This window comes from Drosophila obscura, unplaced genomic scaffold (genome assembly GCF_018151105.1).
Source record: "Drosophila obscura isolate BZ-5 IFL unplaced genomic scaffold, ASM1815110v1 contig_87, whole genome shotgun sequence".
Taxonomy (NCBI): Eukaryota; Metazoa; Arthropoda; class Insecta; order Diptera; family Drosophilidae; genus Drosophila; species Drosophila obscura.
The window spans coordinates 2,737,826-2,882,004 of NW_024542880.1; the positions used below are offsets into that span (position 1 = coordinate 2,737,826).

Below are 144,179 nucleotides of genomic sequence, written 5' to 3' on the forward strand. Positions count from 1 at the left end.
ACAAGCGCAAGGTGCAATCCATGGTAGAGGCAGCACGGAGAATCGAAACGGCCGTTGGCAAGGAGAGAATTGGCGAGCTCAGTGAGGAGGAGCTGAACGTGAGGCTGAAATTGCTAGCGGAGCTTGTAGTTTCATTCAACGAGCACCATAATGCCCTGGAGAGGATTGATCTCGATGAGATCGGTAGTCCCTTGAGGGAGGAGTTTGACGAGTGCGTGGTCATGCTGGAGATTCGCATGAAACGGGAGTTAAACAAGCGGCAGTCCACAATGCTACCATGCTCAACAATGCGGACGGACCATGTAGGAGAGGCCCCAACTACGGTCGTAGTGCAAAGTCGGCCACGCCTGCCGGAGTTGAAGCTTCCTGAGTTCAGTGGTGGCTACGCTCAGTATTCCTCGTTTTGGAGCATGTTTTCCTCCATAATAGACAAGGATACCGATTTGTCAAATGTGGAGAAGCTGCAGCACCTGCGTTCCTGCCTGAAAGGACCAGCACTAGACACTATTTCGTCTCTAGAGTTCACGCACGCCAGCTATCCCATCGCGCTAAACCTCCTTGATAAGCGTTTTAATAACAAACGTTTTATTTTTCAGGCGCATGTCACGGACATTCTGGGTGTTCCGCGCGTAGAGGCTTCGTCTGTGTCGCAACTTCGGTCTTTGTCGGACACTGTGAATGCTAATATTCGGGCTTTGCAGAGTATGGGAACAACGGAGCAGATTGCAGACTGTATCTTGATACACAGCCTGCTGCAGAAGGTGGACAGCGCTACGCAAGCCAAGTGGGAGGAAACGTCATCGCTGGACAGCATACCCACAAGCCAACAATTCACCGCTTTTCTGGAGCAAAGATGTCAGAAGTTGGAGAATCGGGAGCACGCTATGGCAATGTATACGCCTGGCATTCAGGTGGGAAAGATTAAAAAAGTACTGAACAACGCTAGAAGTTCATTTGTAGCCACTGAGTCTGTTTCTCTTGAGTGTCTATTTTGCAATACTGCTGGCCATGGCATATATACATGCGCGCTGTTTGGGAATCTTTCGCCGTCCCTTCGCCTAATTGAAGTGAAAAAGCTTGGTCTTTGCCTGAATTGCCTGAAGGCTGGCCATCAATTGCGCACTTGCAGGTCATCAACTTGTCGTCACTGTGGTAGCAAACATCACACGTCATTGCATTTAAACGCCAGACCCTCGCCCACGGAACCCGTTGTCTCTACATTCCCGCACCCTGAAGCGCAGCCACAGTCCTCAGCTGCCTCTCTGGTTGCACAGAACTCTTGCAGGGATGTTGTGCTCTTAGCCACTGCAGTTCTTCTGCTGAGGGATCGTGCTGGATCGCTCGTACCATGTCGGGCACTCTTGGACTCCGGATCACAAATGCACCTTATAACCTCCAGCCTCGCCCAACAACTTAGACTGAAAAGGACCATGTCGTCGGCCGCAGTATCGGGTCTTGGGGATTCCAGTTTTGTATTGGAGGGCTATACTGTGGGACTCAACTTGCAGTCCCAAGCCTCTGACTACAGTACCAGTTTCGTCGCGTTGGTAGCTCCCACAATCACCGAGCAGCAGCCCAGCTTTTCAGTTGACGTTTCTGGTTGGAAAATTCCGCCGAATTTACCATTGGCAGATCCGCAGTTCTTCAGGCCACAGCGTATTGACCTGCTCATTGGGGCTAGCCTATTCTTCGAGCTGCTGTGCATTGGCCAAATCAAATTGGATGTTGGCTTGCCATCGCTTCAGAAGACTCGCCTTGGATGGGTGGTTTCAGGAGGTGGTCAGCAAACGCGTAGGACAGCTTTACTTGGGGCTCAGGCCTCATCCGACGCCAGGCAGGAGTCTCTTGATCAAGTGGAACTGTTACTGAGGCATTTCTGGGAGGTAGAAAGTTCCACTGAAGATTCGGTGATGGTCAAGCAGGAGGATGTCGATTGTGAAGATCACTTCAAAGCAAATTTCTCGTGCCTGTCATCTGGAGAGTTTGCCGTGAAGCTGCCCATCAAGAAAAGTTTGGAGATCTTGGGCGACTCATACACGCAAGCATATCGGCGGTTCCTCAACTTGGAGCGGAATCTTGAGCGTCGTCCGCAGCTGAAGGCTCAGTACGCATCTTTCATTAGGGAGTACCAAGAGCTTAATCATATGTCGTTGGTGGAATCAGAACTGCTCAGTCGTTGTCGCTATTTTCTACCGCATCATTGCGTGTTTAAGGAGGACAGCACGACCACCAAATTGCGGGTCGTGTACGATGGATCTGCCACAACATCAACGGGTTTTTCGTTAAACGTGGTCCTAATGGCGGGGCCTACTATCCAGCCAAAGCTGCTATATACGCTGCTTCGGTTCCGTACGTTCCTCATTGCGCTGACTGGTGACATTTGCAAGATGTACAGGTGTGTATCTGAGCCGGACAATTACCTGCAGTGCATCTTATGGAGGGATCCCCTCACGAGGATGTGAAGGCGTTCAAGCTGGACACGGTAACATATAGAACCAAACTGGCTTCCTATCTTGCAATTCGTTCCATGCTCCAATTGGCAGAAGAAGAGAGGACTGCATTTCCCATTGGCTCGGAAGTGTTGACCTCCAATTTCTATGTCGACGATTTGATGACTGGAGGAGGATCTGTAGAGGAAGTGCGCGAAAAGATGAGGCAGACATCCCAGTTATTGGCTCGGGGAAGGTTCCCAATTCGGAAATGGTGCTCCAACGTCCCTGGCGTACTTGAGGGAATTCCTGACAAGGATAAGGAAACGCTGCTAAGGTTCGACGATGGCACCGACTTCAAAAAGGCTCTTGGATTGGTTTGGGAGCCTTCATCTGATAATTTTCTCTTTTCGGTAGTACCCACGCAGCTGCCATCAAAGCCGACGAAGCTTTCAATGTTGTCAACGATTGCTCGTTTTTATGATCCTTTAGGACTGATTGGGCCTGTCATCGCAAAGGCAAAGATTTTCCTTCAGTTGGTATGGAAGGAGCAGCTCCAATGGGATGAGAGTTTGCCAGAGTCTCTTGCATCAGCGTGGACCATTTTCTGCGAGAGTTTGTCCACCCCTCAGCTGTTTAGATTTCCTCGTCTGTCAGTTCTCCCCAATTCAACAGTGAAAGTTCACGGGTTTTGTGACGCCAGCCTAGACGTCTATGGAGCATGTATTTACGTTGTGTCAAGGACAAATAATCGCGCGCACGTGCAACTTCTGTGTGCGAAGTCTCGTGTCGCCCCTCTTAAGGTATTGACGGTGCCCAAGTTGGAGTTATGTGGCGCTGACTTGCTTTCTCAATTGATCAGTGAGATACAGCAACTTAAATTGTTCACTGGAAGCTTCTATTGCTGGTCGGACTCCACAACTGCCTTGTCTTGGGTGCGCCATGACTCATCAAGCTTTAACGTATTCGTTGCAAATCGGGTCTCAGCCATTCAGGAGCGGACTGCTCAGATGGAGTGGCGCTAAGTGCCCACCGCCCAGAACCCTGCTGACATATTGTCCAGAGGCGCTTCGCCGTCAGAGCTTCTGGAATCGCATCTTTGGGCCCACGGGCCACCCTTTCTTCAACATGAGCAACCTCTGTGGCCAGCAGCGTCTATTCAATCCGCGCCAACACTGCAGTTGCGCAAGAGAGTCCTGATTGCAGTTTGTCCATTCGTAGACTTATCTGACGGCCGAAAGTTCTCCAATTCCTTCGGAAAGATCCAGCGCACATTTGGATACGTATTCAAGTTTCTGCAGCGCAAAAGGTCGTCCGGATTAACAGTAGCTGACATCGTTGGTGGTACGCGAATACTTCTTCGTTCGATTCAGAGAGTGCATTTGTGGCCTGACTACAAGACTCTGCGTGACGAACAGCAGGTGCAGTCGTCTAGCTCTATCTCGTCACTCGCGCCGTTCCTGGATGACCATGGCTTGTTACGCGTCGGTGGGCGGTTGGAAAATTCATCACTTGATTTCAACGCACGGCACCCAGTCATTCTTCCAAGGCGTCATCCCGTCACATCTGCTGTAATTGTGCATGTCCATGAGCAGAATTTGCACGCTGGGCCTCGGTCATTGCTCGCACTTATTCGGCATGAGTATTGGCCGATTGGAGGGCGCAAGACAGTGGCCAGCGTCGTAAATCGCTGCACCAGATGTTTTAAGGCCAAGCCGCGCCTGCTGCAGCATATTATGGCCGACTTGCCGAAGGATCGTGTGAATGCGTCGTACGTTTTTGCAGTCACCGGTGTGGATTTTTGTGGTCCGTTCTTTTATAAGAGTGAGGTGCGGACCAGACCACCCATCAAATGCTACATATGCCTCTTCATATGCTTTGCCACCAAGGCCGTTCACTTGGAGCTTGTGCAGGATCTATCGACGCCAGCGTTCATAAGCGCTCTAAAGCGATTCATTTTAACTCGCGGTCGGCCCAGGGAAATTTGGTCCGATAACGCAACCAACTTTGTGGGAGCAAAGAACGAGTTGGCAGAGTTGAAGAAGCTGTTCCTGGCAGAAAGACATATGAAGGAAGTTCAGGAGTTTTGCGTTGCGGATCATATTGACTGGCGGTTTATTCCCCCTCGCTCTCCCCACTTTGGCGGACTCTGGGAGGCTGCGGTTAAAACAGCCAAACATCATTTCTACCGTTCCGCTTCCAGCTCCTTGCTGTGCTTTGATGACCTGAGAACGCTTGTGTGCCATATCACTGCCAAAATAAACTCGAGGCCATTGCTTCCCATTTCAGAGCATCCTGACGATTTAGACATGCTAACACCTACGCATTTCTTAGGTACTGCTCCAATCCGTACCTTCGCAGAACCAGATGTGACCGGACTCAACTTCAATCGTCTTGATCGCTGGCAGCAGGTCAACTTCCTGCAGCAGACTTTCTGGTCCCGCTGGCGAGAGGAGTACCTCACGCTTCTGCAGGAGAGGGCAAAATGGAGGACTGAGCAGCCTAACCTCAGCGTCGGCGACGTGGTCCTCGTAAAGAACGAGAACTTGCCTCCACTTAAGTGGCCGCTGGGAAGGGTGACGAAACTGATCGCCGGCAGAGATGGCGTTTCCAGGGTAGCTGAGCTCAAACCGGCTACTGGGAGTACCACGAGGGCTATCGCAAAGCAGTGTATGCTGCCAAAGAAGGATGTCGAAGACCCGTGCTCTTCAACGGGGGGAGAATGTTCGGCTAAGCGCCGGCCCATGGCAGCGCAAAGAGAGCAGATCTAAGCTCTTATGCACAACATTACCTACCTGACTCTGCGCTCTTGAGTCATTTTCCCCTTCCCGAAAATCGTCAGCCGACGAAGGCTGTGAGGGAAGCTCGTCTGCGCAGCAGAGACACTTCGAAATCTAGCATCATCAAACGTACAACATATCGTCGGTTGGCACAGTGACCTGCTACATCGTTATTACCTTTTATGCAAAAACCCATTATTGTTCTCGCTTCAACACGGTCCACCACGGGTCCGCCTGTTGCTAACTCTTGCCCATAATATTCCCACTCGCCTTGCATGGCAAATAAAGAAACTAACATAATCAAACAAACTGTGTTGTGAATTAATCAAAGTACAAATTGTCGATTTAGCTCTACGCTATTGAAAAATCTCAATAGCTCAACAAAAACCATCAATTGGTTTAAGGGAAAACACTACTATCCGGACCACCAAAAATTGATACAAAATATAATAAACGAATGCACAACGTGTAATATTGCCAAGACCGAGCATGGAAACACCAAGTTGTCATTTGAAGTAACACCGGAAGTCTTAAACATCCGAGAACGTTACGTAATGGACTTCTATCTGATAGGTAACCAACAGTTCTTATCATGTATCGATATATACTCAAAATTCGCTACACTAATAAAAGTGAACAGTCGTGACTGGTTAGAAACCAAAAGGGCGATACTAAAAGTCTTTAACGAAATGGAAAAACCCCAAGAAATTAAAGCCGACAAAGATTCAGCCTTTATGTGCGCAGCATTGCAAGCATGGCTTATCTCGGAAGATGTTAAGATCCTAATCACATCCAGTAAAAATGGAATATCAGACGTTGAAAGATTCCATAAAACAGTGAACGAAAAATTGAGGATCATATCCAGTGAGAATGACCTCGAAAACAAATACACTAAATTTGAACTAATAATATACACATATAATCACAAGACCCGACATAATACTACCAACAGAACACCTGCAGATATATTCATATACGCAGGAAGTCCAGAGTACGACACTCAACTGAACAAGGTGAATCAGATCACCCAGTTGAACCAAAGTCGTTTAGAAAATCACCTCTAGTGAAGTCCAAAATAACTAACCCTTTCAAAAAGACGGGTGAAATAACCAAAATAGATGAAAAGCATTACGAAGAAAAGAATAGGGGAAGAAAGATAACACATTACAAAAATAAATATAAAAAGAAAATTAATATTAGCAAATACGATAATTCCAGGCCGCCCATCGAATCAGAAGTTAAATATCAACGGCAACATAATTAAAATCATCGTCATCATGACATTAATGGTCCTTACAACAGTAGGACAAAATATTGAAATAAATCCGATCGAGTCCAGAAACGGATACCTCATATTTAAAACGGGATCAATCGACCTCCCGATTAACTATGAATACCATTACTTAACAGTTAATGTAACAAAAACTGAAGAAACCTATCAAAACCTTCTAGTAATGGCTAATAAATTTGAAAACGTAATCCAAGTAAAATACCTAGTAGATAAATTAAATAGGGAAATAAATGGCTTAAAAATTGCTAAACGCAACAAGAGAGGCCCAATAAATATCGTAGGTATAAATACTTATTTGGCACACTAGATCAAGAAGACAAGAAAGAATTAGAACAGAGAATAGAAAATCTCGCCACACATAGCATCCAAAAAAACGAACTAAATTTAGTTATAGAAGTAGTAAACCATGGAATTGAGATAATAAACCAATTAAACGAAGAAAACAACAAAAATCAACAATTAGAAATTTTAGTCTTCAACCTACAACATTTTACTGAATACATAGAGGATATAGAAATGGGAATGCAACTAACTAGACTTGGTATTTTTAACCCAAAACTACTAAAACAAGATTACCTGAAACATATAAATTCTGAGAAATTGCTAAATATTAAAACTTCTACATGGCTAAAAGTTGATACAAACGAAATTTATATAATCTCCAATATTCCGAGCGAAATTGCTATTATCCCAGTATATAAAATTGTGCCATATCCAGATAACCAAAATAATATTCTAACAGAATTAATATTCGATAAATATTATATTTACGAAGACAAAATATATAGCAAAGAAACTAAGCAAATAATAGAAGACAATTGTATAAAAGGGATTTTAAAGCAAAAACCCACTAAATGTCCATACACAAGAACTTTTAAGAATTTCCAAATTAATTACGTTGAACCAAATATATTGTTAACATGGAACCTTCCAAAATCCAAATTAAACCAAAACTGTTTAGACAAAGAAATAACAATCGAAGGCAATAATATAATTAAGATTTACAACTGTTCAACTCAATTAAACGAATTCACAATAACTAATTCAATGCTAGATTTTACACAAAACGTCTATGTGAGTAATAACATAACTAGATTAGAACCATTGTCTTATGAACAGACAAAAGAAATAATTATACAACAAACAAAATATAACAATATATTGCAGATAGTTATAATAATTATGTTCATTTTATCAATAATAAGCATAACTGGGTATCTAATTGTCAAATTTAAGAAAATAGCTAAAAATACAACTATTCAATATATAAAACCTAAGGAAGAAGACGAAAAAGAAGAAGAAGAAAATAGTATACCAATAGTTATAGAGGAAATCCCCTCCCTATACCCTAAAGTGAAAACCTGAGGACAGGCTTATAAGAAATGCCGGGGGAGTAACATATCCATAATGCCCTACACCTACATACGCATTAAGTATACGTTAAGCACTTGACATATTCATAACCACACCCACACCCATACACGCTATGCATATGCCCAGCACTCTCCCTTACACCCATGTATTCGCAACTATATGAAATAAGATAAACATATAAGAAGATACCCCAACACCTGAATAAAAAACGCATGATTCGTCCATACCGAAATCAACAGGAAGTCCCATGCAACCCAAAACTCTGGAATGCAATAGAACGTCGCTGACCAATACGTTATCAGCTCGTTCCCACACTCCACACTATGACTAATTCAGAATCAGTCCCACACTCCAATAGAAGGGAGAACTCTTGTAAACAAGTGAGTTCTCAAAATGAAAGCTGACACCAATCACCAGCTGCGGCCGCCTGTTTCATCCAAGCCAACGCATCTCCCAAGCCTCCCACACATAGACCAACGCATCGCTTATCAGCCGCTCTCACCAAAGCAACGCCTCTCACAACCGAAGCTTCGCCTCTCTCAGCCGAAGCCATCATCACTCAATCACGAAGAAGAAATATCAGCCGAAGCCGAAAGCTTAAGGAGATAAGCTTTAAGCTTCCCAACAGAGGTCTCGAGATCAATAACTCGAGAACAAGAAGACAGCTCCATTTGAGACTTTCTAACATTGAGTTGGGGAATTCATTATCATATCCTATGTTCTATTTTATAAGTTCGGTTAAATAAAATATCTTTTCAAAAACCTACTTGTGAACTCGGGAATTCTTTTTATATGTATGTAGGAAACTAAAATATTGAAACGAAAAAATTAATATCGGTTAAAAGAGCAATGTGCTAACGTTTCATAATAAGTTCGCTGTTCAAAACGTGGTTTTAAAACTATCCCCAAGATATTTCAACACACGAATGCGGCCCCCTTTTATTTGCGCTAAATATTCTTTTTCGTTAGACAAAATAGTTTTGCAGTCAGCTATAAGCGATTCAAGACCGCTCGGATCCGCCTTGACATTAAATTTAATTTCTTTAATTTTATCGAGAGATGCATTGCTTGTCTTGATTTTTTTTTTTTATCAATTTTTTTGTCCGAGCTTGACGAATTGTCCTTGTCTTTTTGGCGTTCACGTTCCACTATTTCATCCAACATATTTAAATCGTCAATGTCAATATCAGAACCCCAATCGAAACTTTGGATTCATTCTTTAATAAAGTATCTCGTTTATGTGGATTAGGCTTTTTTGGTACGAAGAAAAACCATAAGTTGCGGAGAAGGTTATATCAAAATACGCTCCTGATAAACGCAGTCTAACCAGCGACATCCTTTAAATGTTAATTGTGGCAAGAACAATTTAAACGGGTACTTTGCATTTTTTATGTAGTCGTATACTATATAGTCTTGACGCGTTAGCTCTTTACCTAATAGCACTAACCATACAGTATATAGATGTGCCAGTTCATACAACGAAAGGGGCGCAGCTGAGTTTGCAGCGTACGTTCCCAGATCTTCGGCTTTGGGAATGGCCGCGTTCGGCTCTGGGAATGGCCGCGTTCGGCTCATGACGTCACACGAGCCGACTGCAGCAAGCATGCATGTGTTGTGTACGCGTACACTCCAAAATATATGATTGGTATGCATAGAATAATTTTTAGCTGCCGAAACCGACTTTGTTCGAGATTTCAGTTTACGTAAACGTGTGTGTGCCATGTATTCACACATACTGTGCTTGTGTGTGGGCTCTACAATTTTTGGCCGCTTTAATAGGTTTTTCGTTTTGTTTTGAGGGCTGATGTGATGTAGCGAACTGAGCTGACCTGCCGCAACATAAATGAGGAATGGGCAGAGTGGGTGGGGGTGGTAAATAAATACAATATATAACGAGAAGGAACGTGCGAGTCGCTTTTGGGGACGCGACTCATTATATACATTTTTGAGCATATGATTTTTTAGAATTTTAGAATTAAAAAAAAAATTTTTTTGCTACATCTGTTATCTACATATACATATATTATGTATATTCTACATCTAACATGTAGATTATACATGTACCATTTAGATTCTACATCTCCTCCGCTAGGGGTTGCTCGCGCACTGAACGCGGCAGAGTGTGCGAGCGAGAAAGAGAATCAGTAGCGTGTTTCATTCATGGGGAGACGGGTGAAGCAACTGAAAATTAATTTCTTCATTCTGGCTATAATTATGATCGGATCTGATTCAAATTCGGCAATCTGGTAGATATGGGCATTCTCTACGATACTGCGTTTTTAGTTTTATCGTATCTTTAAAATTGTGCCTGCCACAGATTTTCGTCCTTTGTGGGGGCGAAAGGGGGCGGGGCGAAATTCTGAAATACACTTGTAGCAGTGGGATATCACATGAGTCTGGAAACCAAATTTGGTTGCCCTAGCTCTTATAGTTTCTGAGATCTAGGCGCTCATCGAGACAGACAGACAGACAGACAGACAGACAGACAGACGGACAGACGGACAGACAGACATGGCTATATCGACTCGGCTATTGATGCTGATCAAGAATATATATACTTTATGGGGTCGGAAACGTTTCCTTCTCTGCGTTACACACATCCACTTTTACCAAAAATCTAATATACCCCTTAACTCTTTTTTGAGTACGGGTATAAAAAGAAGGAACTGGCGTGAAAAAATGGAGGGCCCCAGATTGATGGTTGCCCAGGGCCCGGTTGAGGGTTGATCCGGCCCTGAATAGGTCGATTTTGGTTTTAAACTTTAAAATTTAAAGTTGTTATTTATTTTTACTGTGTGTATTTACATTGGGGATTCTGGCGAAAAGAGGTGGCAAAATTAAAAAAGAATTTATGAACGCTTTGAATAAAATAAATGTACCCATCCAGTAGAACATTTTCCAGAGCTTTAGCGAATCTAGATATAAGCAGAGATAACATAATTTATCTTTATATATTGTATTTATTTCCCACCCCCACCCACTCTGCCCATTCCTCAGTTATGTTGCGGCAGGCCAGCTCAGGTTGCTACATCACATCAGCCCTCAAAACAAAATGAAAAACCAATTCAAGCGGCAAAAAATTGTAGAGCCCACACACAAGCACAGTATGTGTGAATACATGGCACACACACGTTTACGTAAACTGAAATCTCGAACAAAGTCGGTTTCGGCAGCTAAAAATTATTCTATGCATACAATCATATATTTTGGAGTGTACGCGTACACAACACATGCATGCTTGCTGCAGTCGGCTCGTGTGACGTCGTGAGCCGAACGCGGCCATTCCCAGAGCCGAACGCGGCCATTCCCAAAGCCGAAGATCTGGGAACATACGCTGCAAACTCAGCTGCGCCCCTTTCGTTGTATGAACTGGCACATCCACATATATACTGTATGGTTAGTGCTAGTAGTTTGTGCCATCCTACTTCCCTGTTTGAACTCTTTCCGAACATTGAATGGTGCTGGCATACTTTGGGCACGGTCTTGCTTTCCGATCCGTACAAGCCCAATATGATTTTACCCATGCCAACTTGCCCTTAGAGATCCCTTAGCATAGTTAGCATACAGAGTGATTCAGTGGTCACGTCAAGCTGTCCGTCATTGTTCAGGCCACTGTAGAGTCGCTGATGCGGTTTTTGGCGACAGTTGTCGCAACAGTTGGTATGGGGATGTATTTCGGTGTTTTCGCTGAAGTAGGTAATTATAAATTGCCGTCGACACATGGTCGTCTGCGTGTATTCTCGCATGGTTTGTTGGCTGCTCTTTATCTGGTTTACGTTAGCCTCTCCGGACCCTCCATAGAAAAGTACACACTTTGCTGGCTTTCCATCGCGCCCGGCCCGACCAATAGCACTCAAAGTAGTTGGGTGCTCCATAATGTACTACAAGGCGGATATTTGTCTTCTGCATGCCCACACCACAGGTAGAAGAAACAATCATGATTGGTATTACGTCTTTTATAAAATTTTCATAATTCCGGCGTTTTGTATCTGGTAGTAGCTGGCTATGATAGCAGTGGCAAATCAAACCGTTTTTGTTCAATTGGCTTGCCACATGCTCGGCTTGTAGTATAGTAGTAGTAAAGATAAGTACCGACCCAGACATAGCCCATGTTAAAGAGTCCTGAAGGTCTGACCAAACGCATGTGCCTTTTAGGTGGACAGATATGTTGAAGATTGGGCGATCGACTGAACTGCATACGAAAACTTTTTTGTCCATGCCCAGCTGTTCGCATATATCCTTTTGGACCAATGATGTGGCACTTCCGGTTAGCGCCAATAGTTTGATGTTTGCAACAGTTTTTTTTATTGCGATAAGCTGGCGATACTCTGGACGGAAATCGTGTCCCAGTTTAGATATGCAATGCGCTTCGTCTATTGCGATCAGGGCCAGCCTCTGGTTACAATTAAAGTCGAACAACAATTGTAAGCTGTAAACTTCATTGCCAATATATGTACTCGAATAGATTGGTCATCTTCTTTCTGGCCAATGCCTTGTCACAGGCCCATCCACAACCCAATTTCGAATTGAGAGCGCAAACTTGATCCTCCATAAGAGATATCCGTGGCGAAATAACAAATACGATTTTTCTAAGGTAAAGTGCAGGAAACTGATAGGTCAAAGATTTTCCACAACCAGTCGCCAGCACAGCGCAGACATCACTCTGGCCCTTAATTAGCTCCTGTATTATATCCACTGCACTATTTTAAAGGTACGGAAGCCAAAATGGTTCTGCAGGCAATTGATATACTTTTTTGGTTTGGCTTCCATTTTTTTAATTGATTTGAAGCTATAAATTTTTTTGAAATATTAGAAGCTAATATTCAAGAATATTTCAATCAATGGTTATTACCTGCAGTAAGAATAAACGCCAAAGTTAAATTATTCCTACATTATACCATTGAACGGAACTGAAATTTGGTTATCGATCCAAGCTTAAACCATGTTCGTACGATGAATTTGTGATCAGTTAACGGCAATTACATACAGCGTTTTGTAGAAAAATGTGTACATACTATGTAAGTGAAGAAGATCTAAAACCGAAATGACAGCATATTCACATACCATTATATGGCATTGATATATATACATACATGGAATTTTCATTATTTGAAGTCCAGCTTAGTAAAAATCAGATTTTTAAATGTTTCTCAAAATATATGTAAAATTGTAAAAGTTATGTTTTAGAGGGACAAGATTCTTACTGTCAATAAAGAAATATCAGAATATAAAGGCAGCTGTGTAAATTTTAGTATTTTAATTTGAATAAAGCCTTCCAGAAATTTCAATAATTTTAATGGGATAATGTGGTCCGTAGGAACAGAACTAAATCCAGAAATTATAGCCTCTTTACACTGCCCCTTGCCATCGATATCCGATTTAAGGCAATAACGCTGAATAGGCGTTTATATTGTCATGCGCAGGTTATTGAATCATGAGAACAGCTCGTGTGTTTGATGACGGGGAATGCAACCGAATTCTGGAAATTAACCAAAAATCGGTGTCTCCGGAAAAAAAACAATGATGCAATGACGTAACTTTAGTGTAAACAGTCTACTAATATGTATATTGGAAAGAGTGAATGCAGTGTGAGCGAGGGAAATATATGCTCTAGACTAGATTTTTAGTAGATCTGGTATATTGAAAGGTTACAGTATAATTGTACAGAAGATCGGTCACGAAAATAATCTAAGCGCAAAAACAAAGTTCATGCGAGGCGTACTGGAACAGTTTCTTGTTTCCAACATCGCCTTTTCGGTTTTAAGTGTACAGACAGCATTGGAGAGAGATAGAAAGAAAGAAAGGTATATGGTGAACATGAAGACTAGTCCTTATCTGTTAAGCCACACTGGCAGGGATAGATCGAATGAGAAAGAGAGATTTAGCAAAGGTGAGATGTGCTCGTGCGTGAGGCTGGATAATAAGCCACACCTGGTAAACGTAATTATACCGCTATGCTCCGGTTTTCGTAAATATTTGCGATTACGATTTTGGATCAATTCGTACGAATTGAAATTGTGTGCGCTTCGGTTTTCGTAACTATTTCCTATCGATAGAGCTTCATTCCTAATTGTTTTGCGATATTTGTCTGGAAAAAAGCTTTGATTGGTTTTGGCAATCGCAGTATATTACAGCAAATAAAACAAAAATCGCTGAATTAAGAACAGACGACATTGTTCCCCTGTCCGATACTGATATCGAATTTAATCGGTCAAATGGGTATTACCACGTTGCTGTTGCTTAGGTTTATTTTGGTGAGTCTAAACTGGGGGCCTTTAGAAATAATTTTATTAAATATATAAGGATATTAGGATACGAAAATGAATTTTAAATTATATAAATATATAAACTTAAAACATCAGCGAAGTTGTTTATATTTTTTTCCCGCTCATACAACTTTTAATTAAGGTGCTGTGTGCAATTCGTTCTGAAATCGCGAGCTCACTAGCAATCGGTTTCAAATCGTAAAAATTTTGCGATTTATGAAAACTGGAGCACGCTTTTTTGCGATTTGACTTTCAAATCGTAACTTTTTGCGATTTGTGATAACCGGAGCATGGCTGAGAGATATATTTTTGGTTCCAGATTCGGCAGCCTGGTAGATGTACGCTATGAGTATCGGGTATAAAAAGGAATCTGATTGACTATTTAACGGATTTACTGTATAGTTGTGTTTTGTTCCTTGTGGAATTGCACTAGACTTCCAGCAGACAGTTAAAAAATTTCAATTTGAAAATTTAATTTGGCCAGAATAATGATGTTCAGCTAGTTAGCGAATTTGTCGGTAATTTTTGACGAGCTGTGCTTTTCACAGACTTGACAGGGTTAAAGACTAGGGCCGCTTGTCCAGGAACGCGACATATTCATACAGGGCTCTCTCGGATAAGAACTCGGAGCTGGGAACACCGAGAGAACGGAAGGGCATTTCGCGAGAGGAACAGGATAATAGGATCTGGACAGCAGTCCGCCAGCTCATGACCAAATATGCCACCAGCCTAATCCAGTTACGAAGCAAGCGGAAAAGCCAATGGAAAATTACTTACGCCACGTGGCATGGCAAGCCCTAGCTCTAAGTGCCTGTACCCTGGTCTAAGTTAACAGTTATGGCGAGGGAACCGTCATCCCATGATTCCCCCGAAAGATCCCTTGGCTGACGGCCAATTCTTTACTAATAATAAGGCTTTATAAAAAGTCTTTAAAGTTGAACGCCATTCTCTGTGAATCCTGCCAGTATCCATGCATGACTGATTAGATCCCTACTTGACTAAGAACTTTACCTTCCTTACAGCAGTGATTCGATATCAAACCATGTGCCCTTTCACTAAAGATGGCTCCTTCCCATGGCTTGTTGTTGGCACCGATGAAATTGGTTGCGTTGTCGCAATGAATGGTCCGGAATTTTTCGCGTTTGCTCTAAAATCGGCGGAGGGCTGACAAGAATGCGTCTGTGGTTTAATGGAAAAACAAAAGAACACGGCGATGTATGCCTTTTCTGGTGTTTTTCCTCGTATCTTATGGTGGATCGAAAACGGTCCACATTAGTCTACATTCAGAAATGGGCGTACTTGCCCATTATCTGATTCATCACCTTATATCTGGCTCTGGTGCATCTAACACAGCTGTGTAAGATTCTTCTATTGGGTCGCTGTAATTTGTAATTTTTAATTTTTATTTAGATATTCCTAGTGCTAAAAGTCACTTTTAAATTAATACACTAGTCACAATCGGGTTCTTACATGAAAAACAGTTAAACTCAACTTTAAGAAACTATAAAATTATAATCTGAAATTTAAAATACTAAACAAATCTCATTAAAAAGCAAATTTAAAACATTTAAAACAGTATTCTTATAAATAAATATATAATTTTGGTAATATGTATATGCCTATTGAAGTTTATTTTTGAAATAGCTTTTTAATCTATTGTTAAACATTGGTGCGCTACTAATTGTTTTCAAATAGGGTGGTAACTAATTCCAAAGTCGGACAGCCCAGATAAAGTAGTGTCTATTCGAACAAGAAAGTTTGGTTCTAAAGCAGGCAATATTATTGGTCCTCCGCGACAGATTGAAACGCAACTTCTCAAAGTTCTGGAGTCTTAGTGAAAATAATTTTGTGAAGCTGTGTTAAAATTTTATAATTCGTCCAGTTATTTATGTCCAAGTCAAATATTCTATTAGCAAAACTAGTAACGTGATCTGTACGACCTAGTGAAAGCACGAATCTAGCTATGCTATGGCGGCATCACACTTACAAAAAATTTCTATACCATACATTAGAACTGGAATAATTAATGCATTTGCAACCGTCATTCTAATGTTGATTGGCAAAAATCGTTGTGCCAAAGACAGTTAGCGTAGGAAACCGTGCGTCTTTCCTACAGCTTTGTTTATATGGTCACTCTAGGAGAGAGTGTTATTAATTGTAATGCCTAAGTTATCTGCCTTATATACATAACTGATTTCTGCATTGTCAATTAAAAGTTTACTTAAATTGTCCGTGTTCAGGTACTTTTTGTAGATAACTATACATTTAGACTTATACGGATTCAGACATAAACCATTATTACTCGCCCACTTGGACACACAGGACAGTTCATAATTGTTAATCTAATACATTCATTTATTTGACTAAGAGAACGACTCACATACATTTGCACAGTATCAGCGTACATATGGACATCATACATAGATTGGACTTTAGGCAGGTCATCAACATACATTGTAAACAGAAGCGGGCCTAGTACCGATCCCTGAGGAACACCACGTAAATTGACTAGAACATTAGATCTCGACTTATTTGTAATTACTGCTTGCTTTCTATTAGTTAAGTAAAAGGAAATCAATTTAATTGCAGTAGTGGAAATTAATAATTAAATAAAATTAAATAATTTTATTAACTTGGTTATGAGAATCTCATAGTTAACCTATCAAAAGCCTTACTAAGCCTTATTTAATAAGCCTTACTAAAGTTTCTTCACTATTGTTCACTATTGTTCATTTTTGTTCTAATGTCCTCAACTATTTTAATTAATGCTGTCGTGCAGCTTCTACCTTTTCTGAACCCAGACTGCTTATTATTTAAAAGATTATTGGTTTCTAGAAAGTTTTTTATTTGTTTCTCCATTATATTTTCGAAGGATTTGGAGAGATATGGCAGTATAGAGATTGGTCTATAGTCATTACTCGACTTGGGTATTGGTACTATTTTAGCTTCTTTTCACTGATCTGAAAGATCGAAGAGGTTATTGCAGTATTGATTACATGTGTAATGTGATAAAAAATTGTGGGTAGAAATAGTTTTACGAATTTTGGATCGATTTCGTCCAGCCCGATGGCGTTGGATTTAATTTTAAACATAGCTTATAAGACTTCACACTCACTCACACAAGAAAACTAAAACATATTAACATTCATAGACGGGACTGAACTAATATACGGATTGCACGAGCTAACAGGAATATTTAAGTTTAAAAATTGTAAATTTAAAGCATTAACATCGAGGTCGTCATTTATCACAGATTTAGTTTTGCTAAACCCTAAGGTATTTAGTGTTTTCCAAGTTTGTCTTGTGTTTATTGCACTTGTAAATTTATTACCATAATAGTTTCTCTTGGAATTTAATATCAAAGTATTAACACTACGTCGGTCGGCTTTAAAAATAAGATTACAACTTTCCGTTTTATATCGTTTCCACTTGTCATAAGCCTCATTTCTCTTTTTAATTGCACTTCTAATTTGACTACTAAGCCAAGGCGCGATGACAGCTTTACAGTGCTAGTATTTAATGGTACAAATTTATTGTACAGATAGCCAATGTTATGGTTGATGAAATTAAGTTGCGTGTCAACCATTGGAAGGGAATATATAATGGGCAGTCTTCAATTAAAGTCAATGTTTTTGAAGTCTCTGTATTGGATGGTCTGTTTGTTACTGTCAGTGTGCATATCATACGTTAAAAATAAGAGATCATGGTTTGAAAAAGCAGGTTCAGAGAGTTGGTCATATAGCAAAATGTTTTCTGGTTTGTTGACAAAAATTTCATCTAATAAAGTGTTAGTGGTCTTCGAGAAATGCGTCGGTAAGATTGTGTTCACAGGGTTAAGTCAGTGGACTCCATTTCATTTAGTAGATGTTGCTCTTTTAATATGCTACTATTTAGGTCAGTTAGTATAATGTCCGTGTACGTCAGTGTTAGGTTAGTTATTAAATCTATCAGGTTAGAGTAATCACTATTATTATGTGGTCTATATATACAGCTGACTAGCATTTTTATATAACAGTTAGAAATAATAATCTCTAAAAACATATACTCCACTTGACTGTCAGATGGTTGCTTAAATATTATTTTGCATTTCAGTCTTTTAGTTACGAATATTGCTACTCCCCCTGCATGACCAATACGATCTGATCGGGAAACATTAAAACCATCACATAGAATATACGAATCATTCAAATTTTGGGACAAACGACAATATCTATATTCGAGTTGACAAACATATAACGAAACTCTTCTACTTTATTCACTAAGCTTTGTGCATTAATATGACACATTTTAATACCATGGCTGTTCACTCTGGTTGAAATTAAGTTACCTACCATTTAATAGAAAATTTAAGAGAAAACTAATTAGTTGCGCACTTAAATTACAAAATATTATTACTAAGAGAACAATTTTTACACTTGAGACACATTTATTACAGCTAACATATATTAATCCTATAAATGTTGTCTGGTTTCCCCGCCTGATATATATTCCCCAACAAATTCCTCAAAATAGCACGTGGAGCAAATTAACGTAATTCCAAGTTTGTTTGCTACTTGCATTCACCACTGCATATAAATATTGTAACCGATTACATTTACTCACGGCAGCAGCCGTTCTTTTGCCTCTTTATATCTCCTCCTTCATTTACTACTGCAGGTGCAGCATCTATACCATTCTCTCGCATTCTCTCTCTCTATCGCTCGTGCTCGGTTCAGCAGCAACCCGAGCTTCTATCGCTTCTTTCGTTCTCTCTCTCGCTTGCATTAGGGCACGGGCAATTCGGTCCGCCTGCCCTCTTTTAGTCTTTAATTGATCGTCATAATTATCGCACTCACTTTCTTTCGTCTTAATCTGGTCCTGAACCTGCAAGAACATACCTTCGCACTTTATATCAACATTCTACATACAAAACAGCATATATGTATAGTACTCGTTCCACATACCGACATACGAATCGCGTTTTCTATACACACAAACAATATTGATCGTTGCCAGGCCGCTATACCGCGCAACTAATAAACTGAATATATTCAACTAAAGCCAACAACTTTAATTATTAAAACAATTGCAACAGTTAGTAAAAAAAGATCGCTAGCTCAACAATAAAAATCAATAGCTATTAAAAACGCTTAATAGCTCAACAAATGTAATAAGAAAGCTATCCTGCCGTCGACTCCGGAGCGCTCTCGACGGCCCGTGCGCTCTGAATTTCTGAAAGCTTTCTAAAGCTATCAATGCCGATCACCTCTCCTCTCTCGCTCTGTTTCACAAATAACTCTGCGCGACGGTAGAAAACTGCTGTTAGAAGATTTTGCTTCTTTAATTTTATTGCCTCTCTAAATATGGCATATCCTTCTCTCGTAAGCTGCTCGTTCAAGTAGATTTGAGCAGAAGATTCAAGGCCAAGCAACTGCAGGCTTAGTTGTTGATTTTTCTCCCGCCTAAACTCGCCTGCCGCTCGAACGAGAGTCAATTTATCGGCTGTGTTGCCAAATTTAATTATCATTGTTGGGTCAGCGACAGTGCGAGCCGATTTGGCTTGTCTGACCCTAAAAATGTCGTTCAATTTTGGGGTTGGTGCTATTCCCAAGGCAAAGCACAGTGAATTAAACATGGTTTTAAGTAATTCACCTCTAGCCACACTTGCCATGATTGTGCCTAGAGCTTGACCTCTAACGCGCATACCTGTGTTTTTAGCCCATCAATATCTTCTACGGTCCGTCCCAACTTCTGTACCGCTTCATCAGGAGTCTAATTTCGTCGCTCATGCCGTCCAGACGCTCGTTTATCCCGGCCAGCAAGCGCGCCTCCGAATCTCTGAAAGTTGCTGCAATTTTCTCAGCCTGCTCATCAAATTTGCGCGTGATGATCTGGTTAAGTAGGGCAGCATTCACTCCCCTTCAGGTCGCCTTCAGCTCGCCAGAAGAGTTTTCCCTTACGCACTTACTAGCAGAAGACATCGTTTTTGTAGTGAAACAAAGGTTCTGTTGAGTGGTGTAAATGAGTGACTTCTGTGTGACAGCCCAGCGACGTTACGGTAGATTGCTATGTTGGGTCCGCGTCTTTTCAGCTGTTGTGCAAGTCTTACTCATCTGATTGTTGCTTTGTTTACTTTAACCGCGCTGCGACTTGTGTAGTTATTAATATAGTTTTTAAAGTCGTAGATTTGTGTTATTTTATAAACTTTAAACAGGGTTTTGTTGCCGGTCCTTAGTTAATTAATTTTTTGTTTTTTTGTGAAAATTTTATCAAATAAATCGAGATAAATTTGCGAAAACAGTGGAGCCAAAAAAAAGCGTCTGTCTCGTCTGTCTAAGATTTTGTTTTTGCGCGTACAATGGCATCCTTCATGGCGGTCAGGATCTCCGATTCAGCCTTCAAACAATTGACGTCCGATATCTTCCCTGTCCTCTGGTTTCGCCTTCTTCGTAGAGGTGGAAAAACATCGATGCTACTATCGATGCATTGATGTTTTTAAAATTTTTATAAGCATCGATTTTTTTTGGCGAAACATCGATGTTTTCTTTTTATGTTTTTGTCGTCTATGAAAGAAAAACCTAAAGAGAGAAGAAGATCAAGCTCAAATGGTTACATTTTTAGATGAATACAGACGGCATGATGCCATTTAAAGCTGTAGCCCAAAAATATTTGTGCGTCCCGGCAACATCCTAACGACATATCTCCGGGCGACATATCTCCTGCCATTACTTTTTCTAGCAGGAGATATGTCGCTAAATTCTGGGCGGAGATATGACGCCAAGATCCGCGAGGAGATATGTACATATGTCGTTTAGAAATCTCCGTGCGGAGATTTGTCGTTAGGGCCTGCCAGGAGATATTTCGCCCTGAGATATGTCGCTATGCCCATCCTACGAGTCAGAGAGGATGTTCAGCAAGGGTGGGAAAATTATTTCCGATCGTCGTAGCCGCCTTAAGCCGGAAGTGGTGGACTAATTATTATTTCTCAACAAGAATCAAGACTTATTTTAAGATATAATCTGGAAAATGTACTTTTTTATATATATATTTTTTTTGTGAATGGATTTCGGAACTCTTGATCTCAAATGAAATAAAACTGTTATTATGTATAATTTTAATCATATGCTTTGCAGTTTACTATGTATTTTTGAAAGTTTTTTATTTTGCTAAACATCGATGTTTCATCGATGTTTTTAACTAAAACATCGAAAACATCGATGTCTCCAAACACTTCTTTTTCTTCGGCTCAGAAGCTTTTGTGGAGTCGTCCGTCTGCTTCCGCTTGAACCTTGGCTCTTGGCCAATCGGTTCCACCGGTGACTTCTGTACAGAAGCTCTCAGCACTCCACTGCCATTTAGGTTTTCCTGCAGTCACAGGATATCGACGCCTGGGGCCTGCGCTCGCAGCCTCAATCACCGCCGGTACTGGGTCTCCGACTCCCGGCAACGGGATAAAAACGTTATCGGAAATTCCCCCCATAATGGATGCGATTTATCCCTACCGCCAGGGTGAACAACTTTTGGCTTCGGCACTCCCCCATGACCTGCCCGGCTTGGGTGGCCCTTCTGGCAGCATACGCTACCGACGGTATAGCTCTTTGGTTCTTTACGCTTACGAAGCCCCCTCATCGCGGCAGGATGGTAGTTCTCCGAGGGGTTATTTTATATTATATTTATTTTATTTTTTATTATATTGATTATATTAAATTTGAATACAGTCGAAGTTCGGATTTCGAACCACTTTGTTCCTGGGATGGTTCTTATTTCTGAAAAGTTATAATTTCTGGACAGTTATTTGGCACAAAAAGCAATAAAATAACAATAGAAATAGTTACGCAAGATTTATTTTAACGTAAAATCATGATATACTTCAAAACGAAAAACATTGTAACGAACCATGGTTCTAGCCATGGCTCGTCACAAACGGCGGAGGGTAAGCGCATCCACGCTGGCGGGAGACAATAATCTAACTGATATACACAGAGCTAACGAACCATGGCTCTAGCCACGGTTCTACCCAAATAGCGGTGTGTCAGCACTCCGGAAAATAAAATAGTCTTAAGCAACGCACGCAATTACTAAAATTAAGAACTCTCGATCAGCGAAAAACACAGCACGAAATTCTCGGTCACCCACTTCTTGGCGATATTTCGCAACCACTCGGCCTTGAATCACAGATATCACCTTCGCGATGCGGAGGTAGCAAAAACCCAATTTCCAGCTGCAGCCCGCACCTACTGCGATGCAGTCTCAGCAAAACACTCTCATCAAAACACACTGACCCACTAATAATTGTCAACGAAGCACCAAGCTTCGACCCACTTATCACGCCCCACAATTATTATTACCCAATAACCTTAAGTCAGCAAGAATTAATTATTTCCGGGTCTCAGGTGCGATCGCCAGCTGCATAAAAGGGCCAAGATCGGCCGAAAGAGTAGGCAGTCCATCAGCCCGAACACAAGACACTGCACTAGGCAGTCCATCAGCCCGAACACAAGACACTGCACTAGGCAGTCCATCAGCCCGAATAAAAGATACAGGCAGTCCCTCAGTCACACACCCAAGACACTGCACTAGGCAGTCCCTCAGTCACATACCCGAAGACACCCGAGCAGGGACTTTTTGGTGACTTAAAGGAGACTAACACCTTAATACGGAGCTTTGTGGAGTAAAGACCCACGGCCACTGAAAGAAAACTAGGCTAGCAAGGACCAATACTCGTCCAACACTAAAAACCGGCACCCTCGCAACATCCGGTCGCAAGCAGAAATACCACAAACAACACGTAAGTCAGTTCTACTAACCACAGAAACACACCATGGAAGCCCACGGAGCCGGTCAACCCGACGAATTTTACCCGGAGGGACACCATACCAATCCAGGAGTCACCACCGGCTGGATCTACAAACTCCGGCGGGATGAGCTGGAAGCCCTGGCCGAGGAATTCGGATTCGGCAACGAAGGAACAGTCGAGGAACGACGAAAGAGGTTCGCCGCACTAGTCGCCGGAACACTCTCGCAGGATGCCTGGGTTCGACTGGCAGACCTCGAACGGCAATACGCCAGACCAGCAGGACGCTCCAAGTCGCCCATGCCCACCACTCCTGGGCCGTCTGACCAGCGGAAAACCGACCCAAAAGCCGGGTTACAAGTCCCCACCGCGTCCGAATACAGCACACCTGGCCCACCACGCATCGTAACGCCAGCCGATTTGTCCAGACCTCCAGTTACGGAGACCAGTCGCTCGCCCACACAGAGGATCGTGTCAGCCATGGACTCCTCCACCGCCCACATCGCGGAAAAGATTCGGAAATGGGGGATCAGGTTCGACGGACAGGACGATCCACTCGCATTTCTGAAACTACTCGAAGAACGTGCTCTCTCATATGGGGTGGACACAAATCAGCTACCTCGGGCCATGACAGAGCTTCTCACCGATCGGGCCAGTCGCTGGTACCGCACCAGCCAACTACAAGGCAGCTCATGGGCATATTTCCGCCAAGAATTCTTGACTTTCTTCTTGCCGCCACGGTATTATGAACAATTGGAAGACCAGATCCGAGCCCGCAAGCAAGCGGTAGGAGAATTGTTCAAGGATTACCTCATCGAGATACGTCTACTCATGCACCACGCCAGGTACGACGCAGCCAAGGAACTGAACAGGATCTACGATAACGCCCTGCCAGCATACCAGATGTACGTGCGGCGACACGAACTACAAAGCTTAGCACAGCTCACAATGTTGGCCACCGAGTTCGAGAGTATCCAACAGCGGACCATCCCGACCACTTTCGCACCCCCGCGTAACACTCCAAGATACGCAAGCCCGGCTTCAGAGCAGCGGAATTGCGACTCGCACCAGCCGCCATTTCTGAGTCCCCATTGGGAATCGACAGACACACCAGGGAGACCACCAGCTCATCCAAACAGTACGGCGAATCCCGAAGCAGCCCATCACATGATCACTACCCCCATCATCAACCCACGCGCAGCCTGTCGGCGGTATGGTGAAGCGGGGCATGCGGCATACGACTGCCATAATCCCTCCATCCTATTCTGCTGGGAATGTGGCAAACGCGGCACACGGACCGTAAATTGCTGCCGTCAAAACACGTCGGGAAACGACATGCGTCCCCAACTGACACGGGATCAGCCGGGAACGACGCCTCCTCCAACCCGCGACTAAATAACTCTCTACACGTAAGCAACGGCTGGATAGTGGCGATGGTGACCATAGGAGGACACGCAACGGAAGCCACAATCGACACCGGGGCATCCAGAAGCTTCATCAGCGCAAACCTCGCCCGACAACTAGACAACAACACCAACCTGCAAGATGCATGCGTTCGCATACGCCTGGCCGATGGCTCGGTCAGAGAGATCTCACAAGTTCTACTGGCGCACATCAAGCTGGATCAACGAGAGGTTCAAATCCCGCTCCTGGTCCTGCCAAACATGTTGGGACAAGTCATTGTCGGCATGGACTTCCTAGGTGCCACCGAAACGACGATCCAATGCGGCTCCACGCTACTACAGCTACGAGACTGTCACCCCATGCCCACTGAACCCGTGCTTACTACCATCCACGTACAAGACGCCGAACCCCGATACCAGAAACCCCAACAAATCGCAACGAACCTACGTCCACGACCTACCACAACGCACACGGCACCCAATAACGCAACGCAGCACTTGACACCCAAACCAATCGCAACGAATACGAAACGCCGGCCCACAACGGAGAACACGAATCCGAGGCCAACACAAGCCAACCACAACCAAGCAATCGGGAAAACGAGTCCCACGGTCACTACGGAGCAACCGCGTCCTAGGCCAACCACAGGGGACACACATCCCAAACAAACCACGAGGATCTCACACACGAGACAAACACACTTGAACCCGGCGCTCGACACAGGAAGCCCAGGTCCAAGACAAGCAACAGAGCAAGCACGCACGGAATCCACAACGGAAGAATTGAACGCACGGACACCCTCAAAACCGACCATCAGCATCGAAAAAGGACAATGGCAACCACCATCAGACAGCCCAGCATCACGGGAAACAGCCACGCTAACCCTACGCTGGTCGGGGCCCATAATCGAACTGATATCCACAGAGCCCCTCAACGCGGGCCCGGAAACCAGGACGATACCCCCTGTCGTACCCACGGCCGACGACACACCGATCTTCGCCAACACAATGGAGTACCTTCCGCGTACTGACATGGTTCTTAGCGCCATGCAACGAGCCATGCCTAGAGCCATGTCCGAGATCTTCGTCGCCCACACAAGTCGTTGCTGCGATACCAGAGGCGTCATCGCGACTCACCTGTTCACGTACCAGTCTGGCTATAGTATAACACGAGTACTACACCCGGCGTACCAAAACATCATACCCATGGTCGACACCACACCCATCGTCGCCCACATAAGCGACTACCAACGGAGGATCGAACCACCCAGCTCCTTCGATACAACCCTCTTACCCGAAGACCCCAGCCAGCCATTTGACTCCGAAGCAGCCGATCCAACCGAAAATGAGCCCGAACCAGTCCCGGAGCCGTGGCCGCCGGACTTGGCCCCGCAGATCCAAGCATGTACATTCGACAGACCCATCCTACCGAAAGACCCGAATCAAACGTTTGACCCCGGAGCCACCGAACCCACCGAAGACGACCCAGAACTACCGACGGATCCATGGTTCTAGCCATGGCTCGTCACAAACGGCGGAGGGTAAGCGCATCCACGCTGGCGGGAGACAATAATCTAACTGATATACACAGAGCTAACGAACCATGGCTCTAGCCACGGTTCTACCCAAATAGCGGTGTGTCAGCACTCCGGAAAATAAAATAGTCTTAAGCAACGCACGCAATTACTAAAATTGAGAACTCTCGATCAGCGAAAAACACAGCACGAATTTCTCGGTCACCCACTTCTTGGCGATATTTCGCAACCACTCGGCCTCGAATCACAGATATCACCTTCGCGATGCGGAGGTAGCAAAAACCCAATTTCCAGCTGCAGCCCGCACCTACTGCGATGCAGTCTCAGCAAAACACTCTCATCAAAACACACTGACCCACTAATAATTGTCAACGAAGCACCAAGCTTCGACCCACTTATCACGCCCCACAATTATTATTACCCAATAACCTTAAGTCAGCAAGAATTAATTATTTCCGGGTCTCAGGTGCGATCGCCAGCTGCATAAAAGGGCCAAGATCGGCCGAAAGAGTAGGCAGTCCATCAGCCCGAACACAAGACACTGCACTAGGCAGTCCATCAGCCCGAATACAAGATACAGGCAGTCCATCAGCCCAAACACAAGACACTGCACAAGGCAGTCCCTCAGTCACACACCCAAGACACTGTACTACGCAGTCCCTTAGTCACACACCCAAGACACTGCACTAGGCAGTCCCTCAGTCACACACCCAAGACACTGCACTACGCAGTCCATCAGCGCACCATTCCATACGAGTTGAAGTAGCAGAATTTAAGTGAATGAAGAAAGTGAATGAAAAGAATAAAGAATACTGAATAAAAACTAAGAAGCCAACAAACAAAACCGTCGCCTCATCATTTCTCGCTGCCTACTACATTCTTTTACCAGCCAGCCCGACACCTGAAGTCACCTACAAACTACAAATTTTCTTGTAGCGAACCCTGGACAGACTGATGCTTACCTCAGCCTGAAATAGGACCTCACAACATCGATGTGAAAACATCAAAAACATCGATGTCCGCGAACATCGATGTTTCTCCACCTCTACTTTGGATACGTGGATTGCAGCGTTATCCTGTTGAAAAATCGACTTTTCCTCACAGTATGTTTCGCTAAACGGTATTAATACGTCGTCCACAAGGCTTATGTACATCTAAGAACTCATTCGTGATGATACAAAACATAAAAAACATACAGGCGATCTTCCGGTGTGTCCAAATGCAGCCCATACCATACGCGAGCCACCCCCTAAATTGCAGGGCTGGATTTATATCTCTCTAGTATACTATTTTTCCGTGAAGGCCATCCAAGTAAAATTCCATCCACTTGTCTAAAATTTTTACTTTTCTGCAAATAACAGACGAGCTATTTTATTCCTTGATAGAAGCATAGGTTTGCGTACCATTTTTCCATATTCAATGTTATTGTTAGTTAGGTTAAGGCGGTAATTGGAGAGAGAGTTGCCATCGTATATCGGCAATAAGCGCGAAAGCTTCGTCCGTTAGTAGCCTACACGTAGCCAAAGGCATCGCTACTTGCTTCTTCTCCGGTAGGAGAGATGTGGTAGTACCCTGCCTGGCTAGTTCGTCGGCAGCATTATTCCCGTCGATTTCCGGGGACCCATACGCCACTACGCGTCAACCACTCCGCTGCATCTCCCGCAGCAATTCATTAGCTGCTACGTTCCATAGGAGGGACGAGAGGACTCCGCCCTGCGGTGTACCTCTGCTGACAAACCTAGTGTACGTTGACGTCCCCAGTGAAGCATCTGATCGATAAGACTCACCGTCCGGGAATTAGTCCCCAGGTCCGTCAGTGCACCAGTGATGGCGGTATATCAAGGAAGGCTACCAAGGTGTATTCCTTACAGTTAAGGGACGTTTCAATGATCGATGTGATCGATAGACATGCTGAGAATCAAAGATAAGATCGGGCGTAATACTCGCCCAGAGATGCAGCCCCATTGTGTTTCATCGTGTTTCATCGTGTTCATGGTCTTCATGGGTCTGAAATCTTTGGGGACAGTGTGCGAGGGCTTGTTTGCCTTGGATATAAAGACGACTTTGGTCTGAAGCCACGTGCGCTGTAGTTTGGTCTGGTTAAAACGCAGCCTGGGAAGTGTGTAATGAGAAGTTGTTTGATTCATTGCTGGACGTCGTCCATGACTGATCGGATTTCTTCAGGTAACCCAAGGTTGGGGTGAACTTTGCGCAAGCGTCAAGCTTCGGAGTTACTTTCGATTTCACTGCAGAACTTACTCCATGAGGCGCGTTTGGCTTTCCTAAGTTCCTTGTTATAGGTTGATAGACTGACCTTCTACTCGGACCAGTTCTGCTCAGAGCTTTGGTTTTAGAGCTTTGGCTCTGTTGAAGAGTCTCCGGGAGGCTTTCCGGAGTACCCCCAGTTTTTGAGTCCACCATTCAGGTTTCGAGAGATTCGAGAGGAGAGTCTCAGAGTCTCCATCGAGTCCATCGAGTCTCAGCTCTATAATGGAATCAACACTCAGGGAGATATGTGAGTGGGCGGAACTCAGTATCAAGTTGGACAAGACGGACCTCATTCTCTTCAACAAGAGGTACAAGGTGCCAGCATGGATCCCCCGAAAATCGACAGAACCAGGCTGACCCCAAAAACACAAGTCAAATAACTCGGCATAGTACTGGACAGCAAGCTGGCATGGAGATCCAATGTATTGGAAAGGGTGAAGAAAGCCACCATTGCGCTATATGCATCAAAGAAGATGCTCAGCAGCACATGGGGCCTATCACCTGCACTAATGCACTGGATCTACATTTCGGTAGTGCGACCGACTTTGCTGTATGGAGTATTAGTGTGGTGGCAGGCTACGAAAAGAAGACTTACAACAAGCTAATGGAGAGAACTCAGCGGCAGGCACTGCTCTGCATCACTGGGGCGCTGAGGTCAACCCCAAAAAAAGCACTCGAAACAATACTCGGAATCGACCCCCTGGACATCCACGCTCAACTGATTGCAGGTAAGGCAGCACAACGCCTAGTCGCAACAGGCAACATATCGCTGCAAGGATTCGGGCACAGTTCAATAGGCCGAGACATGATCGGTATATCTGACTACATAGTCCCCCGAACTTGCCTGAACGTCAAAACAACAATACTCATGGGACCCGACGACTGGAAAGAAAGTTGGGATCAGACTAAACAACTAAACATATAAAAAGACGGCTCCAAGATGGAAGGAGGAGTAGGAGCGGGCATATACTATACAGACCCTGAAATAAGGATTTCCTATAAGCTACCGAACCAATGCAGCATATTTCAGTCGGAAGTCTTCGCTACACGGAAAGCGGCGGAGGTTGCTCAATGTACGGATCGCCCACATGATGTGGTCAACCTTTTCGTGGACAGCCAGGCTGCGACAAGATCCATGCAGTCGTCAGCGGCCAATTCCAAAAATGTCCTGGCAGGCGGAGAAGCATTAGATTTTCTAAGCACGACAAAGTCAGTGCGGATATATTGGGTTCCCAGCCACCAGGGCATCGAAGGCAACGAGACAGCAGACGTGCTGGCTAAAGAAGGCGTCGGTCTGGCAAACGACAGGACTAAGAACGTGCCTGTCTCCCTCAGAACGCTTCGAAGCGATCTAGAGAGGCGGGCACACATACAGGCCAGTAGCAGGTGGAGAAGAACCACCACCTGCAGAATCGCGAAACCCTGGAACATCTAATCTGCAAATGCCCGGCTCTCTCAAGAGCAAGAAACAAACACCTTGGCGGCCCGGTACTGGCATCGCTGGAAGAGGCATACAGGAGGACGCCAGGAGGAACTCCTTGCCTTTGCGAAAATCTCCTCGATCCTCACGGACTTCGAAACAACGTAAAACTCTCAGAAGGTCCCTACGCACATATCCGGACAACTAAGGGCCATACTTGCCTATGCGTGGCCACGTGAGGGCCGTCCGCGACAACCTAACCTAAACCTAACCGGGGATGCAGGAGTGCGGTATTCGGTGGCTGCGGGGATTCGAGCTGTGTGCTTGCGGTGATTCCCGTTGCCATTTCGTAGGACGTAGTATGTTGTAGTACCAAGAAAACGTTCTCTTAACTGTTATTATACATTTTGGCTATTATAAATGGAAAAATATTTCGAATTATACATATGTATGTATGTACACAAGTTTTTACATGAACACAAAACTTCACATTTCTGTAACCTTATATTTAAAAAAAAAAAACTATTTATCTATCTTATTATTCCCAACCTCCAAAAGACTTCGTTTGTACTGTTCTTCAGTAACCATAACGCCGTCCATGTCCACAAAACGTGTATGCATTCCAGCAGCAATAAATCGCTTGGTAGCAGGCATATCTAAACGAGGAGCTTCGAGTGAGGCATTTAATTCTTTGCTTCTACGCAGAATTTCTTTGGCGCGACCCAAATCATGTATTATACTATGCTGAAAACATAAATTAATTTTATTAGGTCATTGGATATACATATGTAGTTAATATTATAAATTTACCTTAGACACATCTGAGCCCTGTAACTTTAAATACATCCAATATAACGTGGTTGTTAAGTATACCAGATAACTGTCTAATTTAATTTGTTCATCTATGCTCAGAAGTGGAGATCTATGAGTTGAAAGGGCTTTTTTCATGTCGGTCTCTAATGCATCAAGGCTTAAATCAAAGCTTTCAATAGTTCCTTGAATTTTGTTGTCTTCACGTAATTTTCCCTCCAGATGGACGCCCCATTCGGCTTCTTTGATATTGTAATCTTTTCTTTCCGACATTGAAATCATATGTAGTAAAAGCCTTATTTCGTAATTAAACTATTATCTACAATATAAAATGTTGAAAGTTTATGGTTAGTCTATGACTAAATTAAATGGTCGGTTAATGACTAAAATAAAAACTACAACAGTAATGCAGCCGAACTTTTTTTTGGCGGTGAACACAATTTACATACTGTGGATTCTAGAGACTACTCTAGTTTTCGTCAAATCACTGAAAACTTCGTAGGTGCCATCCTGTGGCGGTTTTAAGAAGACACTTTTGTGTCCAGAGTTTCAGTATTTCAGAAATCATTTTTTCATGTTCGTATTCGTTTAATTTGTTATATCCGGTAATCAAAGAGTTAAGGGCTATTTTTGGTTTTCGGGGGGAAGTGCGGGGATTTTTTCTAACGCACACGAATGCTTTGCTTTGCTATCTACACACCAGAAGCCATTTTAAAATTGACAAGCCAAACTCATGTTTATAGCCATATAACATTAGACTTTGCTAACTGACTAGCTGAAAAAATAAATATGGAAATGCCTGCAGTCAGAGCGAGAGAACTATATGCGTCAAGCTGGCTGTCAAATTGAGCTGGGAGCAGCGCTGCGGAAGAATTTATCGAAAGTTTTACTTTGCGGGTACAATTTTGCTGGCTTGGTGTCTGTGTTCTGCTAGATCCGGTGGTACTCAGTTCGAAGCCTGCACTGAATTATCTTTTTTTTTTCTTTTACAAATCTGTTTTTAAATGTGTAGGGTCCTCGGTTCAAAGCGTGGGCTGGGCTTATCGTTATTTTTTTTTCTTTAGAACATTTTTTATTTACGCCCACTAACTTTTTGCATTGCTACCTGCCATGCGGTGTGCATTTAGTGAAATTTGTTTTTATTTTAATTTTATGTTTGTTTTTCATATTGCTCTTTAACTTCAGGGATATTAGGAATTTGTCAAAAATGTAATGCAAATAAAAAACTTATAGTGGCAGGTTCTTTAAATGTCACGCAATCCCCTTCAAATGTTGATTTGATAAATATTAATGGCTCACTGATCCAACATAAAGTATTGGAAATGATTGGAGACTGTTCGTTATTAGTTAGAGCAATATCATATTTTTTATACGAGACCCAAGAAGGGGCTTAAGAAATCTGAATACATGTAGAAGAATATGGCTAATTGGCAGAGATTTCATCCATTGACCCATAATAGAGAAGGCAATAATTCGGAATGCTCTGATGAGCATTTTTTTGAGCTAATAATTTTTTTGAATTTTAGAATTATAAACAAAAATTTTACATTTTATATTTTTTTGCTTCATCTGATATCTACATCTACAATGTATATTCTACATAAAACATGTAGATTATACATGTACCATTTAGATTCTAAATCTTTTTCGCTAGGGGGAAATCGCGCACTGAACGAGATAGAGTGTGCGAGCGAGAAGAAGAATGAGTGGCGTGGTCTCTTGCTGGAGGAGGTGGCGGAAGCACCTGAAAATTAATTTCTTCAGTCTGGCTATAAAATAGATTCAATCTTAATCAGATTCAGCATTCTGATAGATATGGTCTTTCTCTACGATACTGCATTTTGCTTTTCTCGTATCTTCAAAATTGTGGCTGCCACAGGTCACAGGTCTTATCAAAACAATTGGTTTTTATTTTTTTATTTTATGATATAAAATAATTGATTTTTCAAAGCTGTACATTTATAATTTCAAAGCAAAAAAACATCCCATATCGTCCGAGTTAAACAAAACAATGTACTCGGCAACTCTAGCAGTTGTCTGGAAACTCTCCGTGCATGGCAGCAATCAGCTGTTAAAATAAAACAGACATCTGAATTTTACGGTAAACTTGATTAAAATGCTTTTACCGAGACTGTTTGTTATGCTTAATTAAAGAAAAACAGAATGCTTTCAATATAATTAATAGTAAATATCTTGCTCCGAATTCGGCTTAAACAAGGTGGCATTACTGTATTAACTTCGAAAGTCCGAATAGCCCTAGGTGAACACCTCGCTCTGCAGCGGATTGAGAGCGGAATCGTTAAGTGAAAATTCAGTCAGCGGATTGAATAGTAATTTACTAAAATGTTTATTTTATTAACTCAACATGTGCAATGTTAAATTATTTGGATGAGGGTTAACCACCAATTGAACAACCTTTATGGGGAAAGTAAGATTCGAATAGTTTTAGGTGTGTTTTATGGGTGTATTTTATTAAATCGCTGGATAAATTGTGAGCGATTTTGGTTCCGCTGAAAAGTCGGTGTGTGGCACGGCGGAATGGAATTGAGGTGATTTTCCAGCGGAAGTGATTGCTGTGGCACCCCTGTATGATTTATGTAGAATTTTACAACATTTTAAATTTAACATTTTTTTGCTAAATCTGTTACCTACATCTACATCGCCAATGTATATTCTACATCTTCACCGCCAGCGAGCGTAAATAACGTGCGAGCGAGAAAGAGAATGAGTAGCGGGTCTCTTGCTGTAGGAGGCGGGAGAAGAAACTGAAAATAAATTTCTTCATTCTGGCTATAATTATGACTCGATCTGGTACAGATTCGGCAAAATGGTAGATATGGTCAGTCTCTACGATACTGCGTTTTTAGTTTTATCGTATCTTTAAAATTCTGAACCGTCAACCGTCACCGACTACATTCTGAACCGTCAACCGTCAACGACTACAGATGTATTTTTGTATCGCTCAGCGGTGAAAATCAATTAAATCAATTAATCGCGATTAATCATAAATTAATTCGCGAAAAAGCGCTCGGGGTAGGCATGGGTACTAGTGATCGTGCTGCCCATGATGGTATTCATGATATTCAATCGAGTAATAAAGATTAATAGAAATAATAGAAAAGAACAAATGTCAACGTTTAAGAGCACCAGCTCGGTAAAGAGCACAAGCACTGTAACCAAAGCCAAAATGAGCCAAGCCCGGCAACAACAACAAGACGAGCGTCGGCTCTCGCAAGCAAAAAACAACGCGTACTTCTCTATACGCTCGCCAAAGGCAGCAGTACCAACAAAAACTGCATCACTGCAAGTGAACGAGGAGAGAGCACGCTCTCTCTCCCCTGCATTGCAAAGTGGGTCATGGAGTGCTCAGTGCCCATCCCCCGACTCGTACTGCCTAACCAGCGATTTGCTAATATCGACAACAACTAGTACAATGCCCTCGCTCAAAACTGTGTCTTCGACCACAACAACGACAACAACCAAAACAACAACCACTGCAATTGCTCAGCGCCCGATACTGTCGACCCACTGCGATAAGCCCCAACTCTCCCAACCAATAAGTTCAAAAAATGCTAACGGAGCGTTTATTCAGACTGGGCTCGATCGCTATGTGCAAATCAAAAGTAAATTGAGCCCACAAAATGTGAAGAACAACAATGCAGCTAAAATAACTAAAATAACCGAGAACACTGTGCCACATAAGGCACTAGCAAACAATAGATTTACGATACTAAGTGTCCCAAATGAAGATGAGATCACCCAAACACCCAAGGCCAAAAAATTAAGACCGCCACCTATTTATGTTCGACAGGCAAATTGTGCTGAACTGGTCAAAAAAATAACTGATACAATTGGCGCAAACACATTCTATGTCACGTACATAAAAAGGGGTAACATAAATGAAACAAAAATACAAGTCAATGACGAACAAAACTATCGATCAGTTGCGAAATACCTCGAAAATGAAAAAATTAATTACCACACCTACCAACTTAAAAGTAGCAAAGGATTACAAGTGGTTATCAAAGGAATCGAACCAACAGTCCCAATCAATGAGATAATAGATGGACTTAACGATAAGGGCTTCGAAGTCAGTTGCCATTTTGGCAATGAACATAATAAATAGAAATAAAATTCCCCAGCCAATGTTCAAAGTAGAACTGACACCTGAAAGTATGCATATAAGTAAAAATTAAGTTCACCCAATATACAAGCTTCAATATCTACTGCACCATAGGATCACCGTTGAGGAACCACACAAACGAAATGGACCTGTCCAATGCACAAATTGCCAGGAATATGGACACACGAAAACCTATTGCACTCTACGGGCAGTCTGCGTTGCCTGTGGTGATGTTCATCTCACTGAGGCCTGCCCTGTAAATAAGGAGGACCCATCTGCCAAAAAATGTAGCAACTGTGGGGGAAACCATACTGCCAACTATAGAGGTTGTCCTGTCTATAAAGAATTGAAAAATCGCCTAAACCAACAAATAACTGCAGCTCGAAACCCGGTCGTCCGACAAAACTCAACATATATACCATCAACTACGACTCCAGGAGTTTCTTTTGCTCAGGCGTTAAGTTACAACAACGGGTCGTACGCCTCAGTCTCTAAGCCGACACTTCAACCAACCACAGCTGGAATAATGCAGAATCAGGCATCAAATCAGATCCCAGAAATCTCTGCCCAACATACCCCTGCTAATCCATCCCAATTGCCTAGTGGAATTGAGTCAATGCTGGTAACTATAACAAACACAATGGTAGCAATACAACAAACGATGCAGGAGCTTATGCGCAACCAAAATCTCCTCCTGGAGCTCCTAATCAAACAGAAATCTGTTTAAATGTCCTGTCTAAATATATGTTTCTGGAATGCAAATGGCATTTCTCAGCACAAATGCGAGCTCTTACAGTTCCTCGCTCAACACGACATTGACACCATGCTCATATCAGAGACTCACCTAACAAATAAAAACTATTTTCACCTCGATGGCTATAACTTCTATGCGACAAATCCCGATGGTAAGGCACATGGAGGTACTGGCGTTCTGATCAAGAATCGCATTAGGCATTATCCATTGCCTTCATTTGATACACCTTATCTACAGGCAACAGAAATTCATATTGAAATTCAGAGCGGCTACCTAAACCTAGCCGCAGTATACCGCCCACCACGTTTCTGCATTTCCGAAACAGAATTTGTAACATTCTTCGACCTACTAGGTGACCGATTTATAGCAGCTGGTGACTACAATGCCAAGCACACCCATTGGGGATCTAGACTTACCAACCCGAAAGGAAGACAACTATATAACGCTATAATAACCCCACGAAACAAGCTAGACTTTATCTCTCCGGGCAAGCCCACATATTGGCCCACAGATCCAAACAAGCAACCCGACTTGATTGATTTTGCAGTTACACGAAGGTTGCTGCAAGCTCAGATTATTGTAGATCACTTAACAGATCTATCATCGGATCACTCGCCCATTCTACTTCACCTTTACGACCATCCACAGCTTTCGGAACGCCCACACTTTCTAACTTCTAGCAAAACAGATTGGCTCAAATACAGGAAGTACATAAGCTCTCATATTGATAGCTACCCAAACATTAATTGTAAAGATGACATTGATAGGTCAGTCGAAGCATTAGTTTCCTCAATGTCACTGGCGGCAAAACACTCAACACCAATATTAGCATCTAATAAACTTTCCAACAGCAGTCGTATTTCTAGGCACATTGAAGTGCTGCTACGCGATAAAAGAAGGCTGCTACGCGCCGAGAGTGGCAAGCACACAGATCACCTGCCTCGAAAGAGCGGCTAAAAATAGCCAACCACCTACTACGCAGAGCCCTAGAAGAAAAAAAAACCGAGCTCAAATATCCTATATGGAGCAACTCTCCCCAACTAGCAAACGATTCCCACTGTGGAAAGCAAAATCAGGCGTATGCCCACCAATCGAGAGTGAATCACCTTTGCGTACACAAACAGGAGAGTGGGCTCGCAGCAACAAAGAGAAGGCAAATACATTTGCCGTCCATCTCGAAAACGTTTTCAAACCACACCCAGCAACGAATAGCTTTGTGCTCCCACCAACCAACAATCCCGAAGCTACTCCGCCTATCATATTCCAATCAGGAGAAGTCACAAGGGTCATTAAAGACCAAATCTCAAAGCAAAAGAAAGCTCCGGGCCACGATTTCATCTCTCCTAAAATGATCATAGAATTGCCGAGCTGTGCAGTGTATATCCTTACTGTGATATTCAACAGCATGATGAAATGTGGCTATTATCCTCAAGAATGGAGGAAATCAGTCATCACAATGATCCATAAAGCCGGAAAAGACAAGTCCAAGCCATCATCATACAGACCTATCAGCCTACTGCCTTGCCTATTAAAGATATTTGAAAAGCTGCTCCTGAATCGTATCAAACAACACCTACACATCAACGGTTCCATCCCGACTCACCAATTTGGATTTCGCGAAAAACACGGAACCATTGAACAAGTAAACCGTATAACCTCTGAGATACGAAATGCATTTGAAAGACGGAAGTATTGCTCCGCTGTTTTTCTGGATGTCGCACAGGCTTTCGACCGCGTTTGGTTAGATGGCTTAATCCACAAAATCAAAATATTACTTCCACAGAACATCCATGGAATATTGGAGTCATACCTACAGCAAAGAAGTTTCGCAGTACGATGCAAAGATTTCCTCTCTGAATATCATCCAATTGAAGCTGGTGTACCGCAAGGCAGCGTGCTTGGACCGACACTGTATATCATATTCACAGCAGATCTACCGACAAACAGCCTAACAACAACTTCGACATTTGCTGATGATACTGCCATATTAAGTCGCTCCAAGAGCCCAAGAAGGGCCACGGATCACCTATCATCTCATCTCGTGGCCTTAGAAAAATGGCTAGCAGACTAGCGGATACATGTAAATGAGCAAAAGCGCAAGCATGTCACCTTCACGTTAAACAGACAAACTTGCCCTCCATTATGTCTGAACAATATCAACATTCCACAAACCACCGAAGTAACATACCTTGGTGTTCATCTGGATAGGAGGCTTACTTGGCGTAAACACATCGAAGCGAAGAGAAGTCTACTTAAATTTAAAGTCAGTAATCTACATTGGCTAATAAACACCCGTTCACCACTAAAACTGGAGTACAAAGTACTTTTGTACAATGCAGTTCTCAAACCCATCTGGACATACGGCTCCGAGCTATGGGGAAATTCTTGCGTTAGTAATTTAGAAATAATCCAGAGAGCTCAATCGAAGATACTAAGAACTATCACTGGGGCACCATGGTACATACGGAATGAAAATATCTATAAAGACTTAAATGTAGGATCAGTTAAAGATGAAATTGCCAAAGTGAAAGCAAAGTACCAGGCCAAGCTTCAAGCCCATCCTAATAGACTTGCGCAGTCTTTAACTTGGCACACTTGTAGCATATCTACCCTACCATTTTCATAAATCAAAGGGTATAACAATCCGTTAATACATTGTGACACTTTGTCATAATGAATACAAATATACAAATGCCCGAAGACCACTAAGAATTACATAAACATTCCAGCGCACAAGCAATACGATCCATCGCTTATATACAAGCCGATCGCGGAGCGTGGGAATGCTGAGCATGCACTTTGCAGCTCAACCCATACACGACATATGCATGCCTTCTGCATACATATGTATATACATATATATAAACACGACATATGCATGCCTTCTGCATACATATGTATATACATATATATAAACACATAGATATAAGCATTGCATGTTTTCGGGTTAGCTGGACCCAAGATGAGTATGTAAGAATCATTCTAAATAAAGTAACAGAACGGAGCAGACGCTCCTAGAAAAAGATTAATCATAAATTTATTAAGGAAGAACCTTACACACTAGCCATACACGACTCCGGCGAAGAGACCTTCCCACCCAGCAATAATACTTAGCTAGGGACGTACTCTAAATAAATAAGTGTAACTAATTAAATAAATATATTAGGCTAAGATTCGTATACTTGTCGTTAGTCTCTAATAGGGAAGATTCGATAAATAAAATCCCGTAATAATAAAAAAAAAAAAATCTTTAAAATTGCGCCTGCCACAGATCTTCGTCCTTTGTGTGGGCGGAAGGGGGTAAGGCGAAATTTTGAAATACACTTGTAGCAGTGTAATATTACATGAGTCTGCAAACAAAGTTTGGTTGCTCTAGCACTTATACTCTCTGAGACCTAGGCGCTCATGAAGACGGAAAGACGGACATGGCTATATCGACTCGGCTATTGATGCTGATCAAGAATATATATACTTTATGGGATCGGAAACGTTTCCTTCTCTGCGTTGAACGCATGAAAAATTACAATATACCCCTTAACTCTTTTTTGAGTACAAATATAAAAAGTTATTTTCGTGTGCTGATTAAGCATTCTTTTTTAAGGAAAAAACCCACCACTGAAACCAAGGAAAAGCTTGATAAATATTATTGGATCTCTTCTCCATCGATTTAAATTGTAAAAGAGTGGTTTATTCCATTTCGTTGTGCCCGTACAAGCACATCCGAAACCGCACATCCTGGACGCCCAGTTATGGTCATAAATCCGAAGAAATTAAAAAAATTCTCGAAATGGTGTTGGTCGATCGGAGATTTAATTTGCAAGATATTCTGGAAGCCATAGCCAACCACATGGCGAAGTGGTTTGAATTGTGAATGATCAGTTGGGTATAAAAAAGCTTTCCGCAAAATGGGTGTCGCGTTTGCTCAAAATCGATCACAAACGCACTCGTGTTACAACCTTGAAGGAGTGTTTGACGTTTTTTAACCACTAAAAGGACTCATAGAACCATGGATTCAGCACAACACACCAGAGACCTAAGCACTCAGAAAAGTAGATTTCTCAGGGTGATTCTAGGCAAAAGAAGGCTAAGGTCAGGTAAGCTAAGGTTTTTCAGACAATAAAATCATTGCGAACGATTTTTGGAATGCTCGCGGTATTAAGCACATTGATTAAATTCAGAAATGTTAAAACAGACAATGACGAATGCCACCTAATGCGATCGATTTAATGAGAATTTGAAAAAGCAACGACAGCATTTGACCAAGAAACTAATTGTTTCCTCCAGGAAGGTGTAAGGGTCCAGACATGTGCAGTTTTCATTGCAAAAATCCATGATATAGGCTTGCTCTCTTTTTCACCCTATTTCCTGTATTTAGTCCCTATTTCTTGTTTCCAAACCAGAAGAAATGGCTCGGCGGAAAGAGATTTGAGTCCAATGAGTCATCTAAAAAAAAAAAACATATTTTGAGGACTATGAAAAATCCCCATTTTTCGGAAGGGAAAAAAAGTTGGAGAAATGCTGTGTAAAAATAAAATGTTTATCCAAAAAGTTTTTTTTATCCAAAAAGTCCGGGACTTATTGAACAGCCCTCGTACGTACGTATATGTGCCATTCAATTTTGAAATCGCGAGCTTATTAGCAACTTATTTTAAATCGTAAGAATCTTTCGATTTAGGAAAACCGGAGCACGATTTTTTGTGATTTGACAGTCAAAACGCAACTTATTGCGATAACCGGAGCATGGCTCTATATATGATGCTTGTTTTGGTCCTTATTTTTATACGCGTACTCAAAAAGAGTTAAGGGGTATATTGTGTTTGTGGTAAAAGTGGATGTGTGTAACGCAGAGAAGGAAACGTTTCCAACCCCATAAAGTATATATATTCTTGATCAACATCAATAGCCGAGTCGATATAGTCATGTCTGTCCGTCTGTCTATCTGTCTGTCTTGTTGAGCGCCTAGATTTCAGAGACTATAAAAGCTAGAGAAACCAAATTTGGTTTCCAGACTCATGTGATATCACACTGCTACAAGTGTATTTCAAAATTTTGCCCCGCATCCTTCGCCTCCATAAAAAACGAAAATCTGTGGCAGGCACTATTTTGAAGAAACGATAAAAACAAAAACGCAGTATCGTAGAGAATGCACATATCTACCAGATTGAATCTGAATCAGATCGGATCATAATTATAGCAAGAATGAAGAAATTAATTTGAATGTAGATAACAGATGTAGCAAAAAAAAATGTTAAATGTAAATTTTTTTTTTTTAATTCTAAAATTCTAAAAAATCATAAGCTCAAAAATGTATATACTAACTTAGTATAAGTAGAGTCGCGTCCCCAGAAGCGACTCACACGTTCCGTCTCATTGTTAGGTTTATTTATTGTTAGCATTTTTCAGTGAAAAAAATTGGCTTGTTGGAAAAACATCCTAAAGAAAATTTGACTTTTCAAACATTAATTTGACTTAAAAAATATCACTCAAGATTTTTTTTAAATATTCTTTGAATATTTCTCAACCCATGTATGTATATAGGAGTTGGCCGAAAGTCAAAATTTTTTGAAACTTAAGTCGTTCCCGGTGATATTAAATTGTGTTAAGGTATTGCAGTTGAACTTCGGAGATTAGAACCACTTGGTTCATGGGGGGTTTGTAATTTCTGGACATTTTTGTTTGACCGAAAATGATAAGACAGCTAGCCAGCTTTATTTTAGTACTATATTTATATACATAGTATATTAAAAATCAGAAAAAAACTTTTTAGTTATTTTAAAATTTTAATTTTTAATTTATTTTTTGGTCCTTCAGTCATCAACTAACACAAATTTCCAAAGGCGTCTCAAACTGCACATGCAGATGACTGTATACACCACGAAAATGTCGTTTTCCCATTTTTATATTTACTTCATCCAAAGGGAAAAACTGTGTGGGTAATACAAAAATTCTGCCAGAAATTATAACCACAGGAACCAACGACAGAGCCACCACAATAATTTTGCATTTTGTCTCTCCTGCAATCCCTCTCTTCGCAGCATAATTTGCAGTCTAACAAAGATAAACTTTGACAGTTTTCTGATTCGTTGATTTAGTATCAATATGCACTCGTGCAGACTAAGTTTTTCCTTTCAAACACAGTTTGTGTGATGAAAGATATGTTTTTTGTTTTGTAAAAAAGTTATTTTAGCAAGCTAAAATGGCCAAAGGCCTCACCGTGCATCGTAACTCTGCCTCAGGATACATACAGTTGCGAAAAAAATAATAGCACCACTACAATACATTTTGTTCTTGATAAAAAAAATGCGATTACACTTGCGATTTTTTTTAATAATAATTTATTTTATATTGCTTGGTATTCCCCATAAACAAAAACAGTGCTACCGCTCTTCAAATTTTTGTCTATATAATAATAATTACAATGGGACGTGGAAAGCACTGCACTGCGGAGAAGCGCGATCTAATAAAAAAATTGATATTGGATGGAAAAACTTACAGAGAAGTTGGTCGATTGGTAAGGATGCTCCAATAAAATGATTAAAAACGCCTTAAACCATGAAGAAAAGACTGAAACACGCGGACGAAAACGTTCTATGACCCCTCTTCATGTCATAAGACTGATTCGTCAGAGCAAGAAGGATTAAAATAAATGCGACGGACCAAACAGTTCGCACATATCTTAGGCAACATTACCTTAAAGCCTGCAGCCCAAGAAAGTTACCACTTTTAAACGCGACACATATAACTAAGCGCATGAAGTTTGCCAGGGATCATGCAAATTGGACATCCCAAAAATGGAGAAATATTTTATGGTCAGATGAGCCAAAGTGGTTATGTTACGTAAGACGTCCAAAGAATACTGAATACAAACCCCAGTACACCACAAAAACTATTAAGCATGGAGGGTGTCGTGTAATGGTCTGTGCCTGCTTCTCCTACTATGGAGTAGGTCCAATACATTGGATAACAAGAAGGAACGTGCGAGTCGCTTCTGGGGACGCGACTCTACTTATACCCGTACTCAGTCAGCATAAACATTTTTGAGGATATGATTTTTTAGAATTTTATAATTAAAAAAATTTACATTTTTTTGCTACATCTGTTATCTTCATCTACATATATTATGTATATTCTACATCTAACATGTAGATTACACATGTACCATTTAGATTCTACATCTCCTCCGCTAGGGGTTGCTCGCGCACTGAACGCGGCAGAGTGTGCGAGCGAGAAGGAAAATTAGTTGCGTTGTCGTTGGCAGAAGGCGGCAGGGGAAGCGACTGAAATTTAATTTCTTCATTTTGGCTATAATTTTGATCCGATCTAATTCAGATTCGGCAGTCTGGTAGATATGGGCATTCTCTACGATACTGCGTTTTTAGTTTTATCGTATCTTTAAAAATGTGCCTGCCACAGATTTTCGTTCTTTGTTTGGGCAGAAGGGGGCGGGGCGAAATTTTGAAATACACTTGTAGCAGTGTGATATCACATGAGTCTGGAAACCAAATTTGGTTGCCCTAGCTCTTATAGTCTCTGAGATCGAAGCGCTCAACAAGACGGACAGACGGACAGACAGACAGACAGACAGACAGTCGGACAGACAGACATGGCTATATCGACTCGGCTATTGATGCTGATCAAGAATATATATACTTTATGGGGTCGGAAACTTTTCCTTCTCTGCGTTACACACATCCACTTTTACCACAAATCTAATATACCCCTTAACTCTTTTTTGAGTACGGGTAGAAAAATCTATTATAAAATTTTCCTTCTCTGCGTTACACACATCCACTTTTACCACAAATCTAATATACCCCTTAACTTTTTTTTGAGTACGGGTATAAAAACAGAGACAGTAATGCTTCCCTTTGCAGAATATAAAATGCCGCTCGTATGGGTCTTTGAACAGGACAATGACCCCAAACACACCAGCAAGAAAGCAAAGGAATGGTTCTAGGCAAACTCTGTGAATGTTTTGGAGTGGCCTGCTCAGTCGCCTGACCTGAATCCTATCGAAAATCTGAGGTCCCACGTCAAGCAGGCAGTTGCTGCTTCCAAGCCAACCACTATCGGATCACTTTGGGAAGAAATTAAAGAGTCCTGGTCCAAAATTCCCCTAAAACGATGCCAGGACTTAGTGTATTCCATGCCAAGACGCTGCGCAGCTATTATTGCCAATAAAGGACACTTTACTAAATATTAAATTATGCATACAGATTTAGTATAGTTTAAAATGGTTAACTAATTAATTCGTTACATATTGTTTATTATTTTAATTTTAAATCAATTTTTTAAAAGTGGTGCTATTTTTTTTCGCCTAGTTTTATGAATTTCAATACAGTTTAAGGAACTGTATTAAAAATAAAAATTAAAAACTGTATTAAAATCTTTACAAAAAAATATGATTTTTTTTTTGTATTCCCAGGTGTTTTAGAGTCTCCCATTTCTAAAAATGTGCTTAAAGTTTCCTTTAAGCTAAAAATGTGAGTTTGGCAATTATTTAAAAATTGCTATTATTTTTTTCACAGCTGTATGTATATGTATCTTACTTTGCTCGGCTTACGACCGGTTTTTTTCATTCATGATATTACAGTAGGTTACACAAAATCCGTTCGATCTATTCCCCCCCCCCCCCCCTAATACATATTCATACTATGTCAATGTGTACATATGCAAGGTCGTACCAAAGACAATATATGTAAGTATAAGATACATAACGCCATACGAAATTTTTGCACACGAATTTTGTATGCTGGCTCTAGAGCTGGCTCCAGGCTCTCTTGAAATTTTTTAGAGAGAGAGAGAGCGCTCTAGAGCCAGCCGCTCTCTTGTATGCATACAGCATACGAAGGCACACGAAGTTGGTTCTATGCCGCTGCGACGGCCGAGCCGAGTCGTCGCGACGACTACTATGTGTGCACATGCATACGGTTTTTACAGCGCTGTTGAAAAATACCCTTCACTTTATAAGGGTAAGTTAATTTTGCAAGACGCTTACCACCCCAATATTAAACGAGAAGGAACGTGTGAGTCGCTTCTGGGGACGCCACTCTACTTATACCCGTACTCAGTCAGTATATACATTTTTGAGCTTATAATTTTTTTGAATTTTAGAATAAAAAAAAAATTTTACATTTTACATTTTTTTGCTACATCTGTTATCTACATCTACATATACTATGTATATTCTACATCTAACATGTAGATTACACATGTACCATTTAGATTCTACATCTCCTCCGCTAGGGGTTGCTCGTGCACTGAACGCGGCAGAGTGTGCGAGCGAGAAAGAGAATCAATGGTTAGTTTTCTTGTCGGAGGGGGCGGGGAAAGCAACAGAAAATTAATTTCTTCATTCTGGCTATAATTATAATACGATCTGATTCATATTTGGCAATCTGGTAGATATGGGCATTCTCTACGATACTGCGTTTTTAGTTTTATCGTTTCTTCAAAATAGTGCCTGCCACAGATTTTCGTTTTTTATGGAGGCGGAAGGATGCGGGGCAAAATTTTGAAATACATTTGTAGCAGTGTGATATCACATGAGTCTGGAAACCAAATTTGGTTACCCTAACTCTTATAGTTTCTGAGATCCAGGCGCTCAACAAGACGGACGGACGGACGGACGGACAGACAGACATGGCTATATCGACTCGGCTATTGATGCTGATCAAGAATATATATACTTTATGGGGTCGGAAACGTTTCCTTCTCTGCGTTACACACATCCACTTTTACCACAAATCTAATATACCCCTTAACTCTTTTTTGAGTACGGGTATAAAAACGGTTATATTGTATATATCCCTCCAACGATAATTTATTTTAAGATGGTATATTCGATAATAATGATCGGATATATGTACATATATAAAAATACATAATATATTTAATGCATGACTTCACATTGGAGTAATTGTCATTAGGGTATTCAGCGTGCGACGTATTCAACGACAGTAAATAAATTCGTTTCTCAACTCATAAAAAGGTATTCGTCTCGAAAATCGTCCGCTTCGCACAAGTACGCACACATACGCACTTGATGGTTCTGTGTGCACACAAGCAAACGGATTCTATTTTTAGATTTGTACGCTCTCAATTTGTGCGAGTGAGATGGCGCGAATTTCGTCGCATGACGAAAAATTGGCTTGCATATGACAATTGAAATGTATGACCGTTACGCATCTTATACTTATATTTTCTTTGGTCGTACCCAGGATTTTGCGAAGGGGAGAGGTCGAATCACATAAAATCACTTAAACGACACAAATATCCAATGTGTTTTTTACTAAAAAGAATGCTCAAGGAGGGGCTGCGACCTATGATTTTTTTCCCGTGCGATAGATTTAAAAATTATAAAATTTAGAATTAAAAAAAAAAACTACGATACATATTTGCGTAAAATTAAAACCATTTTATAGGCATCGATGCAAAACATGTACAAAAATTCGCATTCATATATGTATTGTCTCAACTTTCGCTGAAATCTGAGTTTGAATTGATTGGCGAAAAAATCACTTCCATATTTGTCCCGTGCGACTGGCTTGGTTTTTGGCAAAAATTTACCTTATCACTAGCTATAGGGCTAGTAAAGAATTGTGTCATAATGGTAACACAATTTTTAAAATCCGTCATATTTTGACTTTTCTACCAATTGCAATGCGTACGACTGTTCCGTTCGACTTAAGAGAACTGCCCATATGCATATACATATGTATATAAATGTGTAGCAAGTACAAATATGATGTACTCATCAGGGCGGGTCAAAAAACACGTAGTAAGCGTCCATCAGAATCGAAATGTTTGAAAAATTCTAGGAATCTTTTACCAAAAAACTATGTATCTAAAATTATTCCTATCCCCCGCTGAGAAGTATGAAAATTCCAGCTTGAGGTACACATGCTTAACACTCTAGTTTAAACACCTATGTATAACTTGGCGGACGGTTAAGTTAGACAGAAAAAGCTAATTTTATAGCAAAGATCAACATTTCAAATATCTGTTCATAAAACAACATTTTTCTCTGCATTTGCATTCCATCTTCTGTCTTTACATGACCGAACAAAAATACCCATGAAATCTGCTGTCCATAGATATAGTAGAGCTTTTTAAGAAAATCAGTCAAAAGTATTTTTCGTCACTGTGACATAGTCCAGCCCTCATGCGTTTTTGCTAACGTGAGACGTGCACCCATGTGCTCAATGACCAAACCCGTAGCTTTCTGAGACTTCTTTCATTCAAACAATATGTAATCAACAGTCTACAAACTATCACATCACTTACAGAGCTATATAAAATTTGTTTCACTATTTTTGATGATATTGAAGGTATCGTCTTGCCATCAACAATCGCCGAACATCCAATAAAAGACAAGTTTGTTTGCATACAAAACTTTGTTTTCGATTCCATTATACCTCCGGCCTTTAGTTTTTAGTCTAACTCTTAGGTCTCCCCTCTGGACCGAGCAATGATTTCTTTTACTCTCAAAAATCAAAATATTCAAGAACTGAAATAAACTTAGTGATGTTGAACTTTTTATAATAATTTGTTGTTTTTTTTTTTGTGATAATGGTTACACCGAGCACAACTATTTCTATGAACAGCAGTTTGTATGGGTATTTGTCTTAAGTCATACATAACAAGAAGATTAGGAATACTATGTATACATATGTAAAAATGTAGATTGATCTCTTGTAGATTGTTCGGGAATTCTCTCTTGCGTTGCAAACATAACAAATTAAACCACGTTTTTAAATGTTTTTTGCAGATATCACTACCGTTGGTATACCTTCAGTATCTAGATATTAATTAAAAATCCATTACCATATTATTGTTACTCTGGTTCAGTTGCAGGATTTTATTAGAACTATATAAACTATAACAAGGCAAGAAAAATACGTCAAGAGTTGACAGAAAACTATGTATTATGTATTCAATGTTTCTTTAAAAATCGATAGTACTATCGATACTATCGATGGTTGAAAAATGTCGACCAGCAACCATCCATTTCTAGGATAGTCAGGAAAATTTTTCCGTTCCGAAAATTTCCCAGTTATTTCACCATCCATCCGGGATGTTCCTAATTGGCACGTTTCTGTGCGGTATTTTTTCGATAATTGTCATATGCAACCATAAATATTTGACATTCACAACAAAAAATCGGAATTCACTACGAAAATGTAAACAATGACAGACAGGAAAATGGTAAAAATAACAACAAGTAGGATCTTATATGTCAGAATTGTCTCAGGCACGCAACTCGGTTTGAGGACTATCCTCAGAGATCCTCTCATTTATGAATGCTATGCAAAACTCATGCAGGATATTTCACACGCTTTGGGCTGCCAGCCTTCCGACTATTCTGTACTCAGAATAAGAGCCCAAAGTATGCGGCTATACAAAACTTAGCTTTAAAAACGCCTCGTTGTTTTCGGGTACATCTTTCTCCCAAAATGTCACAAACCGCTTCTCAACAAATATAGAATAAATATTTGTATTTAAAACATTGATTGGATTTAGTAAAAGCAGTCAGAATTGACCACGCTTCAGTGTTTTTAAAACAGATATCCATTCCAATAAATTCTCCTCGTCAATTTTAGCCTCATTAACTTCGTCCATGTCCAGCAACATGATAAGCTTGTGCAAAAATATGTTTTGCTGCTGAATCACATTCACATCCATTGCAATAATATTTAGATTCATTTTAATTGTAAGTGTGAACAAATTTTCAGCGCAAGCAATTGTGCGCATCAGCTGTATCTCATGGATGGTGGATGGTAGATGGTAGATGGTGGATGTTGTCAGTGTGAATCGGTGTTTCACAAACACTGGGCATAAGCCCAGTACTCAGAACCAAAAACTGTTTGCTAGCAAAAATATGTCATATTCTTCTAGCGGACAGTGGTGTGACCAGAGGTGTGCACTGCGTACCATACGGTTACACTGCTCAGACAGTTGCTTGTTTTTGTTTAAAGTTAATAAAAGGCATTTCTTCGGCGGGGGTCGCTCTTCCCCAGGCATATCCTGGGCTCCCCAATATTTTATTGGCAAGGTAATGTGTCTGACCATCAGCAGCAGCATATGGCGACGCCTCCCGTGACGACCACCGTGAAGACAAAATGTTTTGAAAACAATATTTGTTTTATATTTATAAATATAAATATAATACTGCAATGTTTGCTTCGTGTTTGCTGGCAAAAATATCTAATTGATATAGCATTTGAGGTGGGTAGAAACATACCAGCAATACAAGCAAATACTTCGGATACTTTTCTAGTATATAACGACCTTTTTTATACCCGTACTCAAAAAAGAGTTATGGGGTATATTAGATTTGTGGTAAAAGTGGATGTGTGTAACGCAGAGAAGGAAACGTTTTCGACCCAGCATCAGCATCAATAGCCGAGTCGATATAGCCATGTCTGTCTGTCTGTCTCGATGAGCGCCTAGATCTCAGAGACTATTAGAGCTAGGGCAACCAAATTTGGTTTCCAGACTCATCTGATATCACACTGCTACACGTCCTTCGTGGTGGCGGAAGGGGGTATGGCGAAATTTGGAAATACACTTGTAGCAGTGTGATATCACTGCAGTCTGGATACTACACTTGGTTGCCCTAGCTCTTATAGTCTCTGAAATCAAGGCGCTCATCAAGATAGACAGACAGAAATCCACTTTTACCACAAATACAATATACCCCTTAACTCTTCTTGAGTAAGGGTATAAAAAACTGAGTTTTGCGCAAAACGCAATAACTTAATAACTCAACCGTAGTGTAAACAGGCTATAACATACATACTCTGCGCATATGACATATATTTAATATAAATTCCTCGATTCCGAGCATTCCAGTCCAGCCACATTTATCGATCGCCACAACGCCTTAACCCTTCTCCATTTTGTGAAGGGCAACCCCTTCTTAACCAACACCACCTACCTCAACACCCTCACCTATCACAACTATCATCTTTTATACATATTTTCTTTACTATTAGTTTTATAATAATATTATTATTAGTCCTAAGCCATCACCATTAAATAGCCATTTAAATTCAAATAGAGCCTAGCCTTTATTGTGAGACCGTAGGCAACATAGGCATTAGTGGGGGCTAAGAACCCTCACCAGAACCGTCACCGGAACCAGCGCCGAAACCACCACCGCGAGCGAAGAGAAAGAGAAGAGAAAGCGCCTAGCCTTTATTGTGAGACCGTAGGAAACATAGGCATTATTGGGGGCTAAAACCAGCACAAGAACCCTCACCAGAACCATCACCGGAACCAGCGACGGAACCACCACCGCAAGCGAAGAGAAAGAGAGCAATAGCAACGACAACGACACAGAAAGAGAGCCGAACCACCTGCCCACCCACATCACCGAGCTTGGACCGCTGCTCACGCCGTAGCGCAAGTGCACGCAACGATGAGTAGGGGAGAAACGCGCAGACTCTCAGCCGCAAGCCCGACCGAAAGAACTCCCACCCACCCACAGAGCCGAGTTCGGACCGCTGCTCACGCCGTAGCGCAAGCGTAGGCAACGATGAGTAGAAGAAGGCAAGGAAACAACGAGGAACCAACGCAAGGAGAACAGTAGCGGATGCCACGGCATCCACGAACTGGTCTTCCCTCTCCCTCTTGCCTACCCTCCTTCATTCCGGGGACGCCAGGTGAGTGAGACGGTACGCAGATGCCACTGTCTTCACGAGCCGGGCTCTTTCCCCTTCCTCTTACCTATCCTCCTCCATACCCAGGTACAGCCAGCACCTCGTGCTCTGTCCCCGCACCCAAGCGCTGCGTGGCGTCCCACGGGGCGTGCCCTATGCCCATATCGACCAAGCGGTCTTCCACCACTATCCATTATCCTGGGCCAGCGCCGCCCCACGTCGCGCCCTGCCCAGGCGGCACCTCGCCCCGCCTATATGCCTCCCCGACCCCGTGTCTATGGTCTTTAATAAAAATTTTGCTGTATTGAAGGCCGGGCCCTGGACAGACTGAGAGGCTGTACCTTGGCTGGGAAACTTCCTTACAAGTTTCCAAATAAATTACTAGCGACCATGACACGGCGCATTTTCAGTTATTATTTTGCCTTTTACATTGCCAATTGTCAAATTGGTAAGGCAGGGTTTTTTTTTGTTCGGGAATTAGAGGTGACACAATTCCAAAAACTATCGGCAACGTCAGCGATGCTGGCACTCCTCCAAATATAATAAATTACAAAAACTTAAATTCGTCTTACAATTTCCAAACAAACACAAGGACACAACAAGAAATAAATTGAACTGTCCACGATTCATAATTAAGCTTTTTTCGTCATCCTTTTTTTATGTTTTCGGTTTTCCTTCGATATTTCTTCCGATAGTTTTCCAGCGCCCGATCCGCAGTTATATTCTTGACTGCAACTTTCGGTAATGCATACGGCTACTAGGTTTATCTGTATTTTGTCGATCCAAACCGACAAATAAAGTAAACTATCGCCCATTCCAACCAGCTATCGAAGATATAAATACCATTCCGTCCGCCTTCCATCCGCAAATAACACAGTTCTGCTCACGACTGCGTCAAAGAGGTAAACGGAGGAGCACCGCACTAACAATATTTCCAAAATATTGCCACCACCAGTGTGACCGTTCCTCTCCTCAGCCAGTCACAATATAAAGTCACTCATTGCTTAAGAACTCTCACCTTAAGGTAATCTCAAACAATCCGAGTCGATCTGATTATTGCATTCCAACTGGCTCGAGGCATTTCTCCTGCCAGCCTTCCATAAGTGACTCATATTTCCGGACAATTAATTATTTCCTGGCGTGTCCGTGTTAATTCTACTCAGATCAGTCATCTGTCCCTCCAAGACTTCCAAAACCGATTTTCTGTGCGGGTGTAAGTTTGTAATATGCCAATAGGCCACAAGGACAGCAACAAGCATTTGCCTCTGACCTCTTCAAGCCGTTTACGCACCTCTTTCGTCTCCGGAACTACGCCGACACAAAAAATCAAGTCACCCTTGACTCCGAGAGAGCAAGTAGTAGCCCTGCAGCAAGGACCAAATCGGTTCTATTTCCTTCTCCCGGGACCCTCAAGGTTCGAGCTCTGACGCAAAAAGATTCGAAAGGCACTTTCGTCAGTAGCCCCGTCAGAACTCGCCACTGCACCACAATGGCTCAATCCGCCACCTCTGTCGCTCGGACCAAATTGGTCGCCGCCATTTTTGAAGAACTGGGTTGCTCACAGGCTTCAAGGTGTTAGAGCCAGGTCATTATCCGCGGATATCCGGACGCGGCGAGGTCGTCGCGGAGAGTGCCGAATGGGAGGCACGGATCAGCCGAGGAGAGTGGGACAATGGGATCGGGCTGGCAGCGACTGGACGCATCCCCAAATATGGTCATAAAATCACGCCACTGTCCGGGTCCCGTTGCGAAGCTAGTGGAACCCAAAGGACCGGCCGATGAAAAATACGGGCCGCGTGGGAGAACCGTTAGCCGAGGCCTATATATTGGGGCTGGCGGTGGTGATGCGGTCTCTTCCAACGCGAGCAATAAAAGTGAACGGTCAAGTGTCCGAGTGAATACATTAAGGCGAGCGAGACAAAGAGAGCGTTCGTTCTCTTTCGTAGTGACCAGACGTGTTTTTGTTTTGCGCTCCGCACTTTCCTTTTGTTTAACTTAAACAGCCGGTGTTTTTATCTATAATTTAACTCTCTAACTAACTTACATTAAAATCATACTTTTACCGCGGGTGCATGCCTGATAATTGTGTAAAAATACAACTTATTTAATAAATTTTGTGCGTCGGTTAGTCGTGTGTTTGTGTTGTTGCTTTTCGTAAGTACGCCCTCTCATTATATTTAGCCGCTCTTTGTCGTAGTTATTGCCATCTATCACTCTCTCTATCACCTAACTCTCAATAACTGTTCTTTCACTCTCGCTCTTGTAACTTTTTGTGCAGTAACGCTCTCACTTATAAGCTGTTGCGGCAACCACTCTCCTCTCTCTATTTTTTTTTTCCGATTTCACTTTAAGCAATTGCGCTGCACAGTGGTCTGATTGCTATTTGTTTTGAACTTTTTTTCCCGAAGTAAAAAAAAATAAAAGACATAAATATGGAATTTTCTGTCGTCTGTGCCAAAAAAACCTGCAAGAAGCAGATCACCCATGACCAGCCCAATATCCCCTGCTGGCTTTGCGAAAGCGTAGTGCACGCAAAATGTGTAGGGATCACGGGCCGTGTAGGAGACGCCATTTCCCAAAACAACGGCCTACATTATAGTTGTGAGGAATGCCGTGCCGTGGAAAACGACATGCGTTCGTTCATGAGGCAGACGCGGAGTGGCTTCAAAGAGCTGATCGTAGGCTTTAAACAGCAGTATAATCGGCTCTTGGCCATGAACACTCAGTTCAGCAGTTTACAGCTGCTGGCCGAGTCTCCGAGGCGCAAGAAGTCTACTCCGCGGGACTGAGTGCCGACTGCCTCATGTCCGCCGGCATCTGAAAAACTTACTCCGACCACTCCCTTAGTGCAGCAGTTGATTACGTTTGCTACTCCAAGGGCAACGATCGCTGCTGGTGATGCAGATTCGGGAGCCGAATGCGCCACTTCGGAGAGTATGCAATTAGAAATAAAAGCCGTCGGCTTAAAGGTGGAAAAATTTAACTTTTCTTACGAAAGGTAGATATCTTCCTTCAAGATAAGCGTCTCCCCAACTCAATTTAAAACCATTTGTTCCGCCAAGTTTTGACCAGAGCAAAGAGTTTAAGGCTAAGAAAAAAAATAGGCCCCCCATTACTCTTCCTAGCATTCAGACCAGTGCTCCATCTCCATCCTCAAATAGTGCTCAGCACTCTTTTCCTTGAGAGTCTCGCATTCTCATCCCACGTTATTGTGTTCACCGAGACCTGGTTAAAGCCGGACATCCTTAGTTCCGAAGTTTTGGCAGGTCAGTACACAATTTTTAGAAATGACCGTTCGTCTCGACGTGGAGGTGGGGTCCTTATTGCAGTGGACTCAAACTTCACGTCGGAACATTTCATGGTCCAGGTTCAACAAGACCTGGAATTCCTGTGCGTAAAACTGATTCTCCCAGGCTTTTCCATTTTCATTACTTGCTCGTATATTCCACCTTCCTCGGATATCTTAATATACGAGCATCACCTGTCCGCTTTAAAAACTGTTTCTTCCTCGCTATCAGATAAAGACCATATGATAGTTCTTGGCGATTTTAATTTGCCAGGTGCTGTTTGGTCTTCGGTAAATGAGTCTAATAACCTTGTGCCCATGTCACGACATGACTTTATCGACGGCTAGCTAGACCTATCCCTGTCTCAAGTCAACCATGTGAAAAATTCCTTGGGTCGATTGCTTGATCTGTGCTTTGTCTCGGATCCGACCATAGCGTTGTTAACCCGAGCCCTTCCGCTCAGTATACCTGAAGAATCCTACCATCCTACATTCGAAGTGTCAGTCGATATTGGCCCTAATGTATTGGATCGAATGGGTAGGCTATCTGAACGTGTCTGCTGCTTTCGTAAAGCCAAGTTTACGAAGCTTAATAACCATATTAGGGATTTTGATTGGTCCGCTCTGTACTTGTGCTGACGTTATGAAAGGCACACACATTTTTTACAATGTACTTGACACATTTTTGATTCTTGTGTCCCACTTTCTTGTCCGGTTAGATCTGGAAAGCCTCCTTGGTTTACCAAGGAGTTATCCAGTCTAAAAAATTTAAAATCAAGACTTTATAAAAAATTTCAGGATGTTGGTTCTCCCTCTTCTCTTTCTCACTATGTAATAGCTCGGTCAAATTTCTCCGTTCTTAACGCTCAATGCTATAAAAACCACCTATCTCGATGCAGGATACGATTTTCACAGGACCCTAAACAGTTTTACAGCTTCGTAAATAGTAAGCGTAGAACGTCCGCACATCCATCCTCGTTATCTTTTCTCAATATGTCAACAAACAATGATCAGGCAATTGCCGATCTTTTTGCCAAATTTTTCCAAACAACCTATTCTCATGAAAGCTACACTGGTCAGCCGTATCCATACAGTTTACCAAGGTCGAATGGCATCTTCAGCTCCTTGTTAAATGAAAGCTCACTGCTTCATGATCTTCGACTAGTTAAGCCGGTGTTTTCACCAGGTCCCGACGGAGTTCCCGGCTGTGTACTCAGGTACTGTGCCGACGCTCTGTGTGGACCCTTGCTTAAACTATTCACCCTATCCATTAACTCTTCATGCTTCCCCCCCATCTTTAAGGAATCTTTTATTATTCCGCTCCATAAGAAAGGTAGCAAGTCTGAAGCAAATAATTATAGAGGTATATCTAAGTTATCCGCTATTCCTAAAATGTTTGAAAAAATTTTAACTCCGCACTTGCAACATCTCTGCAAATCACTTATATCTCCGTCCCAGCACGGATTTATAATGCGACGATCAACAACCACAAATTTATTAGAGTTTACCTCTTTTATCATTAAAGGCTTTCAAGGTAACTTGCAGACGGATGTCATTTACACTGATTTTAGTAAAGCATTTGATTCTGTAAACCATTCCCTTTTAGCACAAAAACTTGACCTTGTTCTCTTGAAAAACTCCTTCTCTTCACCTGTTAAGGTTACTTCTGGAGTACCACAGGGCAGCCATCTAGGCCCCCTACTATTCACACTCTTTATTAATTATCTGCCTTCAGTATTAACAAACTCTCGAGTACTCATGTATGCGGATGATGTTAAACTTTGTGTCCAGTATAAGGACATTTCATTTCACTCTCGCTTGCAATCCGATCTCACTCGCTTTCAATCATGGTGTTGTGCAAATATGTTACACCTAAATGCCTCGAAATGCAAAGTAATGACATTTCATCGCTCCAGCCCCCTATTGGCTCCTTATAGCCTCTGCGGTGGTTCTCTTGAGAGAATTACCTTGGTTGATGATCTTGGTGTTAAATTAGACCCAAAGTTGAAGTTTTCTGAACACATTTCTACCATGGTAAATAAGGCCATGGGTGTGCTTGGGTTTATAAAGAGGTGGTCAAAGGAATTTGACGACCCCTATATAACGAAGACTCTCTATATCTCGCTTGTTCGTCCGATTTTAGAATACGGCTCTTCGTATGGTGCCCCCAGTACAAAGTACACCAGGACCGTATAGAATCAGTCCAGAAAAACTTTTTACTTTTTGCTCTGCGTGGCCTTAACTGGGATGCAGGTGTGAGACGGCCATCTTATCCTCGTAGATTGCTGTTAATAAACCTTCCAACCTTAGTTAGTCGTAGAAAAATGCTTGGTGTGATTTTTATGCACAACCTGATCAAGGGTGATGTAGATAGCCCTGACTTGTTGAACCGCATAAACTTTACGATTCCTATTAGATCTACTAGAAACTTAATGCCACTTCTCTTTCCGCTTTGTAGATCGAATTATTCCTTGCACGAACCATTTAGGGTACTTTGCTCGGATTTCAATTCCCTCTACCACATAATATCAACTACTAATACCCTTCCTCTTCTTAAATCACTAATACTAACAAACCTTTCCCGTAAATAGTTATATGTTTTAGCTATCTTTGCATGTTTAGCTTTTTGAGTTGTGTTTAGCTCTAATTTTCCTCGAATTTTAGTCTAACACCTATCTTTCCTGCATGCTCGCGATCGGTTCGGTAACACGCGTCGCGCGTCATGCGGCAGCGACCCTCGGTCGGTTGGGCGGGAGGAGGGGTTCGTTTCTGCCTAGGTTCCGCGCGTAACAGGCTTCGGCTTGGTGTCGCATGGGCCACTTGATGGTGCAGTCATTGCATATCAACGTCCAGACACAAAAAAAAAAAAAAAAAGGCGTGGCCCGATCGCAGAGTGAGTGTAGAGTTAAGAGCAGATCAGCACCTGCCCGGTGGTACTAGAGTAAAAGACAAACAGTTGAGTGCGGATTCAGGGAGCCGGATTGGGGCATACGCTGAGATCGTGCCCCTGACTCAGAGGTACCAATGTGCTACGCCTGGAATAGTTCACGAGAGCGCACACTGGGCAAAACAGCCAATCTAGCGGAATTGAAGTCAAATTTTGAAATGTGATTAACTTAAAATGTTTTTGTTGGATTCGACTACCAACACAATAGTTAGGCAGCCGATAGTTTTTCAAAAATTATGCTTTCGATTAAAGTGAACATATGTTTTCGTAGGTACATCATCACATTTTCAGACTATTTTTTACTCTCCAAACTTGTGGCTTTTTTATTAATTAATGTGGCTAATTGTCCTTGTAAGTTTGAAATTTAGGCTGTAATACACGGCATGTTTTTGACGCAAACGCACTCTTTTCATGGTGTGGCTGGCGGAAGATGACTTCCCCATCAAAATTTTTGGCATGTGAGAAGTATATTTTTGCGTACATTTTAGACAAAACCAAATATAATGCAAGAAATCCAAAAAAACGCTTACGAAATTTTACCAGCAAACTGATGGAAAAATGGAAGAGGGCTTTTAGGGTCCGTGAATGCTTTGAGAAACAAACTAAAGAATGGTTAGATGGAATGCTCTTCCTTGCAGAGATAAAAGATCAAACTCTAACGGGACGACCTGAAAAAGACTTCGGTGAATGCCACACAAAAAATAAGACGCTTAAAGTATTAGAGTTAACTGAAAATAATATATGCGAACAGATTATGGCGGTAGCACGAGTCAATTTGTATAAGGCTGGAAAACGAAGTGCATCTCATGTGCTGTCCATGCTGGATACTGATTCTATAAAACTTAAGAAATGCGTTTAATCAAGCACTCAACTTCCAATTAAATAAACTCCAGACAAAGCCTGAGCTTTATACATTGATGGCGGTTTCCTGAAAACTCGTACAAGCATTTGCAAGCTCGCACAAAAAAGCGGGTCGAGTCTTTGGTTACAAAACTGCAGAAATTTTTATAAAAGAGTATCCGTGGTTTTATATGCCTTCTTTGCTTCACAAAATATTAATGCCGATATAATATCTGCTGTAATTTTACCCATAGGCATGATGTCGGCTCTAGAAGCGAGAAACAAAGACTTTCGAAATATAAGACTAAATCACACGCGTAAAACTTCACGTACAAACACTATGCAGGATTAAATGCATGCACTGTTGTATTCATCCGATCTATCAATAAGCTTGTTGTCAGAACGTGAATCCCGCTTTAACAAAAAACATACAAAATTAGATTTGGAGGTAAAGAATTTACTTCTAAGTCTGGACTCGAAAGCTACATAATCCAACCATCCCTGCGTGACTACTTGGTCGTCGGGCAACAAAATAAATTCGTTGCATCGAACCCCGTCCACTGAGCTAGCCCAGCCTCGTTCCGACGGACAAAAAGGTTTCGTTGCAACTGGCGCCCAACGTGGAGCCTAACGACCAAAGTAGAGACCAGTGGGAGAGGAAGGTACGAGGAGACAAGAGAGAAAGAATAGCGGCACTATGGGAAAAGGGCAGCGGATACACACATTGAGGAAAGAGGAGCTGATTCGGTGTGAACAGGCGTGCGGCGTGCGACTGGAAGGCACGCGAGATGAGATGCGAAAAGCATTTAAGGAAGTGCACGAGGCGGCAGATCTGCTAGAGGCTTGGGAATGTCAGGCGGGTAGAGCATCGCCGACATCCCATGCTGACGACAAGTAAGTCGAGCATGAGCATCTGACACTTCCGACAAGCGCGGCCGCAGCCAAATTATGGCAAAAATCAGCCGACTTCCAGCAAGAGCTTATCGCGAGTCTCGCGGTTCCGGAAAGACTGACCACTCCAGCGACTAGCCGGCAACGACGCTCGAGCAGGGACAGGAGCCGAGACACCAACAGACAGCAAGTCAAACCAGCTGCCACCCTGCCGGCCCGTCAAGACTATGCCATGGTGGACAAGCAAGTAAGAGAGTGGTCATTCCGTATCGACGGAACGACGAAGCCTCTCGAGTTCTTGGAGCAGGTCGAGTGGTCGGCCCCAGAAGTGGGGCGAGCCGTTTAAAGAATATATGGTCTAGATGCAGATGCTCATGCGGCCTCTGAAGTGTCCCCAGTCAGAGCAGACAGAGCTGATAAGGGAGAATAGTACCCCAGACCTGAGGGCATACATGCGTTCACACAGGTGCAGAGACCTGGACGCAATGATGATTTTAGCCGACGAATTCGAAGCGTTGGAAAGGGATAGAGCGGACTTTCAAAGAGAGAACCCGACGACGAAGGCACGAGTAAACAAACAAGTCAGCGGAGACGGAAGTGTGCCGCCGCTGCAAAGATGGGTCAGGGACGTAAAAGGGAAAGAAGATGGCCCAGACGAGCATCGAGAGTCCCCCGCAGAACCACATTGAGAACGGATACGTACGGAATCAAGCGCAGGCCTGTAGGCGATGTGGGAGTGGGGAACGTTGGTCCAGGGAGTGCACGGCCCATCCGCTCACATACTGTTGGAGGTGCGGAAAGGTCGGGGTATGCTCCCGGAAGACGGGAGGATGCTCCGAAAGTTTAGAGAGGATATCCAGCTGACCGTCGTCGTGCTAATCGCGGAAGTGGAATGGCAGGCTACAGTGGATAGAGGAGCCACCAGTAGTTATTAGCTGCGAGTTGGCGGACAGGCTGAGGGGAACGGGAAGAAAGTCTGCAACGAGTAAGCGGGTGGGTTTGGTGGATGGCCACAGCAAAGAGGTGACTGCCCAGCCCACATAAAGCTAAATTAGAGATTTAAAACAAGCAGAAGTTAAAGGTATATAAATTCTTAAACCCCCTATTAAACGGATATCCTGAATAAAAGCCCCAGCACATATAAATAATAAATCTTTAAACAAAGCATGTGAAGACGCAGGTGGCGCTATGGAACCAGGAGGTTCAAATGGCGTTGCTCATCTTGCCGGGCGTGATCGATGAATTTGTTTTGGGGTGGAACTTCCGAAGCGTGATCGGAGCAGTGGTTACCTGTGCGGGGCACAGGTCCCTGTCAAAGATCGGAAAGGAGTTAGCATGGAAGAGAGGCTGTCAGTGGCCTTAACGGGACTTCAGAACCCGCGATGGAAGCTGGAAGCCGGCAGAAACGGCGGTGGAAGTCCGGGCGCGAGCATGACAGGACTCAGACACGGGAGAAGAATCGACAGAGGCGTTCCTGGCACGAGAGTTAGAGGAGTTCGCCATGGTCAAGGGAGTGTCTAATGTAGCGGCGCACACGATCACTATGAGTGACGTGCAGCCGATTAAACAGAGATATTTGCCCAAGAACCCCAAAATGCAGGCGGAAATCAATCAATGGACTCGCCTATTGACTCGCCTGAAGGCAAATTACACTGGAGGAGGAGAGCAGTAGGCCAATCACGGCATTTACGGTATCCGGCAAGGGACTATACCAATGGAAGGTGATGCCGTTTGGACTGACTCGGCGTCGGCCACGTTTCAGCGGGCTTTGGACTGGGTAATAGGTCCATAGATGATGCCACGCGCGTTCGCAAATCAGGACGACATAATAGTCATCGGAAGAACAGAACAGGAGCACCGAAAGAATTTACAGGAGGTTTTCCGAAGATTACGGGCAGCCAACCTGCGACTAAACGCGTAAAAATGCCTATTTTTCCGGAAAGAACTGAGGTACCTTGGCCATAAGGTGACAAGCGAAGGGATATGTACCGATCCAGAGAAGGTCGCGGCGATGGCTGAGCTAAAGCCACCCGCCAACGTGAAAGAGCTGCGTCAGTATTTAGGAGTAGACTTCGCGACGTTGGTGTAACCGCTAACAGCGCTGCTAAAGAAAAAGGTCGCGTGGGAATGGAATTCGAAGCGACAAGAATCGTTTGAGGCCGTAAGAAACCGGTTGGTGGCGGACCCTGTGTTAACCTGCCCCGACTTCTCAAAACGATTCGTGCTCCAAACGGATGCTAGCGATTATGGTCTGGGGGCGATATTGATCCAAGAGACGGAAACGGGGAAAGGGTGATCACCTACGCTAGCAGGTAGAAGGAGTGCCTCGCCATAGTCTGGACCATCAGGAGGCTTAGGCCATATTTGGAAGGATACCACTTCAAGGTGGTCACTGACCACATGGCCGGGAACGGTCGCTAGGTGGGCGGTGGAATTGCGGCAGTATGACTTCGAGATAGCATACAGGAAAGGACAACTGAATGTGGTCGCGGACGCGCTCCCCCGGGAACCCATAGCGGAACGATGCTTACGTGTGGAAGGAGGAGGGGACGACAACCAGGAAACCGAAGGGCAGTGTCCGTGGCTATAAAAAGTCAATGCGAGGATGAAGACGGACCCGACTAAATTCCCGGACTACATGGAGGAGGCAGGTGGGGTATACTGGCAAATCCCGCATAGGGCCGGCGACGAGAAGGTGGCGGCATGGAAACTATGCGTGCCCAAGGACTTGCGAGAACGGGTCTTAAAGGAGAATCATGATTACCCGAGGGCGGGCCATGTGGGCGGCAGAAAGACGGCGATCCGTATCGCCACATGATATTACAGGCCCGGGATGCAGCGGGACGTTCGAGCATACGTAAGGAAATGTGAAACGTGCTTGCGGCTCAAGCCAAGCCAGCTGCAGGCAGCAGGGAAAATGTTGACACAGGCGCCGGAAGAGCCTTGCGCCAAAGTTTGCGCGGACTTCGTGCGACCACTGCCGAGGTCAAAACATGGGAATTCCATGCTGCTGGTGCTAGTGGATCGGTTCTCCAAGTGGACGGAGCTGATCCCGCTGAAAAAGGCAACGGCAGAGTCGTTAATAAAGGAGGTCGGGGAACGCAAACTTTTCCGGTTTGGCGTACCGAAGGTAATGGTGACCGACAACGGAGTCCGGTTCACCAGCCGGGCGTTCAAGAAATTCCTCGAGCAGATGGGGATCAGGCATCAATTTACGGCTCCATACACGCCACAGGAGAATCAAACGGAAATAACCAATAGGCCGGTAAAAACTTTGATCGCACAATTCACCGAAGGGGATCATAGGGGTTGGGATGAGAAGTGGCCCGAATTGATGTTGGCCGTGAATTCGGGAGTAGCGGACTCCACCGGGAACTCGCCGGCCTATGTGGTGCAGGGGAGAGAACCAAGACTCCCGAAACCGTTATATGATGAGGAAGCATTCGGAACAGTGCAGGAAACTCACACGCCTGAAGAAAAAGCGACCAAGCTTAAGGAGTTGTTCCAATTAGTGAGCGAAATCTACAGGGGGCAGCCTTTTCTTCTGAAAGAAAAAGAAATGGTGAACAGGTAACAAAAAATGAGGAAAGGAGAGATACGTGAACCTGAGCACTGGAATATCCAACGTCGACCCGGAGCTGTGAGGTGAGTCGTCGGTCGTGGTAAGTTGAGGAGAAACTGGGTGCAGAGAGGGATCCAGGTCCATGGCTCAAACATTGGGATCGAGGGAACCAGGAGCGTCGGGTTTGGCAAGGCGGGCGTCGCCCACGCGTGGTCTACCCGGCGATGAATCAGATGATCCTCGGGTCCGAGCCACTGCGTGGGGGAGACGACCCATTTGATCCACTTCAGAGGCGTAAGTGGTTTCACCGGGATAGCTAGTCATGAATCCGAATCCGGGCGAAGGGTCGGAGGACTCATTGATCGCGGGAGGATACATGTCTGGTGTCTAGAATGAAGAGCCGAGGGCGTGCTGGAAAGAAAGGCAGATAGTGAGAGGAACTCCAGGTTTGAACGAACTTAACATGGCCGGGGGCGATCCAAGCATCACAGAGGAGACACATACAGGCTGCAAGCAGACACGGGAAACGGGCACCTATAAAAAAAAAAAAGAAGAGGAGGTGAATCTATTGAGCATGGAAAATAAAAATAAAATTTATAATAAAATAACAATAATAACCTGTGTGGAAAAAAGGAACCCAAACCTGCATCCTACGGTTAAACCGCGGCGAACACGGATGAAGAGCGGTTCGACCACGAGAACCGTTAGAGAGAGCACGAGAACGAGGTGAAACAAACGTGAGAGCGCACTAGGAGAACCCGTAGGGGCTATGGCGCTAGGCACCGTTAAATGGAACGATCGGCACTACAACGCGGATATAAAGGCAAGTGAGGAGATTGAAACGGCCACACAACGAATGTGGGAAGCAGAAGGAAAGAGTAAAATGGACGCGGTTATGAAGCTTGTGAGCGAGCAAGGTAAAGTATTGTGGGAAGGGGGCTACGACGCCCACACCTTCGGTCAGCGACGGGCGGAAATGCTCTCGCGAGGAGACGAAGGGAGTCGGCGGAGTAGCTCACCGGAGCTGCATCTAATGGCGCACGCCGATCGTGTCCCCCGCAGGCAGCGACTCCGCAGATTTCGAGGTAGTGGCGTGGACCCAAGCGCCCACACGCAAGGAGCAGGCGAATTGGCGCGCGGCGGAATCCGAGGTGGAGGTCGAGATACTGAGGGGGTGGCGGAGCGGCGAGCGAAAAGCGAGCAGGAAAAACGGCTGGCCGCATGGCGACGCAAGACAGCGTTGGCAGCACAGAAGAAAGCCTCCGGATCCAGCATGTGCGGCAGGAGATCGCGGAATTGGCGCATCAAGGCCAAGCAGGAGGAGAGACAGCAGAGGCATGCGGCGGTCACCTCCGAGGAGAGCGCCAGTAAGTCGGAGGAGGAATCCGACGACGAGAGCGAAGAGGGCCCGCCGCCAACACCGTTTCGTCCCGCACAGAATCTCGAGGCCCAGCCAGGGTAGGAGGAGTGGCAACGCCGACTGTAGGAGGCGGAGGCAGACAAAGAGGCCATGTGGGAGCAGCCATAGCCGGAGCAACAACAATGGCGGGGGCCCGAGAGCGTGGTCAGGGAACCGTACGTATCACAAAGCGTGCGGACTGCGATACGCGACGGGATTCTGTGGCACCACCAGAAACTGCACATCACAGCCGGAGCCAGAGACAGGGGCACACGTGTGGGAAGAGGTCTCGCAGCGGAGCAACCCACGCGACCTTCGGAATAGGAGCGCGGGGCTGGCGCCGACGGCCGAAGAACATGGGAAGGAAGCGACGACGAGCGCGGAAGAAGTCATGGCGGCGGAGACGGTAGCGGCAGCCGAGGCGACGACGACGGCTGAAACCACGGCTCCAGGCGATTCGGAGGCCAAGGCAGCGGAGAGGCTAGCGGAGGCCGAAGGAGCAGCGATGTTGGCGCACAGAGCATCAAGTGTGGGCTACGCAAGAGCCAAGCACAAGGGCATGTACGTATACAGCTGCTACATAGCGCCACGCCACACGCAACAGGAGTAAGAGGCAGTCATCCGCGACATCGCCAACGATGCCCAAGACAGATCCCCGGTCCTAATAGCGGGTGAATTCAACCCATGGGCCACGACCTGGGGCAGTACCAGGAATACGACTCGAGGGACAGCGCTCCTGGACAAGTTCGCAAACGTCAATATTTGCCCAATAAACACAGGAAGCGCCCCGACGTATCGCAAGGCAGGCCGTGAGTCTATCATCGACCCAACGTTTGCAAGCCCGGAGATCGCACGCCATTTCAAGTGGCAAGTGCTGAGCGTGTACCCAAATAGCGACCACCTAGCAGTGCTGACGGACATCTCAGCCCCCAGGAACACCGCCAGGAGCCAAAGAGCATTACAGACAGGCTGCAAGGAAGGAACACTCGACACAGGCGCGCTCCTCTCTGCAGCAGAGAGCCTAACAGCCACTGGGGACGCCGAAGCATGTGCGAGCGCCATCTCCAGGACCGTCATAGTGGCCTATGATGCAGCTATGGAGGGAAGGAAGATCGGAGTTTGTGTGCAAGGGAGTGGCGTTCAAGACTACATGGAAAGCCCTAAGAGACGCCATTAGAAGCAGAAAGGTCGAATTCTTCCAGGAGCTCTGTGATGTGACAGATGGGAAAAATGGGAACAAAATTCGAGAGGCTGGTATGCAACCGACTCGAGGCTGAACTGACAGAGCGCCAGAACCTCTCCACTCACCAGTACGGATTCCGGAAGAAGAGGAGCACCATAGACGCCATTGTGATGGTCACCAGACTGGCCAAAGAAGAGAGTGCCCCACCCAGTTAAAGGAAATAGTCAACGCCCTCTTTTCTTGGCACCCACCACACGAATAAGAGGATTGCGAGGAAAACGTAGATGAGGCAGCCACCACCATCAATGTGAGAGAGGTGCTGAAAACAATCTAAAGAACGTCAAGGCAGCAGGCCCCAATGGAGTCGCCAATGCGGCCCTGAAATGGCTAGTTAGCACCCACTTGGAAACATTCACGAGAAAGTATAGCGGAAACGAGAGTACCACTAGCTTGGAAACGCCAGAGGACCTATGCGACCCATCGGCATACCGACCACTATGCATGCTAGATGGCATGGGAAAAAAATTCGAGAGGCTGGTATGCAACCGACTCGAGGCTGAACTGACAGAGCGCCAGAACCTCTCCACTCACCAGTACGGATTCCGGAAGAAGAGGAGCACCATAGACGCCATTGTGATGGTGACCAGACTGTCCAAAGAAGAGAGTGCCCCACCCAGTTAAAGGAAATAGTCGACGCCCTCTTTCCTTGGCACCCACCACACGAATAAGAGGATTACGAGGAAAACGTAGATGAGGCAACCACCACCATCAATGTGAGAGTGGTGCTGAAAACAATCTAAAGAACGTCAAGGCAGCAGGCCCCAATGGAGTCGCCAATGCGGCCCTGAAATGGCTAGTTAGCACCCACTTGGAAACATTCACGAGAAAGTATAGCGGAAACGAGAGTACCACTAGCTTGGAAACGCCAGAGGACCTATGCGACCCATCGGCATACCGACCACTATGCATGCTAGATGGCATGGGAAAAAAATTCGAGAGGCTGGTATGCAACCGACTCGAGGCTGAACTGACAGAGCGCCAGAACCTCTCCACTCACCAGTACGGATTCCGGAAGAGGAGCACCATAAACGCCATTGTGATGGTCACCAGACTGGCCAAAGAAGCCATTGCGGGAACGCGATGGGCTGGAGGCACGAAGAAATACTGCCCGGTTTTGCACGCTAGATGTGCGGAATGGCTTCAATTCAGCCAGCTGGAGTAGTATATTCGCGTCTTTGACACGGAGAGACATATCGCAGTACCTTATACGGACGCTGAGGAGTTTATTCACGGACCGCGTACCCATATGGAGGGACGAGGGAGCGAAACTACACACCATCACCGGCGGTGTGCCACAGGGCTCGGTCCTAGGGCCGATCTTGTGGAACATCATGTATGATGACATCCTGCGGGTCGCACTACCAGATGAGTGCACGCTCGTCGGCTTCGCAGACGACATAGCGCTCGTTACAATAGCGAAGGGCGTACAGGAGGCAGAAGCGAACTGCAACGCAGTTATCATGAAGATAGTAGACTGGCTCGAACAGAACAGAATTTCCTTGGACGAAAGAAAAACGGAGGCTGTTCTAATAAGTATCAGGAAGCAAGTAGAGCAGGAATGCGTGAGAGTAGGAAATATCGCAATACGGACCACCCCAGCCCTGAAGTACCTAGGGGTAATGCTAGTCCATATGCTAAGCTTCAAGGCACACCTGGATTACGCCAGCGCGAAAGCAGCCACAGCAACGGCGGCCATATGCAGGATGATGGCCAACACTGGAGGAACACAGCAGCGCAGCAGATAGTTCATCGCCGGGGTGGTCAACTCCATTATCCTATATGGGTCAGCTATGTGTGCACCGGCAATAAGGGTGCCTACTTATAGCAGAGAGAGCAGGAGCGCATACCGACGCTGTGCACTCAGGGTTCCATGCTGCTTCAGGACGGTGTCCGAAGACGCCGCTCTGGTTGTGGCAGGCATGGTCCCACTGGATCTCCTGGCGGATGAGCGCCAAAGCGAAATGGCGGTAGCTAGCGTGCGGCGAGAGGGCAGCATAGCCCTGTGGCAAAGGCGCTGGGACCAAGCCAAAAAGGGGAGCTGGACCAGACGGCTCATCCCCCAGCTTAGTCCAGAAGGAGAGGCCAGATCGACCACTAACGGGCTTGGCTGCTTGAAGCGGTATCTACAGCGGTTCAAGCATGCCGACGACCCCTACTGCATTTACTGCGGACCTGGAGTAGACGAAGAAGAAGACGACGAGCACGTCTTTTTGCATTTTTCCTTCCTCGCCGACTCGCCAAAAAGCTGAATGCTACGGACAGTGCTGGATAGTGGACAAAAACTTTCAGCTGGCACATATCGGCTACTCCTTCACCGTAGCAAGCAGCAGCTGTAAGGGTGCAAGAATTTGCACGATCACGCAAAGCCTTGCATACCCTCAGACTGAGCGCGTGGCAAAGGACGTAGTGCATACTTCGAGGCTTAGCAAGGTAGCACAGGGTCATGGGGGAAAAGTTCACGGTTCCGACCATCCTCCGATCCCCCGCTCAGGCAGTGTTCCGGTCAACGGGACGTCGGGGAGGGGCGGGACGTGGCCAGCGCGGGAGCCCCCTAGTGCAGACCTAAAAAGCAGAAGGGATGGAAGCAGAAAACCCTTTCGTGGGCAGCTCGGCACTGGCAAGATCGCCAAGCCAACCGACGGAAGAGGCGCCTTATGGTGATGCGTCGGCGTTCGGAAAGGGCAGCAAGCTCGTCTGGTCGCCAGTACCCACCTCAACTCCAGCAGCAGGACAGAGCACGGACCAGGACGTTAGGGAGACCCCTAAGAGGACAAGAGACCCTGCCAGCCCGGCAAGCTTGCAGAGAACGACGCCGCACAGTGGCTCGTTTTCTCAAAACACACTAATAGCTTTTGAACCCGGCTAGGTATAAGTTGTAACGAACCATGGATCCCATGGTTCGTCACAAGCAGATGACGCAGCCAACGCTACTCCCAGGTGAAGCGATCAACACCCAGCAAAAATGCAAACTCAGCACACGCCAAAAGACAGGAGACCAGCACAAGGGGCTTACGCAGTAAGTACCTAAAATAATATTAAATAAATAAATATTCCTAACAATATATATTCCCGAATTGCCAACGAAATTCCTTTCCCACGGTACCGGTGCACACCGATCACCTTACCTGGTAACCCTCGATTACCGGGCAAACCCCCCACATGCGCGAGCCAGTCAACAGTCTCCGACTTTCCTTACCGGGAATATTGGACACTGACTGCAGAGCTAATGATTAGGTAACCTTCTGTTACCGATCAGCCCGTCTGCACGCGCAGACTATAATTCGGCAATGTATATTTATGTAAGAACCCTTCCCACATTCTGGAGTAGAAAGAAGATATCTGTAAGACATTCATGGGAAAATGGAAGGCCGCCCGATCTATAAAAGGCACTGCCTTGCATGAAGAAAAAGGCAGTCAATCAGCCATCGCAGGCAGGCAGTACACCAGCCATCGTAGGAAAGAGTCCACCAGCCGTAGCAGTCAGGCAAATAACAAACACGCAAGTCAAACCACCATACGCGTCGTAGAACAATTAAACATAACATGACCGGGTAGAATAATAATACGGAAGAATAAAGAAACCCATTTAAAATTAAAAAAACCAAAAAAAGTTGTGATTTCTATTTCAGTTGCTGGAAAAGTTCCTGGTTTTCCCAATAAAGTCCTCGTGAATTATAAATAAGTTGTAATTCAGGACCCTGGACAGACTGATGCATACCTCAGCCTGAGATAGGACATTACAAGTGGCGCCCGAGCAGGGACTTTAAAGGATTTTTCGTAGAAACTTCAAGAAAACCGAAATCAGGGACTTCGTGGATTAAAGACCCACTGCCATCAAAAAGAAAATTGAATCAATAACAAGTCCGCGCACTTACATAATCCGGGCGCGAAAGCAAACGCGAAAATACGCAGTGCCGATCCTAAAAGTGCCGTGTAACAGTGACTCATTGCCAAAAATCAACAGAAATCAACATGGAACATCACGACGATGAACAACCAGAGGAGGCATACCCTGCGGGACACTTTACCAATCCAGGGGTCAGCACCGGCTGGATCCACAAGCTCCGTCGGGACGAACTAGAAGTCCTCGCCGAAGAATTCGGATTCGGCAGCGAAGGAACGGTCGATGAACGCCGAAAGAAATTTGCGGCACTAGTCGCCGGGCCACTCGTGCAAAAAGCCTGGGTTCGCCTAGGAGAGTTCGAGAGGCACTAGGCCAAACCAGCCTCACGCTCTCGCTCCAAGTCACCACTGCCCACTACTCCTGGACCATCCGACACTCGCCAAATGGATCCTAAGACCGGATTACGAGTCCCCGCAGCCACCGAATACCGCACTCCTGCAGCCCCGTTTCCGAGGCCCCTAGCTACCGAGACCCACCCAGCACCCGTACCGAGGGTCTTGCCAGCGATCGAAGACCCATGGAAGGGCACCACTACAACCACGCTGCACCAATGGCGGAACGCATCCGAAAGTGGGGAATCCAGTTTGACGGCCAAGATGACCCTCTATCATTCATCAAACTGCTCGAAGAACGCGCGCTCTCGTATGGGGTGGACACAAACCATCTGCCGCGGGCCATGGCCGAACTTCTCACAGACCGTGCCAGTCGTTGGTTCCGCACCAGCCGCCTACAAAGTTTCTCATGGGAACATTTCCGACAGGAATTTTTAACGTTCTTCTTGCCACCACGGTATTTTGAACAATTGGAAGACCAGATCCGATCCCGCAAGCAAGTGGCGGGGGAAATGTTCAAAGATTTCCTCATCGAGATCCGTCCACTCATGCACCACGCCAGGTACGACGCAGCCAAGGAACTGAACAGGATCTACGACAACGCGCTGCCAGCATATCAGATGTACGTGCGCCGACACGAACTACAAAGCACAGCTCACACTGTTGGCCACAGTGTTCGAGAGCATCCAAGGGCGGACCATTCCGACCACTTTCGCACCCCCGCGGAACACGCCAAGATACCCAAGGCCAGCTACAGAGCAGAGGAACAGTGACTCGCAGTGGACGCCATTTCGGAGACCACATTGGGAGTCGACAGACACACCAGGGAGACCGCCAGCTCAACCAAACAGTATGACGAATCCCGATATAGCACCTCGCATGATCACGACACCCATCGCCAACCCACGCACCGCCTGTCGCCGGTGTGGTGAAGCCGGGCATGCGGCATACGACTGCCATAGTCCCTCGATCCTATTCTGCTGGGAATGTGGCAAACGCGGCACACGGACCGTCGATTGCTGCCGCCAGAATACGTCGGGAAACGACATGCGTCCCCAACTGACACGGGATCAGCCGGGAACGACGCCTCCTCCAACCCGCGACTAAATAACTCTCTACACGTAAGCAACGGCCGGATAGTGGCGATGGTGACCATAGGAGGACACGCAACGGAAGCCACAATCGACACCGGGGCATCCAGAAGCTTCATTAGCGCAAACCTCGCCCGACAACTAGACAACAACACCAACCTGCAAGATGCATGCGTCCGCATACGCCTGGCCGATGGCTCGGTCAGAGTGATCTCAAAAATCGCAACGAACCCACGTCCACGACCTACAACAACGCTCACGGCACCCAATAAGGCAACGCAGCACTTGACACCCAAATCAATCGCAACGAATACGAAGCAACGGCACATTACGGAGAACACGAATCCAAGGTCAACACCAGCAAACAGCAACCAAGCAATTGGGAAAACGATTCCCACGGTCACTACGGAGCAACCGCGTCCTAGGCCAACAACAGGGAACACGCATTCCAAACAAACCACGAGGATCTCACACACGAGACAAACACACTTGAACCCGGCGCCTGACACAGGAAGCCCAGACCGAAGACAAGCAACAGAGCAAGCACGCACAGAATCCACAACGGAAGAATTGAACACACGGACACCCTCAAAGCCGACCACCAGCATCGAACAAGGACAACGGCAGCCACCATCCGACAGCCCAGCAACTCGGGAAACAGCCACGCTAACCCCACGCTGGTCGGGGCCCAAAATTGAACTGATATCCACAGAGCCCCTCAACGCGGGCCCGGAAACCAGGACGATAACCCCACGATACACCGACAGCCGCCCTGTCGATCCTCGCCAACACAATGGAGTACCTTCCGCGTACTGACATGATTCTTAGCGCCATGCAACAAGCCATGCCTAGAGCCATGTCCGAGATCTCCGTCGCCCACACAAGTCGTTGCTGCGATACCAGAGGCGTCATCGCGACTCATCTGTTCACGTACCAGTCTGGCTGTTGTATAGCACGAGTACTACACCCGGCATACCAAAATATCGTACCCATGGTCGACACCACACCCATCGTCGCCGACATAAGCGACTACCCACGGAGGATCGAAACGCCCAGCGCCTTCGACACAACCCTCTTACCCGAAGACCCCAGCCAGCCATTTGACTCCGAAGCCGCCGATCCAACCGAACCTGAGCCCGAACCAGTCCCGGAGCCGTGGCCGCTGGACTTGGCCCCGCAGACCGTCGCATCCGTCGCCCAAACAAGCCATTGGCCCAACAAAAGAGACATCGTCGAGACCAGCCAGTTCATGCACCAGTCTGGAGACAATACCACCCAAGTGTTCCGCCAGAGCTACAAAACTACTCTACCCACGTCCAACGCCTCCCCGATCATCGCCCACATAAGCGATTACCACCGGAGCATCGATCCGTCAAGCCATCCTTCCGAAAAACCCGAATCAAACCTTTGACCCCGGAGCCACCGAACCCACCGAAGATGACCCAGAACTACCGACGGATCCTTGGCCACCCGATATAGCACCGCAGATTCGAGAATGCCTGGACAAATAACTACCAAAGAAAACTGCCGAGAAAACCATCGTCATATGGGATAATCGACCCACCAAACACCAACTACAAGGCACCCAGAACAGCAAAAAGGCCACGATCACAGCAGCAGTAGAACCTAGACAGCAGGACCCTGGACAGACTGATGCATACCTCAGCCTGAGATTGGACATTACAAAGTCTGAAATTGAATACGTACATATATTGCAATACTTAAATAATTTTTTAAAAGAAAAATTAAAGTATGCGTGTCACTGGAGAGGGCGTAATTAACGGTCAAACTTGAATATTCGTTTTTTACCCTAAAAACCATCATAAAAAAATTAAAAATAAAATTGAACAACATGCAAATATATTTTTGTACAAAAAATCTTAGATTTTAATAAATTTCTACTAGTAAACTACTATTTTAGCGACAGGGTGCTGACGTGGGACACGAGTTTGTGTTCCAGGGCATACAAAGTCTCAATCGGACCCCTGCTCTGGAACGCCATGTACGATGGAGTGCTGAGGCTCCCGATGCCATCCAGCAAAAGCTTGGTAGGCTTCGCGGACGACATTGCGATAGTGGTGGTCGCAAAGGAACTCGCCTTAGTGGCTTAGCAAACTTAGCAGCTCGCGCACATTGTCATCGGCATTGGTTAGATCAGTGTACCTTGAACGAATATATGAGAATATAATACATATATAATACACACTATATAGGCAGACTTCAGCATCTTACCGAACGCACTTGAATATGAGATACGCTGGACATCCAGGTAAAAGTCCGACCACTGTTCGCGGCGTCATGGTGCTGAGGAGACGCTGCAGCATCTTGTCCAGGTCGATGCTGTGGAACTTTATGAGACCTTGTGGATTTTGAGACTTTTGTTAGGCTACATTCGCGCCCACATCGTTGCTGAGGCCGCTTCCTTTGCTGCGACTCATTTCCACCTCCAATTTGTTATTCAATTTGGCCACCGTTCTGGCGGTTGGCCTGAAGCTTGGCGTTGGCCAACTTCAACTCTTCCGGCACCAGCAGGAACTGGGCGACAGCCTTCTGCAATTCTCGGCATAGGAATCGGTCGTTCTGCTTGAACGTGTCGATGCTCTCGAAGATGACCTACTGCAGCTCATCCTGTTCGTTGCGCAGAAGCTCGATCTCCTGAGTCATCTCCAAAAGCTTGCTGTTGTGCTCCTCCGTAATGCCCTTCAACTCGTATTCCAGTTGTCTGTGAATCGAAACGGAGAATGGTTACGGGTATGTCGATTGATTCTCCTCACGGGGAACTCACCGATTGACAAGTTTCTGGGACTGGAAGGCTTCCAGAAGTTCATGGACATTGCTGCCACGCAGGTGCATGCTCTTTGGATCAAAGGAGCGCAGTGCCTGGTTCTGCTGCTGCAGGACCGCCTTCAGCTGGATGCACTCGTCGCGGCGTCTACGAACCTCGTCCTGTAGGGCGGCATGTTGGGCTGCAATGGAAAAGAGGGTGGGACAGGTGGGGAATGGCACGAATAAGTAGAGTAGCTGCGAGGTGCGCCCATCTTGCGATGGCGATTAACATTGAGCTCGTGGATCTCAATGCCTTGTTTAATGCTCGTTCGCAGCTGGTCGTGCTCGTTTCGCAATTTCTCGTTCTCTACCTCGAGCTCGGAGACGCTATGGTATGTGATGTGAGTAAGCAGTGTGTGGCATGCAATAATACATAAATGTAGTAGTCGTTGTAGCATGGCAACATGGATCGATCCAACGATCGATCCTGTGGCCACATTCTTGAGCAGTCATTTGAGGAGAACAATGGCTTTCACACTTACCGGAACGAGTCCTCCGTGGGCTTGTTGCGACTGGTCAGCTTTATGTATTGCTCCTGAAGGATTTTGTGCTTGGACTTCCCCTCCTCCAAGATGGAGCGCAGCTTCACCACCAGACTGCTGCAGTCCACATAGTTATCTGCAAGAAATGAGAGTCCATCAGATCCATCTATCGCTTGCTGGCTTACGGCTATCTCGTACGGCTCTTTCTCTGCAGATCTGCAGTCCGATTAATGTCCAGCGTGTTCTTGGCCGAGGCATAACCAACGTCCTCCTAGTTCTGGCTGGAAGCCTTGCTCGCGGATCCCGTGCGCAGGCTATAGACGCCGTTTTGCTGTAAGCGACTTAGCTCCTCCTTCAGCTGGTAGTTCTAGCTCTCGAAGACCGCCTTGTCCTTGATGGCACGCTGATAGGTTTCGTTCAGTTCGTTGTTGTCGATCTCAGCCAGCATAAGCACGTTCTGATCACGCTCTTTGGACTCCGTGTTCTTGGCCATCTCGATCATTTCGTCCACTTGCCTGCGCAGTTCCGCGCTGGCCAGGCAGTAGGTCTGCTTCTGGCTCAGCTACTCGCCGGATGTTGATTCGAATGTGTTTACATTCGAATCTCTGCTGTTGTGGAGGAATGAGCTGTCGCGGACGATGTCCGGACTGAATGCCATAGTTCACCCAAACAATATCCGCGATCTGATTCAGATTCGGCAATCTGATCATTCTCTGCGTTTTTAGTTTTATCGTATCTTTAAAATAGTTCCTGACACAGATTACACTAGTCAGCACGACATTTAGACTGTGGCTCAAAATGACTTTTTCTTATAGATTTCGGGGCTTAAAAATTTTTAACGAATTATGGTTTAGTTTTTTTTAAAGAATTTTTTAAAATCTGGTATTTTTTTAATGTTTTTTTTTCAGAGGTAGTGTTTCTATTTTTCACATAACTTAAGTATCTTATATCTGCTTGCATATAACTTTGCAGTTCTGAAAAGCTGACAAAGGCAGCTATAAATCCGACCCAGACACTTTGTAGCTGCAGCTTAAGGCCTGGAAGATATTAAGCTTTCAAATAAAAATTTCATCATTTTTTGTGTTGTTTTTTGTTATTTTGAGATTTTGACTTTAACGACTCAGGAAAAGTTGAAAAAAAAATTCTTGGCCAACATTTTTAGTTTTAGATAGACGCATTAAGTAGGCGGTACTGCAAAGTTCTATGCAACCGGATATAAGATACTTAAGTTATGTGAAAAATAGAAGCACTACCTCTGAAAACAACCATGAAAAAACGAGAAGGAACGTGTGAGTCGCTTCTGTGGACGCGACTCTACTTATACCCGTACTCAGTCAGTATATACATTTTTGAGCTTATGATTTTTTAGAATTTTAGAAAAAAAAAATTTTTATTTTACATTTTTTTGCTACATCTGATATCTACATCTACAATGTATATTCTACATCTAACATGTAGATTGTACATGTTTCATTCAGGTTCTACATCTCCTCTGATAGGGGTTGCTCGCGCACTGAACGCGGCATAGTGTGCGAGCGAGAAAGAGATAGGTAACGTCTCTGGCAGGAGGTCGCGGAAGAACAAACAGAAAATTAATTTCTTCATTCTGGCTATAATTAGAATCCGATCTTAATCAGATTCGGCAGTCTGGTAGATATGGGTATTTTGTACGATACTGCGTTTTTAGTTTTATCGTATCTTTAAAATTTTGCCTGCCACAGATTTTCGTCCTTTGTGTAGGCGGAAGGGGGCGGGACGAAATTTTGAAATACACTTGTAGCAGTGTGATATCACATGAGTCTGGAAATCAAATTTGGTTGCCCTAGGCTTTATAGTCTCTGAGATCTAGGCGGACAGACAGACATGGCTATATCGACTCGGCTATTGATGCTGATCAAGAATATATATACTTTATGGGGTCGGAAACGTTTCCTTCTCTGCGTTACACATATTCACTATTACCACAAATCGAATATACCCCTTGACTCTTTTTTGAGTACGGGTATAAAAACGCATCAATATGGGCTGAATTGAAAGGAGTAAAACACACACACACAGAGTACATCCCACCACAAAAGCAAGTGCTGGCTAACAATACAATTTATGGTTTACTTCACTTTGAAAAAGATTATTTCAATTGCAAAGCGATTTGAATGGTAACTGTTTCGGAACAGTTTTCCGTGTGACAGGTAATTCAATTAATTCTAATTCATTGCCTGGGATTTAAATACAAAGCGCCAAAAACCCGTGTTATTCAGAATCGAATTAAATGTGTTTTTGTGGGTTGTTAGTCTTTAGCTGGGAACATAAATACAAATACTTTTGGTAGCACTAACTCTTCGACGGTTCTCATTGAGCTGCTGTTGGGCGTTCCAGAGACGTTGGTGGTGAACGACAAGCGTATGGAACCTCGCCAACGAGGCTATTCAAGCGGTCGAGTACTGGCTAGCGGTCGCAGGACTAGAGCTTGCTGCTCACAAGATGGAGACGATGCTTATATTGAGCCAGAAAGCGGTTGAGACAGCCAGAATGCTGGTCGGGGGGACGACGATCCAGTCCCAGAGGTCGATCAAATACTTGGGTGTCCACATCGACACGAGGCTGTCCTTCAAGGAGCACCTGGAGTATGCCCGCAGGAAGGCCAGCCGGACCGCAGGATCACTTTCTTGGAGGCTGCTGAACACCAGAGGCAGGCACAGGAGCAGGCAACGAGGAAGTTGCTGACGAGCGTCGTGACGTCGCAAATTCTCTAGGCCGCGCCAGTGTGGTTGGGGGCCGCGAAGGTGAGAAGTTATATGCGAGGGCTGGAGGCAACATACAGGCTTTGCGCCATCAGGATCGCGTGCTTGTTCCGGACCATCTCGGACGAAGCAGCGCTGGTCATCGCCGGGCAAATTCCTCTCGGAGAGCTGAGATGGGAGAGGAAGGAGATGTTCGACGCCACGCAGGACAGTGGAGCGGCTCACTCCAAGGCAGAGCTGAAGGCTGCCGCCAGAAGGAGCAGCTTGGAGAGGTGGCAGACAAGGTGGGACAGCTCACATAAAGGGCGCTGGACGCACACCCTCATCCCACGCATAGCGTGCTGGGTTGAGCGGAAGCACGGGCTGGTAGATTTTTACCTCACCCAGGCTCTAAGTGGGCATGGCTGCTTCCGCAGCCACCTCAAGAAAATTCTAATTCTCTGGTGCCCAGATTGCGGCATTGGCATAGTGGAGGACGCACAGCACCTCTTCGAGTGCCATCGATTCAGCTACGAGCGGCAGGAGCTGGAATCCGTCGCAGGGTCCAGGTTAAGCGTGGAAACTCTGGTGCCGCCCCAGCCCCCCTTTCCTACCCATTATTGTTACTATTAATTTTTACACATTTTATTGACAATAAAAAGAAAAAACCAAGTGCATAAACCCTGTTGACCAGTGTAAATTCGTCGTAAATTCGCACAGAAGAAACGGAACATCTTCGCTGTCGCATTTCTCACCGCATTCGCTGTGTACGTGTCGTTGCCCTTCTAACCGCACCCGACAGCAGCCGCTGCCAGCTTCTGTCACTCTCTACGTCTGCTGTTCTTCGTCCATCCTTCTAGCTCTCTTTGCCACTGCCATCGACGCTGCGTACATAGCTCAGCCAACACTTGAGCCACTGCCGCTGTCTAACGCTGTACCTAACGCTCATTGCCGCCCACGCTATTCCAGTTCTTTGAGGAGTTTGATCAGAATCGTAAGCCAAACTTTGTCTCTGTTCGCCGTTTACGCGTTCGTAAGTTCGCCGCCGTCCGCCGTGGCAGCACAGCCAGCCTTTGTCGGCCCGCTGCTCTTCGTCGTTTCAGTTTTGCCGTTGCAGCGCTGTCTGTACCTACTGAAGTACAATCATGTCAATCTCATTGAAAGACCTCAAAGATCAGAGGGCAAAAATCAAACGCAACATTTTCCACATTAAAACGATGGCCGACAGAAAACAGGAGCAAAGGTTAAAAAATCAGCTGCAGAATTCCAATAGGCGGGAACATATAATTTCCTGTTGCACAATCTCCGTTGTCGTCCGTTGGTCCCGCATTTAATTTAAAATAGTAAATAGAAATTATCCCTGACCCTTAGCAAAAGTTCCTAATCAACAGTAACAGTACGTTAAGTAATTGTACTTAATTGTCTGTGATAATTGTTTCCCATAAACGTACATAATCAGGCAAAAAAAAGTTTGTGCATTCTGGAGTCATACTTTAGGCAGGCGTTGACTGTGCAATCTAGCTTCGAAACCATGGACCCTGACGATAATGTGCGCGCAGATCTCAAAAACAGCTATGTGATCAGCTATGTGCTGGCAATCAAACATCTTCTTGGCGAGAATTGGAACATTACAATTCATGATGCTGTACCAATTTCATCGACTTCGTCAAGGCCTCACCGATTAGGGATCAACCTTCGATGGGTGGCATACGGAATACAAAAACTTCATCGCATCGTTCATACAGCTTATCGGTCGAGAGAACTTGTCAAACATTGAGAAATTTAATAATTTACTTGATTTTTTAAAGCATTTTCAGTTACAAGTTAAAAAATGTTCCAAAGCCTTGGATAAATCTTAAATCATAAATCTTCCAATTGCAGTCAGCTAGTCTTTCAAATCCTCAGCAATTACGTAGTTTAATTGATTTCGCTGCGGCATTGTTCAGCTACCTTTCATCCCTAGGTTGTGCAACGCAAATTTCAGAATCAATGATGACCTACATAGCTATAGACATGTGTGACCAACAAACTCAAAACAAAAGGAAATGAATCGGTGGACTACACATCGTTGCCGTCGAGGAATCAATGCGTCAAGCCTACTTTCCGCTGACAAAATGGTAATCGAATTATCGCGACTTTATCGACAGTCTCGACGCCAAACACCCGTGACGCTTGGAGTCACTTAGAATCAACACACCGATATGCTAATTTTCGCGTCCACACCCACGATAATTCCATCAGTCATCATCAAGAGAGCCTTTAAGTTGCATCGACTCTGTTCGACCCATTAGGACTACAATTTGCAAAAATAGTTCTGCAAGAACTGGGGCTGGCTTCAATGGGATGAATCCGTACCATAACGCATGCACATGGCCTGGAGCGCGTGCTTGGATACTTTCAGAGCCATTTCATCGTTGTCGGTATGTCGTTATTGCCTCCAAGTGGACTCGTTTGGCAGTTAAGTGCACATACTCTGTCACGTACCTTTTCAAGCGTACGGTTTTTGCATCTACCTTCGAACGGGAGTTGCTTTTGGCCACATTGCTGTCAGCCTCCTAACGGCTAAATCAAGAGTGACTCCGGTCAAGAAAAAGTCGTTGCCTAAATTTAAATTGTGTGGAGCGCACTTGCTTGCTTACCTATATGCAAAGGTCAAACTACTGCTCGTCGATAAGCTACACTCTACTCACTTGTAGTCGGACTTACAAAAACTCCTACACTGGTTGAAGCGACTCTCTCTGACCTTGTTTGCGTTCAATGGGAATTAACACTCCGAAATCCAGGACTCTACCTCGACAGCCGAATGGAGATTTGTGCGTACCGCCTCAAGACACCACTAACGAACTTGAAACCTCAATTTGGTTTTCCGGTCCACCTTTCCTAAAGCAGCCTGCCGCAGACTGGCCCACATCACCTCAGCTCATCGATCTAGATACAGCGGTGATCAACACTGAGCAGCATAAAAACAGGTACAGCGCAGGGAACACCTTCGGTGGAACGCCTTCTGCCTGGACAGCCATTCCAGCGGTGTGGAATCGACTTCTGATTCCTCCCAGGGCTCCACACATTGGCCGCAGTTAAGAGCGCAAAGAGTCTAATGAATAGAACCGTCATCAATTCAATGCTCACGTTCGAGGAGCTTGGTACTGCTGCAACTGCAGTTGAGGCCATACTCAAATTGCGCCCGTTGTCTCCCATGTCAACCGATCCAAGAGCCACTACTCAAGGACACTTCCTTGTTGGAAAATCACTTCGGGCGCTACCTGAGCGGACAACCCACACATTCAACCTCACCAATCTGGAACAATTTCAAGTTTTGTGACGGCCATTAAAAAACAATGTTGGCGTCGCAGATCAGCGGAGTATGTCAACAAACTTCGCGCAAGCAACAAGTGGGCAGCGTCATCTTCAAATGTCGCCGTCGGGACGATGATCTTCATCCACGATGACAACCTTGCTCCTCAGCACTGGAGGCACCTTCGAATCTCCAACGGATATTGCTGTCGGCCAATCCACATATTAGCGATTCTTCCGCTCACTGACCCATCTGGCCCTAATTCGCCTTAAACTTTTGAAAGCAGATCCTTTCAAGGGGGCCGGGATGTTCGGCCAACCTTTCCCATAGTATACTCTTATACTCATACTCTGCTCTCATTTTAAAGTCCACCATCTCTCATCATGTCAACAAAATATTAAGCACTTACATTCTGTTAATAAACAAAATCGAAATTCATGCTACCACCGACCAACTCGTGTGTCCACAAAAAAGCTTGTTGAATCAAAACTTATCAATACATTTTTTGAGCGCCGGAAGACAATTGGCCTTATGATTTTGCGCATTCACAGCCAACCCTTAAAAAAGACAGGAGGCCAGCCTCCTTATGCATATGGCCACACACAAGAAAACATTTTTTGGAGACTTTGTTTTTGTGATTTGAGAATTATGTATTTCGGAGTCAATTCAAGCCCCTCCACTGTCACATCATTCAGTGTGCAAACCTTTGAACAGCTTTTGTTGGCTCTCGCTGTACTTCTGTGAACTTAGGAACGGTTTTTTAAAACATTTCATCACTGCCATGCCTTTTATATTTTTTTTTTAAACTCTCACTACTTTTTGACAAGCCCACGATACAATTTAGCTGTGGGACTCACAATTTCAGCCTTTACTTTGGCTCTAACTTGAGACTGCTGTAATGGACTTTTTTCCGGACCCAGGGGCTCTATCCATTTTTTTCCATTCTGAACATCCTAAATTACTTTAAAGATACAAGTTTTTCTTTAAGCCCATACCAGAGAAGTAATAAAAATTTAATTTTTGGCTGAGATGGGTTATTTGCGCATTATGTGCAAATACATACATACAATACTTATTGAGAATATGTTCAATTTTGTTGGTTTTTCATTCCGAATACCTTATTATAACTCTTTATTTCTTAATATTGATTACAATTACTTGTTCGCGTGCGACTCGCAGCTGTTGAGGGCCGCGATCCGGGTTGCCACAAATCCCATTCCCTTTAATGTTTGGCCTTGATCCTTGATCTATAAAAAAAAGCATCAAAGACATACAAAACGAGAAGGAACGTGAAAGTCGCTTCTGGGGACGCGACTCTACTTATACCCGTACTCTGTCAGCATATACATTTTTGAGCATATGATTTTTTAGAATTTTAGAATATAAAAAATATTTTACATTTTTTTGCTACATCTGTTATCTACATCTACATATATTACGTATATTCTACATCTAACATGTACCATTTAGATTCTACATCTCCTCCGCTAGGGGTTTCTCGCGCATTGCTCGCGGCAGAGTGTGCGAGCGAGAAGGAAAATGAGTTGCATGGTCGTTGGCAAGAGGGGGCAGGGGAAGCAACTGAAAATTTATTTCTTCATTCTGGCTATAATTATGATCCGATCTGATTTAGATTCGGCAGTCTGGTAGATATGGTCATTCTCTACGATAATGCGTTTTTAGTTTTATCGTATCTTTAAAAATGTGCCTGCCACAGATTTTCGTCCTTTGTGTGGGCGGAAGGGGGCGGGGCGAAATTTTGAAATACACTTGTAGCAGTGTGATATCACATGAGTGTGGAAACCAAATTTGGTTGCCCTAGCTCTTATAGTCTCTGAGATATAGGCGCTCAACAAGACAGACAGACGGACAGACAGACAGACGGACAGACAGACATGGCTATATCGACTCGGCTATTGATGCTGATCAAGAATATATATACTTTATGGGGTCGGAAACTTTTCCTTCTCTGCGTTACACACATCCACTTTTACCACAAATCTAATATACCCCTTAACTCTTTTTTGAGTACGGGTATAAAAATCTATTATAAAATTTTCCTTCTCTGCGTTACACACATCCACTTTTACCACAAATCTAATATACCCCTTAACTTTTTTTTGAGTACGGGTATAAAAACAGAGACAGTAATGCTTCCCTTTGCAGAATATAAAATGCCGCTCGTATGGGTCTTTGAACAGGACAATGACCCCAAACACACCAGCAAGAAAGCAAAGGAATGGTTCTAGGCAAACTCTGTGAATGTTTTGGAGTGGCCTGCCCTACCTGAATCCCATCGAAAATCTGAGGTCCCACGTCAAGCAGGCAGTTGCTGCTTCCAAGCCAACCACTATCGGATCACTTTGGGAAGAAATTAAAGAGTCCTGGTCCAAAATTCCCCTAAAACGATGCCAGGACTTAGTGTATTCCATGCCTAGACGCTGCGCAGCTGCTATTGCCAATAAAGGACACTGTACTAAATATTAAATTATGCATACAGATTTAGTATAGTTTAAAATGGTTAACTAATTAATTCGTTACATATTGTTTATTATTTTAATTTTAAATCAATTTTTTAAAAGTGGTGCTATTTTTTTTCGCCTAGTTTTATGAATTTCAATACAGTTCCTTAAACAACTTAAAATCGTTACAAAAAAATATGCTTTTTTTTTGTATTCCCAGGTGTTTTAGAGTCTCCCATTTCTAAAAATGTGCTTAAAGATTCCTTAAAGCTAAAAATGTGAGTTTGGCAACTATTTAAAAATTGCTATTATTTTTTTCACAGCTGTATGTATATGTATGTATCTTACTTTGCTCGGCTTACGACCGGTTTTTTTCATTCATGATATTACAGTAGGTTACACAAAATCCGTTCGATCTATAATACATATTCATACTATGTCAATGTGTACATATGCAAGGTCGTACCAAAGAACAGTATATGTAAGTATAAGATACATAACGCCATACGAAATTTTTGCACACGAATTTTGTATGCTGGCTCTAGAGCTGGCTCCAGGCTCTCTTGAAATTTTTTAGAGAGAGAGAGAGCGCTCTAGAGCCAGCCGCTCTCTTGTATGCATACAGCATACGAAGGCACACGAAGTTGGTTCTATGCCGCTGCGACGGCCGAGCCGAGTCGTCGCGACGACTATATGTGTGCACATGCATACGGTTTTTACAGCGCTGTTGAAAAATACCCTTCACTTTATAAGGGTAAGTTAATTTTGCAAGACGCTTACCACCCCAATATTAAACGAGAAGGAACGTGTGAGTCGCTTCTGGGGATGCCACTCTACTTATACCCGTACTCAGTCAGTATATACATTTTTGAGCTTATAATTTTTTTGAATTTTAGAATAAAAAAAAAATTTTACATTTTACATTTTTTTGCTACATCTGTTATCTACATCTACATATACTATGTATATTCTACATCTAACATGTATATTCGACATGTACCATTTAGATTCTACATCTCCTCCGCTAGGGGTTGCTCGCGCACTGAACGCGGCAGAGTGTGCGAGCGAGAAAGAGAATCAGTGGTTAGTTTTCTTGTCGGAGGGGGCGGGGAAAACAACAGAAAATTAATTTCTTCATTCTGGCTATAATTATAATACATTCTGATTCAGATTTGGCAATCTGGTAGATATGGGCATTCTCTACGATACTGCGTATTTAGTTTTATCGTTTCTTCAAAATAGTGCCTGCCACAGATTTTCGTTTTTTATGGAGGCGGAAGGATGCGGGGCAAAATTTTGAAATACACTTGTAGCAGTGTGATATCACATGAGTCTGGAAATCAAATTTGGTTGCCCTAGCTCTTATAGTCTCTGAGATCTAGGCGCTCAACAAGACGGACAGACAGACAGACAAGATGCTGATGCTGATCAAGAATATATATACTTCATGGGGTCGGAAACGTTTCCTTCTCTGCGTTACACACATCCACTTTTACCACAAATCTAATATACCCCTTAACTCTTTTTTGAGTACGGGTATAATAAAATATATTTTTTTAAGATTAAACTTTTGTTTAAATATTTTTATCATCATTAATAATTTATAATTTTATATAATAAATACGACATAAATGGGTTTTTGTTAGTATGGGGGCGGAAAGAAGGCGTGGTCTAAAAGACACAATATCAGATTATTCTACATATTTGTTTTAGACCTTAAAAATATTTTTGCTCTCTTTTAATAAAAGTTAATTTGCGCGACTGGAGTAATTATAAAATTTAAATATATAATAGTCCCCTCCAAAAATATTTAAGTTAACAAAGGTGTACTGTACCAAATATTCAAGGTTGCTAAGTTATATCTATTTTCAGCTAAAGCCTAGTACTCAGATCGAAAAACTGTTTGCTAGCACACAGATGTCATATATTTTTCGAGCGACCAGAGGTGTGCACTGCATTCCGAACGGTTACACTGCTCAGACCGCTGCACAGTGGTCGATTCTGCCAATCTGGCAGGCAATAGTTAATTACTCAAAAAATAAAGGAGTAATATTTTTAAAAATATTTTTGTATTTTGGAATATAAATCAGCGGAGAATTTAAATAAATTTTTAATTTTTATTTTTTAACTTAAAAACTTTTAAAAATAAATTTAAAAAAAAAATAATTTTTTGTATATCAAAATATTTTAAAATGTTTTTATAAACACTTTATATTAATACAAAAAAGGTATAGATAAAAAATAAATGCTTTGTTGTTTTAAGTATTTTAAATTTCTGCGGTACACTTCACTCAGAGGCAAAATTACTTAATTTTTTTTTTATTCGCTAAAAATCATTTTCTTTGAGTACGTTTTTATCAATTATCAATTAATTGAGTGAAAACATGGATCCAACTCGCGTTAGCTTTTCTTTCTTACTCAGTTTCCATGCGCCATATCGCAAAAAGCGCGTTTTTAGAAACTGACATTTATCCTATAAAATCAAATAAATTAACGTGTTGCACGTAGTTGCAATTTGTTTTAACACAGAAGATTCAAAAAAGACTGGTTTCATAAATAAAAAAAGATTGTAGGCGGAAGGGGACGGATGTCAAAGGATCTATTCCATGCAAGTGTCGGGTATGATATTAATAGCAGACTAAAGGAAATGTTAAGTTCTACAACGATTAACCACTAATACATGTAAGCACAGGACCAACACATATATTTTTTATTGAATACTTACTAGCTATGATCAAAATGGATGGTAATTTTAATTTTATTGCCTGCCAGATAGGCAGAATCGACCACTGTGCGCTGCTTGCTTTTGTTTAAAGTTAACACAATGCGAAGTGCATTGCGGCTGGGGCCGCTCTTCCCCAGGCATATCCTGGGCTCCCCAATATTTTATTGGCAAGGTAATGTGTCTGACTATCAGCAGCAGCAGATGGCGATGGCGATGGATATATCAAATTGATATAATTTTCGAGGTGGGTCGAAACATACCAAAAAACAAGCAAATACTTCTGATACTTTTCCAGTATATACCGACCTTTTTGTTGTTTGATCTAAGTACTGCCTTCCGTACAGAGCCTAGAAAACAGTTTTCGCTGTAAAACATTTCTTATCGGTTTCATACGAATATCAACCCTGATTCTGTTCGCTAGGTGTTTTTTTCGATCTGAGTACTAGGCTTAACATCAATAAATATTTAAAGTCACTAGATGATTTATCGACCACTGGGTGGAAATGGGTTAAATTAAAATGTTCCTCCAGCAGTTTTATGAATACCACCACCACTTTAAGCTTATCAGTAGAGAATACTTAATATTTCGATACTATCGATTTAATAAAATGAATACATCGTTGTTTCGGACAGAACTAACTTGTTTCTAGGTGTTGGCTGCCAATTGTAGAGTGCAAATGAAAAGTTGCGGATTGGTGTCTTCGTTGACCAAAATTTTCAATTGTAATTACTTGTCCAATTCAACCTACTTTGAGGATAGTTAACAACATTTCTTAAGTGTAAAAAGCAGATTTTAAGTGTAAGTAAGGTTTACAATTCTATAGTTTGTAAATGCGATTGCCCAAGATTTGCAAAAAACTGATTTTAAATACTGATCTGGTACTACTTTCTGTATGTATTTTAATAAAATATTTCCTGGTATATGTACATATATGCATATACATGCAATCATTTCTTTACGCATGCACACATGCCATATTTTTTAATAAGTTAATTGTAGCTCGCATTGTTAGTTTAGCCAAGATTGTAATAATTTGTACAACGTATTCTGAATTATTTTTACTGTCTCGAAAAAATATATTCTACTATTTAAAATTGATTATTTTTTCTTCTCTATTTCTTTCTTGCTCTTTGTCATATTTACTGTGCGCTCTTGGCGTTGGTGCGAATGGGACAAATAATCATCTCGACTGTTTTTGTCTCACCGCCTGTGGTCACGTCGACCTGCTTTTGCTGACGCTCTCGATTGCGCACCGCTTCGTGTCACTGGTCGTGCTGCTTACTCTAATCTGCGCTATACGCATCGTTGGTGGTGCAAAATTGCAATTTTGGTGTACAAAAAAAGGAAAGTGAATAGCCAACAGAAGCAGGCTACCTAACGGATAGGCAACAGAAAGGAAAATTTTCATCATCTTGTAGGACACAAGAACTTTTTTTAGCGATAGTGCCATTTTGAGTCTAAAATCCGTTACGCTAAACTTTAACAAAATAAACCGGAAATTTCAGTGATTTGTTAAGAAGTGAGGAACAAGTGTGTGTCGCTTAAGCTGCCATCAAAAATATACATTTCGAACAAATAGAAAAACAACCGGAAACTTATAGTTTGTGCTGCAAACACACAAAAGTGGACAAAACCAATAATAAACTAACATAAGTTTTGTCACCAGTCTATGGAATCGCATGAACAAAAAAAACATTCAGGATAATAGAGACATGATAGCAAAATATATTTCTTAACAGCGATCTATTTACACCACACGTACCACAGTTCGATATACATACATGTGGTAATATTTTAAGTTTTCAGAGTTTCGGTAAACAAACGACATCGTAATTAAGAAAAGGATATAAAGGACAAAATGTGTGTATAGTGTATGAAAAAAAGAGTCTCACGACACCAAAAAGGCTTTGTCTATTGACAATTGATCCATGGTCAGCTACTAGGCCGTGAACAAAAAGCAAATACAAATAGATTGTTAACGTTACAAGGATCTTATAATCTTAAGACGATACCAGCTTGCTACAAAATAATCACGTACGTATATTTGATCTAAAATCATCTCAGCTGAGACTTAATGAAATCCGATATACTTTTTTAACTAGAACTTCCGTCACTCCAGCATCACTAAAAGCCTTCGCCGAGTACAGAAATCGGGAAACACGTGAATAAAAGATTCTAAAACAAAAGAAAAGATAATCAGTTTTATCGATAAAAGATGAATGAACTGGACAGTCTTAGGCAAGAAGCCGAATCCCTAAAAAATGCTATACGGGATGCTCGCAAGGCCGCCTGTGACACATCCTTGTTGCAGGCAGCCGCCTCTCTGGAACCTATTGGACGCATACAAATGCGCACCCGACGCACGTTGCGTGGCCATTTGGCGAAAATTTACGCGATGCATTGGGGAAACGACTCTAGAAACCTTGTATCAGCTTCACAAGATGGCAAGCTAATTGTTTGGGACTCGCACACCACGAATAAAGTGCACGCCATTCCACTGCGATCTTCGTGGGTTATGACCTGCGCGTACGCTCCATCGGGCAGCTATGTTGCTTGCGGTGGGCTCGACAACATGTGTTCAATTTACAACCTAAAGACGCGCGAGGGTAATGTCCGTGTGTCCCGAGAGCTTCCGGGTCATGGTGGTTATCTATCATGCTGCCGTTTCTTGGACGACAATCAAATCGTTACCAGCTCAGGTGATATGTCATGTGGCCTTTGGGATATCGAGACTGGTTTGCAAGTTACTTCATTCCTGGGCCACACAGGAGATGTTATGGCTCTTTCATTAGCACCGCAATGTAAAACCTTCGTCTCTGGAGCATGCGATGCATCTGCTAAGCTGTGGGATATTCGGGAGGGTGTTTGTAAACAAACATTTCCAGGTCACGAATCTGATATCAATGCTGTAACCTTTTTCCCAAATGGACAAGCGTTTGCAACCGGATCGGATGATGCAACCTGTCGCCTATTTGACATACGCGCCGATCAGGAGCTTGCTATGTACTCTCATGACAACATCATTTGTGGAATTACCTCTGTGGCGTTTTCAAAGAGCGGTCGCCTGTTATTGGCGGGATATGACGACTTCAACTGCAATGTGTGGGACACGATGAAAGCTGAACGGTCTGGTATTCTTGCCGGCCACGATAACCGTGTATCATGCTTGGGAGTCACTGAGAATGGCATGGCTGTGGCAACTGGATCTTGGGATTCCTTCTTGCGTGTATGGAACTAAGCGAGATTAAAAATTCATTATTGGGTGGGGTGGGGTCAACGGTTGCGCAGTCAGCGGTTAGTGGTACACCATATACATTGTGATCTGATGTACATGATTTGGTGTAACCCCCCTGTGCTTAATTTATAATGAGTGTCTGCAGGTTTTGAAAAGGTGGGCGCAGCGACGTTGACTAGAATGTAGACCACAACAACAAAGAACTTTATATACAACATTATTTATATTGCTATATACTTATTAACTTAAATTATACAACAAACCAAAACGCAACTACAAATAGACATACACACGCATACAAGAATATTATTAGTGTAAATTCAAAACAGAATATAATGAAGGCCATGCTGATAGTCAATCAGTAAGTTGTTTTGTCAGAATTCGGGTTACAGTTACGGTTAAAATCGTACGTACAGAAAACTTACTTCATGAGTGGATGAGTGCGCGACCAGGAGTAACAACACCATGACGCATTAGTCGTTTGCACATTGAAACAGTATCATTGAAGGCATGTATGACTTCAATCAAAATACAATTTTTCACGTATAAACCATAACTTCAGAAAGTAAATCCTGATGAAGCGAAGTCAAATAAAGTTAAAGCATTTACAAAATAAAAAAAATCACAGCAAAAAAAAAGTATATTAAAATTATTGCGTAAAAAACTTTAAAAATCAAGTAATGAAAAAAGTAAACAAAACACTTTATAAAAAATTTTCTTATTATGTTTAAGTCCTTAATTTATATACAACAAAAATTAATAATGATTTAAATAACATACTAATGTATTAGTGAAAAACTATTTACATATAATATGATGGCCACATAAGCTACAACAATAAATTGAAAAACCACTTTAAATCCTACAATACATAAACGATTCATAAATGTTTAACAAAATCTTAACATACATACATACATATGCATACATAGAATAGCGGAAGTAATGGGCGGGAAAATAAAATAAAAATATTAATATTGCAATAACAGCGCTTGAAAATAATAGACACATACACAAAAATGTTGTTCGATTGTTATTCTCATTTTTTAGGTTTGCCACTGTTTGATTTTTTTATTTTTACCTGCAAGGAAAGACTTCATTCAAATATAGTGTTTTTATTATTTTTGACTTATTTTCCAGCAGTGTAACTCCTCATGCAAATATATCAATTAGTGTTCTTATTTTCCAGCAGTGTAGCCCATAATTGCAATGCATCACGGTTAGATGTTTTACTTCATATTTAAAATTACTTAAAGCTCTTATAATAAACTTGCAGACACAGAGTTAAACATATATATTTCATTTATACAGCATGCACAGATTTAAAAACGGGATATAAGCTTGGGTCCGATAGATAGCGATGTAATTTGCTAAACTGAAACAACTTGCAAGCAGTAAAATGTATCATAAATGTAATAAATTTCAGCAAGAAATCATAAACATGCGTATATTCAACTATACTCAAATTCATCACAAAAACATTTCTTTCAACTTTCATATACTTAAGGCGTATTGGTGTGCTAGTTACAAAAATGGTATTTTAAAGTCTGCAGTGTCTTAGACCATTGCAATCTTTTGAGCAGTACTTTTTTATAAGTACGTCGCAATGTTACACTCGATGCACTCCTATATGATTCGTGAATTTTTTTGTATAAACCGTAAGCTTACAACATAATAATGTATGTATATCTGCAAATGTAGCTAAAAATAAAACAAAGCTATTATACATTAAATGCTTTATTTTATTTATATAATTTCAAAACAGAAATTGTAAGTGCACGCAGATTCTTAAAAATGTTAGTATCCGAATGTTTTCCGTGTTATTATAAAAATTAAATTTATTCAGAATTTTATTATGTTTATATAAATACGACATAATTTCACACAAATGCACTTATACAAAGATATTTTAGTTAATTTTTTTTTATTTTGCCTATTATCTACATACATATATATACCGAAATCGAATAAAATTAATGAAAAAAGTGTATCTTTGTAATTAGCCATTTACATTACAAAGAAAACCAATTAAATGTGTCAAACAAATTGGCATTTAAATAAAAACAAAAGGGTATGTGTTCATCTAAAAATAACTGACATACATAAAAGCAAAACTTATTCAGAAATAAAACTAACTAAAATTAATTTATAATTTGTGTCATAGCCGTAAACTCGGCGTTATACTTAGAATATACATACATACAATAATAAAGAAAATTGTGTTAAGCAAACGCCAATCAAATTAATGTATGTATGTGAATACATATTCAGATTCATAGAAGTACATATACATATGTGTATGTATGTACATGAAGGATCAATTTATTGAATAAGTTCTTCGTGAACGTTAATTAGAATGACGGGTTAAGTATAAACATATGCCATGGTAGCAATATGCATACATGTACATATGAAAGAAATCACAAAGGGTTCAAATTCCTTAGCACGTGGTAATTTCATCGCAAAATTCACTTGTCATTTAATTGTAATAAATCATTTAAATGGATCAGACAAAAACACTAGAATAAAAAGTAATGCATGATGCGAAAAAATCTAAATCAGCATACAATTCAGTATACATATGTATGAACATACATATATAAGTACATACTGTAAGCCACTCATACATAGCTTACAGGTCTGGTCCTCTCAACATGGAGGCCTTTTAACAGGAAACTAGGAATAATATGATTTTAAAAATTTCTAAAATTTTCAACATTCTTCAATCAGCTCAAAATTAAAAATGGTATATTCATATATATGTTAAACATGCATTATTCTACCCTTTTCGTTTCACTACTAATTCAACCACAAGTTCACTTCTGTATAACTACGTGTCTTTCATATCTCAAATATTTTTTCAAATCAGAGCATTTAATTATATAGCTGCCATAGTAAAGAGGAGGGAGGGAGAATAATACTTGCAGCCGAAAGGTCCACCTACAAGGTCTAATAAACTTCGGCTTGCCGCAGATAGCTTCATCACAGCTATTCATATCAATGAAAAGAGCATGGGAATGCACTTATTTTCGTTTTCTTGCAGATATGGGTTTATCTAATATTGCATCGACTTTATGACATGACTATTGTTTAAAAATAATTTGTAATGATCGTATTTTACCAGAATTGAGTAATTGGTAACACCAACAGGTGACACCAGATATAAATACATTTTGCGAAAAAAAAGCAGTGTGAGCAAAAAGGACTTCTTGATTGGCTTTCAAGTCCAACTGGTAGTTTCGACTAGTCCATTATGACATAATGATTGCAGCCATAAAGGTCGTATTTCGATAGACTTCATGTTCAATGTAGACTGCGAGACACAAAGATAAACGAGAAGGAACGTTATGAGTCGCTTCTGTGGACTTGACTCTACTTTTATACTCGTATATAAGTATGTAAGGTAAATATGTATGCAACGACGCAGAGTGTGCGAGCGAGAAAGAGAGTGAGTAGCCCGGTTTCGTGCTGGAGGAAGTGTGAGAAGCAACTGAAAATTAATTTCTTCATTCTTCATAATATTCCAATTTGAATCAGATTCGGCATTCTGATAGATATGGTCATTCTCTACAGTGTAATATCACATGAGTCTGGAAACAAAATTTGCTTGCTCTAGCTCCTATAGTCTCTGAGATCTAGGCGCTCATCAAGACGGACAGACAGACATGGCTATATCGACTCGGCTTTGATGCTGATTAAGAATAAATATACTTTATGGGGTCGGAAACGTTTCATTCTCTGCGTTACATACATCCACTCCGACCAGAAATACAATATACCCCTTAACTCATCGAGTGCGGCTATAATTAGTGTTGGTATCCGTCTCTACAGTGCTATCAGTCGAAGAGCTGTGGCACTATTTATGCCACAACGATTTATGTAGGCCAGGCAATTTCAAAGCATGATTCTACCGGTTCTCTGCCTCGCCGCTACCATCAGTTCGACAACAAATCAAAACTTGTTATATATCTTTCTCGCGTACAGGGCTTGCTTTCCCATGAGGTAAAGCAAAGAATACCTATACAATACCTCGTCTCTGACCGCGAACCCGCTGCCCAACGGCAGCCAAGCAAGCTAGAGACAGCTCCGCACAGTTGGGCCATAGACCTTTTCAGCTTGAAACGAGAAGGAACGTGTGAGTCGTTTCTGGGGACACGACTCTACTTATACCCGTACTCAGTCAGTATATACAGCTTATGATTTTTTAGAATTTTAGAAAAAAAAAATTTTACATTTTACATTTTTTTGCTACATCTGCTATCTACATCTACATATACAATGTCTATTCTACATCTAACATGTAGATTGTACGTGTTCCATTTGGATTCTACATCTCCTCCGCTAGGGGTTGCTCGCGCACTGAACGCGGCAGAGTGTGCGAGCGAGAACGAAAATGAGTTGCGTTGTTTTTGGCGGGAGGGGCACGGGGAAGCAACAGAAAATGAATTTCTTCATTCTGGCTATAATTATGATCCGATCTGATTCAGATTCGGCAGTCTGGTAGATTTGGTCATTCTCTACGATACTGTGTTCTTAGTTTAATCGAATCGTTAAAATTCCGTGGGCGGAAAGGGGCGGGGCGAAATTTTGAAATACACTTGTAGCAGTGTGATATCACATGAGTTTGGAAACCAAATTTGGTTGCCCTAGCTCTTATAGTCTCTGAGATCTAGGCGCTCAACAAGACGGACAGACGGACAGACAAGATGCTGATGCTGATGCTGATTAAGAATATATATACTTCATGGGGTCGGAAACGTTTCCTTCTCTGCGTTACACACATAAACTTTTACCACAAATACAATATACCCTTTAACTCTTTTTGGGTACGGGTATAAAAACTGACTATTCCTATCGTAGTGGAAAGTGAACAACGAGTGAACAGTATCGTAGAGAATGACCATTACTACCAGATTGCTGAATCTGAATCAGATCGAGTCATAATTATAGTCAGAAAACAGTCACAGTTCATGACTTGGAGATATCTTTGGCGACAATAAAACCTGTGAAAAGCCGATTAATCGGAGTCAAAGTATAAATATTGCCAAATTTCTGAATTGTAGAACTTCAGGACCTTCTAAAATGTTGTGTAGACTGGTCCACAAAATTCAACTCCACAAAAAAAAAACGAGAGGGAACGCGCGAGTCGCTTCTGGGGACGCGACTCTACTTATACCCGTACTCAGTCAGTATATACATTTTTGAGCATATGATTTATAAGAATTTTAGAATTAAAAAAAATAATTTACATTTTACATATTTATGCTACATCTGTTATCTACATCTACATATATTATGTATATTCTACATCTAACATGAAGATTGTACATGTACCATTTAGATTCGACATCTCCTCCGCTAGGGGTTGCTCGCGCACTCAACGCGGCAGAGTGTGCGAGCGAGAAGGAAAATTAGTTGCGTTGTCGTTGGCAGGTGGCGGCAGGGGAAGCGACTGAAATTTAATTTCTTCATTTTGGCTATAATTATGATCCGATCTAATTCAGATTTGGCAATCTGGTAGATTTGGGCATTCTCTAAGATACTGCGTTTTTAGTTTTATCGTATCTTTAAAAATGTGCCTGCCACAGATTTTCGTTTTTTGTTGTGTCGGAAGGGGGCGGGGCGAAATTTTGAAAACCAAATTTGGTTGCCCTAGCTCTTATAGTCTCTGAGATCTAGGCGCTCAACAAGACAGACAGACAGACGGACAGACAGACATGGCTATATCGACTCGGCTATTGATGCTGATCAAGAATATATATACTTTATGGGGTCGAAAATGTTTCCTTCTCTGCGTTACACACATCCACTTTTACCAAAAATCTAATATACCCTTTAACTCTTTTTTGAGTACGGGTATAAAAAAGGGCGGAGAGCACAGAATCGATCAGTGGGAAAATTTCCCCTAATTTGCATAGGGATCTATCTCCCCCTCATCTTCCACCACTATTTCTACCCTTCCAAAAAACTTACTTTGTCTCTTTTAGTTACCTACCAGAATGCTAGAGGCTTGCGTAGTAAGCTCAGTACTCTTTTCTGGAGAGTCATGCATTCTCGTCCCACGTTATTGTGCTTGCCAAGACCTGGTTAAAGCCGGACATCCTTAGTTTCGAAGTTTTGGCAGGTCGGTACACAATCTTTAGAAATGACCGTTCTTCTTGACCTGGAGGAGGTGTCCTCATTGCAGTGGACTCAAACTTCACGTCGGAACATTTCATGGTCCAGGTCAACAAGACCTGGAATTCCTGTGCGTAAAACTGATTCACCCAGACTTTTCCATTTTCATTACTTGCTCGTATATTCCTCCTTCCTCATATATCTTAATATACGAGCATCACCTGTCCGCTTTAAAAACTGTTACTTCCTTGCTATCAGATAAAGACCATATGATATTTCTTGACGATTTCAACTTTCCAGGTGCTGTTTGGTCTTCGGTAAACGAGTCTAATACCCTAGTTCCCATGTCACGACATGACCTTATCGACGGCTTGTTAGACCTATCCCTGTCTCAAGTCAACCATGTGAAAAATTCCCTGGGTCGATTGCTTGATCTGTGCTTTGTCTCGGATCCGACCATAGAGTTGCTAACTCAAGCCCTTCCGCTCACTATACCTGAAGACTCCGACCATCATACATTCGAAGTGTCGGTCGATATTAGGCCTAATGTATTGGATCGAACGGGTAGGCTATCTAAACGTGTCCGCAGCTTTCGTAAATCCGAGCTTACGAAGCTTAATAACCTAAGCTCATTAGGGATTTTGATTGGTCCGCTCTGTGCTTGTGCACTGACGTTTTGATTTTTTTGATTCTTGTGTCCCACTTTCTCGTCCGCTTAGATCTGGGAAGCCTCCTTTGTTTACAAAATAGTTATCCAGTCTAAAAAACTTAAAATCAAGACTTTATAAAAAATTTCGAGAAGCTGGTTCTCCCTCTTCTCTCTCTCGCTATGTAATAGCTCGGTCAAATTTCTCCGTTCTTAACGCTCAATGCTATAAAAATTACCTATCTCGATGCAGGATACGATTTTCACAGGACCCTAAACAGTTTTACAGCTTCGTGAATAGTAAGCATAGAACGTCCGCACATCCATCCTTGCTATCATTTCTTAATTTGTCGGCAAACAATGATCAGGCAATGGCCGATCTTTTTGCCAAATTTTTCCAAACAACTTATTCTCATGAAAGCTACTCTGGTCAGCCGTATCCATACAGTTTACCAAGGTCGAACAGCATTTTCAGCACCTTGTTAAATGAAAGCTCACAGCTTCATGATCTTCGTCTAGTTAAGCCGGTGTTTTCACCAGGTCCTGACGGAGTTCCCGGTAGTGTACTCAGGTAATGTGCCGACGCTCAGTGTGGACCCCTGCTTAAACTATTCGCCCTATCCATTAATTCTTCATGCTTCCCCCCAATCTGGAAGGAAACTTTTATTATTCCGCTCCATAAGAAAGGTAGCAAGTCTGATGCAAATAACACTAGTCAACACGACATTTATGAATGTGCCGAAAAGAAACTGCACACTTTCAATCGTCAATTTCTCGCAGTGCGAGCTTTCGATCATGCCATGCGATGCACCGTTAGAAAGCTCGAAGAATTCTGCATTGTTTACATATTCTCTTTTCACTATTCGCCCTTCACTTTCAACAATGCCCCGAATTGAAGAACAAGTTCCCAAAAAATTTGGGTCTGAAAAAGGTGTGTCGTACAGACAATTAGCTAAACGCTACAAAGTCAGTGCTAATAGTGTAAAAAACATTATAATAAAGTTTGGAGAGACATGTTCTTTAAGAGTCTTGCCAAAAACTGGAAGAAAAAAAGGTGCTAGTGATGAAAATGTTGATAACAAAGTATTGTCCTTAATCCACAAAGACAGCACGATGTCCGTTCGAGAATTGGCAAAAAAGCCCGAACTAGTATGAGTATGGTACAAAGAATAAAGGAACGGCATAACTAAATAAATAAAAGCTCTATGATCGCTTGCTCAGTGATGCAGTGGAATGCATTGTTATGGACGACGAAACAAATTGGACTCAAAAACCCGGACCTCAATTTTATACAAAAGCGAAAGGTGGGACTGTTGACGACTCGGTGTCCAAAATTTAAGTTGATAAATTTGGCGAGAAGTGCTGATATGGCAGGTCATTTGACCCTATGGCTTAAGAACAAGCTCTTTTTTCACAAAAGGGACAATAAACGCTGATGTTTATATGACGGGATGCTTAAAGAACGCCTGATACCTTGTTATCAGAAACACAATGTGTCGAGAATATTTTGGGCAGATCTAGCGTCAGCGCACTATGCCCGTTCAAATCTGGCGTTGCTTCACTCAAAAGAGATCAATTTTGTAACAAAAGAGGACAACCCACCAAATTGCCCAGAGCTTCGTCCAATTGAGCGATATTGGGCCATTGTCAAGCGCAATTTAAAGAAGAATGGTACTCTCCGAAAAAATGGAAGATATGAAAAAAAAAACTGGATGCGTGCAACCCGCATGGTTACCAAAGAGTGTGTGCAGAACCTGATGAGTGGGGTTAAGCACAAAATCAGATTAAAAATAAGAGGCTGAACATTTCTTTAATTTTTTTCAACTAAATTTAATTCTAATGTTATTCTCTAATATATAAAAAAATAAAAATTGGAATCGAATAAAAACGAACGAAGTTATACGACAACTAAAGTGTGCAGTTTCTTTTCGGTACATTCTTTAGGCTGTAGCCGAAAATAAATTTTTCTTAGAGATTTCGGGGTTACAATTTTTTTTTTTAGCGAATTATGGTTTTTTTTAAGAACTTTTAAAAATCTGTTGTTTTTAAATGTTTTTTTTTAGAGGTAGTGCTTTTATTTTTCACATAACTTGAGTATCTTTTATCTGGTTGCATAGAAGTTCTGTTGCAGTTCTGAAAAGCTGACAAACGCAGCTACAGATCTGACCCAGACACTTTTTATCTGCAGCTTAACGCCTGGAAGGTATTAAGCTCTCAACTTCAAATTTCATAATTGTTTTGCGGTATTTTTTCCCGAAATTTTGATTTTAAAAACTCAGGAAAAGTCGAAAAAAAATGCATTTTTAGTTTTAGATAGACGCATTAGTTAGGCGTCGTTTAAGACATTGTTCATTCAAATCTCCTTCTCTTCGCCTGTTACGGTAACTTCTGGAGTACCACAGGGCAGGCCTCTAGACCCCCTACTTTTCACACTCTTTATAAATGACATGCCTTCAGAATTAACAAACTCTCGAGTATTCATGTATGCGGATCATGTTAAAATCTGTGTTCAGTACAAGGATATTTCATTTCACTCTCGCTTGCAATCCCATCTCAATAGCTTTCGGTCATGGTGCTGTGCAAATATGCTACACCTTAATGCCTCGAAATGCAAAGTAATGACATATCATTCCTCCAGCCCGTTGTTGGCTCCGTACACCCTCAGTGGTGTTTCGATTTTAGATTTTAGAGTACGGCTCTTGTATATGGTGCCCCCAGTATAAAATACACCAGGACCAAAGACAATATAAGTATAAGATGCGTAACGCCATACGAAATTTCTGCACACGAATTTTCGGGGCTGGCTCTAGAGCTGGCTCCAGGCTCTCTTGAAATTTTTTAGAGAGAGAGAGCGCTCTAGAGCCAGCCGCTCTCTTGTATGCATACAGCATACGAAGGCACACGAAGTTGGTTCTTTGCCGATGCGACAGCCGAGCCGAGTCGTCGCGACGACTGTATGTGTGCACATGCATACGTTTTTTACAGCGCTGTCGAAATATACCCTTCACTTTATAAGTGTAAGTTAATTTTGCAGGACGCTTACCACCCCAATATTAAAAAACTCATATATGTATTATATGTATATATCCCTCCAATGATAATTTCTTTTCAGATGGTATATTCGATAATAATGATCGGATATACATATATAAAAATACATAATATATTTAATACATGAAATTCCATGAATCTCATTGGAATAATTACCATTAGGGTATTCAGGATGCGACGTATTCAACGCCGGTATATAATTTCGTTTCTCAACTCGTAAAAAGGTTTCCGTCTCGAAAATCGTCCGCTTAGCACAAGTACGCACACATACGTACTTGCTGTTCTGTGTGTACTTACACATGCAAGCGGATTCTATTTTTAGATTCGCACGCTCTCAAATTTGTGCGAGCGAGATGGCGCGAATTTCGTCGCTGGCCGCAAAATTGTCTTGCATATGGCAATTGAAATGTATGAGCGTTACGCATCTTATACTTATATTGTCTTTGCCAGGACCGTATAGAATCAGTCCGGAAAAACTGTTTACTTTTTGCTCTGCGTGGCCTTAGCTGGGATGCAGGTGTGAGACTGCCATCTTACCCTCGTAGATTGCTTTTAATAAACCTTCCAACCTTAGTTAGTCGTAGAAAAATGCTTGGGGTGATTTTTATGCACAACCTGATCAAGGGTGACGTTGATAGCCCTGACTTGTTGAGCCGCATAAGCTTTACGATTCCTATTACATCTACTAGAAACTTTATTCCTTTGTTGCTTCCACTTTGTAGATTAAATTATACCTTTCACGAACCATTTAGGGTCCTATGCTCGGACTTCGATTCCCTATACCATATAACATACACAACTAATTCCCTTCCTCTTCTTAAATCACCAATACTATCATACCTTTCCCGTAATTAGTACAATTTCTTAGGTGTCTTTACATGTTCAGCTATAATTTTCATCGAATATTAGTCTATACACTATCTTTCCTGCATGTTCGCGTCACAAGTGGCGCGTCATGCGGCAGCGCCCCTCGGTCGGTTGGGCAGGAGGAGGGCCTGCGTTTCTGCCTGGGTTCCGCGCGTAACAGGCATCGGCTTGGTGTCGCATGAGCCACTTGATGGTGCAGTCATTGCATATTAACGTTCAGACAATCGGAGCTGACATTAAAGCTGATCGTACTGTATGACTGTACCTCCTGAGAGTTTATGACCTGCTATGAGCTTAGGTAATTTGACCGCCAATACTTATATTGGCATAGCTAACTTGTTTGCTTCTTTTTTCAGATCAAATTTTGAACCTTATGCAGTTTGGAATGACTTAGGTACTCTAAATTCTATTCCTTCGGTCGTCAATATTGGTGCATTAGCTTTATCTGACGCTGACATTTTGGATGCTATTGCCGACTTCGACAATTCTAATAAGCCTGACAGTGATGGCATTTCTCCCTTCCTTCTTCGCAACTGTGATGTTGCTTTCTGTGCTTTCCTCTCAAAATACTCTTCACAAGGTCTCTTGCCACTGGTCGTTTCTGTGATAGGTGGCCATTATTAAAAAAGGTGCTAAGAATGTGATCTCCAATTATAGACCAATTGAAAAACTTAGTAATGTGTCGAAGCTTTTTAAGCGAATCCTAGCCAAAAAGATCACTTTCCTCATGAAGTCGTATATCAGACCAAATCAACACGGGTTTATTGCGGGTAGATCCACGACCACTAATCTTGTCGCTTTCAGTAATTTTTGCAGTCGTGACTTTGAGTTGCAAACTCAAGTTGACGATGTGTATACTGACTTTGCCAGGGCCTTTGACAAAGTTTCTCACAGTGCCCTTATGGCCACGTTATATCAACTAGAGATTCATTCCTGATTGCCCTGACAGGCTTAGTCGGATTGGCTTCAGTGCGCCTGCCAGGAGCCTAAGAGCGCATGAGCGCCCATGCCAGCAGGGATGCGGTTTGACTTTTGCCAGGGGAAGGAAGCCGTCAGACGGATACTTTCCGACTTTTTTCTTTTTCATGTTTGATTTGTTATATTTTGTTGTTTTTTTGTTATTATTTAAGGTAGAATTAAGTTAGTTTAGCCAGCTAAGGTTATTTTTAAATCTGTTGGCGAATAGAAATAAATAAATAAATATGCTGTCGAAAAATAATCAAAGGGCCGACTTAAAAATTAGACTGGTGCTGATAGCGCACATATATATACACATAGCTTCGTTAAAATTGCGAGTTTTTCATTAAAAGAAACGTAAATTTGGCATCGTACGAGATAAATAAGTCAGAGACATTTTGGATTAAAAATTGAATTTTTATACACAATCATTTTATTTATCAACATGGTATAATTTTAGCTTTATACAATTTTTTCAGCATTTCTCCAATTTTTGTATCCTTGTATTGGCCAAATGCTGTCGTTTCTTTTTCAAATCCGTATTAAATCGCTACAATAAGTTGTCATAATATTCGCAATTGTCTGTTTTACCCATTCTGAACGTAATCAATGTGGTTTATACCGAGAGAATTCCAAAAAACGTTCGCCATGACTCTATTGGCTAAAAACCCACTTTGGGCTTCTTTTGCCTATAATCACCCTCAGGAACCTACTGTTTTGGCTTCTTTGGTCTCTGGTGTCCTGTGATGAATCCACGGTTTTTCCACTTTTACGAAACGGAAAAAAAACTCGTCCTTATTGTAGTTTAACAACTTCAAATGCGGCACCCATTTTGCTTTGTCATACTAAAGTGATCCTTCAAAATTGAAACCACTTAGCCATGTGGTTGCCTATGGAATATCTTGCAAATTCAATCTCCGATCGACCAACAGCATATCGAGAATTAATAGATGCCTTTTGACAGAACAATTATTGCCATATTAATTAAGTGGCGAGAAATTCAAAAGGTTTTGGACTTATTGATCCGCTCTCGTATGATATAGCAGCTATAGTTAGTTACTCCAGTTTGAAACAACGAACGAAAAGGAACGTGTGAGTCGCTTTTGGGGACGTAATTCTACTTATACCCGTACTCAGTCAGTATATACATTTTTTAGCTTATGATTTTTTAGAATTTTAAAATAAACGAGAAGGAACGTGTGAGTCGCTTCTGGGGACGCGACTCTACTTATACCCGTACTCAGTCAGTATATACATTTTTGAGCTTATGATTTTTAAGAATTTTAGAAAAAAAAAAAAAATTTTACATTTTACATTTTTTTGCTACATATGCTATCTACATATACAATGTATATTCTACATCTAACATGTAGATTGTACGTTCCAATTAGATTCTACATCTCCTCCGCTAGGGGTTGCTCGCGCACTGAACGCGGCAGAGTGTGCGAGCGAGAAGGAAAATAAGTTGCGTTGTCGTTGGAAGGAGGGGGCAGGGGAAGCAACTGAAAATTAATTTCTTCATTCTGGCTATAATTATGATCCGATCTGATTCAGATTCGGCAATCTGGTAGATATGGGCATTCTCTACGATATTGCGGTTTTAGTTTTATCGTATCTTTAAAACTGTGCCTGCCACAGATTTTCGTCCTTTGTGTGGGCGGAAGGGGGGTGGGCGAAATTTTGAAATACACTTGTAGCAGTGTGATATCACATGAGTCTGGAAACCAAATTTGGTTTCTCTAGCTCTTATAGTCTCTGAGATCCAGGCGCTCATCAAGACGGACGGACGGACAGACGGACGGACAGACGGACATGGCTATATAGACTCGGCTATTGATGCTGATCAAGAATATATATACTTTATGGGGTCGGAAACGTTTCCTTCTCTGCGTTGCACACATCCACTTTTACCACAAATCTAATATACCCCTTAACTCTTTTTTGAGTACGGGTATAAAAAATTAAAATTTTCATCTTACATTTTTTTGCTACATCTGTTATCTACATCTACATCTACTATGTATATTATACACCTAACTTGTACATTATAGATGTACCATTTATATTCTACATCTCCTCCGCTAGGGGTTGCTCGCGCACTGAACGAGGCAGAGTGTGCGAGCGAGAAAGACATAGTGTAACGGATCTCTGGCTGAAGTAGGTGGAACCAACAGAAAATTAATTTCTTCATTCTGGCTATAATTATACCCGTATATTAGATTTTTGGTAAAAGTGGATGTGTGTAACGCAGAGAAGGAACATTTTCCGACCCCATAAAGTATATATTAGATTTGTGGTAAAAGTGGATGTGTGTAACGCAGAGAAGGAACATTTTCCGACCCCATAAAGTATATATATTCTTGATCAGCATCAATAGCCGAGTCTATATAGCCATGTCCGTCTGTCCGTCCGTCTGTCCGTCCGTCCGTCTTGATGAGCGCCTGGATCTCAGAGACTATAAGAGCTAGAGAAACCAAATTTGGTTTCCAGACTTATGTGATATCACACTGCTACAAGTGTATTGAAATACGCCCCGCCCCCTTCTGCCCACACAAAGGACGAAAATCTGTGGCAGGCAAAATTTTAAAGATACGATAAAACTAAAAACGCAGTATCGTAGAGAATGCCCATATCTACCAGATTGCCAAATCTGAACTAGATCGGATCATAATTATAGCCAGAATGAAGAAATTAATTTTCTGTTGCTTCCCCTGCCCACTCCTGCCAACAATAACGCAACTCATTTTCCTTCTCGCTCGCACACTCTGCCGCGTTCAGTGCGCGAGCAACCCCTAGCGGAGGAGATGTAGAATCTAAATGGTACATGTATTATATACATGTTAGATGTAGAATATACATAGTATATGTAGATGTAGATAACAGATGTAGCAAAAAAAATGTAAAATGTTTTTTTTTTTTAATTCTAAATAATTATATGCTCAAAAATGTATATGCTGACTGAGTACGGGTATAAGTAGAGTCGCGTCCCCAGAAGCAACTCACACGTTCCTTCTCGTTATTTTTAGTTTTATCGTATCTTTAAAATTGTGCCTGCCACAGATTTTCGTCCTTTGTGTGGGCGGAAGGGGGCGGGCGAAATTTTGAAATACACTTGTAGCAGTGTGATATCATTTTTTGAGTACGGGTATAAAAATTAAACCAAGTCAATGAATGAATGGGTTCAACAAATGAAGACTAGCCTTACAATGATACTCGGGATTTGCAAAATCTCAAACTTTAACATACACTTTCGCATCAGAGCTCATAGTCCTAGTCATTTCACAAATTTTATATTTGCCGATAAACTCGTAGTTTCGTATTTGTTATCATGGTTTCTTGAAAAAGTAAGTACGTATCAGATTACACTACTCGACAAAATCGAACTTTTTTTTCCTCAAGAATCCAAACCGACTTTTTCTGATAGATATGGGGATTTAAATTTGTTTAAAGAATTATGGTTTTTTTTCTATGGCAGAACTTTTTTTTTAAGAATTTTTGAAAACTGGTATTTTTTTTTTTAAGCTTTTTTCAGAGGTAGCGCTTGTTTTTTTCACATAGCTCTAGTATCTTACGTCTGGTTGTAAAGAACTTTGCTATTTTGAAAAGATAATTAAAACAGCTAGAAGTTAAGCCCAAACACTTTGTGATTACAGCTTACCGTCTGGGAAATATAAAGCATTGAAATGCAAAAATGATGATTTTTGTGCGGTATTTTTTACGAAATTTTGACTTTAAAAACTCGGGAAAAGTCGAAAAAAATTATATCTTATATCTATATGAACAAAAAATACCTTTTTGAAGGCGGCGGGCCCAACTGCCCATTGGGAACAAAGGAACGCGATCAGGTACCAAATGTACAACCCTTGTTCGTTTGATTTGTTCCCAATTGGCAGTTGGGCCCGCCGCCTTCCAAAAGGTATTTTTTGTTCATTTTTTCCATTTTTTAGGTTTGGTTAACGAATTTTAGCTCCAAAGTCTCTCCATAGATTTTAATGAGCGATATCTTAAACGACGCCAAATTAACGCACCTATACACAAAAAATTTTTTTTCGACTTTTCCTGAGTTTTTAAAGTCAAAATTTCGTAAAAAATACCGCACAAAAATCATAATTTTTGCATTTCAATGCTTTATATTTCCCAGACGGTAAGCTGTAATCACAAAGTGTTTGGGCTTAACTTCTAGCTGTTTTAATTATTTTTTTTAAAGTAGCAAAGTTCTTTACAACCTGACGTAAGATACTACAGTTATATGAAAAAAACAAGCGCTACCTCTGAAAAAAGCTTTAAAAAAAAATACCAGTTTTCTAAAATTCTTCAAAAAAAAGTTCTGCCATAGAAAAAAAAAAAATATCAAACCATTTCTCAGCCCCAAATCTTTAAGAAAAAGTTCGTTTTGTTCCTTGAGGAAAAATCGTGTTGACTAGTGTTATAATCAAGAACAGACGTGCATCCTCTTCTATCAAACCTTCTCGGCAGCTTTAAAAATCAATTAAAGTGCATCGCTCAGACCGCAAAAAAGCTTACATTTAAATCTGTAAATAGTTCTTATTGAAAGTTAGATTTGTCTTTGCGAACTAAACTTTGCTGAACTACATAAATAGATCAATGCTGAAATGCATAGACCTTTGTTGCCCAAATAATGTGTTCGTCGAGGAACAGAAGCCACGTACAGGAGATTACCTGTGTCTCCCAGCGTTAGAACTTCTTTCTTTTGGCGTTACACCTCCATTTTGGATGCTTGGACCCACGGGACTTGTTTAACACCGCTACACAATTTTAGAAAATCTTCATTTTTGAACTCGGTCGCTTTCTTTAGGTACCTTTTGGTTATTTTGAACCTCTCGAGATTAGCATCGAGCTTGGCTCTCCTTCCAGAATTATGCAGCAGTCTTTGCGCCCGTAACAAGGGTTTTATTAGTTCATGAATTTCTTCGGATCACTTGCTCGTGGTCCCTTCTGTAGTGAAACCTAAGTATATCGTCAACTTACATGTGAGCGCAAGTGCTCAGTGAGGAGCTGAAGAATTTATCCTCCTTCTGAATTCAACAGCAACAAATATGCAAATATGCATATGCTTCCAAAGAGTACTTGCTCGCAAATATCCTCATTCTTGAGATAACGCATTGTGAGGAGCTTCGTTCCTCACAGGCTGTAGTGGGTTAAAGCCAGGGCCGTTATCTGCGAATATCCGAAGTCAGCGAAGTCGCCAAGGGATCGCTCGAAGAGCCGAGGATAGGAGACCCTGAGAGTGGGAATGGCATCAGGAAAGGAAGGCGGATAGTGGGATCGTACCGGTAGCGTGTCGGCGGATGTCCAAATATGGTCATGAAGTCTGGTCCCGTTACCAAGCTGATGGAACCATAAGGAATTACCGATGGAAAAACACTGACCGCGTGGAAGAACCGTTAGCTGAGACCTATATAAGGATGGTGGATCTTCGCGCGCGAGTGGTCAGAGTGGACAGTCGAGTGTGAAAGTGCGTGAGACAAGTGACTCGGAGCGAACATCGCAGGAAAGACGAAAAATTCACAGGTCCAACGAGTTTCACATAGTGAGTTACTTCTTAAAAAGGGATCGAGAGATCGAGGTGGTTAATTAGAAGAAAGGCGAACCGTCTGAGTGCGGAATTAGTGCGGTGGGTCGAAGCGGGAGCCGATATCAATGGCTCCTAGTTCAGCGACGTTGCGGCGCCTGGAGTTAGCCCCGAGAGTGGCGACTAATTAAGTGATAGCACAACTTGTATTTACTAGTCATAAGCCTAACCTAAGATACCAATAAATAGAAAATATCGTAATTAAACCCTCCCCTTCTTACCAGGTCGCCGAGGCAACAATACAGTTACTTTGAGAAGTTGCTAAAAGAAACAAGAAACCGTAAGCAGAAGTGGGGAAGTCATTTGAAGAATAAATGGTAAAAATGCAGACTCTCATGCGGCCCCTGAATTGTCCGCAGGAAGTACAGACGGAGCGCATCGGGGACAACAGCATTACAGATCTGAGGGCATACACGCGGCCGCATAGGTTCCGGGACTTTGACTAGATGGAGGCGTTGGCGAACGAGTTCGAAGCGTTGGTAGGGACCGCGTGGAATTCCAACTAGAAAATCCCACTACGAAGGAATCAGCAGCAACTACAGCAGCACCAATGGCGTGGGTCGGAGAGCGCGGTGGGCCCATCATGTATTCCATAATGTGCGGACGGCAGTCCGCAACGGGATGCTGTGGCACCATCAAACGCTGCACGTCACATGCAGGGTGACCGTTTATGGTATTTTAAATACTTTATTTTTGTATGCCAAAATTGTGCAAAAAGGCGACAAGGCGTCCGAGTCGGTTGCAACACCTTAGAAGGCGGAAGCTGGCAAAGCGGAGCCACCGGCCGCCGGGGCGGCAGGAACGGGTGAGATATAGGGCGCGGCGGGTTTACAGAGGGAGCACAGTGCGGCTGAGAAGCCGACCGAGGAATCCGTGGCGGACGCAACACCTGGCACAGCGGGAAACGTACCGGTGGTCGCGGCGGAGAGTGCGACGGGGAGCCGGGTGGTGACGGCAGTCAGGATGGAGACGACGGCGGGGAGATTATGGTGACCGGCGACGATAGCGCGGCCACGACAGTCGAGGCGGAGGGTCCTGTTGAAGTAGTAGGCGTGCCGATTTAAAGCGGCAGAGCTCGGCGCCGGCGTACGTAGACTGGGATAAGAAGTCCCGACGGATTTCCTGAATTAAAGATGTACATATATCTACGTTAGACGATATTCGTAAAATGTTGTAAGAAACTATCTCAGGCTGGGATATGCATCAGTCTGTCCAGGGTACTGAATTACAAGATAATTTATAATACATGAGGACTTTATGGGGAACACAGGGACTTTGCCAGTAACTGAAATAAAATGGTTAGCGAAATCACAACACCTTTGGTTCCTTGGATATCTTTATTATACCCGTACTCAAAAAAGAGTTAAGGGGTATATTAGATTTGTGTGTAACGCAGAGAAGGAAACGTTTCCGACCCCATAAAGTATATATATTCTTGATCAGCATCAATAGCCGAGTCGATAGAGCCATGTCTGTCTGTCCGTCTGTCCGTCTGTCCGTCTTGTTTGACGCCTGGATCTCAGAGACTATAAAAGCTAGAGGAACCAAATTTGTTTCCAGACTCATGTGATATCACACTGCTACAAGTGTATTTCAAAATTTCGCCCCGCCCCCTTCTGCCCACACAAAAGACGAAAATATGTGGCAGCCACAATTTTAAAGATACGATAAAACTTAAGACGCAGTATCGTAGAGAATGACCATATCTACCAGATTGCCGAATCTGAATCAGATCGGATCATAATTATAGCCAGAATGAATAAATTAATTTTCAGTTGCTTCCCCTGCCCCTCCTGCTCACGACAACACATCTCATTTTCCTTCTCGCTCTCACACTCTGCCGCGTTCAGTGCGCGAGCAACCCCTAGCGGAGGAGATGTAGAATCTAAATGGAACATGTACAATCTACATGTATATACTGACTGAGTACGGGTATAAGTAGAGTCGTGTTCCCAGAAACTCAGAAGACACACGTTCCTTCTCGTTTTAGCGTATTATTATGCTACCGGGTTATGTTATGTATTAGGTTAGTTTTATTTGTCTACGATGCGTATGGTTGTCAACCAAGGTTGACCGACAGCCTGACTTGCGTGTTTGGTATTTGCCTGACTGTTATGGCTGATGGACTGGATTTTTTCGTTAAATGGAACATGCGACAATGATGCCCATAAAAGCCCTGTGGATAGAAGAAGAAAATGATGCGGCCGCATCTTAGATCATGCGGCGCATCATTGGCAAGTGTTGTCGTAATCTGTCTAGTATTTTTACAAAATACTGCAATTATTCGGAGTGTCGACGGGTATCGATAGGGTATCGATAATGTCAAACAATAACAACAAAGATGAAAAATGATGCTAAAATATATTCATCTTTGGTGTAAGCGTGTAAAAACCGTATTACGTGTCTGTAATGGAAACTGTAATTTATGATTGATTTTTGTTTTAATTGAAATTAAATTTAATTCAATTGTAGGTCAAGAAGGAACAAAGAAAGTTAGTGCTATGAATTATTACGCATACAGGCTGCAGATACGGCAAAATCAAGACAAGCACATATTGAGGTGTACAACACTTTTCCACCAGTATATAGTAGACATTTATGCAAAAATTGAATCAGAACGGTTGAATTTTCTTCGATTCAATCAAGCCAAATTACGTTCCGGAGAGTATGTTCATTTGCGTGATGCCATTAACAACTATGGTAATGCACAAAAAAATGTTGGAAGTCCACGTCACGTTGCCTCATGCGTATATTTTGATTTGGAATCAAATTGGCGATGTGATTTCGGCCGAAATTCCAGATCCGACAGTGGATCCTGAATTGCTTGAAGTGGTGACCAAAAATATGATTCACGGTCCATGTGGTGCATTGAATTTGAATTCTCCCTGTATGGTTGAAGGGAAATGTTCCAAACGGTTTCCACATAATTTGGTCTCCGATAAAGTGACGGGAAACGATGGATATCCCGAATATCGGCGTCGATCGACAAGATAATGGAAATTCGGAAACTTTGAGAGTTAAAAATCAAGATTTGGAGATTGATAACACAACTCGACACGGGTTTTCCTCAAGGAACAAAACCAACTTTTTCTTAAAGATTTAGGGCTGAGAAATGGTTTGATGATAATTTTTTTTTGCTATGGCAGAACTTTTTCTTGTAACATTTTTGAAATCTGGTATTTTTTAAAGCTTTTTTCAGAGGTAGAGCTTCTTTTTTCACGTAACTCTAGTATCTTACGTCTGGCTGTGGGCCCAACTGCCAATTGCGAACAAAGCAAACGATTCCCAATTGGCAGTTGGGCTCGCAACCTTCCAAAAGGTATTTTTTTAATTTTTTAGGTTTGGTTAACGAATTTTAGCTCCAAATTTTCTCCATAGATTTTATTGAGCAATACCTTAAACGACGCCTAATTAATGCACCTACATATACAAAAAAAAAATAAAGAACACAGGATATAATTTTTTTTCGACTTTTCCTGAGTTTTTAAAGTCAAAATTTGTTAAAAAAAATACCATATAAAAATCATCATTTTTGCATTTCAATGCTTTATATTTCCCAGACGCTAAGCTAAAATCACATAGTGTTTAGGCTTACCTTGTAGCTGTTTTAATTATCTTCTCAAAATAGCAAAGTTCTTTACAACCAAACTAGAGTTGGGTAAAGAGTGTTCACTTTACTGAACAAGTTCAGTTGCTCACTTTTAAGTGAGTGAACAACTCGCTCACTTTGCTCAGTTGCTCATTTGTTCACTCAGTTGTTCACTTGCTCACTCAGTTGTTCACTTGTTCAGTTGTTCACTTGTTCAGTTGTTCCCTGTTTGGGGTTCCCTTTTTTCCACGTTTTTTTTTTCAAATTTTTAAAAAACAAAAAAAGTAACATATCCATAATGCCCTACACCTACATACGCATTAAGTATACGTTAAGCACTTGACATATTCATAACCACACCCACAACCATACACGTTATGTATATGACCAGCACTCACCCCACACCCATGTATTCGCATCTATATGAAATAAGATAAACATATAAGAAGACACCCCAACAGCTGAACAAACAACGCATGATTCGTCCATACCGAAATCAACAGGAAGTCCCATGCAACCCAAAACTCGGGAATGCAATAGAACGTCGCTGACCAATACGTTATCAGCTCGTTCCCACACTCCACACTATGACTAATTCCGAATCAGTCCCACACTCCAATAGAAGGGAGAACTCTTGTAAACAAGCGAGTTCTCAAGATGAAAGCTGACACCAATCACCAGCTGCGGCTACCTGTTTCATCTAAGCCGACGCATCTCCCAAGCCTCCCACACATCAGCCGCTCTCACCAAAGCAACGCCTCTCACAACCGAAGCTTCGCCTCTCTCAGCCGAAGCCATCATCACTCAATCACGAAGACGAAATATCAGCCGAAGCCGAAAGCTTAAGGAGATAAGCTTTAAGCTTCCCAACAGAGGTCTCGAGATCAATAACTCGAGAACAAGAAGACAGTTCCGTTTGAGACTTTCTAACATTGAGTTGGGGAATTCATTATCATATCCTATGTTCTATTTTAATAAGTTCGGTTAAATAAAATATCTTTTTAAAAACCTACTTGTGAACTTGGGAATTCTTATTGGCGCAGCCGGTAGGATTTACAAACACTAACGTTATTGTTCCGGTACTAATCTATTAGAAGCAATCTATACGACTAGATCGCTGGTGATTAGCGAAGAAAGTTAGACAAAGTGAATCCGCCAAAGAACCTAGGTGCAACGCAGCACTAGGCCAAACACAAACGTTAAACAAAACAATAATTGTGTAACCCAAAATCGCAACGATTATATAAATCACCAACAGCAACGATCTAAATAAATCAACAAGCAAATAATCCATTGAGTGAAACACGTCAAGTGAACTACAAATCAAGATGGCATTACCACCTGCAATCCTTAGTGAAATTCACCTAAATCAAGCACTACTGTCAATTCGACAAGTGCCAGCCTATGACGGATCAGCTGGAAAGCTGAGCTCCTTCATTAAACGCGTTGAGTACATACATGAACTGTACCCGACGCAAGACGCCAGACAGTCACGAATACTGTTTGGAGCAGTTGAAGTGCAGCTGATCGAAGAAGCACAACGACTCTCACAATTGGTGCAACCTAACACCTGGACGGAACTGAAGAATGCTCTGATAGACGAATTCAAGGACCACACACCCTACGAAGAACTTCTGCGACAAATCTATTTCACCAAATTCAACGGGAGCCTTCGTAAGTTTGTAGAAGATCTAGAAACTAAAGTCCTTGTAGTCACCAATAAGCTAGCATTAGAAAATAGTGCAGCCAACACCCTGATCTATCACAACGCATTAAATAACACAATTAAAGATGTAATATCGCGTAAACTCCCCGATAGAACATTTATGACCTTAGTCCGAAAAGACATAACAACACTGTCTAAACTTAAGAAAGCCGCTCAAGAAGAAGGCTTATACGAAGCTAAGATAGAAAATAAGAATACCAATAAAGATCAACATAAACCACAGCAGTCCGCTCAGAAGAATAATGGGAATTATTACCCAAACTTTAGTAATAATACACAACAGGCTCAGAATCCATTTGGTTCAGGTACATCTAGAAACAATAATAACAATCCTGGATTGCAACAGGAGTTTCGTAACTCCTTGAATAAAGGCCAAGCACAGAATCCAGCTAATTATCAAATGAATCAGAACCAAGCTAGTGGCAGCAGACCCAATCAACCTACCAAAAGGATTAGGGAAAGTCAAAGCGACCAGATGAAAATGGATGTAAATTTTCATCAAACAGCCTCGGAAGAAACCGAGGGGGATCCTATATAAACATAAAATTAAATAACAAAACACTCAGAGGTATCGTGGATTCGGGATCATCAATAAACATCATAAAAGAAAACATTCTGAATGCCCCCATAAATATAGAAAACCTCAAGGTCCATACCATCAACGGACCAGTTAAGTTAACCAAAAGTATAGTTAGGCCCCCCAACAAAATCTGTCCCAGTGAGCAGAAGTTCTACCTGTATAACTTCTCGGACAATTACGATATCCTTCTAGGAAGAGAATATCTGATGGCTAGCAAAGCCATAATTAATTACAGTGACAATACTGTAAGGTTAGGAGAAAGAATATTCCCAATCATTATTAGTGGAGAAGCAATTGAAGAGGTTAAGACCGCACATAAGTGCCAAGATACATCTTCGGAAGAAGATATTATCGCACAGAAGTGCCTTAACTCATCCTCAGACGGGGATCAATACTTCACGTCCGCTATCGATAATGAACTAAGGGAATGTCACGAGCTAAGGCTTGAGCATCTGAACGATGAAGAGAAAGAAAAGTTGAAGAAGGTGTTGTATGAATTCAGCGATGTGCAGTACAGAGATGGTGACAATTTGACCTTCACAAGTACTGTCAAACATCCGATTCAAACACAAGACGAAGATCCGGTATACCGAAAGCCATACAAGTATGCCCAAATACATGACGAAGAAGTCAATAAGCAAATCAAAGAAATGATTGAGCAAGGAATAATTCGTAAATCGAAATCGCCTTACTGCTCCCCCATTTCAATGATTCCGAAGAAGATAGACGCTTCCGGAAAACAGAAGTACAGGTTAGTTGTAGACTATAGAGGTCTCAACGAGATAACCATAAAGGATAAGTTTCCAACTCCCAGAATGGATGAAATCCTAGATAAATTAGGAAAATGCCAATACTTCACCACAATCGATTTGGCAAAAGGTTTCCATCAAATCCCAATGGAACCTAACTCGATCGCGAAAACCGCTTTCTCTACCAAACATGGCCATTACGAGTATACTCGAATGCCATTCGGGCTAACCAACGCCCCTGCCACATTCCAAAGATGCATGAACGATCTTTTGGAAGACTTAATTTTCACCGACTGTTTGGTGTACTTAGACGACATAATAATTTTCTCCACTTCATTGGACGAACACCTTCTGTCTCTAAGAAAAGTCTTTGGCAAGCTGAGAGACGCAAATCTCAAGCTACAAATGGATAAGTGCGAGTTTCTGAAGAAAGAAACTGAGTTCCTAGGTCATATAGTGACACCCGATGGAATAGTGCCAAATCCTAACAAGATCATAGCTATCACAGGGTTTCCCATCCCCGAAACCACGAAACAAATCAAGTCATTCTTAGGATTATGCGGATTTTACAGGAAGTTCATCCCTAATTTCGCCAACATAGCCAAGCCTATGACGCTCAAATTGAAGAAACGAGCAACAATAGATCCTAAAGAAGAGAAATATGTCGAGGCATTTGAGAGACTAAAAGTACTCATCACCTCAGACCCAATTCTCGTGTATCCAGACTTTAACAAAATGTTTTCTGTTACTACAGACGCTAGTAACATGGCCATCGGTGCAGTCTTATCACAAGACCATAAACCGATCTGCTACGCCAGCCGAACGCTGAATGAACATGAGATCAATTATTCCGCTATCGAGAAAGAACTGTTAGCAATTGTTTGGGCCACTAAGTATTTCCGATCATACTTGTTCGGAAGAACATTCGAAATACTTAGCGACCACAAGCCCTTAGTATGGTTAAACAACCTCAAGGAACCAAACATGAAACTACAAAGGTGGAAGATCAAATTAAACGAATTCGACTTCAAAATCAAATATCTACCTGGCAAAGAAAACCATGTAGCCGACGCCCTCTCCCGAGTTAAAGTTACTGAAAATCTACTCGGAGAAGTCTCTGACAGTGCAGGCGCCACAATACACAGTGCGCAAGAAGACAATCTCAATCATATCCCCATTACAGAACGACCAATCAACTATTTCAATCGTCAGATTGAGTTGATCAATGGAGATGAAGACAAAGTAACTACACAACACTATTTCCATAAATTGATTATCAAAATCACATACAAGGAAATGACCAACACCTTGGCTAAAGAACTCATTAAGGAATATCTATGTACCAAAAAGAGTGCATTATATTTCCATAACGAGACTGATTTCCCAATTTTCCAACAAGCGTATCTAGAAATTATCAGTCCAAACAATTTCACAAAAGTTATGAAATCAAGTTCAAAACTCATAGACATACCCAACTACGCAGAATTCAAAGAATTGATAATGAAAAACCACAAAGAATTACTTCACCCTGGAATAGAGAAAACCATCAATTGGTTTAAGGGAAAACACTACTACCCTGACCACCAAAAATTGATACAAAACATAATAAACGAATGCACAACGTGTAATATTGCCAAGACCGAGCATAGAAACACCAAGTTGTCATTTGAAGTAACACCGGAAGTCTTAAGCATCCGAGAGCGTTACGTAATGGACTTCTATCTGATAGGTAACCAACAGTTCCTATCATGTATCGATATATACTCAAAATTCGCTACACTAATAGAAGTGAACAGTCGTGACTGGTTAGAAACCAAAAGGGCGATACTAAAAGTCTTTAATGAAATGGGAAAACCCCAAGAAATTAAAGCCGACAAAGATTCAGCCTTTATGTGCGCAGCATTGCAAGCATGGCTTATCTCGGAAGATGTCAAGATCCTAATCACATCCAGTAAAAATGGAATATCAGACGTTGAAAGATTCCATAAAACAGTGAACGAAAAATTGAGGATCATATCCAGTGAGAATGACCTCGAAAACAAATACACCAAATTTGAACTAATAATATACACATATAATCATAAGACCCGACATAATACTACCAACAGAACACCAGCAGATATATTCATATATGCAGGAAGTCCAGAGTACGATACTCAACTGAACAAGGTGAATCAGATCACCCAGTTGAACCAAAGTCGTAACGACTTTGAAGTAGACACTAGGTTTAGAAAATCACCTCTAGTGAAGTCCAAAATAACTAACCCTTTCAAAAAGACGGGTGAAATAACCAAAGTAGATGAAAAACATTACGAAGAAAAGAATAGGGGAAGAAAGATAACACATTACAAAAACAAATATAAAAAGAAAAAGAAAATTAATATTAGCAAATACGATAATTCCAGGCCGCCCATCGAATCAGAAGTTAACGATCAACGGCAACATAATTAAAATCATCGTCATCATGACATTAATGGTCCTTACAACAGTAGGACAAAATATTGAAATAAATCCGATCGAGTCCAGAAACGGATACCTCATATTTAAAACGGGATCAATCGACCTCCCGATTAACTATGAATACCATTACTTAACAGTTAATGTAACAAAAACTGAAGAAACCTATCAAAACCTTCTAGTAATGGCTAATAAATTTGAAAACGTAATCCAAGTAAAATACCTAGTAGATAAATTAAATAGGGAAATAAATGGCTTAAAAATTGCGAAACGCAACAAGAGAGGCCTAATAAATATTGTAGGCACCGCCTATAAATACTTATTTGGCACACTAGATCAAGAAGACAAGAAAGAATTAGAACAGAGAATAGAAAACCTAGCCACACATAGCATCCAAACAAACGAACTAAATTTAGTTATAGAAGTAGTAAACCATGGAATGGAGATAATAAACCAATTAAACGAAGAAAACAACAAAAATCAACAATTAGAAATTTTAATCTTCAACCTACAACATTTCACTGAATACATAGAGGATATAGAAATGGGAATGCAACTAACTAGACTTGGTATTTTTAACCCAAAACTACTAAAACAAGATTACCTGAAACATATAAATTCTGAGAAATTGCTAAATATTAAAACTTCTACATGGCTAAAAGTTGATACAAACGAAATTTATATAATTTCCAATATTCCGAGCGAAATCGCTAATATCCCAATATATAAAATTGTGCCTTATCCAGATAACCAAAATGAGGACAGGCTTATAAGAAATGCCGGGGGAGTAACATATCCATAATGCCCTACACCTACATACGCATTAAGTATACGTTAAGCACTTGACATATTCATAACCACACCCACAACCATACACGTTATGTATATGACCAGCACTCACCCCACACCCATGTATTCGCATCTATATGAAATAAGATAAACATATAAGAAGACACCCCAACAGCTGAACAAACAACGCATGATTCGTCCATACCGAAATCAACAGGAAGTCCCATGCAACCCAAAACTCGGGAATGCAATAGAACGTCGCTGACCAATACGTTATCAGCTCGTTCCCACACTCCACACTATGACTAATTCCGAATCAGTCCCACACTCCAATAGAAGGGAGAACTCTTGTAAACAAGCGAGTTCTCAAGATGAAAGCTGACACCAATCACCAGCTGCGGCTACCTGTTTCATCTAAGCCGACGCATCTCCCAAGCCTCCCACACATCAGCCGCTCTCACCAAAGCAACGCCTCTCACAACCGAAGCTTCGCCTCTCTCAGCCGAAGCCATCATCACTCAATCACGAAGACGAAATATCAGCCGAAGCCGAAAGCTTAAGGAGATAAGCTTTAAGCTTCCCAACAGAGGTCTCGAGATCAATAACTCGAGAACAAGAAGACAGTTCCGTTTGAGACTTTCTAACATTGAGTTGGGGAATTCATTATCATATCCTATGTTCTATTTTATAAGTTCGGTTAAATAAAATATCTTTTTAAAAACCTACTTGTGAACTCGGGAATTCTTATTAAATAGATGTACATATGTATGAATAAGTATGTTTAGCAAAACCCCCCCACCCAAATATTAAAGAATATCGGATAACAATACATAAAAGTAAGAATATTTTATTAAGAAAAAGAAAAGGCAAAAAAAAAGTTTATTCATGTATTTCAATACGGTAGGAATATTTAATAAAAAATAAAAATAAAAGATTTAGCCGTTAAGTGAACAGAATTTGTATCAAAACGCAGTTTAAGTTCGATTTGGGATCATTTTGAGCATTTGGACGACCAAAAGGCCAAGTGTAACATCTGCAAATAGCCATATGACATTAGACTTGCTAACTGGCTAGCTGAAAAAATAAAGATGGCCTTATGGGAAATGCCTTCAGTCAGAGCGAGAGAACTATATGCGTCAAGCTGGCTGTCCAGTTGAGCTGGGAGAAGCGCTGCGGCAGAATTTATCGAAAATTTTACTTTGCGGATACAATTATGCTGGCTTGGTGTCTGTGTTCTGCTGGAAAACATCATTGTGTGTCAAGTAGTGCCTTAGTTGTTCTACTAAAAGCCATTAGACGTTTCTAGAGACTGCTACGAACAATAATGTTGCATTTTGTCTCTAGTGCTATCCCTCTCTACGCAGCAAAATTGTCTAAGTCTAATGTCATATGGCTAAAAGTAATTTTGTCTTGTGTATCGCAGAGTAATCTTGAACAGGGAACAAGTGAGTCAACAGGGAACAACTGAACAAGTGAGTGAACAAATGAACAAGTGAACAACTGAGTGAGCAACTGAACAAGTGAACAACTGAGAGAACAACTGAACAAGTGAACAACTGAGTGAGTAAGTTAACAACTGAGTGAACAACTGAACAAGTGAACAACTGAACAAAAATTGAGTGAACAGCTCATTTTTGTTCACTCACTCATGAGCAACCCAACTCTAAATCAAACGTAAGATATTAGAGGTTTGTGAAAAAAATAGCGCTACCTCTGAAAAAGCTTTACAAAAAAATACATGAATTAAAAAATTCTTCAAAAAAAGTTCTGCCATAGAAAAAAAGCCATAGTTCTTTAAAAAATTTTAAAGTCCCATATCTATCAGAAAAATCGGTTTGGATCTTTGAGGAAAAAAAAGTTGGATTTTGTGGAGTAGTATAATCGTTGGGTCGTGCCTAACGGTCGTTATTATCTAGGATTTTTAAGCGCACATAAACGTAGAGGTCTGCAGTTCAGTTCAATCTGTAAGGTCCTATCTCAGGCTGAGAAATGCTTCAGTCTTGCTTCAATTTGTAGATTGCTGGAACTTTTAGGTTCGGAGCGGCCTTGTCTGACCGAAAGAGAGGTGACAGGAGGAGCGTTGTGTTGCTGACAAAAATACTTCAAGAAATCGTGGTTTGTGGTTTTGCTGGTGTTTATTATTTTTATTACTTCCCTGCAGTACGGGTAAGCGATGTGTAAGCAACCACACATCGATGGCAACGTCATGCAGCTCGATGACATAAGCGATGACCTGCCATACGATGGGCTGTTTACTTTAACACGGGGATGTCCTAGGAGCATAATCGATGACATAGTAAGCGAGAATTAGCCGAAAGTAAGGCCTCAATTAGCGATGAATTTCCCTTGAAAAGTAAGGCCTTAATAAGCGATGAATTTCCCTTGAAAAGTAAGGCCTTAATAAGCGATGAATTTCCCTTAAAAAGTAAGGCCCTAATAAGTGATGTATTTAAGTAAAAAATTTTGATTTTTTTATGAAAAAGGCATGGGTAAATTCTGTTTTAAAATATTAAATTTCTTTTATTTATTGTTTTCTTATAAAAATGTATACATATTCACATTTGTGTGCTGTGTGTTCTTTTTTCCACAGAACCTTTTTAGTTTTTTTGATTTTCTCATGTTCAACTAATTCGCCTTTAAAAAAAGATGGGTTAATTAAAATATTTTTCAATTTGTTAACAATGCTCTCAGTAGATCAGCAGTGCATTTGCGCCAAAAACAAAACACTCGCCAAGATACATATGTACCTGTTCCACTCAAGACTCGCAAGAACCACTCGGGTTGTTTTTTTTTGTTTTCGTTGATGAATATGAAAAATTTCGTCCAAAACGCATATAATTTCGCACATTTTCTTCATTTTTTACAACGCACAATAGACTATTTTTAATTAAATGAAACACTGCACTTACCTGATAATAATTTTGCACAATTCTAACAACGTTGTCGACGCCGACGGCAAAACCGAATTCTGTTACGGCACGAGTCGTAACAGAAAGAAACAAAGAAAAAAAAGAGTTTGGTCTGACCGACGCGTCGATCGCGACGTCGACGTCATATTCTACTCGTCTGTAGCAGCGGCAGAGAAATAATCCTGAATGACGCGTAGTTGACATTTGTCATCGCTCACTTCTGGTACTGCAGGGTTAATTCTTTGTGGGTTTGTTTACGATGGATTACTCGCGGATCTTGTTACTTGGCCTGTGAGCCGGTGGACTGCTTAGTCAGTGTCTCGTGTTCGGGCTGATGGACTGCCTGTGTCTTGTATTCGGGCTGATGGACTGCCTGCTCTTTCGGCCGATCTTGGCCCTTTTATGCAGCTGGCGATCGCACCTGATACCCGGAAATAATTAATTCTTGCTGACTTAAGGTTATTGGATAACAATAATTGTGGGGTGTCGTAACAAGGTCGAAGCTTGGTGCTTCGTTGACAATTTTTAGTGGGTCAGGGTGGTTTTGCTGAGGCTGCATCCCGGAAGGTGCAGTTGGAAATTGGGTATTTGGTTTCAAAATGAGTTTTTGCTAACTCTGCATCGCCGAAGTGGTAAGTCGATAATTTTATGCTGGATTGACTTATTGTGAAATAGCGCAAATGATATTTCTTATGTAGGCCATCGATTTAAATTGTTGTGTGGACAAGAATGTGTAGAGTTGCTAATCGAGAGTTCTTAATTAATTGTGTGCGTTGCTTAAGACTATTTTATTTCCCGGAGGTGCTGACACACCGCTATTTGTGGAGAACCGTGGCTAGAGCCATGGTTCGTTAGCTCTGTGTATATCAGTTTAATTGTTGTTCCCGAACGGCGTAGATCCGTTGACACTCCGCCGTTTGTGACGAGCCATGGCTAGAACCATGGTTCGTTACACCCCCCCTTTCTTCCGGGTGGGTGATGGAGAGATTAGTAGCATCGCTTGGCGGGTGCTGAGGTTCGCCTTTTTCCGGGTTCTCCTGTCTTTTGGCTTGTGCCGAGTGTTTGGCTGTTCTGGGTGCTTTGTAGTTGGAGTCTGCTTGGTGGGTCGATTATCCCATATGACGATGGTTTTCTCGGCAGTTTTCTTTGGTAGTTATTTGTCCAGGCATTCTCGAATCTGCGGTGCTATGTCGGGTGGCCAAGGATCCGTGGGCAGTTCTGGCTCGTCTTCGGTGGGTTTGGTGGCTCCGGGGTCAAAGGTTTGATTCGGGTCTTTCGGGAGGATGGGTCTGTCGACTGTGCTGGACGCTTCAATCCTCCGGTCGTAATCGCTTATGTAGGTGATGATCGGGGAGGCGTTGGACGTGGGTAGAGTAGTTTTGTAGCTCTGGTGGAATACTTGGGTGGTATTGTCTCCAGACTGGTGCATGAACTGGCTGGTCTCGACGATGTCTCTTTTGTTGGACCAATGGCTTGTTTTGGCGACAAAGATTTCCTACATGGCTCTAGGCATAGCTCGGTGCATGGGGCTAGGAGTCACGTCGGTACGCGGAAAGTACCCTAATGTCTTGGCGAAGATCTATTTAGCGTCGGCCGTGGGTACGAGAGGGCGGCGGTCGGTATATCGTGGGGCGACTTGTTTGGGCGACGAAGATCTCGGACATGGCTCTAGGCATGGCTCGTGGCATGGAGCTAAGAATCATGTCGGTACGCGGAAGGTACTCCATTATGTTGGCGAGGATCGGTGTGGCGTCGGCCGTGGGTATGACAGGGCAGCGGTCGGTGCATCGTGGGGGTATCTTCCTGGTTTCCGGGCCCACGTTGAGGGGCTCTGTGGATATCAGTTCGATTATGGGCCCCGACCAGCGTGGGGTTAGCGTGGCTGTTTCCCGTGTTGCTGGGCTGTCGAATGGGGGCTGCCGTTGTCCTTGTTCGATGCTGGTGGCCGGTTTTGAGGGTGTCCGTGCGTTCAATTCTTCCGTTGTGGATTCTGTGCGTGCTTGCTCTGTTGCTTGTCTTGGACCTGGGCTTCCTGTGTCGATTGCCGGGTTCAAGTGTGTTTGTCTCGTGTGTGAGATCCTCGTGGTTTGTTTGGGATGCGTGTTCCCTGTTGTTGGCCTAGGACGCGGTTGCTCCGTAGTGACCGTGGGACTCGTTTTCCCGATTGCTGTTCGCTGGTGTTGACCTTGGATTCGTGTTCTCCGTAGTGTGCCGTTGCTTCGTATTCCTTGCGATTGGTTTGGGTGTCAAGTGCTGCGTTGCGTTATTAGGTGCCGTGTGCTTTGTGGTAGGTCGTGGACGTGGGATCGTTGCGATTTGTTGGGGTTTCTGGTATCGGAGTTCGGTGTCTTGTACGTTGATGGTAGTAAGCACGGGTTCAGTGGGCATGGGGTGACGGTCTCGTAGCTGTAGCATCGTGGAGCCGCATTGGATCGTCGTTTCGGTGGCACCTAGGAAGTCCATGCCGACAATAACTTGTCCCAACATGTTTAGCAGGACCAGGAGCGGGATTTGAACCTCTCCTTGATCCAGCTTGATGTGCGCCAGTAGAACTTGTGAGATCTCTCTGACCGAGCCATCGGCCAGGCGTATGCGGACGCATGCATCTTGCAGGTTGGTGTTGTTGTCTAGTTGTCGGGCGAGGTTTGCGCTGATGAAGCTTCTGGATGCCCCGGTGTCGAATGTGGCTTCCGTTGCGTGTCCTCCTATGGTCACCATCGCCACTATCCGGCCGTTGCTTACGTGTAGAGAGTTATTCAGTCGCGGGTTGGGGGAGGCGTCGTTCCCGGCTGATCCCGTGTCAGTTGGGGACGTATGTTGTTTCCCGACGTTTTTTGGCGGCAGCAATTTACGGTCCATGTGCCGCGTTTGCCACATTCCCAGCAAAATAGGATGGAGGGATTATGGCAGATTGTAGATTGCTGGAACTTTTAGGTTCGGAGCGGCCTTGGCTGACCGAAATAATTGACAATAATTGTGGGGTGTGGTAACTAGGTCGAAGCTTGGTGCTTCGTTGACAATTTTTAGTAGGTCAGGGTGGTTTTGCTGAGGCTGCATCCCGGAAGGTGCAGTTGGGAATTGGGTATTTTGTTTTAAAATGAGTTTTTGCTAACTCTGCATCGCGGAAGTTGAGTGGTAAGTCGATAATTTTATGCTGGCTTGACTTATTGTGAAATAACACAAATGATATTTCTTATGTAGGATGTCGATTGTGAAATGTCCCAAGAGGTGGGGTGTGATAAATTGTTGTGTGGACAAGAATGTGTAGAGTTGTTCTTAATAAATTGTGTGCGTTGCTTAAGACTATTTTATTTCCCGGAGGTGCTGACACACCGCTATTTGTGGAGAACCGTGGCTAGAGCCATGGTTCGTTCGCTCTGTTTATATCAGTTTGATTGTTGTTCCCGAACGGCGTAGATCCGTTGACACTCCGCCGTTTGTGACGAGCCATGGCTAGAACCATGGTTCTTTACAAATCTATTAAATAAATTTGCAAATACATCAACAATGAAAGTGATATTTCTGTTCTTGGAGCAGTTGCTAATGTTACCGATGAAATCACTCAATTTAAAATGGGCAGATACATCACTTCAAATGAAGAAGTATGGCGCATATGATCATTCCCGATTCATTATCGGCATCCAGCTCTAGTTCATTTAAAACGGTTAACGCGTTTTTTTCACACCCTGAAATGCAATGCGAAGAGCTGCGCAAACCACCAGCAACAACTCTACCTGCATTTTTTTTCGTTGTGTCAAGAAGATTATTTTGCAAAAACATTGCTATATGCCGAAGTACCCGAATATTATACGTGGAATAATTCGTCAAAAGTTTTTCAAAGGCGAAGACATAAAGCCAGTATTGTGTCACTCAGATGCGATAGGCATTCGGCATTAATTATTCATTGTACCGACGACAAAACAAAGAATATTGTTTATCACAAAGCATGGTGAATGAATCTGTTGATGTAGATTCACTTGGCTCTGATGATCGTCAATATGACAATCGTATGCTGAAAATGAAATGTGTATGCTACCGGTTCATGTACCAGTAACAAATAGTAGCCGCAATCGGTACTTGATCAAATTGGGCTTCGGAGATGTGAATACATCAGAGGTTTCTTTCGTTCTGATTTTTACGGTAAAATGCGAGGTATATATACAGGTTCTGTGAGTTCTTAGTTTACTTAGGATCATAGGCTTTTTTAATTAGTTCTTAGTATAAGTAGGTATGGAAATATACTAATGTACATCTCGAATGTAATTTATGACTCTATTATCAAAATTAACAAGAAAATGTTTATGCATGTGCATGCAAGTTAACACTCCCTACCAGCTGCAGGGTATCAAAGGAATTCTTGTTTGAAAGAACGCTGTTACCGCGCTGAAGTGGAGGGACGATATCGCGTTACTATGTTGCATAAACATCCGACGGTCATCAACAGCGTCTGCACGAGCCACTGACGCGGTAGAGTTGGAGACCAGTGCACGGGCAGCGCTGCCCAAGCTGGGGGTCAGTTTTAAGTTTATCATTTTTGTATTGGACTTTTGTAGATTTAATCTGATTCTGAACCGCGCCAGTCGTGCCAACACTTAAACAAATCCAATTCTTTTATTGCCGATGGCTGATGGGATAACATTTAATAACACTAGTCAACACGACATTTAGGCTGTGGCCCAAAATGATTTTTTCTTATAAATTTCGGGGTTTAAAAATTTTAAACGAATTATGGTTTTTTTAAATTAATTAACGCCTGAAAGATATAAAGCTTTAAAATTCAAATTTCATCATTTCTTTGCGGTATTTTTCCCCGAAATTTTGACTTGAAAAACTCGGGAAAAGTCGAAAAAAAATATTAAAAAAATAAAATAAAAACACCCTAAAAAACAGGAGCTAGGCCCGTAGCAGTTCCTTCATTCACGGGAGAAATGCTGCATGTTGATATTTTCTCAACAGATAAGAAACACTTCCTAACATGTGTGGATAAGTTCTCAAAGTTTGCCATCACACAGCCAATATCGTCCCGCACCATTGCGGACATAAAGCCTCCGCTTTTACAGCTAATGAACGTACTCCCCAAAACCAAATAGATCTATTGCGACAACGAGCCCTCGCTCAATTCCGAGACAATCTGGTCGCTGTTACAAAATAACTTTGGAGTCTGTATCGCTAATGCGCCCCCACTCCACAGTACCTCAAATGGACAGGTAGAGAGGTTCCACAGTACGCTGGTGGAAATCGTCAGATGCCTCAAAAATGCCAAGGGCATAGTCGACACATTCGACCTATTCCTGCAGTCAACTTTAGAGTACAATAGATCGGTACTGTAAGGAAGCGATCTGGCTGGGGTACATCTCTCAGCCACGCCAGGGTCGAAATTACAGCAATATTTATAATTTGCCGGAACTCCGAACTTCTAGGGTGGGAATGGGTTGAGTAGTGATCACCGTTGGAGTGGTGGCCGTGGATCGTGCACCCCGGAGTGGTCACAATCAACACGTATGAGGAATGTACACGAGCACGAGAAAGCGAGACACGTGTACGGTTGGGACTTTTCAGGGGGGAGGGGACAGTCAGCGTGAGTCGCCGTCGCCCAATACTACGGAAGGGGAAAGGGGGGGAACACTCGGGGACGCCAGTCAGCGTCTGCAAAGGCCAAGACTATTGTCCGGCGCTTTGGGGCCCGTGCATCCACTCAATACTACAGGAGGAGGGGAAGGAATACTCGGGGACGCCAGTCAGCGTCTGCAAAGGCCAAGACAGTCGTCGGACGGCGCTTTGGGGGCCCGTGAATTCACTCAATACTACAGAAGGGGGGGAAGGAATACTCGGGGACGCCAGTCAGCGTCTGCAAAGGCCAAGACAATCGTCGGACGGCGCTTTAGGGGCCCGTGAATTCACTCAATACTACAGGGGAGGGTGGGAAAGGAATGCTCGTGGACGCCAATAAGCGTCTGCAAAGCCCAAGAGTATCGTCGGACGGCTCTTTGAGGCCCGCGCACTCGCTCAAACTACGAGGAGGAGGAAGAGAGAGGGAAATAGGGAACACATGGAAAACTAATAATACCCATAACCCCCGAATAATATGACACGGACCATTTTCTTGCGGACTAAATCTTTTATTTTCAATATATAACCTGCCTGCCGCACCGCCCAGCTTTCCCTTACTCAGAACGTGAGGCTCGCTTACCCTGCCTGCTTTATTCCAATCGCACGTCCCGTTGGCAGCGTGGGTTGCCGCTTAAACTTCGGAGGGGAGTGATGAGTTAGAATTCCTCACTGGCACGTCGTCTGTCCTGGTCCCGCTGACTTCTGCTGACTCTGTTTACGCACTCTCGATTTTGCACTTTTAATTAAGACGTCCACTCAGTTTCAACTCTCGCCATTGACTTCCTCTGCTCGCATTTTTCAGCCGGGCTCCTGGGTTCTCTGTCGGTCCTCTGCTGCCTCGGCGTCGGCGGCTCCTCGCTCTCGCTTGGCTAGCCGGCGTCGTCGTTCTCTTCTCCCGGTCTTCGATCGGCCCGCTGAGCTCAGCGTCAGTGGCTTTTCCCTCTCCCTTTCTAGCCGGCGTCGTTGCTCTCTGTCAGTCCTCTGCCTGAACGGTGTCGGCGGCTATCCGCTCACGCTTTCTAGCCGGCGCCTTTGCTCTCTGTCAGTCCTCTGCCTGAACGGTGTCGGCGGCTATCCGCTCACGCTTTCTTCCTGTAGCCGTATGTGTGCGTGCCTGAGCTTCTGCGTTTTTGATCTTCTCTGGCGTTTACCGCAATCACCGTTTAGCTTCGCTGGAGATGCCACACCAGTGATGCCCGCGTGATCACGACTCCCTACCAAAATCACGACACGACTTAGGTTTCTCGTAGGCGCTTTGGGCCGTATAATTACAATAATGAACCCATGGATATGTCGACGCTTAAAACTAGAGAAATAAAAATACTTTGCCTATAATGGTTAATGGGTGGAATAATAAAAAATGAATTCATTATAGCGGTCCTTAAAACTAGAGAAAAGGAAAAAGCTTAATGTACTACACTAAATAACTAAAGAAATTCGGGGCTTTGCAATGTTTAATGCTAGAATAACCTAAGTAACTAGAGAACTTCCTGGGACGGCGACGAATAATCATAAAGATAATACAAGGGGGACGGGGCAAAAATGTGGGGGAGCGTACGCTCCTTCACACGCCCTTCTCACTTCGGGGGTCCAAAAATCAGGCCTTCTGTCCAGGGTCGGATGCGCGGGTCGCCTCCTCGCGCTGGGGGGACTCTCTAGTCCGTGAGGTCATTATAGTGACCGTGACCAGGCGGCGTATATTATCTTGATGCGGAAGCAACGTCCGTCGTGCACCTCAGGCCGGCGGATTCCCAATCGGGACGTGGGGTCACGCAGGTACACTGTGATGGTGGCGATCAAGTCCACGGGCAGCTGTCGATCCCATGTGTTTATGCGCCAGGGTACCGGGGCTTCTGCCCAAGCGCCCTCGTCCGGCACCACCGGTACCCCTGGGTGGAGTCGGACCAGCTGTAGAAAATCTGCTGTTTCCACGGAGTTTGGGGGCAGACTCTGTTCTGACCCCATGCTCTCCAACTCGTCGATCCCGTATAGAGGGTGTGGTATGTGTTCGACTGCAGGGGCAGTAGGCGGCGACGGGGCGAGCCTGTTCGGCCGGAAACTCGCTGGTGCTGTCTCGCGCGGTCTTGAGCCGGCTTCTCGGGTCGATTGGGACTCGACCTTGCAGGGTGCGGCCCGGTCCCAATCGGCCCGAGAAGCCGGCTCAAGACCGCGCGAGACAGCACCAGCGTGTTTCCGGCCCGGTCCCAATCGGCCCAAAGCGCAGCCTCCCAATCCTCTGGAAGGACCTTCACAGTACATTCAGTCACCAACAAAAGGCCCGTGGACATTTTCCAGTCTGCAGTTGCAGATGCCCACAGGGAAATACAAAACAACGTCCAAAAAACTCAGATTATCCAGAATAATCGTGTAAACCGGACTCGCCAAAATCGAATTTATAAAGTAGGAGAGAAGGTGTTAGTAAAGTCTAATAGACGCCTCGGGAACAAGTTGACACCACTGTACGTGGCAGAAGCTGTAAGGGCGGACTTGGGGACAAAAGTCCTTATTAGAGAGAGGTGGTCCATAAGGACAACCTTAAATGTTTACACCTGTTAGATTTAAGAACATAAATGGTTGTGGTCCTTATCATTCGCTTTTATTTTTATTCGTGTATTTTATATTAATTTTTTATCCGTAGGTTTTTCTGGGTACTTCATTTCTTGACAATAGTTGTGGCCCGCGTCACTGACTATTCCTATTCTCACTACATCCCCATTACAGATGGGACAGTACTAGTTTGGGAAGAGTTAGATTATATTAGACACATAGCCAACCTAACAGAATACAGCCGCATTGCCGACGAGACCTTAAGAATGACAGACTTCTTCCCAAGATCTCACATGAGACAACTGCTGGCCGATATTGGTATTCAGCATAGCCTGGCGAGGAGTCTAGACTTACTAGGGACTACCCTCAAGGTAGTGGCCAGTACGCCAGATGCCTCTGACTTGGAGAACATTAGGGTTACGGAATCGCAGTTGGTAAAGTCAAACAATAGACAGATAGTATTTAATATAAAGGTGCAGAGCAAGATAAACACACTCACCGATACCGTTAATTAGATTCTTAGCACAGAAAAGAAAGAACACATAAATTCAGCCCACTTGCCCTCCCTTATTGACCATGCTGACATAGAATCCATTCTCGGTTGAGCACAACGGCACCGTACTACAACTAACGGAGAACATCGTAGCCTAGTGCGAAAGCCAGGTGTGGGCCGTTACGGGCTGCACCTCCACCACTGCCACCACCTTCTGCAAGAAGGAATTGAGTGGTTCCTGTGCGCAGGTGATGCATTCTGGAGGCACTGCCGCTCTCAACCCAGCCACCTGGAACCCGTCACCCTAGTGAACGACGGAATTGTGATCGTCAACACCGACCCGCCATGATCAGATGCGACTCCGACACGCTGGTCAATCCTACCGGGACTCAACTAGTCGCATTCACTGACTTTGCCACCATTAACGGCTTCCGCTTCCGGAATCGCGACAATGTCAAGCGTCGGGTGCCCGGCATCGCTTCGGTGCCTGCGATGAACATCACTGAGCACCACAAGATCTTGAGCCTGCCGTTCATACACCAGCTCAGTGAAGCCAACCTCAACTACATCAAGGAGGTTGAGCGAACCACCATGAGCAAGGTGAATCCTATCATCGCCTTTGGTTTGGGAATAGTCTTGTGCGGAGTCATCAACGTTTTCGTCTACTACAGATCCCTACTCAAGAAGAGAAGAGATTTGGTCCAGGTCAGCGCGATGTTAGAGAACTTGAGAGGGTCGGGGGCGACCACTCTTAAAGAGGGGGCTAGTTAACACCAGCTGCAGGGTATCAGAGGAATTCTCGTTCGAAAGAACGCTGATACCGTGCTGAAGTGGAGTGCCGGCATCGCGTTACTATGTTGCATAAACATCCGCCGGTCATCAACTGCGTCTGCACAACCCGCAGAATTGGAGATCACTGCATGGGCAGCACTGCCCGAGCAGGGGGGGGGGTCAGTTTTGGGTTTATCATTTTTATACCCGTACTCAAAAAAGAGTTAAGGGGTAGATCATTAGATATTAGATTTTTGGTAAAAGTGGATGTGTGCAACGCAGAGATGGAAACGTTTCCGACCCCATAAAGTATATATATTCTTGAACAGCATGAATAGCCGAGTCGATATAGCCATGTCCGTCTGTCCATCCGTCCTTCCGTCCGTCTGTCCGTCTTGATGAGCGCCTAGATCTCAGAGACTATAAAAGCTAGAGAAACCAAATTTGGTTTCCAGACTTATGTTATATCACACTGCTACAAGTATGTTTCAAAATTTCGCCCCGCCCCTTTCCGCCCACACAAAGAACGAAAATCTGTGGCAGGCATATTTTTAAAGATAAGATAAAACTAAAAACGCAATATCGTAGAGAATGCCCATATCTACCAGATTGCCGAATCTGAATTATATCGGATCATAATTATAGCCAGAATGAAGAAACTATTTTTCAGTTGCTTCCCCTGCCCCCTCCTTCCAACGACAACGCAACTCATTCTCCTTCTCGCTCGCACACTCTGCCGCGTTCAGTGCGCGAGCAACCCCTAGCGGAGGAGATTTAATGAATGGTACATCTAGAATCTACATGTTAGATGTGGGTTGTGTTTTGCAAATCCCTAGACAAAACGAGCGTGAGCGAATTCGCTCCCAAGCGAATTCCCAAAGCACAACAGCAAGCACAACCGATGGCGAATTAAGACATCTGGACAAAGCAGATCGAGAAGAGAGAGGCCGAGGGAGTTTCGATCCAGCTGCCGACGTGAGAGGGTTGTGGAAAGAGACCAGACGACGAACGACGCTTAAATTCTATTTCTTGTACCAAATACTATACTTTATCATTTATTAAACTTAATATTAAACCAAAACCCCCACATTTTGGAGGCTCGTCCCGGATTTGAGCGGAAAATTTTTAAGGAACGCGTGGTGGAATTAAGCAAAAAATTTATAAGTGACGGTACGACGACGGCGGTACAAGTTACGGAGCTTGAGAACAAACAAAAAACGACGTGGAAATTAAAAAAAAAGCGGAGAAAATAAAATAGACAATTTTTTTTTTATTTCTTCAAAATGACGTGTTTAAACGATTTAATTCCAAAAAGCCTTCGACGGGCAACGACGTCAAGCATTGGTGCATTGCACAAATTCGTGTATGAACAAGAAGGAGACCGAAAAAACCGAAGTCGGTTGCGCGATTTTAGTGGTTTCGAATACGACGAAGACGACGCCAGATTTGCAGCAAAGCGCGTATATATACAAGCAAAGCTAACGGACCGTGATCTTGTTTCAATATGTGTTACATTGAACATAAATCACAATGCGGAAAATATGGCACTCCATATCTTTAGGAATCTGATGGAAGGAGAGCTGCTGCAAAACAACAACGACGATGAGGACAACGATGATGAAGACGACACGGATAAAGAGGACGACGAGGAGGGAATAGACGAAAACGAAGATCAAGAGAACGATGCAGAAGCTGTCTTTGAGAGACGCGGGAGTGAGCGAGAAAGCTATAACAACATGCACACAAGAGAGATCCCAACAACAAGTCGACAAAGGAATAGAGAACGAAGCAACGAGCAAAGGCAGAACTACGATGAGCAGGCCGCACCCCGTTTTGCCATAAGTTTTCGCGATATAGAAGAGTCTATCCGAGTGTTCGATGGCTCTGATGATATGGCTGTCGAAGAATGGATACAAGATTTCGAGGAACAGGCAGAGTTCATGCGTTGGACAGATTTGCAAAAACTTATTTTCGCAAAGAAGTCGCTAAAGGGCATTGCCCGACTATTTGTTTTGAGTGAAAAACATTTGAACTCATGGACAACGTTGAAAAACGCGCTATTGAACGAATTCAAGTCGAAAATCAGTAGCAAACAAATACACATGCAGCTCAACGAGAGTAAACGACGACCCAAAGAGAGTGTATTGGAATATTTTTATCGCATGAGAGATATTGCTTCGAGAGGCAATGTGGAAGACGACGCACTTATGCAATACGTGATTGACGGTGTTGACGAGATGGCATTAAATAAAACAATTTTATATGGTGCAAAAATGATGAGTGACTTTAAAAACAAATTAAATGATTATGAGAAAATTACCGAGAAAATGAAAAAGAGTGATAAAATTGGAAGAGATAAAAAGTTGCAGTTTGGACAAAATAATACACAGGTTGGCAAAAAAGACGTAGTTTGTTTTAACTGTGGAGAGAAGGGACATTTGTCTAACAGTTGCGCCAACAAAGAAAAAGGAAGAAAGTGCTTCAAATGTAATCAGTTTGGGCACATATCTAAAAATTGCAAGGAAAATAGTGAGAAACAAAACGATGAAAAACAAAACATGCGCGTAGTTTCAAATAAAACTGAATTAACGTCTAAAGAAGTTTCGATTAAAAATGCAAAGTGTATGGCATTATTTGACACTGGCAGTAAATTTAACATTATACGTGAAGATTTATACGACGAACTGCGTATGCCAAAATTAAAAGACTGCAGAGTGTGTTTGGTCGGTTTCGGAAGTGAGAGCAAAGCTGACAATATCAAGCCGATTGGTCAGGTGAACCATAGCATACATATTGACAATGAAGAATATGTGTTAAACTTTTATGTTGTTGCTGCAAGGTTCATGGACATAAAACTGATAATAGGGGAAGAGCTTTGTTTGCACGCAGAAATATCGTTTAATCGCAATGGAGTGAAAGTGAGTAAAATGCCAAATGAAAATAAAGAAGATCCTTATGATGAATCGTGCATAATGAGAATCGATGTAGCGGTAGACAATTCTCAGCTGAACATAAGCAACGCGGTAAACGAGTTTACACAAAGCAAAGTACGCGAAATTATATCGACGTATAAACCGGAAAAATCAAAAACAACGAATATTGAAATGAAAATAATTCTAAAAGACGAAACGCCAATATTTTCGCGGCCACGACGATTTGCGATAAATGAAACACGCATCATAGAAGACCAGATCGACGAGTGGCTGCAGAAAAAGGTAATTGAAGAGTCAGAGTCAGAGTTCACGAGTCCGGTTGTATTGGTGAAGAAGAGCGACGGCACGCCACGTCTATGCATTGACTTTAGACGTATCAATAAAGTCATCGTAAAAGATCATTTCCCGTTGCCGTTAATAGATGACCAGCTAGATCGTTTGCAAGACGCTGTAATATTCAGTACAATTGACTTGAAGAATGGGTTCTTCCATGTTCCTGTAGCCGAAGAGAGTAGGAAGTACACCTCATTTGTGACGCAAAGCGGCCAGTACCAGTTCCGCAAGGTGCCGTTTGGTATGTCGAATTCGCCCGGAGTATTCCAAAGGCACATTGGTGCAATTTTTCGACAGCTGACTAGAAAAGGAATAGCACTTCCATATGTTGACGACGTAATCATTCCAGCCAAAGACGAGCAAGAAGCATTGACAAATCTGAAAGAAGTTCTCAAAACGTGTGAAGAGTATGGGCTTGAGCTGAATTTTAAAAAGTGTCATTTCTTGCAAACACGAATCCAGTTTCTTGGCCATATCATCGAAAATAAAAAGCTGTATCCGACCCCGTTGAAGATTGAAGCCGTTTCTAAGTTCAAAACGCCGCAGACACTGAAACAGCTTCAGAGTTTTTTGGGTCTTACAGGCTATTTTAGAAAGTTTATCTACAATTACGCGGTTATAGCGAGACCGTTGACTGACCTTACAAAAAACAATGCAAAGTTTGTAATTGGCCCAGACGAAGAGAACGCTATTGGCGTGTTGAAGAAATGTTTGACATCAAACCCAGTACTAGCCATGTACAATCAGAAGTACGAGACAGAACTCCATACGGATGCATCCATAGACGGTTTTGGAGCCGTGTTGATGCAAAAATCACCAGACGACGACCAATTGCATCCAGTATACTACATGAGCAAGAAAACGACGGATGCGCAGCGCAAATACACTAGCTATGAGTTGGAAATACTTGCGGTCATTGAGGCATTGACGAAATTTCGGGTGTATCTTTTGGGCATACCATTCAAGATTATAACGGACTGCAACGCGTTCACCAAAACACTAGAGAAACAGAATCTATGTACAAGGGTGGCCAGGTGGATAATGCTTTTGCAGGAGTATAACTATAAAGTTGAGCATCGTGCAGGATCCCGAATGCGTCACGTGGACGCACTCTCACGATATCCCGTTATGTACATAAGTGACGGAAGCATTTTAGCTGGCATAGAAAAGGCGCAAAAACAAGACGAACATTTGAAGACGATCATGAAGCTCATCAGCGATGACAATCAACAATACGACGACTACTTTATAAAGTCCGGAATTCTTTACAAATTAGTCAAAGATGCTGAATTGATGGTGGTTCCAAGGGATATGCAGAAAACTATCATCGGCAAGGCTCACGATAGAGGCCACTTTGCTATCAAGAAGACGAAGGAGTTAATCTGCAAGGAGTACTACATACCAAATTTAGACGACAAAATCAAGAAGTACATCGACTGCTGTATACCTTGCATATTAATCAACCGCAAGCGAGGTAAACAAGAAGGTCTTTTGCACCCCCTGCAAAAAGATGACGTGCCGCTGCAGACGTACCATATTGACTTTTTGGGTCCACTAGAGTCAACCAGCAAGAGCTATAAACATATACTAGCTGTTATCGACGCTTTCACGAAGTTTTGCTGGTTATACCCTACAAAGTCAACTACATCTAACGAGGTCATTTTAAAGCTACGCAGCCAAAGCGTGACGTTTGGCAACCCTGCTTGTATCATTTCAGATAGAGGCTCAGCATTTACCGCCCAAGACTTCCTGCAGTACTGCGAAGACGAAAACATCAAACTGGTGAAGACGACTACAGGACTTCCACGGGTAAACGGACAGGTGGAAAGGCTCAACGCAGTGATCATCTCCGTGCTTGCCAAGCTCAGTATAGACGACCCTTCGAAATGGTTTAAGCACGTAGATCGAGTCCAGCGAGCAATAAACTCAACATACACCAGAAGCATCGATACCACACCTTTCGAACTTTTGATGGGTGTCAAGATGCGTACCAAAGATGACCAGCAGCTTCAGAGTTTGATCCAGAAAGAGTCCATCATTGCATTTGAAGACGACCGCAATGAGCTACGGGCAAAAGCAAAGACTCAAATTCTGAATCTGCAAGACGAGAACAAGAAGACATATAACCTGCGACGTAAAGCAGCCAGGCAGTATGACATTGGCGACCTAGTTGCCATAAAGAGGACTCAGTTTGGTAGCGGACTCAAACTAAAACCGAAGTTTTTGGGTCCGTACCAGATCATTAAGGTGAAACATAACAATGCTTACGACGTCAAAAAAGTTGGCAATTCCGATGGGCCTAAGCACTCTTCTTCGTGTGCGGAGTATCTGAAGCCATGGTCCACGAGCAACGACGAAGAAAGCGACGATGCATTCGAGGCGAGTGCATAGTCAGGACGGCCGGATGTGGGTTGTGTTTTGCAAATCCCTAGACAAAACGAGCGTGAGCGAATTCGCTCCCAAGCGAATTCCCAAAGCACAACAGCAAGCACAACCGATGGCGAATTAAGACATCTGGACAAAGCAGATCGAGAAGAGAGAGGCCGAGGGAGTTTCGATCCAGCTGCCGACGTGAGAGGGTTGTGGAAAGAGACCAGACGACGAACGACGCTTAAATTCTATTTCTTGTACCAAATACTATACTTTATCATTTATTAAACTTAATATTAAACCAAAACCCCCACATAGATGTAAAATATACACTGAGTGGAACAGGTACATATATTGGCGAGTGTTTTGTTTTTGGCGTAAATGCACTGCTGATCTACTGAGAGCATTGTTAACAAATTGAAAAATATTTTAATTAACCCTTTTTTTTTTAAAGGCTATTCAGTTGAACATGAGCAAATCAAAAAAACTAAAAAGGTTCTGTGGAAAAAAGAACACTGTTGAGGCACTGGCGTTGAATATTTCGAAACAATAAAGGGTAAACAAATTTATAGAGCATTCCAATTTATTATGTGAGTTTAATAATAATAATAAGAGAGAGCTTTAAAAAACTTTGTGTTCTTGCTTCGCTGGTTTATCCTCAATTCTCTGTTTTAGAGTTGCCGAATGTTGGTGCTTATGAATGGTAGTGTTGCCGTATGCGCCTACGTGGCTGTTATGGTTTAAGTTTAAATTTCGTCGGCAACATTGTCTTCTGCCATTGGTTTGTAGCCATTTGGTGATCCCAGAAGCAGGTGATTTGGAGTAAGGGCATCATCGTTTGCTGAATCTAGGGAGACAAAGGTTAATGGTCTGGAGTTAATAATGGTTTCAGCTTCCATTAGAGCGGCTCGGAGGGTCTCGTCATTAAAATTTTTTGATGGCCAGATCGATTTTAGGACAGTCTTCACAGATCTAACTAGTCGTTCCCACGCTCCGCCCATGTGGGGTGCAGCTGGTGGGTTGAAGCGCCATTTAATAGCTTCGTAGCGGATGGTGATTTCATCAAAGTCGATTTGCTTAAGTTCCTCCTTTACGATATTTTTAGTGGCTTTGAAGTTGGTCCCATTGTCGCAGAAGATTTCTTTGGAGTTCAACGGAGGGCCATGAAGTTCTTCAGGCACATTATACAAGAGCTTACGTCAAGATAAAACTAAAAACGCAATATCGTAGAGAATGCCCATATCTACCAGATTGCCGAATTTGAATCAGATCGGATCATAATTATAGCCAGAATGAAGAAACTATTTTTCAGTTGCTTCCCCTGCCCCCTCCTTCCAACGACAACGCAACTCATTCTCCTTCTCGCTCGCACACTCTGCCGCGTTCAGTGCGCGAGCAACCCCTAGCGGAGGAGATGTAGAATATGAATGGTACATCTAGAATCTACATGTTAGATGTAAAATATACACTGAGTGGAACAGGTACATATATTGGCGAGTGTTTTGTTTTTGGCGTAAATGCACTGCTGATCTACTGAGAGCATTGTTAACAAATTGAAAAATATTTTAATTAACCCTTTTTTTTTAAAGGCTATTCAGTTGAACATGAGCAAATCAACAAAACTAAAAAGGTTCTGTGGAAAAAAGAACACTGTTGAGGCACTGGCGTTGAATATTTCGAAACAATAAAGGGTAAACAAATTTATAGAGCATTCCAATTTATTATGTGAGTTTAATAATAATAATAAGAGAGAGCTTTAAAAAACTTTGTGTTCTTGCTTCGCTGGTTTATCCTCAATTCTCTGTTTTAGAGTTGCCGAATGTTGGTGCTTATGAATGGTAGTGTTGCCGTATGCGCCTACGTGGCTGTTATGGTTTAAGTTTAAATTTCGTCGGCAACATTGTCTTCTGCCATTGGTTTGTAGCCATTTGGTGATCCCAGAAGCAGGTGATTTGGAGTAAGGGCATCATCGTTTGCTGAATCTAGGGAGACAAAGGTTAATGGTCTGGAGTTAATAATGGTTTCAGCTTCCATTAGAGCGGCTCGGAGGGTCTCGTCATTAAAATTTTTTGATGGCCAGATCGATTTTAGGACAGTCTTCACAGATCTAACTAGTCGTTCCCACGCTCCGCCCATGTGGGGTGCAGCTGGTGGGTTGAAGCGCCATTTAATAGCTTCGTAGCGGATGGTGATTTCATCAAAGTCGATTTGCTTAAGTTCCTCCTTTACGATATTTTTAGTGGCTTTGAAGTTGGTCCCATTGTCGCAGAAGATTTCTTTGGAGTTCAACGGAGGGCCATGAAGTTCTTCAGGCACATTATACAAGAGCTTACGTCAAGATAAAACTAAAAACGCAATATCGTAGAGAATGCCCATATCTACCAGATTGCCGAATTTGAATCAGATCGGATCATAATTATAGCCAGAATGAAGAAACTATTTTTCAGTTGCTTCCCCTGCCCCCTCCTTCCAACGACAACGCAACTCATTCTCCTTCTCGCTCGCACACTCTGCCGCGTTCAGTGCGCGAGCAACCCCTAGCGGAGGAGATGTAGAATATGAATGGTACATCTAGAATCTACATGTTAGATGTAAAATATACATTGTAGATGTAGATAGCAGATGTAGCAACAAAATGTAAATTGTAAAATTTTTTTTTTTTTATAAAATTCTAAAAATTCATAAGCTCAAAAATGTATAACTGACTGAGTACGGGTATAGTAGAGTCGCGTCCCCAGAAGCGACTCACACGTTCCTTCTCGTTTTTCTTTGTTTCTTTCTGTTACGACTCGTGCCGTAACAAAATTCGGTTTTGCCGTCGGCGTCGACAACGTTGTTAGAATTGTGCGGTGAAAAGTGAGACGCAGGTTTTGTTTATTTTGGGCAAAATTATTATCAGGTAAGTGCAGTGTTTCATTTAATTAAAAATAGTCTATTGTGCGTTGTAAAAAATTAAGAAAATATGCTATTGCGAAATTAATTTCGTTTTGGTTCTTGCGAGTCTTGAGTGGAACAGGTACATATATTGGCGAGTGTTTTGTTTTTGGCGTAAATGCACTGCTGATCTACTGAGAGCATTGTTAACAAATTGAAAAATATTTTAATAAACCCATTATTTTTTAAAGGCGATTCAGTTGAACATGAGAAAATCAAAAAAACTAAAAAGGTTCTGTGGAAAAAAGAACACTGTTGAGGCACTGGCGTTGAATATTTCGAAACAATAAAGGGTAAACAAATTTATAGAGCATTCCAATTTATTATGTGAGTTTAATAATAATAATAAGAGAGAGCTTTAAAAAACTTTGTGTTCTTGCTTCGCTGGTTATCCTCAATTCTCTGTTTTAGAGTTGCCGAATGTTGGTGCTTATGAATGGTAGTGTTGCCGTATGCGCCTACGTGGCTGTTATGGTTTAAGTTTAAATTTCGTCGGCAACATTGTCTTCTGCCATTGGTTTGTAGCCATTTGGTGATCCCAGAAGCAGGTGATTTGGAGTAAGGGCATCATCGTTTGCTGAATCTAGGGAGACAAAGGTTAATGGTCTGGAGTTAATAATGGTTTCAGCTTCCATTAGAGCGGCTCGGAGGGTCTCGTCATTAAAATTATTTGATGGCCAGATCGATTTTAGGACAGTCTTCGCAGATCTAACTAGTCGTTCCCACGCTCCGCCCATGTGGGGTGCAGCTGGTGGGTTAAAGCGCCATTTAATAGCTTCGTAGCGGATGGTGATTTCATCAAAGTCGATTTGCTTAAGTTCCTCCTTTACGATCTTTTCAGTGGCTTTGAAGTTGGTCCCATTGTCGCAGAAGATTTCTTTGGAGTTCAACGGAGGGCCATGAAGTTCTTCAGGCACATTATACAAGAGCTTACGTCAAGCTTGAATGCCACTTCTAAATGTACTGCTCTTAATGTGAGGCATGTAAATAGGACTCCTCAACGCTTTTCCTTGTGCCTTCCGACGTTCAAAACAAGCCAGTCTGGCAGCTGGTACAGGTGCCATTTGGGGTACCTTTGGCGTCGAATTGGCGATTTTGCATTTTTGACATTCCTTACGCACAGTTTTGTACAATACTCGTAGACGTGGTAATGTGCTTCGAATTAGGTTGATAGTTGACTCGTGGAGCATGTAGTGAGATTTTTCGTGGTAGTACTTTGCAACTAAAAAGGCGACTCTGCACTTTTTTGGCAATACGATGGCGTTTTCTTTTGGATTCAGGCGATCTGCTCTTCCTTGTACACGTAGGATGTCTTCTGCATCTAGGTAAACGTTCAGAGCAATTAATGGGTGTTCAGTCGCATATTTATGCAGTAATTAATATTACATAATATACACTTATCGAATAAGTCAGGTCGACCCATGTAACGGGAGACATAATAACAAACGACAAAGCATTGTAGCTGAGTCAACAATAACCGCTTCTGCAGCAATTTCTGCCAACCATGCGAATGCTCGTCAGAGGGCAAAAACACTGGTGCAATTGCTGACTATCACAATTGCCCATGTAGGGGGGTACACGAATTACAAAACTCCACACAAATTAGTCCGTATTATCTTTTTTAATCCGCTTCGTCCGTTTTCAGCCGCTCGTATTTCAACCAAAAGTCCATCCTCGATCACGATCTCCGCTTCCTCCCCTATCGATATTATTTCTACGATCTATTCTAATATATTCTACTCGCAACTCCACTGCATGTATCGAGTTGGTGAACGATACCTACGCGCGCTCCTTACTATTTAAATGGTGTCTCTATAAGTATTTACAGTACTCTACTTATATAACTACAATTCGGCCATCCTGACCGGAGTGCTCCTGAACTCCTTACAGTTGCCTTGGCTTCTTGTTGGCCTTATTCTTAACAGGTGGTTTCATTTTTATTTTACTATCCTTAATTTATATATTACAATAATTTTGAGCACAACGGCACCGTACTACAACTAACGGAGAACATCGTAGCCTAGTGCGAAAGCCAGGTGTGGGCCGTTACGGGCTGCACCTCCACCACTGCCACCACCTTCTGCAAGAAGGAATTGAGTGGTTCCTGTGCGCAGGTGATGCATTCTGGAGGCACTGCCGCTCTCAACCCAGCCACCTGGAACCCGTCACCCTAGTGAACGACGGAATTGTGATCGTCAACACCGACCCGCCATGATCAGATGCGACTCCGACACGCTGGTCAATCCTACCGGGACTCAACTAGTCGCATTCACTGACTTTGCCACCATTAACGGCTTCCGTTGAGAGGGTCGGGGCGACCACTCTTAAAGAGGGGGCTAGTTAACACCAGCTGCAGGCTATCAGAGGAATTCTCGTTCGAAAGAACGCTGATACCGTGCTGAAGTGGAGTGCCGGCATCGCGTTACTATGTTGCATAAACATCCGCCGGTCATCAACTGCGTCTGCACAACCCGCAGAATTGGAGACCACTGCATGGGCAGCACTGCCCGAGCAGGGGGGGGGGGTCAGTTTTGGGTTTATCATTTTTATACCCGTACTCAAAAAAGAGTTAAGGGGTAGATCATTAGATATTAGATTTTTGGTAAAAGTGTGTAAAAGTGTTTTGTTTTTGGCGTAAATGCACTGCTGATCTACTGAGAGCATTGTTAACAAATTGAAAAATATTTTAATTAACCCTTTTTTTTTTAAAGGCTATTCAGTTGAACATGAGCAAATCAAAAAAACTAAAAAGATTCTGTGGAAAAAAGAACACTGTTGAGGCACTGGCGTTGAATATTTCGAAACAATAAAGGGTAAACAAATTTATAGAGCATTCCAATTTATTATGTGAGTTTAATAATAATAATAAGAGAGAGCTTTAAAAAACTTTGTGTTCTTGCTTCGCTGGTTTATCCTCAATTCTCTGTTTTAGAGTTGCCGATTGTTGGTGCTTATGAATGGTAGTGTTGCCGTATGCGCCTACGTGGCTGTTATGGTTTAAGTTTAAATTTCGTCGGCAACATTGTCTTCTGCCATTGGTTTGTAGCCATTTGGTGATCCCAGAAGCAGGTGATTTGGAGTAAGGGCATCATCGTTTGCTGAATCTAGGGAGACAAAGGTTAATGGTCTGGAGTTAATAATGGTTTCAGCTTCCATTAGAGCGGCTCGGAGGGTCTCGTCATTAAAATTTTTTGATGGCCAGATCGATTTTAGGACAGTCTTCACAGATCTAACTAGTCGTTACCACGCTCCGCCCATGTGGGGTGCAGCTGGTGGGTTGAAGCGCCATTTAATAGCTTCGTAGCGGATGGTGATTTCATCAAAGTCGATTTGCTTAAGTTCCTCCTTTACGATCTTTTCAGTGGCTTTGAAGTTGGTCCCATTGTCGCAGAAGATTTCTTTGGAGTTCAACGGAGGGCCATGAAGTTCTTCAGGCACATTATACAAGAGCTTACGTCAAGATAAAACTAAAAACGCAATATCGTAGAGAATGCCCATATCTACCAGATTGCCGAATCTGAATCAGATCGGATCATAATTATAGCCAGAATGAAGAAACTATTTTTCAGTTGCTTCCCCTGCCCCCTCCTTCCAACGACAACGCAACTCATTCTCCTTCTCGCTCGCACACTCTGCCGCGTTCAGTGCGCGAGCAACCCCTAGCGGAGGAGATGTAGAATATGAATGGTACATCTAGAATCTACATGTTAGATGTAAAATATACATTGTAGATGTAGATAGCAGATGTAGCAACAAAATGTAAATTGTAAAATTTTTTTTTTTTTATAAAATTCTAAAAATTCATAAGCTCAAAAATGTATAACTGACTGAGTACGGGTATAAGTAGAGTCGCGTCCCCAGAAGCGACTCACACGTTCCTTCTCGTTTTTCTTTGTTTCTTTCTGTTACGACTCGTGCCGTAACAAAATTCGGTTTTGCCGTCGGCGTCGACAACGTTGTTAGAATTGTGCGGTGAAAAGTGAGACGCAGGTTTTGTTTATTTTGGGCAAAATTATTATCAGGTAAGTGCAGTGTTTCATTTAATTAAAAATAGTCTATTGTGCGTTGTAAAAAATTAAGAAAATATGCTATTGCGAAATTAATTGCGTTTTGGTTCTTGCGAGTCTTGAGTGGAACAGGTACATATATTGGCGAGTGTTTTGTTTTTGGCGTAAATGCACTGCTGATCTACTGAGAGCATTGTTAACAAATTGAAAAATATTTTAATAAACCCATTATTTTTTAAAGGCGATTCAGTTGAACATGAGAAAATCAAAAAAACTAAAAAGGTTCTGTGGAAAAAAGAACACTGTTGAGGCACTGGCGTTGAATATTTCGAAACAATAAAGGGTAAACAAATTTATAGAGCATTCCAATTTATTATGTGAGTTTAATAATAATAATAAGAGAGAGCTTTAAAAAACTTTGTGTTCTTGCTTCGCTGGTTTATCCTCAATTCTCTGTTTTAGAGTTGCCGAATGTTGGTGCTTATGAATGGTAGTGTTGCCGTATGCGCCTACGTGGCTGTTATGGTTTAAGTTTAAATTTCGTCGGCAACATTGTCTTCTGCCATTGGTTTGTAGCCATTTGGTGATCCCAGAAGCAGGTGATTTGGAGTAAGGGCATCATCGTTTGCTGAATCTAGGGAGACAAAGGTTAATGGTCTGGAGTTAATAATGGTTTCAGCTTCCATTAGAGCGGCTCGGAGGGTCTCGTCATTAAAATTATTTGATGGCCAGATCGATTTTAGGACAGTCTTCACAGATCTAACTAGTCGTTCCCACGCTCCGCCCATGTGGGGTGCAGCTGGTGGGTTGAAGCGCCATTTAATAGCTTCGTAGCGGATGGTGATTTCATCAAAGTCGATTTGCTTAAGTTCCTCCTTTACGATCTTTTCAGTGGCTTTGAAGTTGGTCCCATTGTCGCAGAAGATTTCTTTGGAGTTCAACGGAGGGCCATGAAGTTCTTCAGGCACATTATACAAGAGCTTACGTCAAGCTTGAATGCCACTTCTAAATGTACTGCTCTTAATGTGAGGCATGTAAATAGGACTCCCCAACGCTTTTCCTTGTGCCTTCCGACGTTCAAAACAAGCCAGTCTGGCAGTTGGTACAGGTGCCATTTGGGGTACCTTTGGCGTCGAATTGGCGATTTTGCATTTTTGACATTCCTTACGCACAGTTTTGTACAATACTCGTAGACGTGGTAATGTGCTTCGAATTAGGTTGATAGTTGACTCGTGGAGCATGTAGTGAGATTTTTCGTGGTAGTACTTTGCAACTAAAAAGGCGACTCTGCACTTTTTTGGCAATACGATGGCGTTTTCTTTTGGATTCAGGCGATCTGCTCTTCCTTGTACACGTAGGATGTCTTCTGCATCTAGGTAAACGTTCAGAGCAATTAATGGGTGTTCAGTCGCATATTTATGCAGTAATTAATATTACATAATATACACTTATCGAATAAGTCAGGTCGACCCATGTAACGGGAGACATAATAACAAACGACAAAGCATTGTAGCTGAGTCAACAATAACCGCTTCTGCAGCAATTTCTGCCAACCATGCGAATGCTCGTCAGAGGGCAAAAACACTGGTGCAATTGCTGACTATCACAATTGCCCATGTAGGGGGGTACACGAATTACAAAACTCCACACAAATTAGTCCGTATTACTCTTTTTTAATCCGCTTCGTCCGTTTTCAGCCGCTCGTATTTCAACCAAAAGTCCATCCTCGATCACGATCTCCGCTTCCTCCCCTATCGATATTATTTCTACGATCTATTCTAATATATTCTACTCGCAACTCCACTGCATGTATCGAGTTGGTGAACGATACCTACGCGCGCTCCTTACTATTTAAATGGTGTCTCTATAAGTATTTACAGTACTCTACTTATATAACTACAATTCGGCCATCCTGACCGGAGTGCTCCTGAACTCCTTACAGTTGCCTTGGCTTCTTGTTGGCCTTATTCTTAACAGGTGGTTTCATTTTTATTTTACTATCCTTAATTTATATATTACAATAATTTTGAGCACAACGGCACCGTACTACAACTAACGGAGAACATCGTAGCCTAGTGCGAAAGCCAGGTGTGGGCCGTTACGGGCTGCACCTCCACCACTGCCACCACCTTCTGCAAGAAGGAATTGAGTGGTTCCTGTGCGCAGGTGATGCATTCTGGAGGCACTGCCGCTCTCAACCCAGCCACCTGGAACCCGTCACCCTAGTGAACGACGGAATTGTGATCGTCAACACCGACCCGCCATGATCAGATGCGACTCCGACACGCTGGTCAATCCTACCGGGACTCAACTAGTCGCATTCACTGACTTTGCCACCATTAACGGCTTCCGTTGGAGAGGGTCGGGGGCGACCACTCTTAAAGAGGGGGCTAGTTAACACCAGCTGCAGGCTATCAGAGGAATTCTCGTTCGAAAGAACGCTGATACCGTGCTGAAGTGGAGTGCCGGCATCGCGTTACTATGTTGCATAAACATCCGCCGGTCATCAACTGCGTCTGCACAACCCGCAGATTGGAGACCACTGCATGGGCAGCACTGCCCGAGCAGGGGGGGGGGGGTCAGTTTTGGGTTTATCATTTTTATACCCGTACTCAAAAAAGAGTTAAGGGGTAGATCATTAGATATTAGATTTTTGGTAAAAGTGTGTAAAAGTGTTTTGTTTTTGGCGTAAATGCACTGCTGATCTACTGAGAGCATTGTTAACAAATTGAAAAATATTTTAATTAACCCTTTTTTTTTTAAAGGCTATTCAGTTGAACATGAGCAAATCAAAAAAACTAAAAAGGTTCTGTGGAAAAAAGAACACTGTTGAGGCACTGGCGTTGAATATTTCGAAACAATAAAGGGTAAACAAATTTATAGAGCATTCCAATTTATTATATGAGTTTAATAATAATAATAAGAGAGAGCTTTAAAAAACTTTGTGTTCTTGCTTCGCTGGTTTATCCTCAATTCTCTGTTTTAGAGTTGCCGATTGTTGGTGCTTATGAATGGTAGTGTTGCCGTATGCGCCTACGTGGCTGTTATGGTTTAAGTTTAAATTTCGTCGGCAACATTGTCTTCTGCCATTGGTTTGTAGCCATTTGGTGATCCCAGAAGCAGGTGATTTGGAGTAAGGGCATCATCGTTTGCTGAATCTAGGGAGACAAAGGTTAATGGTCTGGAGTTAATAATGGTTTCAGCTTCCATTAGAGCGGCTCGGAGGGTCTCGTCATTAAAATTTTTTGATGGCCAGATCGATTTTAGGACAGTCTTCACAGATCTAACTAGTCGTTACCACGCTCCGCCCATGTGGGGTGCAGCTGGTGGGTTGAAGCGCCATTTAATAGCTTCGTAGCGGATGGTGATTTCATCAAAGTCGATTTGCTTAAGTTCCTCCTTTACGATCTTTTCAGTGGCTTTGAAGTTGGTCCCATTGTCGCAGAAGATTTCTTTGGAGTTCAACGGAGGGCCATGAAGTTCTTCAGGCACATTATACAAGAGCTTACGTCAAGATAAAACTAAAAACGCAATATCGTAGAGAATGCCCATATCTACCAGATTGCCGAATCTGAATCAGATCGGATCATAATTATAGCCAGAATGAAGAAACTATTTTTCAGTTGCTTCCCCTGCCCCTCCTTCCAACGACAACACATCTCATTCTCCTTCTCGCTCGCACACTCTGCCGCGTTCAGTGCGCGAGCAACCCCTAGCGGAGGAGATGTAGAATATGAATGGTACATCTAGAATCTACATGTTAGATGTAAAATATACATTGTAGATGTAGATAGCAGATGTAGCAACAAAATGTAAATTGTAAAATTTTTTTTTTTTTTATAAAATTCTAAAAATTCATAAGCTCAAAAATGTATAACTGACTGAGTACGGGTATAAGTAGAGTCGCGTCCCCAGAAGCGACTCACACGTTCCTTCTCGTTTTTCTTTGTTTCTTTCTGTTACGACTCGTGCCGTAACAAAATTCGGTTTTGCCGTCGGCGTCGACAACGTTGTTAGAATTGTGCGGTGAAAAGTGAGACGCAGGTTTTGTTTATTTTGGGCAAAATTATTATCAGGTAAGTGCAGTGTTTCATTTAATTAAAAATAGTCTATTGTGCGTTGTAAAAAATTAAGAAAATATGCTATTGCGAAATTAATTGCGTTTTGGTTCTTGCGAGTCTTGAGTGGAACAGGTACATATATTGGCGAGTGTTTTGTTTTTGGCGTAAATGCACTGCTGATCTACTGAGAGCATTGTTAACAAATTGAAAAATATTTTAATAAACCCATTATTTTTTAAAGGCGATTCAGTTGAACATGAGAAAATCAAAAAAACTAAAAAGGTTCTGTGGAAAAAAGAACACTGTTGAGGCACTGGCGTTGAATATTTCGAAACAATAAAGGGTAAACAAATTTATAGAGCATTCCAATTTATTATGTGAGTTTAATAATAATAATAAGAGAGAGCTTTAAAAAACTTTGTGTTCTTGCTTCGCTGGTTTATCCTCAATTCTCTGTTTTAGAGTTGCCGAATGTTGGTGCTTATGAATGGTAGTGTTGCCGTATGCGCCTACGTGGCTGTTATGGTTTAAGTTTAAATTTTCGTCGGCAACATTGTCTTCTGCCATTGGTTTGTAGCCATTTGGTGATCCCAGAAGCAGGTGATTTGGAGTAAGGGCATCATCGTTTGCTGAATCTAGGGAGACAAAGGTTAATGGTCTGGAGTTAATAATGGTTTCAGCTTCCATTAGAGCGGCTCGGAGGGTCTCGTCATTAAAATTATTTGATGGCCAGATCGATTTTAGGACAGTCTTCACAGATCTAACTAGTCGTTCCCACGCTCCGCCCATGTGGGGGTGCAGCTGGTGGGTTGAAGCGCCATTTAATAGCTTCGTAGCGGATGGTGATTTCATCAAAGTCGATTTGCTTAAGTTCCTCCTTTACGATCTTTTCAGTGGCTTTGAAGTTGGTCCCATTGTCGCAGAAGATTTCTTTGGAGTTCAACGGAGGGCCATGAAGTT

At 42.8% G+C, this 144,179-nt stretch overlaps 4 protein-coding genes across 4 annotated transcripts; 2 read left to right on the forward strand and 2 right to left on the reverse strand.

The window, feature by feature from the left end:
• Nucleotides 1-29,903: 29,903 nt before the first annotated feature.
• Nucleotides 29,904-47,157, reverse strand: LOC111078628 (nuclear nucleic acid-binding protein C1D). Its single transcript, XM_022373439.2, has 3 exons — nt 47,053-47,157; nt 30,350-30,668; nt 29,904-30,283 (listed from the first exon to the last, which is right to left on the reverse strand). The coding sequence occupies exons 2-3, from the start codon at nt 30,629-30,631 to the stop codon at nt 30,062-30,064; spliced, it is 504 nt and encodes a 167-aa protein (XP_022229131.1). The 5' UTR covers nt 30,632-30,668; nt 47,053-47,157; the 3' UTR covers nt 29,904-30,061.
• Nucleotides 47,158-65,976: 18,819 nt separating this feature from the next.
• LOC121405258 lies at nt 65,977-66,306 on the forward strand. The gene has a single exon (XM_041595876.1). The coding sequence runs from the start codon at nt 65,977-65,979 to the stop codon at nt 66,304-66,306; it is 330 nt and encodes a 109-aa protein (XP_041451810.1).
• A 5,177-nt stretch (nt 66,307-71,483) lies between these two features.
• Nucleotides 71,484-72,442, reverse strand: LOC111078629 (unconventional myosin-Va-like). Its single transcript, XM_041595877.1, has 6 exons — nt 72,391-72,442; nt 72,170-72,350; nt 72,002-72,106; nt 71,829-71,859; nt 71,617-71,759; nt 71,484-71,547 (listed from the first exon to the last, which is right to left on the reverse strand). Exons 1-6 carry the CDS (start codon nt 72,440-72,442, stop codon nt 71,484-71,486), a joined length of 576 nt encoding a protein of 191 aa, XP_041451811.1.
• Nucleotides 72,443-84,541: 12,099 nt separating this feature from the next.
• LOC111078627 (guanine nucleotide-binding protein subunit beta-1) lies at nt 84,542-89,682 on the forward strand. Its single transcript, XM_022373437.2, has 3 exons — nt 84,542-84,693; nt 85,240-85,929; nt 85,998-89,682. Exon 3 carries the CDS (start codon nt 86,111-86,113, stop codon nt 87,131-87,133), a length of 1,023 nt encoding a protein of 340 aa, XP_022229129.1. The 5' UTR covers nt 84,542-84,693; nt 85,240-85,929; nt 85,998-86,110; the 3' UTR covers nt 87,134-89,682.
• The last annotated feature ends 54,497 nt before the right edge of the window (nt 89,683-144,179 follow it).

What these genes read in the sequence shown, in the direction of transcription:
- LOC111078628 (XM_022373439.2), bottom strand. Translation starts at nt 30,631, where the DNA reads ATGATTTCAATGTCGGAAAGAAAAGATTACAATATCAAAGAAGCCGAA. An exon ending in AGGGCTCAGATGTGTCTAAG is followed by an intron (nt 30,284 to 30,349) that starts GTAAATTTATAA and finishes TTATGTTTTCAG; the next exon opens with CATAGTATAATACATGATTT.
- LOC121405258 (XM_041595876.1), top strand. Translation starts at nt 65,977, where the DNA reads ATGGTCCCACTGGATCTCCTGGCGGATGAGCGCCAAAGCGAAATGGCG.
- LOC111078629 (XM_041595877.1), bottom strand. Translation starts at nt 72,442, where the DNA reads ATGTTAATCGCCATCGCAAGATGGGCGCACCTCGCAGCTACTCTACTT. An exon ending in AACGAACAGGATGAGCTGCA is followed by an intron (nt 71,860 to 72,001) that starts GTAGGTCATCTT and finishes GCCAACCGCCAG; the next exon opens with AACGGTGGCCAAATTGAATA. An exon ending in AATTGAATAACAAATTGGAG is followed by an intron (nt 71,760 to 71,828) that starts GTGGAAATGAGT and finishes GCCTAACAAAAG; the next exon opens with TCTCAAAATCCACAAGGTCT.
- LOC111078627 (XM_022373437.2), top strand. Translation starts at nt 86,111, where the DNA reads ATGAATGAACTGGACAGTCTTAGGCAAGAAGCCGAATCCCTAAAAAAT.